The sequence below is a fragment of the Oncorhynchus keta genome, chromosome 1 (genome assembly GCF_023373465.1).
Source record: "Oncorhynchus keta strain PuntledgeMale-10-30-2019 chromosome 1, Oket_V2, whole genome shotgun sequence".
NCBI classification, from domain to species: Eukaryota; Metazoa; Chordata; class Actinopteri; order Salmoniformes; family Salmonidae; genus Oncorhynchus; species Oncorhynchus keta.
The window spans coordinates 46432470-46573021 of record NC_068421.1 but is presented as its reverse complement, the minus strand read 5'-3'; the positions used below and the strand labels follow the sequence as shown (position 1 = coordinate 46573021).

Sequence of the window (140552 nt, the reverse complement as noted above, 5' to 3'; positions counted from 1 at the left end):
ACACACCTACTCATTCAAGGCTTTTTCTTTCATTCATTTCTTCCACATTGTGGAAAAAAAATATGGAAGAACACATTTGGAAACATGGAGTAACCAAAAAAGTGTTAAACAAATCAAAATATATTCTATATTCTTGAAAGTAGCCACCCTTTTCCTTGATGACAGCTTTGCACACTCTTGGCATTCTCTCAACCAGCTTCACCTGGAATGCTTTTCCAACAGTCTTGAAGGATTTCCCGCATATGCTGAGCACTTGTTGGCTGCTTTTCCTTCACTCTGCGGTCCAACTCATCCCAAAACATCTCAATTGCCAATATGCTAACATTCCATTCAAACAATGCAGTCAATCGGCTGCAGGGTAGCCTAGGGCGTTGGACTATAGTAACCGGAAGGTTGCAAGTTCAAATCCCTAAACTGACAAGGTACAAATCTGTCGTTCTGCCCCTGAACAGGCAGTTAACCCACTGTTCTTTGAAAATAAGAATTCGTTCTTAACTGACTTGCCGAGTTAAATTTATGGAGCTCGCTCCGTTGTAACGACAGGTACTGACAACATTGCGTTGTGCTGATAGAGCCGCTCGAGCTTTGAATAGCCAGCGAATCGCAGTGTTCGTCGGAGGTCATGTGGCTGTTTGTTCATCAGCCCAACGTTCTAAAATGTGGCAAGTTTCGATGGTAACTTCATTGACACCGAGCGCGGGGGACTGTAACGTTCACACACCCGGTCGTTGGAGCCGCTTCATAGCAGGAGACAGAAAAGAGATATTTCATACTTCACTTTCCCCGTCCAACACCTGTGGAAATGTTTAACAGTCTTCTCAGGGAATTTGACGAGGACCCTTTCTTCTCGTAAGTAGTATCTTTATTGTATTCTGACACTCATTCATTCGACTGTCTGGAGATTTTTCTCGAAAAATAATGTTTATTTCAAATAGCAGTCAAAAGTCAACAACACTTTGAACATGACACATTGTCTCAGAAATTAGACAAGAACGACTGTATGCTACCCACCCCGTCTCTACAATGACACTATGTAGGCTATTATCTATAATGTTATGTTTTAAGAGCTGCATTCACAATCAATAGGTTGAATATATTATTATGGGGAATTGTGTGCCCAATTCCAATGCTTTGTTATCAGCATAGCCTATTTCCTTATATAAGCAGTTCCAGACTGAAAAACTGTTTATATCTCCAGGCCATCGGACTGCTGAACAGCTATCACTTTCTGCATGGCTACCTGCCTGTGCTCTGCCCTGCACCTTGAAGACTTATGCCCCATGTGTATATATAGAGTTATATTCTAAATCATTTAAATGACAACTAAGGCACACCGACATCAATGTTTAATTTCTTTCAATATCTACTGGTTAACATGTAGGCTACAGTAATAGCATGGTACTTACTACTCAAGGCATAGACTTACCGTTGTCAGCAAAACATTGCTTCATGTTTTTCATTGGTGAATAGATGCTGTGACCCATTCCCCAGGATAAGTGAGAGAATGAAATATCTATTAATCACCTGGCCTAGATCCTTGACATATCTTAGGCCTGCAATAAAATATGATAAATTGTTACATTACAACCCCCATCTTCAATCCACAAACCAGCCCTCCACTTGCAATGCCCAGTTGCATGTTCTTGCTATTACTATTTTTATTAGTAGAATTTTATTTTTTAAAACATATATTCTACACAGAAGTGAAGCCGCTCCGAACACCCAAAACCCTCCGGTTGTTCCCACCCACCCCACATCAAGCTATGACTATTTGTACTATTTTCACACAGAAAAATGCCAATCACTGATTTGACCTAAAAAATAAGGCAGAGCAACACTGCCTCCTTCATTTATGTGTTTGGGGAGGTGTTCCACTAATTGATAACTAATACAACTATGCCTACTCATATTAATTGTGAATTTGGTTGTATGACAGACAGTAAATTATGAAATGGTGAATGCCTGGTGTTAAGAAGTTTCCTTCCTTCCTTTATCTCCCCCCACTTTCCCCTTTTCCAATCTACAGCTCGTCAAGGTAGGACCATTTGTTTTTCACTCATCAACACAGTCATCAATTCTGCAAAGAATTACAGAACCAGCATCTCTGGGAACGTTGAGGCTAATTCCCTCTCTTCTTCTTTGTCTTCTCCACAGGGATCCATTCCAGGCACACAATACCCGTGTACAACAGATGATGCGGAGTTTCTCAGAGCCCTTCGGTCGGGACTTCATGCCCAGTCTGACTGGAGGGCGGGAAAGGGGCCACGTATCCGGGGGCCAACTCAACACTAGCATGGTGCCACGGGAGGACCACAGGGTGAGGACTACTGCTTTGACTGTGACACACTGACTGGGGTAGGGTAACTAGGGCCAATGTGTTGTTCTGGTGAACCAGGTTAGGTCCCACACATAATAATAATAATAATACATTTGTAAAGTGCATTTTCTATGCTCAATGTGCATGACACGAGTAGCCTGGGAGTATCGATATTGGCTAAAGCACATACAGATCCTGACTAGGATATGTCAGGTCAGGAGAGGGTTGTTGGCTTGAATCTCAAACAGGTGACTGCTTCAGTGCCTCTAGTTCATACCCTATCATTAAGCTGGTCTTCTTACTTGGAGAGCATTTCCCTTTGGATTTGTTCTCCTTATCTGTTTGTGCTATTATGTCAACTCTTTATAATGCCAAACATTTGTCTGCACAAACAGATCTGGGACCAGGCTACAGTGCCTTGCGAAAGTATTCGGCCCCCTTGAACTTTGTGACCTTTTGCCACATTTCAGGCTTCAAACATAAAGATATAAAACTGTATTTTTTTGTGAAGAATCAACAACAAGTGGGACACAATCATGAAGTGGAACAACATTTATTGGATATTTCAAACTTTTTTAACAAATCAAAAACTGAAAAATTGGGCGTGCAAAATTATTCAGCCCCCTTCAGTTAATACTTTGTAGCACCACCTTTTGCTGCGATTACAGCTGTGAGTCGCTTGGGGTATGTCTCTCGGTTTTGCACATCGAGAGACTGACATTTTTTTCCATTCCTCCTTGCAAAACAGCTCGAGCTCAGTGAGGTTGGATGGAGAGCATTTGTGAACAGCAGTTTTCAGTTCTTTCCACAGATTCTCGATTGGATTCAGGTCTGGACTTTGACTTGGCCATTCTAACACCTGGATATGTTTATTTTCAAACCATTCCATTGTAGATTTTGCTTTATGTTTTGGATCATTGTCTTGTTGGAAGACAAATCTCCGTCCCAGTCTCAGGTCTTTTGCAGACTCCATCAGGTTTTCTTCCAGAATGGTCCTGTATTTGGCTCCATCCATCTTCCCATCAATTTTAACCATCTTCCCTGTCCCTGCTGAAGAAAAGCAGGCCCAAACCATGATGCTGCCACCACCATGTTTGACAGTGGGGATGGTGTGTTCAGGGTGATGAGCTGTGTTGCTTTTACGCCAAACATAACGTTTTGCATTGTTGCCAAAAAGTTCAATTTTGGTTTCATCTGACCACAGCACCTTCTTCCACATGTTTGGTGTGTCTCCCAGGTGGCTTGTGGCAAACTTTAAACAACACTTTTTATGGATATCTTTAAGAAATGGCTTTCTTCTTGCCACTCTTCCATAAAGGCCAGATTTGTGCAAAAAATGACTGATTGTTGTCCTATGGACAGAGTCTCCCACCTCAGGTGTAGATCTCTGCAGTTCATCCAGAGTGATCATGGGCCTCTTGGCTGCATCTCTGATCAGTCTTCTCCTTGTATGAGCTGAAAGTTTAGAGGGACGGCCAGGTCTTGGTAGATTTGCAGTGGTCTGATACTCCTTCCATTTCAATATTATCGCTTGCACAGTGCTCCTTGGGATGTTTAAAGCTTGGGAAATATTTTTGTATCCAAATCCGGCTTTAAACTTCTTCACAACAGTATCTCGGACCTGCCTGGTGTGTTCCTTGTTCTTCATGATGCTCTCTGCGCTTTTAACGGACCTCTGAGACTATCACAGTGCAGGTGCATTTATACGGAGACTTTAAAACACACAGGTGGATTGTATTTATCATCATTAGTCATTTAGGTCAACATTGGATCATTCAGAGATCCTCACTGAACTTCTGGAGAGAGTTTGCTGCACTGAAAGTAAAGGGGCTGAATAATTTTGCACGCCCAATTTTTCAGTTTTTGATTTGTTAAAAAAGTTTGAAATATCCAATAAATGTCATTCCACTTCATGATTGTGTCCCACTTGTTGTTGATTCTTCACAAAAAAATACAGTTTTATATCTTTATGTTTGAAGCCTGAAATGTGGCAAAAGGTTGCAAAGTTCAAGGGGGGCGAATACTTTCGCAAGGCACTGTATGTTCTCTTGGCTTGAGAAACAGAAACTGGCGACCATACCTCCCAGTACTTTGTAGATTCTCCCCATTCACTTGTACTCTCTTGGTGAAGGTGTGAAATCATATCCTTAGCCCAGGAGTTGGTCAGTTTCTGGTACTGACCTACATACTGTCCTCCTTTATCTGTGTCAGTGAGTGAAGGAACCCAAACACCTGCACCACAACTCGCCCCCCTCCACCCACCTCCCTCATTTCAGCGTCCAGCTTTCAAACAAACAAGAACGCTGACCAGCCGAAAGAGATAAAAAAGAAAAGGGCTTAGGTTTACTGGGGCCGTGATGGAAAATGGCCATGGACGTGTAACCGGATCCCTCCCCTGCTGCCAGGTCAGGCCAGCGATGCTATAGTGCTTATTGAACCTCTGCTGCTGCTCTGCTGGGGCACTGGAGAGTGTGGTGGGTTGTAGAAGGGCAACCCCTCGCCTCTCTGGCCAGCTATCTTTGGCCTGAGGAGGGTATATTTAGAGCATTGTTCCACTGACACAGTGCTTTCTCACTCAAACACACCAATGGCCCTCTTGAGGACCCTGCTGCCCGAGCTGTTGAAAAGACACGTCAAAACAGACATGTTTGTTTTCATAGCTGTTTGGCCCATGGTTACATGCAGCAAATCAGGAAGGACACACTGTACACATTTCTCATGACAGCATTGGTTATGAGTTTATCACAATATAGTTCTGTTTTCTCATAGACCTGAATCCTGACTTGAGATCCTTGTACATAACATTTTTGACATTAATGCATGATTGCAAAGTTAACCATGTGCAAAGTTAGGATTCAGTGTGTGGTTAATTTTCTCTGTAAATTTCAACAGTACTGAATTACAGTTTCATTACATTTAAACACTAGCCTATTAGCTCAGCTTTGCAATGCAGTTATATGCATTTTCTATCAGAAGGCAAATAGAACATGTAGGCTGGTGGGAAGGTCACCACATTTTTTTAAGATACCCCTACCCGAGGTAGAACAAAGCACAACCATGTTTTTTCAAATCCCTAATGTCTCCCATTTATGAAATGGATGGTTGTATCCAAATACTTTTCTGCAAAAGTAGTTAAATTGATCGATATTTTGACACACCCCCTAAATTCAAAAAGTACAGAATAATGCCTGGCTGTAGGGGAAATGGGCCGCATATGCTCATGTAACCCAATATTGCAAGCTCTGATATCGCAACATTTTAAAATACAAGTAGTCAATTGTCTGGCATACATACATACACAAACAGCATTAGGATATCGTAATGCATCTTGGTAATATAAACCTGTAAACACAGAGATACAATAGGCGGAAATGTCAGCTATAAATATTTATGATGAATGTAAGCTTTACTTTTTGCCACGTGCTTAAATTCTAACTTTCCATCTCAAATGTGCTCTCATTCAGTGTATCATCCTGCCTGACAAAAGTACATACAGTTACACATGTTTTCTGATGTTGTGGCAAGTGTAATCTGCTCTAAGTAAAGCAAGTGGGCTCCGACATCGGAATTAGATTAGATGTTTTCCATAATTGTATACAACACTCATGCCCATAAAGACTGATTTGGTGTAAATCCATTTTATTCGGAATCCAATATGGTCAACATGATTACATTCAAACACCATTGCCTGTATATAATTTGCCCTTGTTCATTTTGGATTGAATGTGTTTTTCTGTCTTTAAAAATGTTTCATCTTGGCATATCTAGAACAATGGGTGGCACTGCCACTGCCTCTTGTTTGAATACCAGATCCAAATAGCTTTTCAATGTGTGTTCATCTCATTCACACACTTACAATGGGCAGTTCTGAAAAATATAATAACAAACCTTTGACGACACAAAGCACATAATAGCATAACCAAGTAACAGGAAAGCAACCTGTAATACAACATTCAGTCATTCTAGTAGCGTATATGTACAGCGCTAACCTTTTTCCTCTTTCCCCACTGAAACTGAATCAACCTTGCACACTTAAAGTCTTTGAGGTGACCAGGACATGAGTGTGTCCTAACAGGGTGAGGAGACAAAGTAGCCAATAGTGTTTGTAGTTCTGGGGCCTGACCAGCTTGCATAGGTAACTGGCCATTCTAGGCAAGCTATCTTTCTAGGCAAGCTATCTATCTTTATGATGGGCAGGATATTGGGGCTGTGTGGTGATCAGTTTCCAATTCTACAACAGTTGGGTGCAGACTCTCTGGGGGTGAAGCTTGCATGCCAACCAGGGTTGGGCTCAATTTGAATTGAAGGCGGTCAATTCAAGAAAGTAAACTGAAATTCCAATTCAATTATTGAGAAAAGGGCATCTATTTTCAATGACTTCTCAACAAACTGAAAAGGAAAAGCTATTAATGTAAAAGGTTTTAACATTTTAGAATTTTTTATTCAAATCACTTCCTGAATCGACTGACTTCAATTCGAATTGAGCCCAACCCTGAAGCCAACAGGACCCTTTGACTAATTGGAATGTTATCTCAGCCTGAAAATGATTCTGGGGATACTTCAGTAGTGAAATGGTTAGTTGTCGAGTTCTGAAGGAGAGTCTGAAAGGGCTGTCACAAACAGACCTGCCCATAGACCTTTCCAACGCTTAATTTAGTTTTTAATTTGTCACAATTCCTGCAGTTCACATCCTAAAAATTCCTTAATATTCTTCTGGAAGTCGGGTAGGATGATAATTTGGACGATATTAACTGTGGATAGTTGGCTGCGAATACAGTCTGGGACAGGACCAGCAGGAGATGAGGGTGACAGAACCAGTGATGGCGACCTCAGGAAGAAGTGTTACAGCTCCAGACATACATACTGTACATTTTAAAGATGATCCCTGGGCTTTGATGGACTGTAAGGGGTTTGCAGAGGAGGTGGTGCTGGTCAAGCATGGTGCACAAAGACCACTATCTCACAGTCAATCCCCAGCCACCATACACGATCACATACAGCAGGGCTGCCCAACCCTCTTCCTGGAGATCTACTGCCCTGTAGGTTTTCAGTCCAGCCCTAATTTAGGATATCTGATTCAGCTAGTTAAGGTCTTGTTGAGCAGCAAATTAGTAGAATAAGGTGTGTTAAATTAGGGTTAGATTGAACCCACAGGATGGTAGATCTCCAGGAAGAGGGTTGGGCAGCCCTGACATATAACATCTTTGTTTCAGTTTGACCTCCCTAAGGGGCCTCTTGTTTGCCCTAGATGGCATATGTCCTTAAAGGGATGTTGGGATTACTGCACAGTTTCCCAGACCAATGCATGAGTCACCCCAACATGAAAGCTTATTCTTTACATGCAAGTCCAGTTCCGGTATCACATGGGCTGGCTAGCCATCGCAAAATAGGTACATATGATGGCAATGCACGACAACACTTTCCAGGTGGCATTTTGGCTATTGAACGGCCTACTGACATGTGACAGTCCAATTCCATGGTGTCTCTGTCTGTGGTAACTGCCAGATGGGAGGACTGTTGGTGGTGGGGACCTATCGAGGACTGGGAGATTCAGGATGGCATTGACATTGAAGAGGTGCAAATCCTATCATATGTGAAAGCCCAGTAAGTTGATGGCATTTCTCGTCAATGAGTGTCAGGTTGTTTTGGTTCAATGTGGGGAACACCTCCCTTATGAGCTTGTTACATCCTCCCCATACCTATAATGTCAACATGTATGGCGTCTCCAGGGCAGACTGGGAGATTTGGGATGGCATTGACATTGGAGAACTGCCATTCCTATGTCATGTGAAGGCCCACTAAGTTGATGGAATTTCTTGACAATGAGTGTCAGGTTGTATTGCAAGAGTAGGGGCTGAACAAATACAATCCACAATGAGAGTTTACAGTGTCTGAGCCCAATTGTTTTTCTTAGAGCCAATGAGATTACAATAGCCACAACATAAACGTGTTAGTTAGTGTATGCCTAGGATAGGATAAGTAATCCTTCTCACCCCCCTTTAAGATTTAGATGCACTATTGTAAAGTGACTGTTCTACTGGATGTCATAAGGTGAATGCACCAATTTGTAAGTCGCTCTGGATAAGAGCGTCTGCTAAATGACTTAAATGTAAATGTAATGTATGCATTTCTGTCAGGCAGAACTATGCAGCACTGAATGACAGCAAAGTTGTCTATTAATCAGATAGCAAAAATCATAAATATTCATACTGTGCCTTCAGAAAGAATTCATGCCCCTTTACTTATTCCATATTTTGTTGTGTTAGAGCCCGAATTCAAAATTGATTAGATATATTTGTTTTCTCTCACATATCTACACACTGCCCCATAATGACAAAGTGAAAACATGTTTTAGTAATATTTGCACATTTATTCAAAATTAAATACAGAAATATCTCATTTACATAAGTATTCACACCCCTGAGTCAATACATGTTAGAATCACCTTTGGCAGTGATTACTGCTGTGAGCATTTCTGTGTAAGTCTCTAAGAGCTTTGCACACATGGATTGTACAATATTTGACCATTATTCTTTTCAAAATTCTTCAAGCGCTGTCAAATTGGTTGTTGATCATTGCTAGATAAGTATTGCCATAGATTTTCAAGCAGATTTAAGTCAGAACTGTAAGTTGGCCACTCAGGAACATTCACTGTCGTCTTGGTAAGCAATTCCAGTGTAGATCTCGTGTTTTAGGTTGTTGTCCTGCTGAAAGGTGAATTAATTTTCCAGTGTCTGGTGGAAAGCAGACTGAACCAGGGTTTCCTCTAGGATTTTGCCTGTGCATAGCTCCATTCTGTTTATTTTTTTATCCTGAAAAACTCCCCAGTCCTTAACGATTGCAAGCATACTCATAACATGATGCAGCCACCACTATGCTTGAAAATATGGAGAGTGGTACTTCATAATGTGTTCTATTGGATTTGCCCCAAACATGACACTTAATTTCTTTGCCACATGTTTTTGTAGTATTACTTTAGTGCCTTGTTGCAAACATAATGCATGTTTTGGAATATTTTTTACTCTGTACAGGCTTCATTCTTTTCACTCTTTCAATTCGGTTAGTATTGTGGAGTTACTACAATGTTGTTGATCCATCCTCAGTTTTCTCCTATCACATCTATTAAACAGTTTTAAAGTCATTGGCCTCCTGGTGAAATCCCTGAGCGGTTTCCTTCCTCTCTGGCAACTGAGTTAGGAAGGATGCCTGTATCTTTGTAGTGACTGCGTGTCTTGATATACCATCCAAAGTGGAATTAATAATTTCGCCATTCTAAAAGGGATATTCAATGTCTGCTTTTTACATTTTTACCCATCGACCAATAGGTACCTTCTTTGCAAGGCATTGGAAAACTTCCCTGGTCTTTGAGGTAGTCCATATGCAACTTATGTGAATGGTTAAGCAAATGTTTACTCCTGAACTTATTTCGAAAAACATTATTTCACTTTGACATTATGGGGTATTGTGTGTAGGGCAGTGACAAAAACATCTATATTTAATAAGTTTTTAATTCAAGCTGTAACAACAAAATGTGGAAAGAAGTGAAAGGGTGTGAATACATTCTGAAGGTACTGTATTTGCTATTTCCTTCTATTGTATCTCTGTATTTACAGGTCTATATTTCTAATATGCTAATTAAGATATGCTAATGCTGTCTGTGTATGTAGTGCAGACAACTGACTACTTGTATTCAAAATCTTCTCAATATCAGAGCTTGCAATATTGGGTTACATAAGCTTATGTGGCCCTCCCCCCTCCAGCCAGGCATATTCTGCATTTTTTTTTAGTTTAGGGGGGGTGTCACAATATCTATCAATTTAACCACATTTGAGGTAAAATATTTTTACACATTTCATAAATGGGAGAGATAAGAGATGTGACAAAACATGGTTGTGTTGTTTTACATCGAGTCGGGGTACATTGGAGGCTCCTCAGAGCAGGACGGGGAAGACCACCCTACTCAGTGAATTTCAGGAGAAAAAAATAGTTATACATTTAAGTTATCGTTTTTAGATAAAACTATACTAAATATATTCACGTCACCAAATAACTGATTTGAAGCATACTGTTTTGTAATGAAGGTCTACATTGGCCTCAATGTAGAACTTCTAGAGGATAGCACGATGGTGTAGCCGGAGGACAGCTATTTTCCATCCTTCTCTGGGTACATTGACTTCAATACAAAACCTAGGAGGCTCATGGTTCTCACCCGCTTCTATAGACGTAGTAATTATAATGACTTCCGGAGGACGTCCTCCAACCTATCAGAGCTCTTAAAGTATGAACTGACATGTTGTCCAGACAATCAAAGGATCACATAACAAATCTAGTAATGAAAGCATAAGCTACAGCTAGCTAGCAATGCAGTATATAGAGTGTGGTGAGTAGTTGACTCCAAGTGAGAAAGATAATAGTTGAACAGTTTTGAACAAATTAACTTCATCAAAAATGAAGGAGAAGCAGCAGAGAGAGAGAGTTATGTCATTGTACTTTTTTCTTCTTCTTAGTTTACATTTCACTTAGCTAATGCAGCTAATTTAGCCTACTGAACAACCTGACTCAAACGAACAGAGTGGAATGTTATTTATGTTAGCTAGCTGGCTAAGGCTATCCAACACTGCAACTCTTCCAAGTCAAGGTAAGCTTTCTGTTTTATTGATGTATTGTCAACAGGGCCCGCTGGTGTAACTGCTAATCTGCTTGCTGTACACTACTGCCTGATTATACACATGGATTGGATTGTGGGTTTACTAATGAATTATTTCTAGTTTGTTGACAATAGCATTATTATTATTTTATTTTTTTGTATTTTCCACCCCATTTTTCTCCCCAATTTCGTGATATCCAATTGGTAGTAGTTAGTCTTGTCTCATCGCTGCAACTCCAATACGGACTCAGGAGAGGCGAAGGTCGAGAGCCATGCGTCCTCTTAAACACAACCCAACCACACAATGCCCATCCAACCCGGAAGCCAGCCGCACCAATGTGTCGGAGGAAACATCGTACACCTGGCAACCGTGCCAGCGTGCACTGCACCAGCCTGCCACAGGAGTCTCTAGTGCGCGATGAGACAAGATATCCCTGCCGGCCAAACCCTCCCTAACCCGGACGACGCTGGGCCAATTGTGTGCTGCCCCATGGGCCTCCCGGTCGCGGCCGGCTGCAACAGAGCCTGGACTCGAACCCAGAATCTCTAGTGGCACAGCTAGCACTGCGATGCAGTGTCTTAGACCACTGCGCCACTCAGGAGGTGACAATAGCATTAATATGGTGACAACAATGTAGGCTGTGTAGCGGTTATGGTATAAATGTTTGTCTTAGAGGTTTTTGCTCCTTGTCACAGACACCTGTTTTGTTGTGCACTGGTGTTCACAAGTGAAGGGGAAAGGTGAGAGCAAGTGATGCTGTGTGTTTCTGCTATGAAAGTGAACTGTGTGTGTGGGTGATTAAAGGTGTATTCATTGCGCCAATTCTGTTGCAAAACGATTAAATGGAAACAGAACAAAACAGAGAGGGACTTACCTAAATTTGTCCAATAGAAACTCTTGTTTTAGTTGCAAAAAAGAATCAATCAATCACATGTATTTATGAAGCCCTTTTTACATCAGCAGTTGTCACAAAGTGCTTATACAGAAACTGAGCCTAAAACCCCAGAAAGCAAACAATGCAGATGTAGAAGCACATGGTGGATAGGGAAAACTCCCTAGAAAGGTTGGAATCAAGGAAGAACCTAGAGAGAAACCAGGCTCTGAGGGGTGACCAGTCCTCTGCTGGCAGTGCCAGGTGAAGATTATAAGAGTACATGGTCATTAAGGCCAGATTGTTCTTCAAGATGTTCAAACACTCATAGATGACCAGCCGGGTCAAATAATATTCACAGTGGTTATAGAGGGTGCAACAGGTTAGCACCTCGGGAGGTGCAACTGTTTGGACTAATGATTACACACCCCAGATCAGCTAGATGCAGGCAAGAGTGTGCAAGGCAGTATTGAATGCATCACTGTTTGTCACCTTGTTTACTCAAATTTGTCTCTCAAACCTTTATAGCGTAGTTGCAAACTTACAGTTTTAGGCTGGGTTGTAGGAACCTTATGATGGGTATAGGGCAAATTTCAGAAACATGTAGTAGGTTACTAGCCAAACCTATCAATGTTACATTGAGCTGGGTGAATGGAATATGAATGATAGTCATTCATATTCCATTCATACGAATGACTCGTATGAATATTATTGTCATTATTTATATTATGCTATAATCTTAAACGGTGCTAGGGTTGCAAAGCGACCTGTAGTTTACCAAAGTTACCGGAATCTTCAGTAATTTTGGTCATTAACAGAACATCTATGGCAATCTATTGTAAACTTTGGTCAATTATACTTGAATAACTTGTTTTTGAAAAATTCATATATAGTATTCATTTTTTTCTATTTCCATATTGTCCATGAGTTTCTAGTAGGTAGACCATATGTTCAAGAGAAAATAGCCTAATTAATGAAAAAAGCATCTCATCAACAATGGCATTATTTTCAAATATCTATGCAACTCTTCCAATATTTACTTTTTTCACAACTGCTGCCACCAATTTGATGCAAAAACATTACCAACAAATGCATACTGATAAAATAAAATAAACTAAAACAAATACAAAGGATATTTCAGGCTGAAACCCTCATTAACACCAATGTTATTAACTAAGTTGATGGTTTATATTAATGTTTACAGCTTTGTCATTAAATGTTTTATTTGAAAATCATGTTATTTAATTTTTTTGTATATTTTACATGTGATAAGACCAGAAAGAGAGCAAGAGATAATGAAACACCTGTAAAAATCTGAAGTACCCAAAAGGGCCACTAGACATCTTGTGAAATATTAGATAACCTCCTTGAATGATACCAAAATTCTGGTAGTATACTGGTAAACTTAGAAAGTTTCCAGTAATATACCCTCCCTTTGCAACCTTAAACGGCACCGACCGCCACTGCTCAAAAACTAAAGCCCTTTTTGAGGATTGATCGATGGTCTAATGGTCATATTCATTCGGACATGAAAATGTTCTAAAACATTTTGCAACAGATTCTGAAAATGAGTGTTTCTTATTGAACAAGTTCAAGTTGTCTCTCCCTTTTTCAATCCGTTTTCTTCCGTTTGGTGTCTAATGGTCATGACCGAGATCTGTCTAATGGGCCTTTGCTCCCATTTCCCCTAAAGACACCTTCTCTCCCAGTATAAAGGTCTCATGATTACCAGGCAGCTGCCCTGCTTTAGAAGCCCTGAGGTGCTAAACTTAGTCCCTGTGTCCTTTCGCTAATCCTGCACCCCTCCCCGTGTGCTCAGTATATTTATCCCTGGTAATTACTTTCAACGTTCACCAGCCTACATAGGTCATTAGTAGAGCACTACATTGGGAATAGGGTGCCATTTGGGAGGTAGACACTGTTTTAGAGAGCTTTAAAGAGCGCTACTGTAGCAGGCTAGCTCACAGTTGAAGGTGTTGTTGGTAAGAGCGTGTGGTGCACTGTGCAACAGCGGTGGTTAGTTCTGTAGCAGTGGGCTGTTGTAGGGATTTTTGAAAAGCTACTGGTGGATGCAGGGCTTTGCTTTTTTAAAATAAAAAATAGTTTCTATTGGTTCTACAGACTGATTAGTCTTCTCTTTTCAGCAGTAGGATTTTCTTTCCAAACTATACATTTTTCCCGCGATTGTATTTTAAAATCTGCAAAAGGCAAAGCAACAGCTGCAACCATCCATAGAAATATAATCCATAGATGGCAGTTCCCATTCAAGTCAGAACTGGCATCCATTGCTAGTGTACCCATAAGTTTAACAGTCAAATTGCCAGGGTAAGAGGTTACAAAACCCTTCTATGGATTATACGTCTATAGCCACAATGCAACAAGCAATATATTTGGCGTGCATGCTGCCCAAACTGCGGTCTTCCCGGCTGTAGGCAAACCTGTAACTGACAAAGTAAAGGAAACACTTGAGTAAACGAGGGATGCAAAGTATACAGTGCATTCGGAGAGTATTCAGACCCCTTGACTTTTTCCACATTTTTTACGTTACAGCCTTATTCTAAAATGAATCAAATAAATGTTTTCGCTCATCAATCTACACACAATACCCCATATTGACAAAGAAAAAAAACAGGTTTTTAGAAATACCTTATTGACAAGTATTCAGACTCTTTGCTATTAGACTCGAAATTGAGCTCAGGTGCATCCTGCTTCCGTTGATCATCCTTGAGATGTTTCTACAACTTGATTGGAGGCCACCTGTGGTAAATGCAATTGATTAGATATGATTTGGAAAGGCACACAACTGTATATATGTTGACAGTGCATGTCAGAGCAAAAACCAAGCCATGAGGTCGAAAGAATTGTCCGTAGAGCGCAGAGACAGGATTATGTCGAGGCACTGACCTGGGGAAGGGTACCAAAACATTTCTGTAGCATTGAAGGTCCCCAAGAACACAGTGGCCTCAATCATTCTTAATAAATGGAAGAAAGAACCACCAAGACTTCCTAGAGCTGGCCGCCCGGCCAAACTAAGCAATCAGGGGAGACGGGTCACTCTGTCAGAGCTCTAGAGTTATTTTTTGGAGATGGGAGAACCTTCCTGAAGGACAACCATCTCTGTAGCACTCCAACAATCAGGCCTTTATGATAGAGTGACCAGACGGAAGCCATTCTTCAGTAAAAGACACATGACAGCCTGTTTGGAATTTGCCAAAAGGCACCTAAAGACTCTCAGACCATGAGAAACAAGATTCTCTGGTCTGGTGAAACCAAGATTAAACTCTCTGGCCTGAATGCCAAGCCTTACATCTGGCACCATCCCTACGTTGAAGCATGGTGGTGGCAGCATCATGCTGTGGGGATGTTTTTCAGCGGCAGGGAATGGGAAACTAGTCAGGATCGTGGCAAAGATGAACGAAGTACAGAGAGATCCTTAATGAAAACCTGCTCCAGAGTGCTCAGGACCTCAGCCTGGGACTACGGTTCACCTTCCAACAGGACTACGCCCTAAGCACACAGCCAAGACAACGCAGGAGTCTGAATGTCCTTGAGTGGCCCAGCCAAAGCCTGAACTTGAACCCGATCGAACATCTCTGGAGGGACCTGAAAATATATGTGCAGCGACGCTCCTCATTCAACTTGACCGAGCTTGAGAGGATCTGCAGAGAAGCATGGGAGTGCCAAGCTCAAGACTCAATGCTGTAACTGCTGCCAAAGGTGCTGAGTAAAGGGTCAGAATACTTATGTAAATGTAATATTTCAATTTTTTTAATTAATTGGCAGCAATTTCTAAAAACCTGTTTTTGCTTTGCCATTATGGGGTATTGTGTGTAGATTGAAAAAACGGTTGAATCAATTTTAGAATAAGGCTGTAATGTAACACTGTGGATAAAGGGTTGAGAATATTTTCCGAAGGCACTGTATACAGTATAGATAATATTTGTTTGTAATTTTAGTATTATTATTATTATATATATATATATATATATATATATATATATATATATATATATATATATATATATATTTTTTTTTTTTTTTTTTTTTTTTTTGCTTCCACACCGGGCCCCCCACGGGCCTGGGCCCAGTGGTTTCAGCACCGGTAAGCCCCTGCATTAATCCGGCCCTGGGTGGATGTTGTTTTGGGTTGTTCCTTTTGCTCTTCCATCTGCTTGGCAAGCGTGCTCTGGCACCCACTGCAGAAGGGTTAGCAGCTATGAAAGATATTATTGCTCCGCTACCGATCTCAAGTATCACGCATGCTTTAGTGAATCCGCACCCTATATCAGATACGTGCACACAAGAGCACACACACATCAGCACACGCACACAGACATTCACACCATCGTTGAAGTAAAGCTGCTGTTTCTTTTGCCATTTTGCTGAGCATTCGATCCCCCCCAGACTGTGAATATGTTTAGTCTTTCCTCTCAAAGGTTGTTTGGCTGTTTGGGAATATCTCATTTCGTTCCCTTCCATCACACTCAACTACTTGCTTAGTTAATATAATCTTTCATAAGATACCTTGGATTCAGAGGAGTTTGTTTTATTTCGCTTCACTTTAATCACTCATTAAAGAAAATATAAAATTGTTTTATTTCGGTTCATTTAATTTCACTGGGTTAATTAAAGCCAAGATCACATTTCAGCTTTTTATATACCTGTCATAATAAAACAAACTTTATCATGTGTTTTGATTTATAAAAGGAAATGGGCACTTTGTCGCTAAAGTTACTCCTACTCTCTGTATCATTAATCTGCTGACCAGTTTTTTAATTTTTTTATTAGGGTAGCATCTTTAGCCTCCCCAGTGGTTTCTAACAGTTCCTAGAACCCATGCCTTCACAGCTCGCCTGTCCCTCCATTCCCTGAGAGCTGAAATTAAAGCCCTATGCCCTGGCCTCAGTGTGACTCATAGCTCCGCTTTAACCAGCGAGAGGAGGGAAAAGAGTAAGACGCGATGCCATGACAGGCTGGGAGGGGGGGAAAGGGGACCATGAGTTTTTTTTTAAATCGAGCAGTAGCACAGCCGCCCCCAAAATAATGTATTAAAGCCCCTGCGAGTCAATACTTTTTACACGATCAACCTCTGCGGCCATCTAAAAATATGCCCGATATGCGAGTGTAACGGGCATTTATTCGTTTATACATGCTATTCAGAGATATAATTGGCCCGTCGTGCTACGTACAGGCATATCAGGGGCAGCGAGGAGCGTTTTACATCACCCTGACCTTTGGAAAAGAGCTGAGCGAGCAACCGAGATAGACCCAGACTCTCCGCCCCCCGCCCATCTGCCCACCCGTTGGGTCCATGCAGGTTTTTTTTCAGAACGAGGATATGTGTTCAGTGTTAAACCCCCTGTAATCCATGGCAACGGGTCCCAATTACATGGAGAGCATAGCTCTCTCAACACCCTCCAGGCTGAGCTCCAGCCAAACCTTTCTCCCTCTCTCTCTGGTGTCTGTATCCACATACGGTGCCCCTGGCTTGGGTTGGGATGTTTAGGATGCCTGCCCAGGCCTCCAGGGGTTATAAACACCCTGAAGTAGAGAGTCAGGGGAGCAGCGGCTAGGACTGAAATAGTCTTTCTCCCAATTTGCACATTCAGCAGGTTCTAGGCCCCATGTAAATGTGGGAAGGGCTAAGGTTCAGCTTCACAGTGTAATATAACAAGAAAACAAAGCTAAAGAGACTATAGACTACATACTGAGAACAAACTGAATACATGTGTAAAGACGGACACTATTTTGTATATGAGCCTTCCTGTCTCAGTGGTGCCTTGCTTTCTCAGGCTTCTTTGTGAGTGCGTGCGTGTGTATATGTGTGTGCTTATGTCTGTGTTGCTGCTGCTCTGCACTCTATGTTCATTCTGTATTGTACTGCTTTTCAGAGGATAAGCCAGTCGCTTTCGCCTTTCGGCTGTGTTGATAGCACGGTTAGTCCGGCAGACTACTCAAATGCTATAATGCAGCACCATTCCTTGTTTCAGCCATAAGCTGACTATCTTTATAGACACACACAGCAAGTTTGAATCTAGCTGGAGTTATGGTAATAACGTAATATTTGTTATATTATTTGTTATATTATTATTATTATTATTTGACCCTGCTGATCATCTATGAACATTTTAACATCTTGGCCATGTTCTGTTATAATCTCCACCCGGCACAGCCAAAGAGGACTGGCCACTCCTCATAGCCTAGTTCTCTCTAGGTTTCTTCCTAGGTTCTTGCCTTTCTAGGGAGTTTTTCCAAGCCACCGTGCTTCTACACCTGCATTGCTTGCTGTTTGGGGTTTTAAGGCTGGGTTTCAGTACAGCACTTTGAGATATTTGCTGATGTAAGAAGGGCTTTATAAATACATTTGATATATTGTGAATCTGAGCAAAGGCCACATTCACAGTGCATATGTGCCATGCCAAATTGGTAAGATGTGGGAGTATGCATGTATGCACCCAATACCAAGTGTATGTGTAGGCTTTACTAGGCTACATGTGTGTGTGCATGCGATTGTATCTACCAGTATTAGTGTGCGTGTGGTCATGCACACACGTCCTGGTTGTTTTACGAGCTGGTTGACCCCTCCTGTTGATGGTGTTGGGTCAAATATTACCCCAGCCAGCTGGCACCCACAGCGGGCCAGATCAACTCTGCTGGCTGGCTGGTACCCATGGTGGCTCAGCCTAGTGATTTAGCTCACTCTAGCAGTCCTAGGAGGCCTGTGGTTAGTTACTGTAACTTACACTCCACTACAAGAGAGACTAGGATCATGTGGTTGGGTCGAGTATTGTAAAACAGTCAAAAACTCTATTTACCCAATGACATGCACAGGATGTTGATTTAAAGCCCTATTGGCCCTGGTAAAAAGTTCTGCACTATAGGGTGCCCTAACGGACGCAGCCTAAAGCTATGCTAACTTATCAGTGTGATTTTTGCGGTTGTGATGTTTTTTTTTCTCCAAATCATAAAGGTTGCATATGCCCAACTAATGCACGTTACCAAAACATATCTATCCACTGAGATGGAGAGGCAGAGTAGGTGAACAGATCTCCACATATCTGGTTCCCACTATGAAGCATGGAGGAGGAGGTGTGATGGTGTGGGGGTGCTTTGCTGGTGACACTATCTGTGATTTATTTTGAATTCAAGGCACACTTAACCAGAATGGCTATCACAGAATTCTGCAGCGATACGCCATCCCATCTGGTTTGCGCTTAGTGGGACTATCATTTGTTTTTCAACAGGACAATGACCCGAAACACACCTCCAGGCTATGTAAGGGCTATTTAACCAAGAAGGAGAGTGATGGAGTGCTGCATCAGATGAGCTGGCCTGCACAATCACCCGACCTCAACCCAATTGAGATGTTTTGGGATGAGTTGGACCGCAGAGTGAAGGAAAAGCAGCCAACAAGTGCTCAAGATATGTAACTCACCACCTGGATTTGGTCTTATGTAGCAAAATGTAAAATTGTGTTTTTTACATTGGATAAAAGTAGAGACTCAGCTACAACATAGTATATCATACACTGCATTTTGAGGAACATTGGGAAAGTAGTACTGCTTTGAAAGTTGATACATTTGTTAACTCACTTTTGAGGAAATGGTCTTTGAATGTTTTGGTATCTAGAGCTTTTCGTCTACACCCATTCAGCATCGTTCACACCATCTTAAGCTTTAGCCCCACCCATCTCGTTTCGCTCTCGGAGCGTTCATAGCGCACACCTAACGCTCTGGCCGAAGATTTGTTTACCTTTGGATAACATAGAAACAGCCTAACCAGCTCTGCTGGCAACAATTTAATTACGCTTTTTTGCTAACGTTTACTGACACTGGCCATATTCAACAGGTGTAATAACGTCATACACGTAACGTTAGCTAGGTAACAGTACACTTTAGCTTAAGACATGTAGCTAGCCAGCTAGCTAGGTAAACAACATGTAAGATCACACACGTTACGTTAGCTAACGAGCCAGCCAGCTAACTTTAGCTAGTTAAACACTACCCTGCGCAAATCTGCTGGGAGCTAACCAACCAGGTTCAATGTTAGCTAGCTAACATTAGGCTCTAACTAGCAAAGCAAATGGCTCTGGGATACGAATAATATCGTCATACACGTAACGTTAGCTAGCTAACAGTACACTTTAGCTTGAAATGAAACCACTTTTGTGTAATATCTGAAAATGTAGCTAGCTATCTTACCCGTCTGTATACATCATCATGCATGATGGACGTGTTTCCCTGTCACGGATGCCATGGTTGCCCTTAGTTTGAAGATGTAATCCGGAGGCCGGTGTTTTCTCCATCTCTTTAGCTATCATACTCTAATTCCACTGATTTCAAAACTCGATCCTCCAGAAAGTGGAGAGCAGCATTAAAAAAAACTTTTAAAAAAAAAGCCTTCAACAGGATTACCAACACCGACTGACCAGCTCAAATAGACAGAAGCCCTCTATATGGCAGACCAATCCAAACTCCTCTCTCGGCATGTCCAGCCCACTCATTATCTCAGCCAATCATGGCTTGTGGGAAGGTTGCTCACTTTCCTGTGGCTTAACCAACAAGGCTCGTCATTTAACAATTTTATTCATTTTTACAGACATATAAGTTTGTGATTAAGGCACATGAAAGTTCACGTTCCAGAAGGCCTTTCTGCCAAAAAAATGCATTTTGATCAAAATAAAAAACATTCAAATGGCTCTCCTGTGAAGTCGTGACTCGCGTTATATGCCTAGTGTCCTGAAACGCGTCACATGTGGGAAATCCTTCTAGACTGTTGAAAAACATTCCACATGAAGCTGGTTGAGAGAATGCCAAGATTGTGCAAAGCTGTCATCAAGGCAAAGGGTGGCTACTTTGATGAATATAAAATATATTTTGATTTGTTCAAAACTTTTGGGTTACTACATGATTCCATTTGTGTTATTTTATAGTTTTGATGCCACCACTATTCTACAATGTAGAAAATAGTAAAAATAAAGAAAAACCCTTGAATGAGTAGGTGTGACTGGTACTGTATATTTAACGAGTATTGGTTATGTTTTAGTAAAAAATAACAGCATACAGTGTTCAACTGCACGCTCTGATGACGTCAAAATGTGTACACGCTCCAGGCGGACAAAGGAATCACTCTCCGTGTATCTCTGATTGATGAAAGATGTCCAATATAGTGATGAGTGAAGTTAGCCTACATATCTAAATAGATTTTAACAATCTAGATTATGAGTATAATTGTTAAGCTATGGTGTGAATCCTTACTTTAGCATAAGTCAAGCATTCACCCAGTCATGCATTGATGTCAATGGGAAAATAAGTGGAAATTCGACTAGTGGAAGTTTTGCCCCTATGATGGTACAGCGTGGAGGGAGATTTTATATTGTATGGTATATGGATGTCTATTGTAATGGTGGTATGGACCTTAAAGTTAGTTTTGAATGGCCCATTGTTCTTGTTCCCTCTGCAGGACATGGAGTCGAAGAATCCATTCAGTATGTTGGACAGCATGATGTTTGGCGTGAGGAACAGGATGGAGGACATGCACAGAAACTTTGTGAGTCACGTTGTGTCTCTTCTCAGACCCCACACAGCCCATACAAATAGAATTACTAGAAGGGTAATAGTATGAATGAATTAATTATATTTTTATGACAGACTTTGTTCATTAGTGTTTTAGCACGTGTGTTCTACATGACTTTATACTCACGTCAATCTTTTTTTATTTTTTATTTCACCTTTATTTAACCAGGTAGGCCAGTTGAGAACAAGTTCACATTTGCAACTGCGACCTGGCCAAGATAAAGCATAGCCGTGTGAACAGACAAACACAGAGTTACACATGGAGTAAACAATTAACAAGTCAATAACACAGTAGGAAAAAATAAAAAAAAGGAAAATAAAAAAAGGGGAGTCTATATACATTATGTGCAAAAGGCATGAGGTAGGCGAAAAATTACAATTTTGCAGATTAACACTGGCGTGATAAATGATCAGATGGTCATGTACAGGTGTGCAAAAGAGCAGAAAAGTAAATAAATAAAAACAGTATGGGGATGAGGTAGGTAAAAATGGGTGGGTTATTTACCGATAGACTATGTACAGCTGCAGCGATCGGTTAGCTGCTCAGATAGCAGATGTTTGAAGTTGGTGAGGGAGATAAAAGTCTCCAACTTCAGCGATTTTTGCAATTCGTTCCAGTCACAGGCAGCAGAGAACTGGAACGAAAGGCGGCCAAATGAGGCGTTGGCTTTAGGGATGATCAGTGAGATACACCTGCTGGAGCGCGTGCTACGGATGGGTGTTGCCATCGTGACCAGTGGACTGAGATAAGGCGGCGCTTTACCTAGCATGGACTTGTAGATGACCTGGAGCCAGTGGGTCTGGCGACGAATATGTAGCGAGGGCCAGCCGACTAGAGCATACAAGTCGCAGTGGGTGGTGGGTGGTATAAGGTGCTATAGTGACAAAACGGATGGCACTGTGATAAACTGCATCCAGTTTTCTGAGTAGAGTGTTGGAAGCAATTTTGTAGATGACATCGCCGAAGTCGAGGATCGGTAGGATAGTCAGTTTTACTAGGGTAAGTTTGGCGGCGTGAGTGAAGGAGGCTTTGTTGCGGAATAGAAAGCCGACTCTTGATTTGATTTTCGATTGGAGATGTTTGATATGAGTCTGGAAGGAGAGTTTACAGTCTAGCCAGACACCTAGGTACTTATAGATGTCCACATATTCAAGGTTGGAACCATCCAGGGTGGTGATGCTGGTCAGGCGTGCGGGTGCAGGCAGCGAACGGTTGAAAAGCATGCATTTGGTTTTACTAGTGTTTAAGAGCAGTTGGAGGCCACGGAAGGAGTGTTGTATGGCATTGAAGCTCGCTTGGAGGTTAGATAGCACAGTGTCCAAGGACGGGCCGGAAGTATGTAGAATGGTGTCGTCTGCGTAGAGGTGGATCAGGGAATCGCCCGCAGCAAGAGCAACATCATTGATATATACAGAAAAAAAGAGTCGGCCCGAGGATTGAACCCTGTGGCACCCCCATAGAGACTGCCAGAGGACCAGACAGCATGCCCTCCGATTTGACACACTGAACTCTGTCTGCAAAGTAATTGGTGAACCAGGCAAGGCAGTCATCCGAAAAACCAAGGCTACTGAGTCTGCCGATAAGAATATGGTGATTGACCGAGTCGAAAGCCTTGGCAAGGTCGATGAAGACGGCTGCACATTACTGTCTTTTATCGATGGCGGTTATGATATTGTTTAGTACCTTGAGTGTGGCTGAGGTGCACCCGTGACCGGCTCGGAAACCAGATTGCACGGCGGAGGAGGTACGGTGGGATTCGAGATGGTCAGTGACCTGTTTGTTGACTTGGCTTTCGAAGACCTTAGATAGGCAGGGCAGGATGGATATAGGTCTGTAACAGTTTGGGTCCAGGGTGTCTCCCCCTTTGAAGAGGGGGATGACTGCGGCAGCTTTCCAATCCTTGGGGATCTCAGACGATATGAAAGAGAGGTTGAACAGGCTGGTAATAGGGGTTGCGACAATGGCGGCGGATAGTTTCAGAAATAGAGGGTCCAGATGGTCAAGCCCAGCTGATTTAGTGTGTGGGTTTTTTTCCAGGAGAACCTGTCCACAGACTCGAACGGCAACACCAACGCCCACTCATTCAGCTCTTCCTCAGTGATGACCTATTCCAAGGTTGGAGACGAACCCCCCAAAGTGTTCCAGGCCTCCTCCCAGACACGGCGCGCCCCTGGCGGGGTATGTACACTCAAGTATGGCCAGAGATACTGCTGAGTGGCTGGGGGAGGGCTCTCCAAGCTGATACTGCACTGAACACTAAGGAAGAAGTTGTTTACGAGAACAGCAAGCCCTCAGAGTCATATAGAGAGTATAAGAACAGTTTAATTCCAAAATGCTATACATCCATTCATTAGCTTTTATTGTTTAAAGAAATTATGAAAGAGATTGGTGTATTTATTTTCACTATCTAATCATGGCATGGGGATGTTCAATGACAGACATGCACAGTATTTGTTTAAACTCTATAACTTGATGGTTTCATTTTTAGAGACAAATCAATTATTTTAGCAAAATGCTTTATATTTCTCTCAGAGAAATAAGTAGTACTGCTAGGTTTTACACAAGCAAATGTAAGAAATATTTTTTTGTTTATAAAAAACAGGGCAAATTCTACATTTGTTGACAGTAATATAAGTATGTATCTGTATGTAAAACATTTTACATTTGAGTCATTTAGCAGATGCTCTTTCGTCGGGGCATGGACTCTACAAGATGGTGGCCCATGTTGACTCCAATGCTTCCCACAGTTGTCAAGTTGGCTGGATGTCCTTTGGGTGGTGGACCATTCTTGATACACAAAGGGAAACTGTTGAGTGTGAAAAGCAGCAGCGTTGCAGTTCTTGAAACATTAAAACTGGTGCGCCTGGCACCTACTAACATACCCCATTCAAAGGCACTTAAATATTTTGTCTTTCACATTCAGAACAGGTGTTCATAATCAGTGTATAGGGTTTTGGGAGATTTTTTTTCATACACCTAAAATCTATGAAATTGTAGACCTCCACAAGTCTGGTTCATCCTTGGGAGCAATTTCCAAATGCCTGAAGATACCACGTTCATCTGTACAAACAATAGTATGCAAGTATAAACACCATGGGACAACGCAGCCGTCATACCGCTCAGGAAGGAGACCCATTCTGTCTCCTAGAGATGAACGTACTTTGGTGCGAAAAGTGCAAATCAATCCCAGAACAACAGCAAAGGACCTTGTGAAGATGCTGGAGGAAACGGGTACAAAAGTAACTATATCCACAGTAAAACAAGTCCTATATCGACATAACCTGAAAGGCCTATCAGCAAGGAAGAAGCCACTGCTCCAAAACCGCCCAGAAAAAAGCAAGATTACAGTTTGCAACTGCACATGGGGACAAAGATCATACTTTTTGGAGAAATGTCCTCTGGTCTGATAACACAAAAATATAACTGTTTGGCCATAATGACCATCGTTGTGTTTGGAGGAAAAGGGGGGAGGATTGAAAGCCGAAGAACACCATCCCAACCGTTAAGCACAAAGGGTGGCAGCATCATGTTGTGGAGGTGCTTTGCTGCAGGAGGGACTGGTGCATCATGAGGCAAGACAATTATGTGGATATATTGAAGCAACATCTCAAGACATCAGTCAGGAAGTTAAGCTTGGTCGCAAATAGGTCTTCCAAATGGACAATGATCCCAATGATACTTCCAAAGTTGTGGCAAAATGGCTTAAGGACAGCAAAGTCAAGGTATTGGAGTGGCCATCACAAAGCCCTGACCTCAATCCCATAGGACATTTGTGGGCAGAACTGAAAAAGCGTGTGTGAGCAAGGAGCCTACAAACCTGACTCAGTTACACCAGCTCTGTGAGGAGGAATAGGCCAAAATTCACCGAAATAATTGTGGGAAGCTTGTGGAAGGCTACCAGAAACATTTGACACAAGTTAAACAATTCAAAGGCAATGCTACCAAATACTAATTGAGTGTATGTAAACTTCTGATCCACTGGGAATGTGATGAAATAAATAAAAGCTGGAATAAATCATTCTCTCTACTATTATTCTGACATTTCACATTATTAAAATAAAGTTTTGATCCTAATTGACCTAAGACAGAGAATTTTTACTAGGATTACATGTCAGGAATTGTAAAACTGAGTTTAAATGTATTTGTCTAAGGTGTATGTAAACTTCTGACTTCAACTGAATGTCTGACACAGCAAGAGTTTCCTGATGCTGGCTTTCTCAGTCATTATTGTCCATCGCCTCTTTGGTAACTCATTCTGATTGGCTGTCCCCGTGTCTAGATTAAGGAGACTCGGCAGTCCCTGAAGGACTCAGAGAGTGGTCTGGAGAAGATGTCCATTGGACACCACATCCAGGACCGAGGACACGTGGTGGAGAAAAAACACAACAAGAGGACGGGGGAACGGGAGCTCAACCAGGACTTCCAGAATCTGGATGAATGTAAGTCAGTTGTAGTGTAAGGGGGTCAGCATCCCCCCCAAAAAAACAAAGGGTAATACTTTACTTTAACCCTGCAGGTGATTATGCATTATGATGTGGTTCTAATGCACTGTAAGACATGTTGAAAGAATGTGTCACCCCCTTATGTCTTATTATCATCTCATCAGCGTAGCCTAGTGGTGAGAGTGTTGGACTAGTAACCGTAAGGTTGCGAGTTCAAACCCCCGAGCTGACAAGGTACAAATCTGTCGTTCTGCCCCTGAACAGGCAGTTAACCCACTGTTCCTCGGCCGTCATTGAAAATAAGAATTTGTTCTTAACTGACTTGCCTGGTTAAATAAAGGTAAAATAAAAAAATAAAAATAATGATCATTACTTGAGTCTGTTGAAAATGTCCTATATAAAGGGACATATCATATTATAAGCCTGAAAAACATCACAAATGTGCATACATACTTATAAGAATAACACATAATACTTGCGGTCTTTAATTAAAGTGTTACCAATTTATTAATAGTTTTTTATGATGCTTTGATTATTATTTTAAGGCATATAGGTTATCATCAGTGTTCGATTAATAGTCATAAAAAATACAGAATTTACTGTCAGAGGATTTTCCTATCCCAGCTCTGTTTGGGGTTTATATAGTCTGAGACATTCCGTTATGTTCCTATCTCAGAGAAAATAAGGTATTCAAATTCCAAGGAACTGCCCCTTGCCAGGTTAATCACAGCATCCCACAGAGTGATACCTAAACTGTTCCTGATCCCTAACCTCTGCCCTTTCCCCTCATAGCCGAGGCGCAGTCCTTTGACGAAGAGTGGCAGCAAGAGGTGTTTAAATTCCGACCATTTGCCCCCAAGTCCCTTCTGGAGGCCCCCAAGTCCCTTCTGGAGGCCCCCAAGCCTAGGGTGATGCATCGGGCAGCCCTCACTGCCGCCACCGGCCCCGACCAGGGACGTAGGTCAGTCATCATGTGTCCTGGGTCATATAATGACACGTGGGACAGATCCGCTCGAGGAGTGGCCGTAAACCAAAACAAACCATTTCTGGATGCTACATCAGTGCACATTTCGGTTAAGATTGAAGTGTCAAGTATTATACTACAGTTGATCAATGGTTTATTGAAATGTGGGTTGATGGATGAATGATTTATGTCTGCTTTCTAATTTCCCCCCTCAGGGACAAAGTAAAACCAAAACCTGAAGGAAGGAAAATACACATCGACGATCTCAATGTCAAAGGATCAGGCATGGTGAAGCAGTAGAAATGTCTAGCAAATAAAGCTACGTCAGGCAACAACTCTTTGATGCTTTTACCTGTCTCCAAGACAAGCTTGGTTTCCAGGTATTTTGTCTCACAGAAAATCAGTCAATGACCCAGTTGTTGATATGCTTTTTAGCCTTTCATTTTCACGCTACCATGTAAAGTAAAGAACACTTGTCAAGTCAGGCACTTATTTTGTCAGAGTAGATCCATACAAGCCTCTTCCAGAAAGCTCAGGACTCCTGTGGAAGTAGCATTAAGACAGGCACACATAAGCTACTAGCAATTATATGTGATATATGATTTCAGAATCATGACATTGAGCAGACATAATTTGTCACATGTTATATCATTGGGCATCAGATCAACAGCAATGTTATATCAGAAATATTATCCTTCTGCTTTTGGAAATGTCATGTTCACATTGTATAGATTGCATCAAAAGGAAACAAAAGTATATATTTATGCAGTTAGACATTTGAAGTCCATAAGTGCACTTAGACGTCAAACTTGTGTGCTTTTTATGTGTAGTGGCCATTGTTTTATTAATGTATTTTACCTGCTGTAATCTTTGTAAAAAAAATGATAATACCCTTTTTATATTGTTATTTGACATGGGGTTATCTTGTTTTTCACCATGCTATTAATTTATAACATAAAACACAGAAATTATGGTTGGGATGAAAGTGTCCAGTTCATTCTAAAATATTCTTATAGATTGAACTCATAAGATCCTCAATTTGAAAATTAAATATTTCATTTCAAAAGCAAATGGTAGCGTAGTCTATTAAAACTGAGTGTGTTTATCACTGTATAGGAGCACTGCTGACTGTGCGACAGATACATATAACAGGGTATTTTTGGAACAGACTTGTCAGTGACTCAGATGTTATGAACCCAGCACACTCGCATCATGTGCTCCTGATTTAGTTTAACTTGTTTTTGTCTCCTTGCATCTATATCAAGTGTGAAAATATATTATTGAATCACCTAAGACTCAACAAATGTCCATATATGCAGGCTTCTCAATTATAAATGTCCATATATGCAGGCTTCTCAATTATAAATTAAGAGGCAGGGGAAGGAGAAAAGCAGTTAGGTCAGAGGGGTGGCCTCTTTGCCTCACGGTTTCACAGGACAAAGTGGCATAACTCTGTGTTTATGTAACAAAGTAAATGTCCCATCTATCTTAACAGGGCTGCAGAAATTAGCAAGGTCAGTAATATCATCTGGGTGTTAGGATTCAGAAGGAATGTGTGAAGTGGCTTCCTCTCCTCAATTTGCACTGATCTAACTGACAATACATAATAGGTTAGAGATTCAAAAGCTGGCTCATGGATGCCTACCGAATATTTGCTTTCCCCTGACCAGTTCCATCACCCCTGGGCAGATGAAGGAAATGAGACGAGGCCGTTTGACTATTTACCTCTAGTCTAGCAAGGCCGTTTTTCATATATCGTCAAAATGTGGCTGTCCGAAGCTACCTTACCTCAAACATCTTCATTTGTTCTGTGAGAGACATACAGAACAACAATATTAAACGCAACAATTTCAAAGATTTTAATGAGTTACAGTGCGTTCGTTAGGTATTCAGACCCCTTAACTTTTTCCACATTGTTGCGTTACAGCCTTGTTCTAATTGATTGTCACCCCCCTCATCTACACACCATTTCCAATAATGACAAAGCTAAAAACAGGTTTGACATTTTTGCAAATAAAATAACTCAAACACCACATGTACCTAAGTATTTATACCCTTTACTCTGTTGAAGCACCTTTGGCAGGCAGCGATTACAGCCTCAAGTCTCAAAGAGTTCAATCTTGCTTCTCATGGCCTGAAAGTACCCTTCCTCAGATCTGTGCCTCAACACGATCCTGTCTCAGAGATCTACAGACAAATCCTTCAATCTTATGGCTTGGTTTTTGCTCTGACATGCACTGTCAACTGTGGGACCTTATATAGACAAGTGTGTGCAATTCCAAATCATGTCCAATCAAGCGAATTTACCACAGGTGGTCTCCCAAGTTGTAGGAACATCAAGGAAAGTCAATGTTAACAGGGTGCACCTGAGCTCAATAAGGTGTTTTTCATTTTTAATAAATGTCTAAAAACCTGTTTTCGCTTCGTCATTATGGGGTGTGTAAATTGGATTAAATGCATTTCCCCCGCATGTTAGAATAAGGCTGTAACGTAACAAAACGTGGAAAAGGTCAAGGGGTCTAAATGTATGTAAAAGTAAGAGACAAATTAGGTGAGTGAAAATTGTTTATTTATAATTAAGACAAAGCTACTCTGCCACAAAGGTTTTGCAATTTGGTTGACTAGTAGTTGCTCTTGGACAGCATTTGTACTCATGACTTGGTCACCCCTCTCTGGTGGTCATTTGGTAATGTGTTCTACTTGTAACAAAACACTTATTTACACATTAGAGCATACAAACTTGATTAAAGCCGAACTCCGTAGTAGCGGTAGTCAAAATGATCCAACTCGTTAGTTTTCGCTCATGAATTCTGAACGGTGCAGTGCCAGAATGACCACCCGAGCCCGGCACGCTATACGTTTGGGGAAATGTTCCTCAATCCAGAGATGGAATGTTTCGCTGTACTCCTAAGTATCCCGAAAATATGAATGGCGAATCAAGAATATTGAAATATAGCTAATTGTGTATTTAACTGCCCCTTGTCGTCGTGCTAGGTTAGCTAAAGGTATATCAACTCATTGGTTTCAACAACACTTCGGTCGTGTTGTTGAATTCCTCCCAACGCTAGCAATCGTTTTTTAATGGAATCCAATGGGCTGCTATAGCATTAGCTAGCCTAGCATGCTGACAACAACGGCCCGCGTTCTGGCATAGCACCATCCCGACTCGAGAGAGAAATGAATGAGTCTGATCATTTGGGCTACAGTAGCGGGAAAGAGTGGCACCTCGTTATGTGGCCGAGCTCAGAAGCGTGGAGCAGCATGGTAAAAAAAAGCAGTACATATTGATGTTGTGCTCTTCTGTTCCGCATTTATGTCCGAGGGGGAAAAAGGTGTTTGTCAATAACTTCGTTGTTGTAATATCGCAAACGGACGTGGTTGTTTCATCTTTGCGGATTGTTAATTCAATTGATTAGATTTTTTAAAGAAGCGCGAGGAACAAAATAAGAAAGACCAGATTGTAAAAATACTATAGCAACCTTAGTTCAACGCCTAGTGACCTCGTCAAGACTCCATTGGTGTCAACAGTGGGATAGTGTTGTTGAAAACATGACTGGCCGGATCTGAGGCACAATACCTTTTCCATAATCCAAGAAAGTTGTGAATCTCATTGCTTGATGCTTGAGGACATTTTGTTTGCTACTTTTCTGATTTTGGGGGGAAGAACATTGAAGAGGGGCATCCGTTAAACAATTATTAAACTGTATGTCCTTTATCAATCAATACAAAAAAATACAAAACTTTAGGAAAAGAACAACCATGTGATAGTATAGTGGAATGCCCATTTCTATAGGATTCCTTGCTGCTGGCCCTTTCCTGCAATTTTCTTGGAGCACTCCAATAGAGCGTTGTGAATGTCTTTGGCGCAGGAGATCTGTGACTTGATCATGCTGAGGTACTGTGAGTAGGACAGGGACTCTGTCTGTACGGTGTCAGGCTTGGTGGCTGTTGGGACCAAGTTAGGAGAGTGCTTGGCACTGTCAATGCTCTGGGATAAGCACTCGTAGGCAAGCCGCTATGGGGGAAACAAGAGTAATAGTAAGCAGATAACCAGGCTGCCAGCTTTATCAATGTATAAACTATACTGTATGTTATGGTGAATGATGCTTGGTACTCTAAAAGCCAAATAGAAAGACGTGTAATAAGAGGTGGTGAACAATTTCATTTTGTGTGTGCCTCACTAAGCAGAGTTCCAGCTGATCGCACAGGGCATAAAACTCCTCCAGACTCTTGTCAAACCGCTGTACACTGGCATCGCTGCTCTTTCTGAAATACAAAGGCATTAGGAAAGTTGTGCATCTCCAGCTCCAGAAAAAACACTTATATGCTGTGTGTGTGCCATTGAGTAAGGGAAAAAGGGTACTTACATGCCATTGTCAATTGATGTATTATGTCCCAAATTTAAAGAGGCAATCTTCATGACATTCTAGACAGAAAATAATGCTTTGTTATCCTATATTTGATGTAGTTACATTTTGCAATACCTGTACATAGCTATAAGCATAATATTGTTACTGTGCAAACATATTCCATTAAAAAGCATTATCCTCCCCTGTCTCTGACCACTATTTGCAGTTCAACTTAAAAGGTAGTCATAAAAAATATTCCCTAGTCAGATCATTACTACTGTTCCAGATGGCTATGATTACTTAGGTAGTGTAAAGCGTAGCACAATTTGACCAACCTTTACTTGTCGATACTTCCTAAATTCCCGACATGGAAGACAACGCATTGCTAGTTGCAGATGGTTCATTTAAAAAATCCTCTTATTAAATTAAAAATTGTTTTTGCTCCATGAAGTAATCAAGAATGTGTACACCGCCATCTTGTACATTTAAAATCTTCTCTCATTGAGACATGCGAGTCTCCACCCCAAAGTTCTATGTCATGAGTGACTCAGAAATATTGAATGCAGTGGTTGAATTGGGCCAGTTCCTAGACCCTGCACTTATGATTCAAATTAGAGCCAGGTGGGGCTCTTGCACCTTTGGTAATGTTAATTTTGAATATAATAAATGTTGTCCACATTTAATATTTCCTCAGCCAACAACACGAGTAATCAACAGACATTTAATATTTCCTGTGCCCCAGACGCACAGAGGTCTAAGGCACTGCATCTCAGTGCAAGTGACGTCGCTGGTTTGAATCCGGGCTGTATCACATCCGGCCGTGATTGGGAGTCCCATAGGGCGGCGCACAATTGGCCCAGCATGGTCCGGGTTTGGCCTGGGTAGGCAGTCATTGTAAATAAGAATTTGTTCTTAACTGACTAGCCTAGTTAAATATAAACAAAGTAATCAACACCAGATAATCCAATAGGATTGCATTTCAGTTGTTCAACTGACTAGGTATCCCCCTTTCCCTAGAAGGATTTACCTATTCAATTGGTCATCTTGTCCCATTCTATGGGAGCAAATAATATTCCTCTGTGAGCTTTCAAATTTCGAGTGGCACTGGGAGAAAAATATGCATGCCCAGCAGTTTAATTGCCACTTAACAGAGCAGGATCACAGCTTTCTATTCTACCTACATTTATTCCTCAACTGACAGATGGACCATTTTAAAACCAGGGTTTTTAACATGGATTAGGCGCATAGCGATCACCAATGGCGTTGAATGCATTGTCGGAGATCTGAGCTGAATCTAACATTAGCTGCTAGCCCTTTTCATGACACCAATGGATGTATTGGAACGCTGTATCACAACCCATAGTGCGGCGCACAATAGGCCAACGTGGTTAGGGTTTGGCCGGGGTAGGCAGTCATTGTAAATAAGTATTTGTTCTTAATTGACTATCCCAGTTAAATAAAATATGACGGATCGATTGAATTCTAAAGGTGGGCTTGAGTTATCTTGAGCTAGTCAGCTGACTACATCCTTGGCTGAGTGCCCCCCGCACGCCCCAGAACGAAGGACCCCCACCTCCCAAATTAACCACTGGTTGAATGACACTCACCTGACTCAATCAATGAGAAGATTTGAAAGACAGATGGCAGCGTACACATTGATTGATTACTCGAAGGATCGCCAAGTAAAGGTTGTTCGAAAATGCACTTATCCCCCTCTGTGTGGCAGTGAAGAGACCAGACTGACTTGCCATTGTTTCCAGCTCATGTAAACAAAACGTGGAGTACCTGGAGGCTCTCTTTTAATTGTGGAATAAGCATTTTGAATCGATGAACTGGGTCGAAATCTTGCTGTTGACTCAACTGCTGTTGTTGAAGTGTAGCAGCTTGCTGCATTCCAACTTGTGGAATCGGTCCACCAGGTTGTTGCTGCGCTGCCATTTTGGTAAACTTCTTCGGTGAAGTTTACGGGGGACTACATGCTTTCATTGTGTGTTGCCGCCACCTACTGGGTGGGGTGAAAACTGAAACTTTAACCCCAAAGAGAAATAGTAATGGAGTCGTCATGGATCCTTTTTTTTAGGCACTCTTACTTTGGACAAAGCCTATGAGGAAAATTAATGGCGTTTTTGTAGGATTTTGGGATAAACGCCTTAAATAAGGTATGTGGTAAACACAGTCTTCGATCTTAAACGTTTTGTTCTAGGAGATATGTAACAATAAAAACACATACTTCATAAAGGTCATGTTAACTGACTGCTATTATCTCATAGAACAATGTAAAATATATGCCTGTGTTAACCTCAGACCTTATTTTTCAGTGTTAATTCCAAAACCATATTTCCCCATAGGGATGGCCGAATGAACCAGAGCTCATTTATTTCTGGTAAGGACTAAATATGTTCTACAAGTGAAAAACATAACTTATCCGTTGTAGTGACCTGATAGTCAAGTGGCTTCTCTATCAATTAAAAGTAAATATCTCTTAAATGGAAGGCAGTCAGGAGGCAAGAGCATGTGGCACCATTCCAGCCAATGAGAGGGCAGATGTGCACAGCTGTGTTCTCAAAGTTGCCAGGATATCCTACTTATGTCAACACCCAAAGCATTATGTAGCGAATAAGCACAAATGTGTTAACCAAATAAAATACCACAGTATGAGTCATAATACCCCAAAAACCTAGCTGTCAAACAGGGAAATAGTGCCAATCGTTTTTCTTATTCTAATATATATATAATTTTTTTTTTAATTCAATCTACACACAATACCGCATAATGAAAAAGCAAGTTTCACATTTTTGGCAAATGTATAAAAAAAATATTAAACTGATCACATTTACATAACTATTCAGACCTTTTACTTAGTACTTTGTTGAAGCACCTTTGGCAGCGATTACAGCCTTGAACCTTCCTGAGTATGATTCTACAAGCATGGCACACCTGTATTTGGGGAGTTTCTCCCATTCTTCTCTGCAGATCGTCTCAAGCTCTGTTAGGTTGGATGGGGAGCATTGCTGCACAGCTATTTTCATGTCTCTCCAGAGATGTTTGACCAGGTTCAAGTCCGGGCTCTGGCTGGGCGACTCAAGAACATTCAGAGACTTGTCCCGAAGCCACTCCTGCGTTGTCTTGGCTGTGTGTTTAGTGTCATTGTCCTGTGGAAGGTAAACTTTTGCCCCAGTCTGAAGTTCTGAGCAGGTTTTCATCAAGTACTTTAATCCATTCATCTTTCCCTCAAATCCTGACTAGCCTCCCAGTCCATCGCTGAAAAACATCCCTACAGTATGATGCTGCCACCACCATGCTTCACCGTAGGGATGGTGCCAGGTTTCCTCCAGACGTGACACTGGGCCTTCATGGTCAAAGTTCATCAGACCAGAAAATCTTGTTTCTCATGGTCTGAGAGTCTTTATGTGCCTTTTAGCAAACCCCAAGCGGGCTGTCATGTGCCTTTTACAGACATGTGTGTGCCTTTCCAACTCATGTCCAATCAATTAAATTTACCACAGGTGGACTCTAATCAAGTTGTAGAAACAGCTCAAGGATGATCAATGGAAACAGGATGCACATGAGCTCAATTTTGAGTCTCATAGCAAAGGGTCTGAATGCTTTTGTAGATAAGGCATCTGTTGTTTTTTTTATACATGTGAAAGAAAAAAAAGTTTTTGCTTTGTCATTATGGGGTATTGTGTGTAGATTGATGCACTGTAAATCTCAGAACAGGTGACGTATTAATATATTGGCCTGTATTTACACCCAACAAATGAATTGCCAATTAGCTGCTAATGTAGCTATCATACAGAACTACAGATGCCATGATCTGGACGATACTGCCAAATTGAGGAAAAGCTAAGAATCTCTGGATGAACTATCTAATGTTAGCTAATTGCAGTAATTAATAAATTGGCTAAATGTATTTAAATGGAAATTCTGTGAACTGTCTTTGGTAAGTTTTACATTTACACAATACCTGTTAGTAAAAGTTGTCAACTACACATGATGTGCAGGGGCTTGCATAGATTTGTAGTTTTGCATGTCTACTTTAATGCTAATTTGCATTTTCGAATCTGAGATTAAATGGAGCTGAATTATTGATAAAAGTCACCCTTACATGGTTATCCTACACGAAACACAGCCATTATTTTAAGTGTTTCTAAAATCCCCTCTGGTAAAAATGTATGGTGGAAAAGATATTGGAACCATTTCCTTGTTTGACCGCTAGGTGTTATGGGTATTAATGACACCCGCTGTTGGGATATATTCAAGACTCGCTCATTGACCTCCTTACAAATACTCCTAGCTAGGTAAACGAAAAAGACAAACGTAACCTGCTGGGGAAAACAGATTTCGGACCAAGTTATCCCTCTGGCCTTGTCCACTCTGAATATACTCAATAATACGTAAACTAAAAAACCCAACAAAATGCTCAGTTTTATATTTTAATAAGACTGAGCATTTTGTTGGGTTTTTTAGTTGACGTATTATTGAGTATTAGATCATTATTCTCAGATCCCTACACAAGCTCTGGGGCCTTTTTGGTGAACTTCCAAATCCAGCGAGAACATCAACTACCGGTATCATACACTCGCGCCTTCCAGAAATAAAATTCGGTTTCCATTAGTTAACACAGTCAAAATTGGCTATATCGTAAAAAATATATATATTTTGCTCTCAATCTAAGGTTACGGTTAGCCTTAAAGTTGTGGTCTGGTTTAAAACCAGATTTTAAAGAGATAAATTGTAGAAATGGGCGGGGTTTATTACTTAGTGACTGTGGTAACTTGTGACAACCATAAAACGCCATAGAGAAAGGAGAGTCCTGGTGATTCGCTTTTGGCTTACTGCAACACAAATCTAAAATGGCAGGAGCCGATGGAGATGATTCTCTCTACCCCATCGCCGTGCTCATCGACGAGCTTCGTAATGAGGATGTGCAGGTAATCACATATGCTCTGTTTATACGAGGTATTATATTGGTGTGGTTTGTTTTACTTAAACATGTCCAATTTCAAATAGGATAGCTAGCTAACCGTACCTTACATCCCGAGGCCCCTTGCCTTGGCCTGTTCGTGAAGTCTGCCTGGCGCACCCAGTCTGGCTAACTAGATAGTTAACGTTAGCGTGTTTCTTGGTGTGATAAATATCAACCGGAATAGCTACATGTCGTATTTAGTTATTTCCGTGTATAACTAACTGGTGTTAGGTCACTTGGTTAACGTTAGCTAACGTTAGTAACTAGCTAACGTTAGTTTACTGGGATACTATTACTATGCTAGTTAGCAGCTAACTACCGTAACTAGTTCATAAACGTAATCTAACTAGGTGGTAAAATTCGCATGTTAACTTGCAGAGGCACCTATCTACTTTATTTTGTTACTGAAAAATCAAAATGTATGTAATTTCTATAGCTGCTAACGTTAACTATATAGCTTCCTTCCTTGTTGTACCCGTCGGTCATCCAGCTCCACCCTGGTAATGGTTGTGAGACTATCATTATTGTAACAAACTAGTTATCTAGGTAAACGACTGACATGATTAGTTATGTACTATCTGCATCTTGCTTTGGTGTCTCTTTCAAAAACACTGATTTTCTATACTCTAGTTAAAGGTTGTATGTTCATAGGAAGGCATCTACATGGGAATATGCCCACGTCTGAAATAGTATTTTTAGTTAGCCTTACTGAAACGCTAAGATGGTTTTATAGATAATGGTGGCATCTCTTGTAAGTTTCATGTAATAACATTACCTGGTATTGTCTCTGTTCCAAGCTGCGACTGAACAGCATCAAGAAGCTGTCTACCATTGCACTGGCCCTGGGAGTGGAGAGGACCCGCACTGAACTCCTCCCCTTCCTCACAGGTACAGTGCATTCAAAGTACTCAGACCCCTTGACTTTTTCCACATTTTATGTTACAGCCTTATTCTAAAATGGATTAAATACATAATGTTCCTCATCAGTTTTACACCCCATACCCTATAATGACAAAGCGAAAACAGGTTTTTAGAAATGTTTGAACATTTAAAATAAATACATTTTCACAAGTATTCAGACCCCTTTCTCTGAGACGAGGAATTGAGCTCAGTTGCATCATGTTTCCATTGATCATCTTTGAGCTGTTTCTACAACTTGATTGGAGTCCACCTATGGTTAATTGATTGAAAAGGATTTGGGGAGGCACACACCTGTTTAAGGTCCCACAGTGCATGCCAGAGCAAAAACCAAGCCTTCAGGTTGACAGAATTGTCCATAGAGCTCTGAGACAGGATTGTGTTGAGGCACAGATCTGGGGAAGGGTACCAAAACATTTCTGCAGCATTGAAGGTCGCAAAGAACACAGTGGCCTCCGTCATTATTAAATGAAATACGTTTGGAAACACAATACTCTTCCTAGAGCTGGCCACCCAGCCAAACTGGGCAATCGGGGGAGAAGGGCCTTGGTCAGGGAGATGAACAAGAACCTCGATGGTCACTTTGCTAGAGCTCCTCTGTGGAGATGGGAGAACCATCTCTGCAGCACTCTACCAATATCAGGCCTTTAGAGGATAGTGGCCAGGCGTAAGCCACTTCTCAGCAAAAGGCACATGATAGCCCGCATGGAGTTTGTCAAAATAAGATTCTCTGGTCTGATGAAACCAAGACTGGTTTGTGTCAAGATGCCAAGTGTCATGTCTGGAGTAAACATGACACCATCCCTACAGTGAAGCATGGTGGTGGCAGCATCATGCTTTGGGGATGTTTTTTAGCGGAAGGGACTGGGAGACTAGTCAGGATCGAGGGAAAGATGACCGGAGCAAAGTAAATAGTGATGCTTGATGAAAACCTTCTCAGGACCTCTGACTGGGGAGAAGGTTCACCTTCCAACAGGACAACAACCCTAAGCACACAGCCAAGACAATGCAAGATTGGCTTCGGGATAAGTCTCTGAATGTCCTTGAGTGGCCCAGCCAAAGCTCAGACTTGAACCCTTGCAGTGACGCTCCCCATCCAACCGAACCGCTTGAGAGGATCTGCAGAGAGGAATGGGAGGAACTCTCCAAATACAGGTGTGCCAAGCTTGTAGCGTCATTCCCAATAATACTCTAGCCTCTAATCGCTGCCAAAGGTGCTTCAACAAAGTACAGAGTAAAGGATCTGAATAGTTATGTGAAAGTGATATTTCATTTTTATGAACTTTCAAACATTTCTCAACCTATTTTTTTGCTTTGTCATTATGTGGTATTGTGTGTAGATTGAGAAACACAAGTTAATCCATTTTTGATTAAGGCTGTAACGTAACAAAATGTGAAAAAAGGGAAGGTCTGAATACTTTCCGAATGCACTATTGCCCTCCCCTTAATTATGTTTCACACCTGACCTCTTGTAGACACCATCTATGATGAGGATGAGGTGCTTCTTGCCTTGGCTGAGCAGCTGGGCAACTTCACCATGCTGGTGGGAGGCCCTGAATATGTTCACTGTCTGCTGGTACGTATCTGTTGCAAACCAAATCTGTCAGTGAGCATATAATGCATACAGATATTCAACAGACCTGACAACACTTTATTTTTTTTACTTATCCAGTCAGCTACACATACGCACATTTATGTCCCTGTGTCTTTCTTCGCAGCCGCCGCTGGAGAGCCTGGCTACCGTGGAGGAAACGGTTGTGCGAGACAAGGCGGTAGAGTCTCTGCGTAAGATCTCTCAGGAGCACTCTCCTGTGGACCTGGAGCTGCACTTTGAGCCTCTGGTGAAGAGGCTGGCCAGTGGTGACTGGTTCACCTCTCGCACCTCCGCCTGTGGCCTGTTCAGCGTCTGCTACCCCCGCGTGTCTAGCACTGTCAAGGCTGAAATACGCCAGTGAGTAGCTATATCAGGCGGGATATAGCTTAGACCTGATTAACTAAGATCCCAATGGGATTTAAATATTAGAGGTGCGGACATTACTTTCTCATATCAGGGGTCCAATGCACCCACCTTCGGTAGTCACATACTAACCTTGCAGGCCCAAGTCCATCAAATTGGGATGATTAACTACACTCTTCTGTAGAGCCAATCCAATGGATTTATGGTCTGACGGTTGGCGGTGTGCTCTCTCCACAGGCATTTCCGCACTCTGTGCTCAGATGACACTCCCATGGTGCGCCGCGCTGCAGCCTCCAAGCTTGGGGAATTCGCCAAGGTTCTGGAGCTGGACTATGTCAAGAGTGACATAATCTCCCTCTTCACCGCACTGGCCTCTGATGAGCAGGTACATGCATGTACTGAAAACACGCACACGGGGTGTCCTGTAGCATTGCGGTGGGAAGTGCGTGGAATTCTTCCAGCCATTTGGTAAAATCGACTGGCTCGTTGCCAGTGGAATTAACATGGCCGTACAAATGAGATGTTTTTGAAAGGGGATGGATGAATATTGAATGGGCTTAGAACAGTCATATTATAGCGACTTCAATAGGTCACCCCAACTGGGACTCAAAACCGGGTCTAGCTATTGTTAACACAACACCTCAGCAGTTACACCATGACAACCGGCCCGTGGGGGAATCGCGTGTTCCCTCTATGCATTTCTATGGTGTTGCGACAGTATTTTATTAAATTGGTATAGAATCAGCAATAATCCCATGCCCCCCCCCCCGCCTGTAGGACTCAGTGCGCCTGCTGGCCGTGGAAGCCTGTGTGAGCATCGCCTCGCTGCTGCCCCAGGAGGACCTGGAGACCCTGGTGATGCCCACCCTGCGCCAGGCCGCCGAGGATAAGTCCTGGAGGGTCCGCTACATGGTGGCTGACAAGTTCTCTGAGGTGAGCATGTGGAAACATTGATGTGTTGCATGGAGCCATAATGGATCAGAAATATGTTCGCCTTTACCGAACCTGGAACGGATGTAATGGGTGGGGGGGCTGATATTCAGTGCTTCACATATAGGCAGTTTTAAAGTGACCATCAGTAAACATGTTGTGCTAAATTGAGAGATTTGGCAGATGCAATTGCTCAAATGTTTGTCGAGGAAGAGTTATATTTTCAGTGGGATTACTGTATTGAACTTAAGTAATACAATCCAAGAGAGAGTAGTGGACATTTATGGGGCCTGTAATGTTCATAGTCCCCCAGCGTAGAACGTTATTTTTGTTTTCTTTACCACTTACATTCACCACACTAATCCATTGATTTCTAACCCATATGACCTTCTCTTGTCATTTAGTATAAAATGGGCCATATTGCCACTTCCATAATGTTATAAAAGTTCAGTCAATCAATATAAAAGCTTTCAGGCAACCTCTCACAATTTAAAGCTCAGCATATGTTTTTTTTTGTGCACCACACTTACTGAAAGGACTTCTACCACTTTCTCTCTTGCCATCATGAACTTTGGTAGTATATGTTCCCAACCCCAAATCCCATTAGATTCGTGTGTTGATCAGCAAATCAGAGCAAGGTTAAAAGGGGGATTGTCAGAGCCGTAGATGGGGAGCTCTGCTGGATGTTAATTGCCATGCCTATAGTTTGTGGTAGATGTTAACCAATTTAACAGTTGGCAGGAAACATCCACACAAATTAAAGCCTGGCAATGGCAAATCGTTGTGTGCACTTTCCCCTTTGCTTACCATGGATTTCGTAGACTGCGTTACCAATTTGAATCCCATCAGTCAAGTGTGTTGGTTATGGAGTCTCACGCAAAGTTTTAGTGGTGGGTGTTAAATGTCTCGTCACTGACTCCACAGCTCCAGAAAGCAGTGGGCCCAGAGATCACCAAGAACGACCTCGTCCCAGCCTTCCAGAACCTGCTCAAGGACTGCGAGGCTGAGGTCCGATCCGCTGCCGCCAAAAAGATCAAGGGTGAGTGTCTGGATGCTATCTGCCAGTCATAAAGCCTATGTTGAAATAATGGTTTGAATGAGAAGCTTTTACTGTCTAATAGACCACGGTATTTACAATCACCATTTCTGTCCTCAGAGTTTTGCGAGAACCTTCCAGAAGACAGCAGAGAGACCATCATCATGACTCACATTTTGTCCTGTGTCAAGGTAAAAAAAAAGAGAGAAAGAAGCCACTTCACTTTTATCCCTTTTTTATTCTGCTAACTTACGTATGCAGGTTTCTTTGACCTGTCGATTTCTCACTCACCCATGACTCACGAAGGGGCCCAAAAAAGTCTCGACAATAACGCATGTCAATCGATTTCTTGTGTTCAGATGTGCAAATGCGGAAGTAGCAGATATTTTTACACCCACAAATTAATTTTTAGCATTAGTATCTACTGAGATGTTAAACTGAGGAACTGGTTGTTTTTGACTGTACTTTCTATACGTGAGCCATGAGGATATTATGCTTTTGTAGGTTGGGGTCTATGGCTAGATGAGGAGTTGCGCTCAGTATTAGCCTTTGGACAGCAGGGGGCACTGTTATATTCTAAATTACTTCCAAACCACCATCATTCCTATTCTGTCGAAGTGTAAGAGCTCACTGGTTGGTTCCCGAGTTTAAATGACACCCTTTTATTTAGAAAATATATTTTTGGGCGAAAAACGTCTCTTCCATGAACATCCCCAACCCCCCAAAAATTGTGTTTACATTTGAGTTATTTAGCAGATGCTCTTATCCAGAGCAACTTACTGTAGTGCATACATTTTCCTACTGGTGTTGCAAGCGTCATACTCAAGCAACTGAGCCACACAGGACAACTGTGCTGGGTCAGCTTGCATTAACTGATAATTCATTTCAACACAGAGGCTAGTTTCTTCCCCTCTATTTGAAAATACCATATTTGCGGTCACTGTGCACTGCAATGTCTGACTCTTTCTCCTCTGACAGGAACTGGTGTCTGACACCAGCCAGCACGTGAAGTCTGCCCTGGCCTCTGTCATCATGGGCCTGTCCACCATCCTGGGCAAAGACAACACAGTGGAGCACCTGCTGCCTCTGTTCCTGGCCCAGCTCAAGGATGAGGTAACACCAGTCACTACTGTTCCTACTCGTTCTATTCATTAAGTACCAAATGGTTGAGGGTGGGGGGGCTCCCTGGACTTTGAGAAATGTCTCCCGTGTCTTGTCTGATCACCCTCTTTAATATCCTGTAATGCTATTGACCTTGTTCAGGATGAGATGTACCTGGCTGGCTCCCTACCGGAGTAAAAACCTAGGGATGACCCTTATAGGGTTTGAACCTTTTTCCCTGGTGACATTTGTTCTAGTGGTGCTAGGCTATTTGATGCGGTTTTCAGTGACGTGTGGTTTCTTTCTGACATATCCTTCCTAAATGTAACATGTATCGCAGCTAAAATCCTGTTGAAGTAAGATGTCGGCATTAGCCGACACATTTGCGTATCTCTGGTGGTTTATTAATACCAGAGTGGAAGGTTTTGGTAGATGAGGGAAATTGCACCGACAGCCTTCCTATTAAAAGATGTTCTAGTTGCCTCGCAGCCAAAGCTGACTTGACAGGGTTTATGTCATAAAGGATTACAGTCAGAACGGACAACCGAGGTGCGAAACACCCCGAATGACTCAAGGATATAAAAAAATATATCTGTGTTCTTCAATATTTCTACTACATATATTTAGTCTCTCAGCTGGCTGCTATCTCTGTCGTCTCCTATTAGGGTCACAGAAAGCTTGATGTGAAATCTGTCTGCGCATTCTGAGGCTAGGAATCAAGGGACTGGCAGAAGGTCTTTGGCAATTCGTTTAGCCTTTTTTGCGAACATCATGTCGAGATTGTAGCCAAGATTGGCATCATTATAAGCAGATGGGGATGCAATAGCGGTCACAATGACTTTTGCCACTTTTTAAGACCACTTGAAATAAAATTGCTTTAATTCTTAAAGGAAGACAGACATATGCAATGTAATTGTCCCCACAACTTAAACAAGAGATCCCCCTTTCTTGCCCTGCAGTGCCCTGAGGTGCGCCTCAACATCATCTCCAACCTGGACTGTGTCAACGAGGTGATCGGCATCCGCCAGCTCTCCCAGTCGCTGCTGCCTGCTATCGTGGAGCTGGCCGAGGATGCAAAGTGGAGGGTCCGCCTGGCAATTATCGAGTATATGCCCCTGTTGGCCGGACAGCTGGTGAGTCATCGGCTGCGTCCCCAAATGGCTCCCTATTCCCTTCATAGTGCTCTACTTGTAACTAGAGCCCTTGCACCCTTTTCCCCATATAGTGCACTACCTTTGATCAGAGCCCCCTGCAGTCCCACCTCAGAAGACCTGTCTGTCACATCCTCCTTTCCACCTAATCACACATCTGTCTGTGGCTTACATCTGCCTCGTGCCATGCATATGTGCCACAATTTATGGTGGGCAAGTGCTCGTCACTAATATCATCCATGAAATAAAAAAGAGCTATGCAAAGTAATTCAGCTAGCTTTATTTTTGCTTTCTGAGTAGAACTCAATTTTTTTGGTGAATTGGAACCCAATTCAATGTGTTGCTTGCACTGTAATGTTTGGATATGGACATGGTTTAGAAAAGTATTCTCCTAATTGCTCTTCTCCAGGGAGTGGAGTTCTTTGATGAGAAGTTGAACACCCTCTGCATGGCATGGCTCATTGACCACGGTAAGACCACTCCCCCATACACACCACTTTTCAATGCATTTGTCCTCTGTGTGCTTAGTCAGTAGTGTCCTCCTCCAATGGACAGAGGTGGGGATCACGTCCCTGATGGATTGTGTCCCATGCTGCTCTCTAAGCTCTCACTGCTTCCCTCCTCCCCTGAGGCCTATGTGGTTTGGGGGGCAGAGATGGAGATGCGTCAGGCTGCAGCTCTCTCTAAGCCTCACGGCTGTGCCAATGACAAAGGTCTGATGACAACCCAGTGACTTAGACTGGGAGAGGCCAAATTCTCTCTCCTTAATTGCATGCTGCCTTCTGTAGCTGAGCTGGATAGAATGGGAAAACTACTGCAATAGTCTGCATCCCAAATGGCACCATATCCCCTATATTGTGCACTACTTTCTCTTAAGTTTGACTAGGCAAGTCAGTTGTGATACAGCCTGGAATCGAACCAGGGTCTGTAGAGATGCCTCTTGCACTGAGATGCAGGGCCTTAGACCGCTGCGCCTCTCGGGAGTCCAATACCCATAGGGCTCTAATAAAAAGTAGTGCACTATATAGGGAATCGGGTGCCAATTAGTATACAAACCATACTGTAATACACCGTAACAGGAAGGCATTTGGATATGAGCAAATCAGCTATTTTCTGCAGTAGCCTTTTCTGTCAAGTTAGATTCAATGTTGTATTGAGCAGAGATGTGACTATCAGGGACAGGTTTTTGTGCAGAACAGGGAACAGGCATCCTGGGGGGGGCTGGTGATCACGATACCGGTGATAGTTGGCCTGTTATCACATTGTTAGTGAAATGTTGGTATTGTAACAACCCCACTCTGAAAATAGGCACATCTTGCAGTTTATGTATTTGTGGTCTTTTGAATGCGCTGGGTAGATTTGCATGTGATATGGAGACCTTGTTGGCTACGTCTTTTCGCTCTGCCTTTAATGTCAGCAGAATTTTTTTTTTTTTACCTGATCCCTTTTTCTATTGTTCTTAAGACGGGTTGGTCGTTTAGCAACAACCATTGCTTGCCCAACTATGGGTCAAATCTGGCGGGGACCCTGGCTTAGACTGTTGACAACATGTAGTTGTTGACAATTGTATTGAGTCTCCAAATTGTTATTGAAACATAAATACATTTACACAATGAGCACTTGTCTCTCAAACATTGTTACAGTTGTTGGTTAGCTTGCTAACTATTGTTTGCCATATTAGCTTAGACATGAGTTTCCCTTTGAGTTTTTTTCAGCAGCGGTGGCAGAGTTAACGTGGAGGGCACGTAGTGTTGTCTCTGACCGACATGTTATGCTTTCTTGACAGCAGAGATTATTTGTTTTCAAGCTAATTCTCTGCAGTTCAACACATTTTGCCATGGGGCTGAGAGAAAATGTCAAGTTTTTGCAATTGCTTATGCCCAGTAGTGCTGAGTTCCTCAAATACCAATTTCAGATAGAAGATGTGGTATATTACCTGGAAAAATAAAAATGCACACACACACCAGTCAAGTCTGGACACCTACTCATTCAAGGATGTTTATTTTTTATATTTTCTACGTTGTAGAATAATAGTGAAGGCATCTACTATGAAATGACACACGTGGAATCATGTAGTAAGCGCAAAAGTGTTCCTCAAAATATATATTAGATTCTTCAAAGTAGCCACCCTTTGCCTTGATGACAGCTTTGTACACTCTTGGCATTCTCTCAACCAGCTTCATGAGGTAGTCACCTGGAATGCATTTCAATTAACAGGTGTGCCTTGTTAGTTTGGCTCAAATGCAAAAGGAATTCCACAATCGGTTGTGTTGTGAAAAGGTGGGGTGGGGGAATACAGAAGATTTGATAAAAGGCTGTGTCCATATTATGGCAAGAACAGCTCAAATAAGCAATGAGAAATGACAGTCCATCATTACTTTAAGACATGAAGGTCAGTCAATCTGGAAAATTTCAAGAACTTTGAAGTGCAGTTGCAAAAACATCAAGTGCTATGATAACTCTCATGAGGACCGCCACAGGAAAGGAAGACCCAGAGTTACCTCTTCCGCAGAGGATAAGTTCATAAGTTACCAGCCTCAGAAATTGCAGACCAAATAAATTCTTCAGAGTTCAAATAACAGACTCATCTCAACAGCAGCTGTTCAGAGGAGACTGTGTGAATCAGGCCTTCATGGCCTAATTGCTGCAAACAAACCACTTCTAAAGGACACCAATAAGAAGAAGAGACTTGCTTCGGCCAAGAAACACAAACAATGGACATTAGACCGGTGGAAATCTGTCATTTGGTCTGATGCGTCAAAGTTTGAGATTCTTGGTTCCATCCGCCGTGTCTTTGTGAGATGCAGAGTAGGTGAACAGATCTCCGCATATGTGGTTCCCACCGTGAAGCATGGAGATGGTGGTGTCGGGGTTCTTTGCTGGTGACATTGTCAATGATTTATTTGGAATTCAAGGCACATTTAGCCAGCATGGCGACCATAGCGTTCTGCAGCGATATGCCATCCCATCTGGTTTGCGCTTAGTGGACAATTTGTTTTTCAACAGGGCAATGATCCAACACACCCCCAGGCTGTGTAAGGGCTATTTGACCAAAAAGGAGAGTGATGGAGTGCTGCATCAGATGACCTGGCCTCCACAATCACAAGACCTCAACCCAATTGAGATGGACCGCAGAGTGAAGGAAAAGCAGCCAACATGTGCTCAGCATATGTGGGAACTCCATCAAGACTGTTGGAAAAGCATTCTAGGTTAGGTGAAGCTGGTTGAGAGAATGCCATGGGTGGCTACTTTGAAACATCTCAAATGTCAAATATATTTTGATTGATTCAACTTTCTTTTATTCTCTTTTTTTTTGGGGGGGGTCCTACATGATTCATTATGTTCATAGTTTTAATGTCTTCACTATTATTCTACAATGTAGAAAATAGTACAAATTTTGAACCCTTGAATGAGTAGGTGTCCAAACTTTGGACTGGTACTATAATGTATTTGACCACTTTCTTGCAGGTATATCCCTTTTATCCATATCAGTGAGTACCTGGTAAATTTGGAGTGGGGGGGTGTTTGCTTTTCAAATTTATGCTAATTGAATATAGGGGAAGTACTGCATAATATCTGTCAAAACGCCTCAAAACAAGACTTGGTATCAACACAACGAGCTGGACCGAGAGCCACCTATGATTCCCGTCTTAGTCAGCAACAATGACGAGAAGCTGCGATCTGACCGTTCAGAATCATTATCAGTCAACCTGTACATAAAGCCTTCAACAGCAAGATTGCATCTCTTTTGGCCTATCGCATACATTTTATACTAAACGGTACGTTCAAAGTAGTATGATTAGCACACAGTATGTCTTTTTAGTAAGATGTTGGTAAGACAGGTTTTAATATCCCATTGTGGCTCCACAGGCTATTGGCATGGTTCTTCTAACCCCAATGTGGTTCTCTAGCAGTCTTGTTTATGGATGTATTAGGGGTCAAATAGGGTTCGGTTAGTCAGTGGTTTAGCAATGTGTTGTACCCAGGCCCCCTGGTCTTCCGCTCTTTGTCCAACAGCTAGTATTGATTATCAGGCTTGTGTGTACCCAGATGTCAAGTCACTGTATTCTGGGCACAATTGAGTGTTTTGAGCAGTTCTGTAGTCACTAGCCTCTTTAGCCATGATTACCGATGGGCATGTTTTCCATGCGAATGGGATTTTTGCCAATATTGTTACAAGGCAAACAAACTGACAATAATCCAAAGATGGCTGCCAAACTGGAATGGAAAGTGCTCAAAAGAAGCAAGAATCCTGGCAAATTTTCAAGGGCTGGGTATTTTATATTTTTACTGAGTATTGTACTGACTGCCTACTCTTGTAGAGTTTGTATGTCTAAATTTAACTTTGATCTGTGTAATTGAGTTTTGTACACATTTTCTTTTTGGTTAGATTGCCATTTCAATTGAGAAATGCGAGTCAATAGGTTCAATTAATATTAGTGTCAGGGCTTTCCTTTACCAAACAATCTTTTTTTTCTGACAACTACAACAAATATACTACGAGTCCTAATTTCTATCTACAGGCCAAAGTCTCTAAGCATGTTTGTGTTGTCGACAGTATACGCTATCCGCGAGGCAGCCACCTGTAACTTGATGAAGCTGGTGGAAAAGTTTGGAGCCGAGTGGGCCCAGAACACCATCGTGCCCAAGGTGCTGGGTATGGCAAATGACCCCAACTACCTGCACCGGATGACCACGCTCTTCTGCATCAATGTGAGTCCTCCTGACCTTCATACCACACACACAACCCTCAGACCATAGGCTTATACTAAGATGGAAGCTAGATCTACTCAGGTTTTAATAAAGCTAGCCATATTACCAAGGTGGATATTGATCATGTAGCTGCCGCCAGATAAAGTGGCTTGTACCTTCACGTGCATGTCGTACATGGGTAGTTGAACGCCAAACTATTCATTGAGTTGACGCTGAACCATCAATCCATGGGCGAGTCAATGCCACATTTTCACTTTTGCCAAAATCAACAGGAAAGAAGATCTTGCAAATTTTGCAGGCTGTGGTGTAAAATAGGATATTAGTGGGTATTTTATTACGCATCAATAGTGCATTGAAAAGCACAACAATGCACAAACAATCAATAAAATGATTGTATTAAGTCATACAAAAGTTTTACTGTGCGTGAACTTCCAAATGTGTGATGTGTATTTTATTACTATTAATAATAATAATATATGCCATTTAGCAGACGCTTTTATCCAAAGCGACTTACAGTCATGTGTGCATACATTCTACGTTTGGGTGGTCCCGGGAATCGAACCCACTACCCTGGCGTTACAAGCGCCATGCTCTACCAACTGAGCTACAGAAGGACCACATTAACACATTTGATTAATAAAATATTGAATCGGTCTTCCTCAAATTAAGCGGATGACGCAATCTTTGCGAAAGGGAGGGAATCTGATTTCAGTGGTCCTCGCCTCGAGGCTCTTTAATTTCATTCAGGGTAAGTGGAGTTAGCTTTGAGTTAGCCGCCTGCCCTGGAGCAGGTTAGTTATGAAGGATTCTTTGCATAGAAATGTACCTGGCAAAAAGGTGAGAGACTTTCGTATGACCGGTTATCCTGCGTTAAACTCAGTTGACCAAAGTTACCTCGCTTACCTTTCAAACCTGATTTGTAGGATAGGGCTCATGTCATTAACCCTGAGATGGATTTAAACCAAGCCATTTTTGAAAAACATTTGTTTTAAAAGTAAATCATACTGTTTTATCATGACTTATTTTACATCCTGATATTCCAAGCATTTATCAGATGCTCTTATCCAGAGTGACTTAGACAAGTTACTAACAATCATTTGTTTATGCGTTGTTGGTTTCCGTGCCATCCACCCCAGTCACTGTCTGAAGCCTGTGGCCAGGACATCACCACTAAGCATATGCTGCCCGTGGTCCTCAAGATGTCCAACGACCAGGTGGCCAATGTGCGCTTCAATGTGGCCAAGTCCCTCCAGAAGATCGGCCCTGTCCTGGACAGCAAGTAGGTCCTCCTCATCCACCACAAAGCCCTCGTTCAGGCATACCTGAACAACCATCTCCAATGAATTGTACACAGTCTACATCAGGGTCGTTCTCAGTAGGCACAAAATGGGAGAAAATATTTTGAAACTGAGGAGGCTCTTGCTTGAACTGGTCCAGTAAGGATGCCTGTTTCTTTATTCCGTCGCAGAATGTTTTGCGTCTACTGAACATGACCCAGATGTCCATGCTTAGTTCTAGCACTCAGCTAATCTATTATGGCATGGGAGTGTGGGGAGAATGTGTGCTTTGTCTGAAAAGTTTTGTTTTTCTCAGTGCCCTGCAGACTGAGGTGAAACCAGTCCTGGAGAAACTAGCCACAGACACCGATATGGATGTTAAGTACTTTGCCCAGGAAGCTATACGTGGTAAGGATAGTACTGTCCATTTTCTTCTATGAAGTCTCCTCATAGGGCCACGTTCAGTTTGGCACGTTGTGGCACATTGCTGATAAATGTCCTTAATAGAGCTGCCGTAAGTCCTTGTGCTACATGTCAAAGAAGCATGTTTGTTAGGCTGTTTCTATATTATGTAAAATGTTATGCACTGCTGAATGTGTTGCCCAATGTGAACGTTAGTCCATCTTGTCATTCTTCTTATTCCTTGTTTTTCCCTGTAGTTCTGGCCCTGGCATAAACCAACCCAAGCTTGGCTATCCAGAGGAAACAAAAACCCAAGATGGCACGACAAACACTTTTCACAATATATTTATTGATGTTCAAGAGCAAATGGTGAATTAATGGTGTCTATTAACATCTATTCTTTTTTTTCTTTTTTTTTACTCTGAAAATAAAATGTCCAAGAAAAGCGCAGGCTTCTAATTTACCCTCGCTGTAAATCTTTTGCTTCTCCAAGTGTGATGAAACGTGCATTTAAGCACAGTATGCTGACCACTGTGCATAAGTAACATTTCTGGTTTGACCCACACATTCCTCCCCGTACATACATAGCCGTTGACTGTAACGTTACTATTAGCACGGCCCCTTTCGCTGACACATTTCTCTGTACGAAGCACCCAGAACACGCAAGCCATCTCTTGGTTGCTTGTCCAAGTGCTAGACACATGCTATTGCTGCAGCAGATGGTGAGGAAGGCTGTTTTATTTGCTTGTGAAGAACCGCAAGGCTAAGGCACCCACAGATTTGTTTACATGTTCTGCTTCCTCTCCTGGGACATTTCTCATGTATTCAGAAAAGCTGTTGTGCAGCACCCCATCCTCTCTTTCTGTCCTGTGTGTCTACAATGAATTACGGTTTAATTTGTTCGAGAACATTGTGGGATACTTTGATTTTGGCGATGATGCCCTGTATCTATTTCCCCGGAGTTAGATGAAGTTGGGGATACCATTTTTTTCCTTTTTTTAATTTTATTTGTTTGTCTACTATGAAGGTAGTTTTGAGCCAAAGTGAACTAATGCTAGTTGGCAACTTCGTTCAAACTGCACACCGAGACAAATGGTATCCACAAGTCTGTTTGTTTGACGCAGGGAGGAACAGTGGGAGAATTTGTCCACAATCTCTCTTGCTATATTGCTCTTAATTGTTGTGCCAATTACTGATGAGCAATGGCTTTTTTTAGGTTTTCATAAGGTTTAACTCTTGATTGTCCTATTTTATGTCAAAATGTTTTCTGTTCTCTAAAGACAAGGCATCATTCCTCACGGGTTGTCAAGTCAGTCAGTTAAACAAGGCTGACCACTACAGCTAAAATGACAGGAGCACTAAGAATAGCAGGGCTCTGTGTAGGTGGTTGCATAATGTTTTATAGGATGGGAAGAGGGAGTGTGAATGATTTGGTAAATTACGGTCAACTCTTTCCCTTATTGTCTCCCTCCCCATTTCCCATCGGCCTCTTACATAAAATAAACTAGTTTCCCATATTATGAAGACCCCACTTTGGTTTTTATTGAAATCTTCTCAATTGTGATGCTGTACTTTATCTTGAACTGAATAAAGTAATACAAATGTGGTTGTTTACTGTTCTTTTACTCTAGAAACTTTACAATATAACCTTTTGCATTTTAGTGTTGTAGGTGTTTAGTTGTCTGCACACCCAAGGAGTTTACAGATTTTACTAGCCTTTAATGTAGTCTGTGAAATTGTTGCACAGCAGCACTGTAAATGAGCAAGATTAAAGACTACTCCAGTGGTGGATTTAGGTATCGGTAACATGGGCAGCAATGTCACCGGCCAGGGCCACATCTTGCCGGGGGGAGCCCGCACAATTCTGAATGGTGACATTTGCCCAATCGGTTTTCTATCGCTCATTTGCACGTCACAATATGTCTCCTTGTGGGAGTCAATTAACCTTATTGGAGTGGGCACCCTGATTCTAGTTTGTGAGCTAGGCAGGCTACTGCTTGGGAAGGTCTCCTACTCAGAAGTTTGAGATGGGGCGGGGTAGGTTGACCTCAGAACTCCCCGCTTGAAGCCCGGGGTACTGTAGGGGGAATCTATCAAATAGTGCACCTCTAACTTTGTACAGTAAATGCAATTATTAAAAACAGTCACACTATGAAATGCTACCAAATAAACCACAATTCATTCATATGCTGATATTTTGTATCTTTTGTGATATATTTAGTGCTGGAGGGCGGGGGGTGGCTCTGCTGTCACACAGAGTATGCGTACTGCTTTGCTTCAGGCTCTTATATGATAGCCACGGGACCAAGACAGCAGAGAAGTTTAGCCTGGCACGCTAAAGCTCTTAATTCTGACCTGAGTTTAGCACGGGTGGGTGTAATTAATTTGGTATGCACTTCCCTCTAAGCGTGTTCTGACTGTACCTAAGCATGCGAATGAAGGTGTGGCGGAGGTGACTACAGATACGCCGTATTCGGATTTAGACTTAATTCCCTCATCATTCCAAGACCTTTGCGCGCAACATAACTAATAAAGTTGAGCCACCGTTGAAAGTGGCACAACCTCTACTTAATTTTTTTCCCATAGAAACAACACCATTCTCCATGCACTGTAATTAAAAAATGCATAAGAGCTACTAGGTAAACTGTTTTGGATAAGGGGATTGTAAATATAAATGACAATTGATTTAGATCTATTTTGTCACCGGAGAAGTGAAATCAGATGTGGCAGCAAACTGAAGCATATCTAACCAACATATCACCTTTTCCACAGTGAAGTTTATGGAATGCTGGCCTTAACTTGCGATAAAATTTGGAGACCCAAGCTATAGACTTCTGTCTTGCCCACTTTTGTCTTGCCCATTCACTCTCTGGCTGGGCATCTCAAGGACATTCGGAGACTTGTCCCGAATCAACTCCTGCATTGTCTTGGCTGTGTGCTTATAGTTGTTGTTCTGTTGGAAGGTGAACCTTCGCCCCAGTCTGAGGTCCTGAATGCGCTCTGCAGCAGGTTATCAAAGATCTCTCTGTACTTTTCTCCATTGATCTTTCCCTCGATTCTGACTAGTCGGACAGTCCCTGCTGCTGAAAAACATCCCCACAGCATGATTCTGCCACCACCATGCTTCACTGTATGGATGGTGCCAGGTTTCCTCCAGATAAGACACCTGGCATTTCAGGCCAAAGTGATCAATCTTGGTTTCATTAGACCAGAGAATCGTATTTCTCATGGACTGAGAGTCCTTTATGTGCCTTTTGGCAACTCCAAGCGGGCTGTCATGTGTCTTTTGTCTGAGGAGAGGCTTACGTCTGGCCACTCTACCATAAAGGCCTGATTGGTAGAGTGTTGCATTCTGGAAGGTTCTCCCATCTCCACAGAGGAACTCTGGAGCTCTGTCAGAGTGACCATTGGGTTCTTGGTCACCTCCCTGACCAAGGCCCTTCTCACCCGATTGTTCAGTTTGGCTGGGCAGTCAGCTCTAGGAAGAGTCTTCGTAGTTCCAAACTTCTTCCATTTAAGAATGATTGTGGCCACTGTGTTCTTGGGGACCTTCAATGCTGCAGAAATGTTTTGGTACCCTTCCCCAGATCTGTGGCTCAAAACAATCCGGTCTCGGCGCTCTACGGAAGATTCCTTCGACCTCATGTCTTGGTTTTTGCTCTGACATGCACTGTCAACTTTGGGACCTTATAACTCCAATCAAGTTGTAGAAACATCTCAAGGATGATCAATGGAAACAGGATGTACCTGAGCTCTATTCTGAGTCTCACAGCAAAGTGTCTGAACACTTATGTAAATAAGGTATTTCTGTTTTAAATTCTAAAAAGCTGTTTTCTCTTTGTCATTATGGGGTATTGTGTATGAATTGAGGACAAATTTGGATTTAATCCATTTTAGAATAAGGTTGTAACGTAACAAAATGTGGAAAAGGGGAAGGGGTCTGAATACTTTCTGAATGCACTGTACATAGCAGTTTAAACCTGGAGCCTGGCGCACAGTTCACGACGACTATTGTCATCACAGTTCCATAATTAGTGAGGATTATTAGGGTAGATTTCTAGGACTAATATTCAACCCTAATTTGACACTTTTCAGGTATTGAACAATTGAATATGACAACTTTCAGGATGAATCAAACCACTGTCTTTGATTCACCAATATATTTTGTGCTTTAAGGCTCTCCAAACCTGTTTTTGTATTATTCATCAATACTTTCCTAAACCTAAGTAACATAGAAGATCAGAGTATTTTTTAACCTACCAATTGGCGGAGAAAGGAGACGAATATGCATGTATTTACATAGCTTTCTTTAATTTATCCCTAATATTCTGAACCGTTCTCTTCATATATTCTAATTAAAAGGTACACCACATTTAAAGGGATGGCTTTAGATAAATGTACTGAAAACCCTATTGAATGGAAACTCTACGAGAGAAAATATTTTGGCCAACAAGTGGAAGGGTTTTCAGCAGATGCCCAATTTCGAAAATCTATGCCTTTCCTATGCACTTCTCAGTAGTTGGTATTCAGACTTACCTTATGCAGGAGTGTACCAGGCTTTGCAGGCATGGTTCCCTTGCGTCTACTGAATACATTTAATTCAACCACAAAAAAAAAACACTTGCTGGCCAACAGATTTCCTCAATAGGGTTTTAAGTACATGTATTTATCCCTTTAAATACGGTGTACCTTTCATTGGAATTTTGTCGACAGACTAGAATACATTATGAGAATAGGTTCAGAAAATAAGGATCAATGAAAGAAAGCCATCTAAATATATGCATATTGCATCACTAACTGTTAGATAAAAAAAAAAAAAACTCTGATGTTGTAGATTATTTAGGCACATTTTAGGGTTAGGAAAGTTTGTACAGTACCAGAGAAATGTTTGGACACAAGGGGGATGTGGGAGAGGGGGTGGTAGGCTATGATTGATCTCAAAGGAGAACATGAGATCTACACATGTTATACAATCAGAGGCGAAGCCACTGCCAGATTGATTTCTGTCTCACCCAATCATGCGGTCTTAAAATATATATATACCAGTCGAAAGTTTGGACACACGTACCCATTAAAGGGTTTTCCTTTATTATTTACTATTTTCATATATTGTAGAATAATAATAGTGAAGATGTCAAAACTATGAAATAACACATATGGAGTCATGTAGTAACCAAAAAAGTGTTAAACAAAATCAAACAATATTTTATATTTGAGATTCTTTAATAAAGTAGCTACCCTTTTGCCTTGATGACAGCATCAGTATTTCTGTTTACATTATAGGGAATAGGCTGGCTTGCTGGTCCTCCATATTACAACACACCCCGGAACATGTTTTTTCGGCATTCTTCTGAATTGACCGGTTATATGTGTTAACTAGCGGCGACCCACTTCTGTAGAATCACCCAGAGTCCTGTGGACCCAGGTCAAAAGTGGTGCACTTTAGGGAATAGGGTGCCATTTGGGATGCAGACAGTGTTTGTATAATAGTGGCAATTGCTGCTGTCTCATGCAACCAGATACTGTATATAGTAGAGCTCAACAACAAGTTCAAATCTAACGTTCAAGAACAAAGTAACCAACTCAATAACAAGTTCTAATCTGACATTCAATGCAGAGCTATTCAGTTATGGGCCTCAAGGGCTAATGGTTAATGAATTTATCAATTAATGAAATCATGTAATTGATTGGCCAGGTAGTTCACTCACCACCAGGCCTCAATCAGTCCCTGATTAGAAGGAAATAATGAAAACCAGCAGGCCTGGAATTGAATCACCCTCTGGTCTATTGGTTAAGATGGATGACCAGATGGGCTGCTGGCCCTCTTAAAAGCAGTAAGGGTCAAGCCAGCTGCTTCCCTTCTCTCCCCAGATGTCCATCCATGCCTGGGCCATGTGGAGACCTGGTGGCCTATCTATCCACATGTGTCAGTGCTTCAAAGTGTGTTTGCACAGCTCTCTCAGTGATCAGCCCAGCTATCTCCAGCCCATTCATGGAGACCCATTATGTTCAATTGTTTTCAGATGTTCTTGCTCATGTTTGAGCATTATGGAATGGCAGCTGCTCTGAAGATGAAATATAACTTGCACCACGCAGCTATACCAGAGCTATAGCCTAACGTTACTTACACCTCATGTCAACCCTGTCTCTGCTGCTGATCAGAGAGGTAAGTGGGAAAATATGTGATGTAGGCTGGGCAAAAACTGGCTGCATCAACGTTGTTTCCACGTTATTTCAACCAAAAAATTACATCTGACATTGAATCAATGTGGAAAACTGATTGGATTAGCAAAAAGTAATCAATTTAAAGGCAATTTGGTATCTTTTTCACCCAACTTTTTAAGTAAATCCAATGACACGGTGAATGTTTTTGTTGATTTCACATTAGTTGGCATCTTAACCAAATGTAAATCAAAACTAGATGTTGAAATGACGTCTGTCCAGTGGGTAGGCCCTGTTCACAGGGGAATCGTTCAGGGGCTGGTTTTGGTTTCCTGGACACAAATGAAAGTTAAACCACGTTACAAAATTATACATTGGTTTTGTCGATGGACCACGTACAAGGGGATGGATTCAAACCTTACTGCTGAAGTTCAGCGCTCTAGCATGATCAAAATGTAAAGGTAATTTCCAATTGAGCCGACATATGCAGCGTTTACCGTGAATCGAGTCTCTGCTAATGCGGGGACATTGCCTTATAATTTCTATCGCCCTGTTGTGCAGCTCTTCAGCGCTATGGATTGAGTCCAGCCCAAGATAAGGAAACCAATGTCATTTTGTAATTTGGTTAAACTATCCCTTTGGGCCTATTGCCCTAAAACGCATGATAAATAGTGGTTCTCCTTTGAAAGTGCTTCATAGACCAAAACTAGTCTTTTAATCTTTGTCTGGGAAAAGTGCCCCAGCATATTGGGGCTCCCTAGCGGCGCAGTGGTCTAAGGCAGTGCAAGAGGCGTCACTGCTAGTACCTAGTTCGAATCCAGTCTGCATCACTTCCAGCTGTTTTTGGGCGGTGCACAATTGGCCCAGCATTGGCAGAGTAGGACGTCATTATAAATAAGAATTTGTTCTTAACTGACTTGCCGAGTTAAATAAATAACATGTTGCAGCTAGAAATATAATAAATAAAAGTGACACGTTTTGTATTCTACATGATGACAGAATCATATTTGTTCTGGGTGGATCATACATCTGTCGGACTGTTCTTTGCTGATGCTGAACTGGCCCTCATTAGGAAGCAAACTGTACAATACCTGAACTTGTCCACTAAGAATCTGTTGCAGAATGGTTGTAAATGAAGAGCACCTCAATGTCAATTTAGGGACGAAAGGGGGTTTATGTATTATTACAACTTCACTTAGATGACGTCAAATGAGAAAAGGTGAATGATATGATGATTCTGGAATTCAATCCATTGCAGAGAGGACATTCACATTTGTGCAACAGCATGGCCTGGATGAAAGGAGTGGACATAGGAGTTGTACAAATGCTATTGTCTATTGAGGACTGATTTTTTTATATTTTTTAAATAGTTTTGACTTGGCCCTCTTGCAGCAGCATAGTGAATGAATGATGTTTCATGTTGTCCTTCATATGCAGCAGTTAGCAGAGGGAGAATTCATTTTTTAGGTAGATTGTTCTTTATTTACCACTTTCACTTGGTTGTCACACTGAAGGGCTACACAAGGGAAGACCTTGGCAGCACATCACAAACACCCTTTCTGTTACATAAAGAGCACTCAGGCTTTCAAACACTAAACAGAGCTATCGCATGAGAGAGCATCCGTTAGAATGGGAGCGCTTTTTAAATCTCTCAATTTCCAAACAGCATACATAACCAACCCAAGCCGCGGGCCACCCCCGATTTATAGCTCGTCGCTGTTACGTTATGCAAAGGTTAGTCTTTACGTCACATGGTAGCATAACAGTACTGTACGCGAGGACAGAGGGTGTTGGTGGTTTAATGGCATGATAGGGAGCCTGGAGCTAAGAGGTCACATCTGGACGTTGTTCAGTTTGGAGGTTGATGGAATAATCCTCTGCATTGGATTGCCAAAAGTAGATTTATGTGAGGATTTACAGTGATTGTAGCCTAAGTAACAATTAAACAGAACCTTTTTAAAAGTATGTTTGATTTAATATTATTAGCCATAATTCTTATAGGAACACCAGAGCTTCTGAATTGAGGAGTTATGGATTTTATTATCTCTTAGATACTAATATTTGAAGCCGTCAAACAGAACTGCTGCAAACTTTGAAACTAAAACAATGCAGCCGTCTCTTCTGAAACTAGATAAAGTCATTCATGACAGGATTCAGCGAAGGTACTTCAGCTCAGTGGGGGGAGAGATGCCCTCCGGTTGTTTTCTCTCGGTAACAAAAGACGAAACATAGAAGACGCAGGGAAACAAGCTTTTTTTCCATTTTCCTAAAGTCTACTTGCCCTCAATATGTCCTTTCTCTCTCACACACTTTTGAGTAGGTTAGTCTGTCTATCCCGCCCACTCGACCATCACAAGTAGAAGTGTCTTGCCTCTGTTTCTGTGAGGGCACTGATGGACAAATTCAATATCTTATAGTTAGTTAACTGTGTGAATAATCCATACAATATTGACTGCGTAATATATTTAATCCTACAACTGTATCAAATTAAGGGCACCCTGATCAATAGGCATGACGTGTTTTCTTATCATTATTACATAAGTCATGGCCAAGCATATGCTCTCATTCCATGTAAGAAGGATCTTGCGTAACTGATGGGCAGCAGTCAGTGTAGGTCTCCGTGTTGTTCTACTTTACCTGGTTACCAGACGGTCAGAGACCCTAATCCCGGGCTGCACATGACCTAGAAATAACAACCTTGCATAGTCACGTCTGTCACTATAACACACGAGTAGGTCAGGCTAAAGGGATGTGTCAGGCTAGACCGGTACCTTCATGTGGTTTGCCTCTTTTTCATTGTCAGCTCTGTCCATCCTCCATCAGGGTTGTTCATTATGGCGTGTGGCAGAAAATGGTATGTTTTGCAATGGAAAACTAAAATGTCCAGTTAGTCTTTGCTTTTGTTTGGTGCCTAATGAATATGGCCCAGGACTAGCTGCCTTTGTTCAGTGTAGCTTCAACTGACCCCAGAGGGTTAAACTGATGAGTACTCTGACCTCAGCTGGAGAGCAGAAGTACGCTGTTGTCATTCACCCATCGCCATGGCAACCATTGATTTGCGTTTTACCAGCGTGAACAGAGGGTAGAATTCTGATTTGGAAGAAATAATATTGAAAATCCCCATTTATATCTGGTGCTAACATGTGTCCTGTGTTATCTTCTTGCCATTCTGATTATACAGGTCTAAAAATGTGGAAACAAACAAGTGGAAACACTTTTCTAGGAAGGCTTGCTTCCATTCAGCCACAAGAGCATCAGTGTGGTTGTGCACTGATGTTAGGGCGATTAGGCCTGGCTCGCTGTCGGCATTCTAATTCATCCCAAAGGTGTCAGGGTTTGAGGTCAGGGCTCTGTGCAGGCCAGTCAAGTTCTTCCAAAACATTTCTGTATGGACCTCGCTTTGTGCACAGGGGCATTGTCATGCTGAAACAGGAAAAGGCCTTCTCCAAACTGTTGCTACAAAGTTGGAAGCACAGATTTGTTTAGAATGTTGTATGCTGTAACGTTAAGATTTCCCTTCACCGTAACTAAGGGGCCTAGCCCAATCCATGAAAAACAGCCCCAGGCCATTATTCCTCTTCCACCAAACTTTACAGTTGGCACTGTGCATTCAGGCAGGTAGCGTTCTCCTGGCATCAGCCAAACCCAGATTCGTCAATTGGACTACTAGATGTTGAAGAGTGATTCAACAATCCAGAGAACCTCGTTTCCACTGCTCCAGAGTCCAATGACGGCAAGCTTTACACCACTCCAGCCGACGCTTGACATTGCACAAGGGTGATCTTAGGCTTGTGTGCGGATGTTTGGCCATGGAAACCCATTTCATGAAGCTACCGGCGAACAGTTCTTGAGTGAGTGTTGCAGAGGACAAACGATTTTCACTCGCTACGCACTTCAGCACTCAGCAGTCCCTTTCTGGGTAGGCTACCACTTCGCGGTTGAGCCGTTGTTGCTCCTAGACATTTCCACTTCACAATAACAACCCTTACAGTTGACACGGAGCAGCTCTATCAGGGCAGAAATTTGACAAACTGACTTGATGGAAAGGTGGCTTCCTATGGCGGTGCTACATTGAAAGTTACTTAGCTCCTCAGTAAGACCATTCTACTGACAATGTTTGTCTATGGAGATTGCATGGCTGTCTGCTCAATTTTATACACCTGTCAGCAATGGGTGTGGCTGAAAAAACAGAATCCATTAACTTCAAGGAGTGTCCACAATTTTGTATGTATATTGAAAGCAGGTGCTTTCACACAGGTGTGGTTCCGGAGTTAATTAGGCAATTAACATCCCATCATGCTTAGGATCATGTATAAAAATGCTGGGCAGGCCATTATTTTGGCTACCATGGCTATGCCCTCATAGGATAACGATGCACCCATCCACAGGGCACGAGTGGTCACTGAATGGTTTGACAAACTGTGTAAACCATATGCCATGGCTGTCTCAGTTACCAGATCAACCCAACTGAACACTTATGGGAGATCCTGGAACGGTACCCGAGACCGCATTTTCCACCAATCTCAACATGGAAAATGTTTGTTGCATCCCTCCAATAGAGTTCCAAACACTTGTAGAATCTATGCCAATGTGCATTGAAGCTGTGCTGGCCCAACGCCCTATCAAGACACTATGTTTGTGTTACCTGAAGCTGTAACTTGTCTGAATGGGATTACAGGCCTGATTTGATTAACTGTATTCCTGCTCAAGTTCTAAGGACAAGGACTAAGCTTTGACTGGGACATTAGCTCAATCTGTACTGGGAATAAGGAGGCAGCTAGGTTGAAGACCAAGTGATCTCATCATCCACTTATGGGGAGGTCCTCAGTCATAGTTCGGCAGACTCACTAATGCACTGGTATGAATAGGATACAGTAGAGTTGAGTGCACTAATGGGAGGACATGGCATCTCTTGGTTCACTCATTTCAGCTCCCGGGGAGCATAATTTTCTGATCCATACCCAGATAACTTATAGCAAGGGCATCTGCTGAGAAATGGGAGCAATGCTTGAACTAATCAAATAACCTCCAAAGCAATGACGCTTGGGCCGTGTTTGTGTTAACAATCCAGTTAGCAACCTAGACAGACACCAATGGGAATGGGAACTAGTTCAGTTATGAGTAGAACTCCTGTAGGGGATCCTGATTGAATTCCAGACAAGAGAACCAAGAGGGATATAGGCTATAGTCATGTAGAGGCCTTTAGGAAAAGTGGAACATTTCACTGTCTGAGATGCTCTATCTATTCATACCCATTCCTGGGCCATATTCATAGTGTCTGAGTAGGAGTGCTGATCCAGGATCAGTTTGGCCTTTAAGATCATGTGAATATTATATGGACGGGGGACATGATCCTAGATCAGCAGCTTTATGAATACAGGTCCCGATTTCCACCACATCTAGATGACAAATGTGCTGTGCTTGTGAGGGCAGACATTTCAATCCATAAAGTTTAGACCATTAACTCTGGTCCAACTATGCCATTGATTACTCACATAACTAGGACTGAGTCAATGGTGTGAATAAGAACCCTGAACATATTTATCAACACAGTAATGATGCCACATACCCATCTATTTGAGAGTTTTTACAAAACACATGCCACATTACCAATCAATTTGGATGTTGAACAGGTAATAAAGTGCTGATAACTGATAATGGATGGCCTTTGTGAGACCTTGGATTTAGTTCCTGAAATTAATTCAGGCTCATATACTGTGACAACTGTTTATGATTAAAGGGCTACGTGTCATACTGGTACAATTGAGGATCCGTTGATGTCCCTATTTGGGCTGTTATAATGGAATCTCAAATAGTGAGCTATGTTTTGGAGAATGACAGTGCCTATAATTCAACCATGGACGTAAATGTATTCATCATTGGATTCAACCCAAGAGTACGTAGTCAGATTATTTGGGGGAAAAAAGTAGATCAAGATACTCACACAAATCGTTGGATAAAACCTTTTTAATCTCAACAGCAAGTTAGCTTATGTGTGGTCAACATCAATGAAGGTAAATATAAAATTGGATTTTCTAAACAGGTGTGTCAGCAGGAGGTGCAATTATGATACTGAAACACATCCACTACTAATCTTCATTATTTTCTGTATATTTTCAACTATTACTTAAATATTGCTATAATACTTTTTTTAAATGGCATATACTGATTGACCAAAAAAAGCACTGTCAAGAAGCTAAAACCAAGAAGCTCCTAACTCCACATGGTGGGGTTGTACAGGGAAACTTCTGAGGGGACTTTGGTTTTGTACCTTTGTAAAACCTGGGACTACTTATTTCCGGAAAGGATACCCCAAAATAAAAACAGAACGGAATTAAAACCAGAAAAGCTCAAATATTCTTATCTTAATTGAAAACAAAGTTAAAAAAAGGCACACTGAACACTATTCACGCTCAACACAATATTTTTTTCATCTTGAGAGCACTAAAGAGTCTCTAAACCCCTAATTTGTACAAAGCACAATGAACAACCAATAGTGTTATTCTCGCTGGTCTTTCTTTGTAAGAACCAAATGTTTCGTGTCCACTTATTGAGATAAGACAGCGAATGGGTCCCTCACTTTTGTTTTAGTCTCCCGGGGAAGCAGACTAGGCTAAACACCATTCTGACTACCACCGTCACCACATCTCTCACTCTAGCTACAATTTCCTTTATCGCCTCGTAAAAGTGCTCCAGTAATTCAACTTCCACAGACAATCCTGCAGTCTATGGCTACGTCCAAAATGGCACCCTATTACCTATATAGTGCACTACTTTGACCAGAGCCAATAGGGCTCAGTTCAAAAGCATTGTACTATGGAGGGAATAGGGTGCCATTTGAGATGCAGATTTTGTCTCTGACCTCGAACACTTCGGTTTTTCATCCCATTGAATGAAAAGTAGAGTTATGTCTTCGTCAGAAATCTGTATGCTTCAAGTAGATTCAAAAGTTGTGTTCATTCGAAGCTTGTTGTAAGAGAGCCATGGTGAAACTTGTCAAAATGAATCCAGTGTCGGGTTACTAACGTCTTTTTCCCCCTTATTTTTTACAGCAACCTTCAGGTTAGAGAAACATTACTTCAGAAACCCAGTAAACCCACTGTTAGACCCACATCGGTTGCAAACAACAGGAGGTATAAGGTCACAATTTGGAGATAAAACTCACCTAACAACAATAGCGCAGCAAACTGGATATGATTGGACTCGACTTACAGTGGCTTGCAAAAGTATTCACCCTCCTTGGCATTTTTCCTATTTTGTTGCCTTTACAACCTGGAATTAAAAGTAGATTTTTTTTTGGGGTTGTAATCATTTGATTTACACAACATGCTTACCACTTTGAAGATGCAAAATATTTTTTGGTGAAATAAGCAAGAGACACAAAACTTGGGCGTGCATGACTATTCACCCCCCCCAAAGTCAATACTTTGTAAAGTCACAGTTTGCAGCTACAAGTCTCTTGCGGTATGTCTCTATAAGCTTGGCACATCTAGCCACTGGGAGTTTTGTCCATTCTTCAAGGCAAAACTGCTCCAGCTCCTTCAAGTTGGATGGGTTCCGTGGGTGTACAGAAATACTTTACCACAGATTCTCAATGGATTGAGGTCTGGGTTTTGACTAGACCATTCCAAGACATTTAAATATTTCCCCTTAAACCACTCAAGTGTTGCTTTAGCAGTATGCTTAGGGTCATTGTCCTGCTGGAAGGTGAACCTCCGTCCCAGTCTCATATCTCTGGAAGACTGAAACAAAAACAGGTTTCCCCTCAATAATTTCCCTGTATTTAGCACCATCCATCATTCCTTCAATTCAGACCACTTTCCTAGTCCCCGTCGATGAAAAACATCCCCCCAGCATGATGCTGCCACCACCATGCTTCACTGTGGGGATGGTGTTCTCGGGGTGACGAGAGGTGTTGGGTTTGCGCCAGACATAGCATTTTCCTTGATGGCCAAAAAGCTCAATTTTAGTCTCCTCTGACCAGAGTACCTTCATCCATATGTTTGGGGAGTCTTCCACATGCCTAATGGCAAACACCAAATGTGTTTGCTTATTATTTTCTTTAAGCAATGGCTTTTTTTCTGGCCACTCTTTCATAAAGCCCAGCTCTGGAGTGTATGGCTTAAAGTGGTTCTATGGACAGATATTCCAATCTCTGCTGTGGAGCTTCGCAGCTCCTTCAGGGTTATCTTTGGTCTCTTTGTTGCCTCTCTGATTAATGCCCTCCTTGCCTGGTCTGAGTTTTGGTGGGCGGCCCTCTCTTGGCAGGTTTGTTGTGGTGCCATATTCTTTAAATTTTTTTTAAAATAACAGATTTAGTGGTGCTCCGTGGGATGTTAAGTTTCAGATTTAAAAAATTATAACCTAACCCTAATCGGTACTTCTCCACAACTTTGTCCCTGACCTGTTTGGAGAGCTCCTTGGTCTTCATGGTGCTGCTTGCTTGGTGATGCCCCTTGCTTAGTGGTGTTGCAGACTCTGGGGCCTTTCAGAACAGGTGTATATATACTGAGATCATGTGACAATTAATTAGTTAAATAAAGTCCACCTGTGTGCAATCTATGTGACTTCTGAAGGTAATTGGTTGCACCAGATCTTATTTAGGAGCTTCATAGCAACGGGGGTGAATACATATGCACACACCACTTCAGATTTGACATTTTATTTTTTGAAACTAGTAATTTTTTTCACTTCACCAATTTGGACTATTTTGTGTATATCCATTACATGAAAACCAAATAAAAATCAATTTAAATTACAGGTTGTAATGCAACAAAATAGGAAAAACGCCAAGGGGGATGAATACTTTTGCAAGGCACTGTATTCCTTTTAGCTCCTAGTGAAGCAAAGGGCCTCAAACTGATTTGTGTAGTTTGTTGGAAATATCTAGCCAATTTATACAATTCATTTTGTTATCTGCTGCGATGGTATTAGTGGGGGGATTATCTCATCACGGTCTACGCAGTGATGAGCGGTCACTGTGGATATGTTGGCTGTGAGTCATCATACTGGAATTCTCCCCAAAAACACCACACATTAAAGTACGACTTTCTGGTTAGGAAAAAGCCTGTTGATTTCAATATTGCTACAATAAAATATTGACTAACACTGCACTTATCAAGTGCGCATTAATTCATTACTTTGTCTTGTTCGTTTATTATTTTTACTACTTCAAAACACTCAATGTGTTTTTGAGTTCTTGGCCTACTTCAATACAAAATAGCATCTTTGTCGTTTGGCTTGTGCTTTCGGTAAGCCAAATTCCGTTGTGCACGTCTTCCAAAAACAACCAAACTGTGCTAAGTTTTCTTGCATCGTCCAGCACTTGTTCTCGACGGGGCCGCTACGGCTGCAGTCAGCTTTGAGGCAGTTGTGTTCCTGTGGAGCGATATCACTTCACATGTGACACCCCCATCATGGCAACATCCATCCACACATACCCAGCCAGCCATCCATGCTGGCACACCCCCATCACCCAGGCAGCCTCCAGGCCTGGGTCCTTGCATAGGGCTGATGGGAACAGAGAAGTGGGAAGGGAGATCGGGAGGATTTTGGTAGAAAGGTTCTGAGGTTGGTTCACCACAACAAAAAAAAATAGTATTCATTGATACAAAAAAAAAAACACTTCCCCTGTACCTTGACCCCCAACTCCACTCCATGACATCTACGACATGATGCTGTGTAGATTTTCAACTGTCGGTAATACTGCTTTCTCCCCACAGTTCTACCGGCTTCAGTTCACCAGTAGGAAGCCATGCTGCGAGTCTACAGTCTCCATCATCTCGCTGTCCAGAAAGGAGTCCTGGAGCTCGGTGGGTAACGCCAGCCCCTCATACCCGGCAACAGGGGCCTCTCCTGGGCCAGGCCGGTGCGGCTGCCCAGGGTCCAGGTGGAACTCATATTGCTCTGGATAAAGTGCCTCTTGCGGAGTGTGGAATTGGCCCTGCTGGTCACACAGCTGGTAGCTGTATCCCAGGGCCTCGGGGTGCTGGTTCTGCAGCTGGCCAGCCAGGGCAGGGGGCATTAAAACTGGGCTGAGGTGAGAGTGAGGGTGGGGGTAGTGCTGGGCCAGGTAGTGGTCGTAGACCAGGTTGGCACTGGGCTCAATGAAGGGACTGAGGGCCTGGGTGTAGGGAGGGGAGGCCTGGGAGCTGCCCTGCTGCTGGTGGGCCCCAGCCATGGCCCCCTGCTGCTGTGGATTGTGTATTGCCCCTGGGTCCCCTGGATAGGAACCTTCCACTATCTGCATCTGGTTGAAGTAGGCTTGGAGGTGGGTCTGCTTCTGGAGGTACATCCTCTTCTGGTGCAACCTGAAGATATAGTGATATAGATTACAGCGACAACTAGGAAAATAAGATGGCGGAGGGATCTGTTTGATAAGTATGAATAGTCAAATAATGTACCTATGCTCCTGCAGCTGTTGCTCTAGACTCCGAGGATTCTCCTTACAGAAGAGCTGGCAGCTAGCAGGACTCACATTAGCCATAACACTAGCTTTCTGTAAGGGACAGAGTGGGAAATAAGAGGGATTCAATCATTTTATCTGTGGTTGCAGAGGGTGACCAGTCTCAAATGTGCCATCCATAAACATTGACAAATATAAAATTACAATGAAATGTATATAAAATCATACAGTAATGCATACAAACTAACAAATGATTAGCCATGTTCTATTGTAATTGATTACTCCCCTAATAAATATTTAGATAAATACAAGCTAGATCGCTTGAGTCGTGTTTTGGTACCTGTAGTCTGTGTGCGAGATATTGTGTCTCCAGGCTCTGTCTTCGGGACAGTAGAGGCTGGGCACCACCATGGTATAAAGCTAAGTTATCCTCGTGCTTAGATGCCTCACCCTGAAAACACACAATAGAGTTCAGAGGTTACACTCACAATCACACTGGGTTACAGACCGCCTACGCACACACAAACACAGAGCAGGGTTTCCGTTTGCCAGTAATTGCCAGCAAAATAAATACGTAAAGCAGTTAAATAAAATTGTCAGTGGCCAAATTGACCGGGAGACAAAACAATCCTTGTTAGTAATTGATGGAAATTTGACAGTCATACTAATTTTGTGGAAATAAATTTGGGCATGTGTATTGTTGTTAGTTGTCAGGTCTTATTTATCACACGAGCACAGCATACAGGGCCTATTTTCAGCTAAATATCACTTGTCAGACAGTGCTAGAGCTGCTGTAGCTCCTCAGCTTGTTACTGCTGGAGTGAAACGTGCTTTTAGTCCAGTCATTTCGCAACAATTCTAAATGCAATCGCATATTAAAAACAGTTTTGATCACCATAATTAGATTGTTTAATTTCTACCCGTTTTCCTCCCCAATTTTATGATTACGATCTTGTCTCAACGCTGCAACTCCCCAACGGGCTCAGAGAGGCAAAGGTAGAGTCATGCGTCCTCCGAAACTCGACCCGCCAAAAGGCGCTTTTAACATCCGCTCGCTTAACCCGGAAGCCAGCCCACCAATGTGTCGGAGGAAACACCGTTCAACTGACAACCATAGTCAGCCTGCAGGCGCCTGCCACAAGGAGTTGCTAGAGAGCGAGGAGCCAAGTAAAGCCCCCGGCCAAACTAAAGTGCCTTAAGACTGCTGAGCCACTCGGGAGGCCAAGAGCTACTATTTTTATTTCTCAAATGGTAATTGAAGCATGCCTTCCATTCGCCATTCAAGTGCATAGGCAACGGTAGGCAGGCTATCAGTGCATCACTTTGCAATGTGAACTGGAGGCAGTTTGCATTTTGAATGTTTTACATCATTGAGTCTTACCTTGCTTCAAAGTAGCATAGGCAAATTCTGACCATATATCTTTTTTTATAAAGACTGCCATTAAAACTTTAATTGTCCAAAAGCACAATCCTAGTCATATTAGTACCCCATCCTAGTTGATGCAACTTTAGATTCCCCTTCTTTCTAAGTTTAGAGATTTATCATTAGCACGTCTTACATCCAAATGGCGAGAGACTCATGCAAATATTCAAAAATATGCACATTTTCTCACGGTTTCCATCAAATTGACTTGTTGCAAATAAAACGCTTTACGTGATCCCTTTTGCGGTTCAATTCCCATGTATCAAATAAAAAAATAAGTTTCCATTGTATTTAACTTTCCTGATGGTTTTCTTACGCAAAAGTTTACATTATATAGTGAGAATGCCCACTCTGGTACTGGCACGTGCACTCTAGCTAACAGCGCTATCTGCACACTTTTATCCTACACGTACTTTACAAAGGTTGGATGTAAAAACCTGGTTATATAGTCACATATGGAACCGCTCACATCAGGTGCGCTGTTTAGAATGGTGTGATCCCACAAATTGCATTTTGACAAATGTTTAAAATGACGTTTTATTGGCTTCATTACAGCAGTTACATGTTACGTTAAGACTTACGATAATCTAAATATGATTACTGTCATTCTGAGCATCATGGGTGGTTGCCTTAATGGGTTATGCACCTTATGCATGCATATGGGTCCGATAAATCTCTGATGGCCGGTAAATTAAAATCTTCTCGGTAAGGAAACCCTGAAGCGGAGGCGCACACACACACACACAAAGCTCCACTGAGTAAAGTTATTGCCACTCTTGTATACAGGGCCAATGTATTGTTGCTGACTGTGTATAGTAATTGTGTAGTAAGCAACTATAGGGACCTTGTAGACAAGACATGCTGCCAATCAGCCCTTAGACCACCAGTGCTGTGTCTCAAATGGGACCCTATTCCCAATCCCTGTAGAGTGCACTATTTTTGCCCAGAGCGCTGGTCAACCAACCAACCAACCACACAGGACTTGTGTTTACACGCAGCAACCACTGTTCTAGGGCAAGGAAAATGGATGCACTGATTCGCAGATTGATCACACTCTCTCTGTCGGGGCCATTGAATTGACTCGTTGTTGCCTGTTTACAAGCAGCAGCCAACGGTGAATCAGTTCAGTCACTCTCCCTCTTTCTCATATTACCTCAACAACAATGGCTGCATTCACTATGTGCAGCACCAGGGGTTGACTGACTGTCAACAAGGGGACAATTGGCTACCTCTTCGTCCGGACGGAACATTATATAACCAGCCTCGTCTGTGATTCACCGGCTGGCTGGCTAACAGATCACTGGTGAGGTCAGGAGAGGTGCTGCTGGGTGGGGTCAAAACAAGACATGGTATCAAGTAATAATGTTTGTATCATGTTTTGCGCTGCTACCATGTTGTCATGTTGTGTTGCTACCATGCTATGTTCATGTCTTCGGTCTCTCTTCATGTAGTGTTATCACGACGAGAGACGTGTTGTCATATTTTTTATCAAATATAATTTGTCACATGCGCCGAATACAACAGGTATTCACCTTAAAAAGTGAAATGCTTACTTACAAGCCCTAACCAACAATGCTGTTAAAAAATAAATAATTAAAAACACAAAAAAAGTAACATAATTAAAGAGCAGCAGTGAAATAACAATAGCGGGCTATATACAGGGGTACCGGTACAGAGTCAATGTGTGGGGGCACCAGTTAGTTGAGGTAATTGCGGTAATATGTACATGTGTGTGTGTGTGTGTGTGTGTGGGGGGGGGGATAAATAGCCTGGGTAGCCATTTGATTAGATGTTCAGAAGTCTTATGGCTTGGGGGTAGAAGCTGTTTAGAAGCCTCTTGGACCTAGTCTTGGCACTCCGGTACGGCTTGCCATGCTGTAGCAGTCTGACTAGGATGGCTGGAGTCTTGACAATTCTTAGGGCTGTCCTCTGACACCGCTTGGTATAGAGGTCTTGGATGGCAGGAAGCTTGGCCCCAGTGACGTACTGGGCCGTAAGTACTACCCTCTGTAGTGCCTTGCAGTCGGAGGCCGAGCAGTTACCATACCAGGCAGTGATGCAACCAGTCAGGATACTCTCGATGGTGCAGCTGTAGAACCTTTTGAGGATCTGAGGACCCATGACAAATCTTTTCAGTCTGAGGGGGAAAAGGTGGCCGTGCCCTCTTCACAACGGTCTTGGTGTGTTTGGACTATTTTAGTTTGTTGGTGATGTGGACAAGGAACTTGAAGCTCTCAACCTGCTTCACTACAGCCTCGATTGGGAATGGGGGTGTGCTCGGTCCTCTTTTTCCTGTAGTCCACAATCATCTACTTTGACTTGATCACGTTGAGAGAGAGGTGGTGCCAGTGCAACATGGTAAGGTCTCTGACTTCCCTAAAGCTGTCTGTTGTGTAATCGGCAAACTTTATAATGGTGTTGGAGTCGTGCCTGGCCGTGCAGTCATGAGTGAACAGGGAGTACAGGAGAGGACTGAGCACGCACCCCTGAGGGGCTCCTGTGTTGAGGATCAGCGTGGCGGATGTGTTGTTACCTACCCTGACCACCTGGGGGTGGCACGTCAGGAAGTCCAGGATCCATTTGCAGAGGGAAGTGTTGAGTCCCAGGGTCCTTAGCTTAGTGATGAGCTTTGAGGGCACTATGGTGTTGAACGCTGAGCTGTAGTCAATGAATAGCATTCTCACATAGGTGTTATTTTTGTCCAGGTGGGAAAGGGCCGTGTGGAGTGCAATAGAGATTGCATCATCTGTGGATCTGTTAGGGCGGTATGCAAATTGAGTGGGTCTAGGATTTTATGGATAATGGTGTTGATATGAGTCATGACCAGCCTTTCGAAGCACTTCATGACTACAGACGTGAGTGCTACGGGTCGGTAGTCATTTAGGCAGGTGTTCTTGGGCACAGGGACTATGGTGGTCTGCTTGAAACATGTTGGTATTACAGACTCAGATAGGGAGAGGTTGAAAATGTCAGTGAAGACACTTGCCAGTTGGTCAGCGCATGCTCAGAGTACACATCCTGATAATCCATCCAGCCTTGTGAATGTTGACCTGTTTTAAAGGTCTTACATCGGCTGCAGAGAGCGTGATCACACAGTTGTCCAGAACAGCTGATGCCCTCATGCATGTTTCAGTGTTACTGGCCTTGAAGCGAGTATAGAAGTAATTTAGCTCGTCTGGTAGGCTCGTGTCACTGGGCAGCTCTCGGCTGTGCTTCCCTTTGTAGTCTAATAGTTGGCAAGCCCTGCCACATCCGACGAGCATTGGAGCCGGTGTAGTACGATTGGATCTTAGTCCTGTATTGATGGTTATAGCCGGAGGGCATTTCTTATAAACTTCCGGGTTAGAGTCCTGCTCCTTGAAAGCGGCAGCTCTACCCTTTAGCTCAGTGCGGATGTTGCATGTAATCCATGGCTTCAGGTTGGGTATGTACTGTGGGGACATCATCATCAATGCACTTGATGAAGCCAGGAACTGATGTGGTGTACTCCTCAATGCCATCAGAAGAATTCCAGAACATATTCCAGTCTGTGCAAGTAAAATAGTCCTGTAGCTTAGCATCTGCTTTATCTGACCACTTTTTTTTATTGACCGAGTCACTGGTGCTTCCTGCTTTCATTTTTGAAAGGAATCAGGAGGATAGAATTATGGTCAGATTTGCCAAACGGAGGGCGAGCTTTGTACACGTCTCTCGGTGTGGAGTAAAGGTGGTTTATAGTTTCTTAGCCCCTTTAGGTTGCACATTTAACATGCTGGTGGAAATTTGGTAAAATGGATATAAGTTTCCCTGCATTAAAGTTCCCGGGCCACTAGGTGTGCCACCTCTGGATGAGCATTTTCCTGTTTGCTTATGGCGGTATACAGCTCATTGAGTGTGGTCTTAGTGCCAGCATCGGTCTGTGGTGGTATGTGGACAGCTATGAAATATACAGATAGTGTGGTCTACTGCTTATGAGATACTCTACCTTGAGAGTTTCTTAGATATCGTGAACCAGCTGTTTAAAAATATACATAGACCGCCACCCCATGTCTTACCAGAGACAAGTCTGTTATATCCTGCCGATACAGTGTAAAACCCGCTAGCTGTATGTTGTTCATGTCGTCGTTCAACCACGACTCAGTGAAACATAAGCTATTACAGTTTTTAATGTCCCGTTGATAGTTTGCTCGTATGTCATCGATTTTATTTTCCAACGACTGCATGTTTGCCAATAAACGGATGGCAGCGGGGTTTCCTCGCTCGCCTACAAATTCTCAGAAGGAAGCCCGACCTCCGCCCCCCTTTTCTCAGTCTTCTCTTCGCGCAAATGACAGAGATTTGGGCCTGTTCGCAGGAAAGCAGTATATATCTTTCACGTCGGACTCATTAAAGGAAAAAGCTTCTACCAGTTTGTTGTGAGCAATCGCTGTTCTGATATCTATAAGTTATTTTCAGCCATAAGAAACAGTAGCAGCAACATTATTTTAAAAATAAGTTAAAAAAATAAGAAACTAACCAAATAACAGTTGGTTAGGAGCATGTACAACATCAGCCATTCTAATCCCAGCCCCTGTCCCCGCAAGAGGCCTTTTGGTAGGCAGTCATTGTAAATTAGAATTTGTTCTTAAATTACTTGCCTAATTAAATAAAGGTTAAATAAAATACATTTAAAAAAAATCAAGACAACGAGCGGAATCCCCATTTTGTAGCTTTTTGTCATTGTTGCTAACTATCTCGCTGTCTGTCTGTTCCATCCTCTCCTGACACTTTGGAGACAGTACTGACCTGCAGCGTGGGGTCCAGCAGGTTCTGCAGGTTTGCATGGAGCCCCTCCTCCCCGGAGCCCATCTGCTCGTACATCTGTTTGTTCAGCTCCAGGATGCCTTTGGTCCGTGCCAGGTTCTGGAGATGCTGCCGGAACGCAACCAGACCTGACAACAGAGTTAGGAGTCAGGGGATTTTAGCATCCAAACTAATCGTTATAACCCGGTTCCCTTGTATTTATCCGACTGAAATTACATAGCTATCACTTCTAGCCTACTTCCTCTACCACCTGCAGGGAGAGAGTATGTACGTGTGTGTATTGGTGGTGTGCATCTCTGGCTCCTAAAAGGCTGGGTGACTGTTCCTGACGGCGTGAACCATGGGACCTGACTCATCCTAATGATAAGGCTATATAAAGATTTGAGACGCTCCTCCACGTCTCCCCCTGCAGCGGGAAAGGCAGAACCCAGCCGCTGATTCACTGACGTTTCAAACAGCCATTAGAAAGAACTGGGGCTCTGGTGACTAAGCTCCTGCTGGGTGTGTGTGTGTGTTCAGACTGAAGAGGCAGCTGGGGGGGGACAACACATCTACTAATACATTTTAAGGTCTCTATTAATTGAGTTACTTTACACGGTGCTTCTGCAACGGGATGAAAAATTCAACAGAGCTATGTAGGCCAAACCTTCAAAGCACAGTCTGATTCACAAAATGAATCATCAAAGAGAGAGAAGAAAATAAGAGATCGAGAGAATTTTCAGCTTGAAAATGTGCAGGGGTGAGAATGAAGCTGGAAAGAAGGAGAGAAAGATACACGAAGAACGAGATGGGTAAAGAGACAACCAGTGGATCTCACCTTGTGTGAGGGAGGTGTCGGAGGCGCGGCGGCCCTCCCTGAAGCTGATGGGAGAACGGTTGTGGGCCTCCCTCTTCTGGGAGCTCAGGGCCTGCATGGTGGGGTTGGGGGGCCGCTGGCTCATGAAGGGGCCCTGGGTCACGTGGGACCCCGAGCTGTGGGTGTTGGCCAGGACCACCTCGCTGAGAGAGGGGGCGTCCTCCAGCAGACCCAGGTCACTGTGCAAGGAGCCCATGTCGTAGCCCATGTCAGAGTCCACACTGCCCAGGGACGGGTTGTGGCCCATTGTGAACAGTTTATCTGTTGGTTCACAGAAGAACAGGAAAGCAAGGGTTCATTGACAGTACTACTGATGGATTGGATATTGCTCTAATTGGGTCACAGGTTTTTCAGGGTAGGGTTGGCACAATTATCATATAAACGTGTAACCGTTAACTATGAACAACTAACCGTTGTTTTCATACATTCATGTTATGATAAGGGAATCAACTTTACATTTAAGTAGATATAGTTTACCCAATAGGAGTTTTTAAGTAGGTAGGAAGTAGGTAAAGTTAAACAATCATTTTACGAGCAGAACGGCATGGTCGGGAGGAGACACTTCATTTCCAAAAGTTCAAAGCAATAGTTAGAGACAAGGGTGTCACTAAAGCCGTGTTGTATTCATTAGGTAATTTTAAAAGATGCATTCAGATGCATTACATTACGAGCTCAACATTTTCAACAAAATGATAATTATGAATATAACCGCGGCCATTTGCATGACAACTAATCGTTACCCAAAACTCCATAGTTGTCACAGCCCGTTTTCCGGGTAAGGTTGCCGGTCAGGAAAGATTCCAGAGGAGTATACTACAAAGCAAGATCAATGACTTAGCCAGTTAACTTTCCAGAATATTCTGAAATATTTTTTTTTAAAGAAGATAAGCATGAAATGGGCATGGTCTAATTGCCTCAACAACCATAATACACTAAGTTTAGCTTTCTTAAATGAACCAGAAAATGTATTGTAATTTCTGGTTGTTTATCAAAGCTAACGCATTGATCCTGCTTTGTAGTGTGTACCCCTCTGGCCTTCGCTAATAAAAAATTAAACCAGCCATCCACTCATCCATCCACCTATCAATAAATGTGGTGCCTTTAAAATAACAATTTCCACTGGAAGCGCACATTTTCACTATTCACAAACGCAATACTTGCTGGCTTAGCAGAACAACCCATCGTATGAACACAGCCCTATGTCCCCTATCTAGCCAATGGCGTATAAGATTCTCTAATGTCCCAGAACCTTGGTTCAGATCTTACCTTGGTTGATGACGGGGCCCAGCTCATTAGTAACCTCGGACAGGGTGTGTCGGCGCTGGCCGAAGCGGGCCGTCTGGAAGGCGGAGAAGAAGTGGGCGGGGTCGTCCTCGGCGTCGGGCTCCTCCGTCTCTATGCCCTCGTCGATGGACGTCTCCATCATGTTACTGGGTGACGACACGCTGGACTTGCGCAGCACTGTGGGGGGCAGGGGGTCCAGCATACAGCCGTTCACCTAAAGGCGAAGACAGGGAGAGGCATGGGGAGTTACTTGCTAGAGCAATTAATTTAGCTTAATTCATTTGACTAAATGTGTTTATGAAATGTATTTCAAAGACAGTGCACAGTAATCATCATTTCCCTTTCCACATTGATGCTCAAGTGTCAGCAAAAGAGCAACTTTTCATCCATACTCGCTAGAGTTGGGGATCGAACTGGGTTTCTAACCCAGACTCTCATGGCATTATCTCTAGGGAGCTAACACGAGTTCCCAGCAAGGTTACTCATCATGCGAGAGGGTCTCTCCTTAACGCCTCTGTTACGCTTCACTGTGACGTGAATGGGACCTCCGTCACACACGCTTTAAGTCATTACACGCACGGCCTAAGAGGGTGAAACCATTCATCAGGGCATGGCACCACTCTCGGTTACATGACCAGGCAGCTTCCCCCTAATGTACACATCCAGAGGGTGCTCTTTACTTGTTATTGGAGTGGACAGCTCTGGAGCTACAGAAACACAATCTACTGCAAGGATTGGGGAATGGATGGGTAAACAAAATGTGTCTGCCATTTCTATCCCGCCCTCCCTTTCCCCCCGTTGCTCAGACACTGTGAGAGGGGGAGAGGGGTGGGAGTCTGGAATGCATGCACAGGAAGTGTGCTTTGGCCGAAAGCACAGCGAGAGACTCTCCCACAGACACAGGCACACTGAGACACAATCACACTCGCTCATCAAACACACACACACAATGTCTCTTGCTCACACAGAGTCTCTCTCTCGCACTCACACACACACGCTCTGTCTGTCTCTCTCACACACACCCCTCGCTGACACGGATCAACTGAATGAGTTGCCGGGGAAACCAGAACCCTGGGCTCCTCCAGTCAGAACTGCTTTGTACAATTCCTGATCCCAGTTTCCTGAAGCGTGCTGGGCCAGGAATGCTGCCTGTTACTCAACACACTGGGGAGGGAGAGGGGCTGGCTGCTCAAACCCAGGCCACACCAGGCTATTACGGCACACTATACCCTATTTAGTACACTAGTTTGACCAAAAGTAGAGCACGAAATAGGTAACAGAGTGCCATTTGGGATTCATTCCTAGTACCTACAGTGCCTAGAGCAAGCAGGGGCTCATCAGGAGTGAGGGAGGGCAGAGGGAACAGCCTCAACAGACAGCATCCTGGACATGTGTCCTGCTGGTGCTCCTGCTACTGAGATTATTCTAGTTCCTTGTTCCTGCCATGTTCACTCACCAAGATAACACTTGAGCGGTGCTTTGATTTAATCTCTAGCAAGTCATTTTTTTACGAGGGTTAATATAAAAATAAAAAGGCCAATTTTTTTGTTGTAAAAGTGATAAATAACGAAGTGGTTCAAATAAAACTAGTATAGGGTCTGTGTTTAAGGCAGTTTTTCAAAACCCAGCAGCAAGCAGGGGAATGGTAGGTTGTTCAACGCAAAGTGCTGACGTCAGGAATGAAGTCGAATGCTAAAGCCTGGCCAGGCTGGAAGGTCACAGTCTGGCACAGATAAAGACAAACTTAGCAGAGAGGGAGTAGGGAGAGAGAGTCTGGGTCCAGACCTGCAGGGGCAAGAATACAGCGGATGTCACATGGGCCAATGCTAAGTGTGCATGTGGTCATAGTGTGTGTGTGTGTGTGTGTGTGTGTGTGTGTGTGTGTGTGTGAGAAAGAGGTCTCTAACTGTGCCTGAGCTGTAGAGAATTGGGCAGCTGTCAAGTCAGATGTGTGGCCCCAGCGAGTGAGACAGACAGAGGGGACGGACAGGGCTGAATGGAGTGGCTTACGTAAGCTGGCGAGGGACAGCTGTGCCTTGCCTGCTGTGCGGTTACTGTTAGAACCAGCCAGCCCAGTGCCTCAGCCTTAAAGGCTCTGGGGAGCTGCTCACAGGGTAGAACACATCCCTCCTTTCCCCCTCTGACAACCAGGCTGTGGAACGGTGCACAGATTGTGTCCCAAATAGCACCCTGCTCCTTATATAGTGCACAGGGAATCTATGAGCCCTAATCAAAAGTAGTGCACTATAAAAGGGAATAGAGTGCCATTTGGGACGCAGCAGAGGAAAAGGGGGCCATCCAAGTAGCACTAGCAGCAGGTGCCGGTCAGGAGGGGTCAGAATAGGACAGGATAGGCCAGGGGATTTGAACGAGGTTAACACCCAGACATGTTCCCAGCTTATGTACTCTACCGTGGATCCCCGTTCTCAGTGAAATGTGAGTCAGAGCTCTTTCATAACAAAACTGTGACGTAAACACCACCATCCATCACTCAGAGCCTCAAAGGCAGTGCACTATAATGGCACCATATTCCCTGGTCAAAAGCAGTGCACTACTAAATAGTGAGTAGGATGCCATTTAGGATGCAACCTCAGTTGGAACTAGCTAGAAACTCCCACACAAGGTATAAAAGGGGGTAAGAGGGGACTGGGGCTGGACTATGTCACTCCTCCGCTGATTTTGTGTTGTTGTTCTATTGAGTGCCAAACTGGCAACGCTCCCTTCTCTCACTGCCTGGCTATGGGGAGTTGGGGACAGTCTTGAACAAAGAGCTCCCTGGGGAGGGAGGGAGAAAGGATGAGTGGGCTAAACCAAACAAAACAGACAAGAGTCCCCTCTTGGATAACTCAACAGCAGTGGCCAGTCGGGGTTGGGGTGGCCTTGGGGGAGGATCAGTCCTGTTGCAATCAGTGCTCCATGGGGTTGTGTTCAGTTAAGAGAAAATGTTCTGAAATCTTTTCAAACAGAGGTACTCCCTGAGTTTGTCCAATGTGAAAAAAAAAAAAAAAAAAAAAAAAAAAAAAAAAAAAAAATCGATGTTCGTGTTGCAATTTGTTTTGATTAGATGTGCACAACCCAGATCTGTTCCCACATGACACTGACCGTGTGTATTTCTGTGCAAACATAATGTTTATAATTTGTATATCAGAATTGAAGCATGAGTCAAAAATGCCAATCCATTTGATGACACTCCTTTATGGTTTTCTTCGAACTTCCCAAATGTACACTGTACATACACTGCTCAAAAAAAATAAAAGGGAACACTTAAACAACACAAAGTAACTCCAAGTCAATCACACTTCTGTGAAATCAAACTGTCCACTTAGGAAGCAACACTGACAATAAATGTCCCATGCTGTTGTGCAAATGGAATAGACAACAGGTGGAAATGATAGGCAATTAGCAAGACACTCCCAATAAAGGAGTGGTTCTGCAGGTGGTGACCACAGACCACTTCTCAGTTCCTATGCTTCCTGGCTGATGTTTTGGTCACTTTTGAATGCTGGCGGTGCTTTCACTCTAGTGGTAGCATGAGACGGAGTCTACAACCCACACAAGTGGCTCAGGTAGTGCAGCTCATCCAGGATGGCACATCAATGCGAGCTGTGGCAAGAAGGTTTGCTGTGTCTGTCAGCGTAGTGTGCAGAGCATGGAGGCGCTACCAGGAGACAGGCCAGTACATCAGGAGACGTGGAGGAGGCCGTAGGAGGGCAACAATCCAGCAGCAGGACCGCTACCGCCGCCTTTGTGCAAGGAAGAACAGGAGGAGCACTGCCAGAGCCCTGCAAAATGACCTCCAGCAGGCCACAAAGGGTGGTATGAGGGCCCAACATCCACAGGTGGGGGTTGTGCTTGCAGCCCAGAGAACACCAAGATTGGCAAATTCTCCACTGGCACCCTGTGCTCTTCACAGATGAAAGTAGGTTCACACTGAGCACATGTGACAGACGTGACAGAGTTTGGAGACGCCGTGGAGAACGTTCTGCTGCCTGCAACATCCTCCAGCATGACCGGTTTGGCGATGGGTCAGTCATGGTGTGGGGTGGCATTTCTTTGGGGGGGCCGCACAGCCCTCCATGTGCTCGCAAGAGGTAGCCTGACTGCCATTAGGTACCGAGATGAGATCCTCAGACCCCTTGTGAGACCATATGCTGGTGCGGTTGGCCCTGGGAATACAAGTTAGTGTGGTAGCCTTCTGTTGCCTAGCCCGGCAAGACAATGCTGGACTTCATGTGGCTGGAGTGTGTCAGCAGTTCCTGCAAGAGGAAGGCATTGATGCTATGGACTGGCCCGCCCGTTCCCCAGACCTGAATCCAATTGAGCACATCTGGGTCATCTTGTCTCACTCCATCCACCAACGCCACATTGCACCACAGACTGTCCAGGAGTTGGCGGATGCTTTAGTCCAGGTCTGGGAGGAGATCCCTCAGGAGACCATCCACCACCTCATCAGGAGCATGCCCAGGCGTTGTAGGGAGGTCATACAGGCACGTGGAGGCCACACACACTACTGAGCCTCATTTTGACTTGTTTTAAGGACATTATATCAAAGTTGGATCAGCCTGTAGCGTGGTTTTCCACTTTAATTTTAAGTGTGACTCCAAATCCAGACCTCCGTGGGTTGATAAATTCGATTTCCATTGATAATTGTGTGATTTTGTTGTCAGTACATTAAATAAGAATATTTCATTCATTCAGATCTAGGATGTGTTATTTTAGTGTTCCCTTTATTTTTTTGAGCAGTGTAGTTTAACATATCAAATACTTAATATAACAAAATGCTTAATTCCACTAACTCAACAGTGTTATCCAGATGGAAAACTGGATAACACTCCACATAGTGGGTGTCTACAGGCCGGGGTGCTTCGGTTCAGAATAGCTTGTAACCTTAGATGACATGGGGCGACTTGTTTGGAGTTGTGACTTACTTTAGGAGTGGCCACATCCTCGACCATGAAGCTGTGCTCGGGCAGAAGCGGCGACTGTGGGAAGTTAAAGGCATCAGAGGCTTGGGACAGCGCTGGGGAGCGTAGTAGACCCCGCACCCCATGGGGCAGGAGACCCACCTGGGGGGAGCAACCGCTTGGCTCGCTCGGCTGTAGGGGAGATGGAGGGGTACAGAGAGCACGAGAGAGGAAGATAAGGAGACGAGAGAAAGAGATGAGGAAAAAAAGTTGGATAGAAAGAGAATCAAAGAGAGGGTGAAAGGTGACAAAGAGAGCAAAAAATAAAAGAAAGAAAGTTGAATGGATAAGAGTGAGAAAAAAAGGAAAAAAAAGACAGGGCAGTGAAAGGAAGATAAAATATGTTTTATGAACAGCCAGGTGTGTTAATGTAAATGTCCTTGATCATTACAACCACAGACAGCCATACTAATGCACCACACAGACAGACCTGTCTTGTGGCGCCAAAGAAACGGCAACGAAGACAGAGAGGGTTACCTTGACAACAGTCTGCTCGGCGATGGTGCTGGGCCGGCGCTGGCGTACGTCAAGCCGCTGCTCCACAGGGAAACTGCAGCGGTGGGCATTGAGACGCTCCACCAGCAGGTAGTAGATAGCAGCAAAGTGGTTGTAACTCTTGTTCTGGAGCGACTGGACACAGGAATGTTAAAGCTGCAATATGTAACTTTTTGGGTAACCCTACCAAATTCACATAGAAATAGAAAGCAAATCTAAGAAGCGGTAGATCTGTTATTTGTGCACCATTTAAATGCTTCCCGTTCTTAAGTTTCATTTTTGAGTCTTTTACTTTCTTTCGTGTTTTGTACACCAGCTTCAAAACAGCTGAAAATATAATATTTGTGTAATGGAAAATATATTGATTTATTTCACAGCGGTATAGATCAGTGGTTCCCAAACAGGGGTACTAGGACCCCTGGGGGTACTTGTCCTATCCACAGGGGGTTACTTGAGAAGAATCATAGGACACATATAAAGCACCCACTAGGGCTGTTGCGGTGACCATATTACCGCCACATCGGGCGGTCACGAGTCATGAAGGCAGTAAAATTCCACGTAACCGTTTAGTCACGGTAATTAAGCTTCTCCAAAGTATGATGCTGCTGATGGTCATTAGTAGCCTACCAAACTTGCTAAGTGCCTGGTACTCAGCACTCTATTGTCCCTCTAAATCACTCTGACATCAATGCAAATGTGACCGAAAATCTAATCAAACACTTTATGAGAACCCATGAGCTCATGTTGCGCAACATTTCTAAAGGCTATGCAATTGTGCGATAAAACAAAGTGATGGCCTCTATTAAAAAGAGGTGGATCCTATCAGCTTTCTATAGGCTAGGCCTACTATAAGCAAATATTAAGCACGTTGCTTATCTTGAAAAACAGGAGTGTAGCCTACCTGGCTGGCATGAAGATGAACCACGGGAAAAGCGTCCTCCATTCGATATTTAAGTGCGGAGTGGACATGTATTTTTCTGCCCGTTTCGAGACAGGTGCATGATGATGGTCTATTCGAAATAATGGTCCAGTCGAAATTCAAAAAGAATTTCACACAAATTATTTAGTATATGTAATGCCAAGAAGAGTCTGATAATAATAGCTTATTACTTGTGAATGATATATTATCACTACCAGCTTAAGGTAAGAAACCATTAGTGGTCAAATAACTTCTTAAAATTAAGCATATTAAATCTGCTTTACAAGGGGTGTAGAGCCTAACTGGCATACATAAGTAGCGCGTGGGTTTCAAGTTTGGGGAAGAAAATGTTCACCATAAAAAAACACACCTTTATAATAAAAGCATTACGTGCATAATATCATGTGGTCCCTTTTGATAATGGTGTTTTCCTGCTATAGTCTACGATTTTCTACGCGTATAATGTGAAAATTGCATCCCATAACTGTCCTAGACTATGTTTGGAATATTTATATCTCGCACAGGTCAACTTTTGTACTATGAGGGATAGTAGATTGACAGAGGCTAGTGCTTTTGCTGTTTTTTAGGCCTACTCATCTTGTTGGCTGACGGAAAGTAAATGCGGACAGTTCTTCCAATATCTTCAATATGCACCTCGGAATTGGATAAGGACGAGCGCAGTTGCGTCCGCAATGTGTGAGAAAGACCAGATCAGGAGTGAAAGGTGCATTTTTTAAAGCGTGCATTATGGCCCCACAAAGGGGATGCCGCTGGGAAATTCGAAGCATTATCAAGTGCTTGTCAAATTGTGAATGAGAGACTGATGAAGTGTGTACAGCCTACGCAAAAAACAAAGCAAGTCTCATGTCTTTCAAGCAACTTTTTCAAATCATTAGTCAGATAATGCAGCCTTACAATCTATTAAAATATCTAAAAACATAGCCCAACTCAGAATATGCTATTCTGTTCCCATGAAAATGTCTAAATTTTCATTATAATCACATTTCTTGAGACCTGTCCAAAATAAATAATGGATTTATTGCAAAGGTTTAGGCTATATTACATGGATTTAGACTTTTTAAAATGCAGATGTTACAAAGGTCTGCACCAGTGGTTTGTAGGCTATGTGCAGAAGCCAATAGATGATAAATGTGTTTGTTAATTAATGGTCAATTACCGTGACAGTTATTTGCTTGACAATCACTGGCTGATGAAATTTCATGACCACCACACCCACCAAATTATTAGAATTGTATTATTAGCTAACTTTAGCCACCGCTAGCTAACAACCAACGGAAGTGATAGGGGCAATCATTCAAATAAAATTTAAAAAACGAAAATATGAATAGTTCTTGGTCCAGAGTGATGCCTAGATTATCTATGAGGGAATGTGTCACCCAAAGCGACTTACATTTATGTGTACACACATTTTTTAGGTATAGGTGGCCCTGGGAATCGAACTATCCTGGCTTTGCAAAAGCCATGTTATACCAACTGAGCTACAGAGGACCACACCTGTGCTAACATCAACACTCATAATAGGGTGTCATTAGAGATACAGTATATTCACACTTGCACAACACATTGCTTCATTCTCTTTAGTATGCTAGTTAATGCTAGTGTACAAATGTACACTGGCATATTTATTTATTTTATTTTACCTTTATTTAACTAGGAACTAGGCAAGATCAGTTAAGAACAAATTCTTATTTTCAATGACGGCCTAGGAACAGTGGGTTAACTGCCTGTTCAGGGGCAGAACAACAGATTTGTACCTTGTCAGCTCAGGGGTTTGAACTTGCAACCTTCCGGTTACTAGTCCAACACTAGGCTACCCTGCCGCCCCATATAGTATGCAAGTACACAAAATTGTGTTGTTTTGCGACGAGGTGGGGGGCCGTCCAACCAAATCTTGCTTAGGGCCATCAAAAAGGTTAGAGCTGCTAGCGTAGATATTGTCTGCGTCCCAAATGGCACCCCCATTCCCTTTACAGTGTACTACTTTTGACCAGGGCCCTTTGGTCAAAAGTAGGGAACTATATAAGGAACAAAGCACCCTCTCTCGGCCATCTCTCACCTCGATGGTCTTGTGTTGGTCGATGCCCAGGCTGTGCATGAGTCGCAGAACCTGCTCACTGTACTCGCCCACGCTCAGGTCCCCCTCCTGTTGGTACAGCATGGGCCTCTGCACCGGCACATCCAGTGCCATCCACTTGTGCTCCTTGATCTGAGCCACTGACAGACGCTTGGACGGGTCCAGCACCAACATCCGCCGGATCAGGTGCTCGCAGTCTGAGAAGGGGAGGGGAAAATGAATAAAGATGGAGACAGAGAGAGGGGAACAAAATCAATGTACAATCCCTGGTACTCAGATCAATAACAGTTCTTACAATATCACTTGAGACATCATCTGATGACAGAGAGGAGTGTGTTCTCCTGTCACGTCTGACTTTCGACAATTGCCCCGACACAGACCATACACAACAACACGCAGCTCGGGACAGTGGTACTGTGTGTACGGAGTGTACCATGTACCGAGAGTACAGAAGGAAGAATACCCCCATTTGAGTGAAGAGAGCGCTCCGGCTAAAATGTTGGGGGAACAAAGCAGTTCTATTAAAGCAGGGCCGGCCACAGGGAAGGAGTGCCTCCACTACTCATGCTAAGAAAAACAGATGAGCTCAGGCAGGAATGCACAGCAGGCTTTCTCCCTCTTTTCTCTAACCCCCTCTCTCCTGTTCTCTTTCTATCCCCATCTCCCTCTCCCATTCCCCCTCTCTCGGAGGAGGAGGATGGAGAGACCTCTTATCCTTCAGTTAGCGGCTAAATGAGCTTGACGTCACCAACCTCTGGGCCTTAATAGAATTACTGCCCACTGGGCTGAGGTTCTGTTTTGTGCGCGTTTGTTTGTATCTGTGTGTGTGCGCACATCGGTCTGCCTGCATGCATGCGTCTCTGCTCTTCGGCACGAGCAACGTACTCATCTTGCCTTCTGCGGTCTTATTTACAGTGCCTAAAGTATTCAGACCCCTCGACTTCTTCCACACTTTCTTACAGCCTTAATCTAAAATGGATTAAATTGTTCCCCCCCTTAATCTACACACAATATCACATTATGAAAAAGCATAAAAAGGTTTATAGGCATTTTTGTACATTTATAAAATAAAATGCATGTATTAAAAAAACACACACACACACACACACACACACACACACACACACCACACCACACCACACCACACACCACACACACACACACACACACACACACACACACACACACACACACACACACACACACACACACACTTAAGTTGGAGTCATTAAAACTTGTTTTTCAACCACTCCACAAATTTCTTGTTAACTAACTATAGTTTTGGCAAGTTTTTCCAACACTTGTTTACAGAGATTATTTCACTTAATTCACTGTATCACAATTCCAGTGGGTCAGAAGTTTACATACACTAAGTTGAATGTGCCTTTAAACAGCTTGGAAGATCCCAGAAAATGATGGCATGGCTTTAGAAGCTTCGGGTGGCTAATTGACATAATTTGAGTCAATTGGAGGTGTACCTGTTGGATGCATTTCAGGCATACCTTAAACTCAGTTGTTCTTTGCTTGACATGAGAGAATCAGACAAGACCTCAGAAAAAAATGGTATACCTCCACAAGTCTGGTTCATCCATGGGAGCAATTTCCAAACGCACCACGTTCATCTGTACAAACAATAATATGTAAGTATAAACACCATGGGACCACGCAGCCATTATATCGCTCAGGAAGAAGACGTTTCTGTCTCCTAGAGATTAACGTACTTATGTGCAAAAAGTGCAAATCAATCCCAGAACAGCAGCAAAGGACCTTAAAGATGCTGGAGGAAACCGGTACAAGTATCTATGTCCACAGTAAAACAAGTCTTATATCAACATATCCTGAAAGGAAGCTCAACAAGGAAGAAGCCACTGCTCCAAAACCGCCATAAAAAAGCCAGGTTGCAAACTACGGTTTGCAAACTGCACGTGGAGAAATGTCCTCTGGTCTGATGAAAAAAAAATAGAACTGTTTGGCCATAATGACCATCTTTATGTTTGGAGGAAAAGGGGGAGGCTTGCAAGCTGAAGAACATCATCCCAACCGTGAAGCACGGAGGAGAAAGCATCATGTTGTGGGGGTACTTTGCTGCAGGAGGGACTGGTGCACGTCACAAAATACATGGCTTCATGGGGCAGGACAATTATGTGGATATATTGAAACAAAATCTCAAGACATCAGTCAGGAAGTTAAAGCTTGGTCGCAAATGGGTCTTCCAAATGGACAATGACCCTAAGCATACTTCCAAAGTTGTGGCAAAATGGCAAAAGGACAACAAAGTCAAGGTATTAGAGTGGCCATCACAAAGCCCTGACCTCAATACCATAGAAAATGTGTGGGCAGAACTGAAAATGCGTGTGCGAGCAAGGAGGCCTACAAACCTGACTCAGTTACACCAGCTCTGTCAGGAGGAATGGGCCAAAATTCACCCAACTTACTGTGGGAAGCTTGGGGAAGGCTACCCGAAATGTTTGACCCAAGTTAAACAATTTAAAGGCAATCCTACTCAATTCTAATTGAGTGTATGTAAACTTCTGACCCACTGGGAATGTGATGAAATAAATCATTCGCTCTACTATTATTCTGACATTTCACATTCTTAAAATAAAGTGGTGATCCTAACTGACCTAAGACAGGGAATTTTACAAGAATTAAATGTCAGGTTTTTTGAAAAACTGAGTTTAAATGTATTTGGCGAAGGTGTATGTAAACTTCCGACTTCAACTGTAAGTATTCATTCCCTTTATTCAGTACTTTGTTGAAGCACCTTTGGCAGCGATTACAGCCTCGAGTCTTCTTGGGTATGACGTTACAAGCTCGGCACACCTGTAGTTTTGGAGTTTCTCTCTGCAGATCCTCTCAAGCCCTTTCAGGTTGGATTGGGAGCGTCGCTGCACAGCTATTTTCTGGTCTCTACAAATATGTTAGATTGGGTTTAAGTTTGGGTTCTGGCTGAGCCACTCAAGCAAGGACAGTCTCCAGTCTCCAAGTCCCTGCAGCTTAAAAACATTCCCACAGCATGATGCTGCCACCACGCGTCACCATAGGGATGGTGCCAGGTTTACTCCAGACGTGATGTTTGGCATTCAGACCAAAGAGTTCATCTTGGTTTCTTCAGACCAAAGAAACTCCAAGCTGGCTATCATGTGCCTTTTACTGAGGAGTGGCATCCGTCTGTTCACTCTACAATAATGACCTGATTGGTGGAGTGCTGCAGACATGGTTGTCCTTCTGGAAGGTTCTCCCATCTCCACAGAGGAACTCTGAAGCTCTGTCAGAGTAACCATCTGGTTCTTGGTTACCTCCCCGACCAAGGTCAATCTCCCCCGATTGCTCAGTTTGGCCGGGCAGCCAGCTGTAGGAAGAGTCTTGGTGGTTCCAAACTTCTTCCATTTAAGAGTGATGTAGGCCACTGTGTTCTTGGGGACCTTCAATTCTGCAGAATGTTTTTGGTAGCCTTCCCCAAATTTCCCTCGACACAATCTTGACCCGGAGCTCTACGGACAATTCCTTCGACCTCATGGCTTGGTTTTTTGCTCTGACATGCACTGTCAACTGTGGGACCTTATATAGACAGGTGTGTGCCTTTACAAATCATGTCCAACAAATTGAATTTAGCACAGGTGGACTCCAAATTGTAGAAACATCAAGGATGATCAATGGAAACAGGATGCACCTGAGCTCAATTTTGAGTCTCATAGCAAAGGGTCTGAATACTTGTGTAAATAAGCCATTTGTTTTTTAAAAACCCAGTCTTTACTTTGTCACTATGGGTACAGTGTGTAGATTGAAGAGGAACATTTATTAATGTACTCCATTTTAAAAAAAAGCTGGAACATAAAATGTGGAAAAAGGGAAGGGGTCTGAATACTTTTCGAACACGCTGTATGATGACTGCCCTGTTGCCGAATGAGCACTTCTCTGGCCGAGAAATCCAGCAAGACAGAGGGATGAGAGAGAGAAACTATGCAATCTACATTGACCCTCTTTTCTCTTGAGTACATTTAAAATACATTTTTATTAATTTAACCTTTATTTAACTAGGCAAGTCAGTTAAGAACAAATTCTTATTTACAATGACGGTCTACACCGGCCAACACTGGGTAAATTGTGCACCGCCCTATGGTACTCCCAATCATGGCCAGTTGTGATACAGTTTGGATTCGAACCAGGGTGTCTGTAGTGATGCCTCTTGCAATGAGATGCAGTGCCTTAGATTGCTGCGCCACTCAGGAGCCCAGTGCATCATGGAAATATTCAGGGCCGGACAGTTAACACCTCCTTTCGACAGTTAAAGAAAGCAGGGGGGGGTTCTCAGATTTCTGTTACACCAAATCTCCTGGGGCCGCTTCATTACGGCGGTCAAAGAATGTACGGTCCTGGGATGTACAGTACTAAAGGCAAAATAAAGTAGTGTACTACCAGTACAGCGCTGCCAAATGTTTATATAGAGGCTGTGTACTGTACCGTACAGTGTGTGTATGTGTGCCAGTGTGTGTAGCAGAGACTGAACATGTGGGGAGGAAACGGCACTCTGTTCTTCTCGTATGAAGAGGAAGGTGAGAACAGGACTGGAGCGGGCCGTGGGGCTGCATTCTCAACATGGACTAAATAGTCCACCCCTATAGGGGAGGCTGGCAGAGCCCTGCTTGAACTTCACTGGCTCTTTCCCAGGTTATGTAAACACAATGACTCTGGCTCACTCTGATTAGAGTTAGTCACACCAGGTTGGCGTATAGTGTTAGCTCGAACCTGACATGCTGACTTCTCTAGATTTGGAGCACCACCAAAAGGAGCACTGTTAGGATCTCCTAGGAACAGTGCCCATATTCATAAAGCGTCTCAGAGTAGTAGTGCTGATCTAGGGTCAGTTTAGCCTTTTAGAGCAGAATGGATAAGATGCACAGTATATGGACAGGAGACCTGATCCTAGATCAGCACTCCTACTCAGATGTTTTATGAATGGCTCGCTCTTGTCCCTCTGCAGCAGACGTATGGTGAACAATATGTTTGGAACATTGAATTGCAATAAAATCACAGTATTGAATCGCAATACATATCGTATTGGCACCTAAGTATGATAATGTCGTATCGTGAGGTCCTTGGCAATTCCCTGCCCTAGTAGTAAATGGGTTCCATTTTGGACAGGTGTTTTGGACAGGTATTTATGCCATGCCGGGCAGTTGAGCCTCACTTCAAAAGCAGTCTATGCTTTCCCTGCATGCTAGACCCCTGTGCAGTGGTGAGACACAAGGGGGATTCTGAAGAGCTCCAAGCAGACAGTTAAATGGGTTACACAGTGCATATACTGAACAAAAATATAAAAACGCAACATGTAGAAGTGTTGGTCCCATATTTCATGAGCTGAAATTACCCATACGCACAAAAAGCTTATTTATCTTACATTTTGTGCACAAATTTGTTTTCAATCCCCATCAGTGAGCATTTCTCCTTTGCCAAGATAATCGATCCACCTGACAGGTGTGGCATATCAAGAAGCTGATTAAACAGCATGCTTATTACACAGGTGCACCTTGTGCTGGGGACAGTAAAAGGCCACTCTAAAAGGTGCAGTTTCATCACACAACACAATGCCTCAAGTTGAGGGAACAAGCAATTGGCATGCTGATTGCAGGTATGTCCACCAGAGCTGTTGCCAGAGAATTTAATGTCCATTTCTCTACCATAAGCTGCCTCCAACGTTGTTTTAGAGAATTTGGCAGTACATCCAACCGGCCTTAACGGCTGGCGGCGTGTAACCACGTCAGCACAGAACCTTCACATCCAGCTTCTTCACCTGCGGGATCGTCTGAGACCAGCCACCCGGACAGCTGATGAAACTGGAGTATTACAGTCTATAATAAAGCCCTTTTGTGGGGAAAAACTCATTGATTGGCTGGGCCTGACTCCCCAGTGGGTGGGCCTGGCACACAAGTGCACCCCTGCCCAGTCATGTGAAATCCTTAGATGAGGGTCTACTGAATTTATTATATGAATGTAACTCAGTAAAAAAATTGAAATTGTTGCATGTTGTTTTTACATTTTTTAAATGAACAATATATACCCATTGATTTGAGGAGGTTGTATTTCTACAGCTTTATATCTCAGCCATTTACTAAAACAAGTGGTGGAGTAACCACTTTGTTGTATCTTGGGTTGCCCCTTTAATGTCCTCTGCTGGCATCACAAGTAAACAAACCCCATTCCAACAACCACACACTGTTTTTCCATAGGAGCAGTGGTGTCACTTCTGACTTTTTTGGGGTGTAAAGCACTAGGTTATTGAGTCTCACCTTCTGTCATGAAGTAGGGGATGCGGAAGCGACCCTCCAAGACGCGCTGTCGGAGAACAGGCAGGGTGGGGCCATCGAAGGGCAGGGCGCCACACACCAGCACGTACAGCACCACCCCCATACTCTACATTGAGACAAAAACACACGTGCACACAAGCACAGCCAGACAGACGGACGGACAGACTAGGTCAGGGGCTGCAGTGTGAACAATTACACTCACATAACTAGATCAATCAGGGTAGAAAGGCACCCAGATGTATGCGAGGGCGAGTTCACTATCTCGTAATACAGAGAGGTATTAAAAGAGGTTGGGAAAATCTTGTGATTTCACATCTTCAGGTCACCTTTGAAAAAGAGTAAGTTTGGTTTAGTCTTTTTAACAAGATGTCATTCTCATACACGCAAGGGATAAACATTTAATTTAATTTGACCTTTATTTAACTAGGCAAGTCAGTTAAGAACAAATTCTTATTTTCAATGACAGCCTAGGAACAGTGGGTTAACCGCCTGTTCAGGGGCAGAACGACAGATTTGTACCTTGTCAGCTCAGGGATTTGAACTTGCAACCTTCCGGTTACTAGCCCAACGCTCTAACCACTAGGCTACCCTGCCGCCCCAGCTGACTAGGGTTGATGATTCACAATCAGATACCCGACACAATCACCAAAAGCAGTATATTTTTTTTATCCCACCTTCTCACAGCTGAGCACCGTGACTGCATCCCAAATGGCAATTTATTCCCTAAATAGTGCACTGCTTTTGATAGGGCTCTGGTCAAAAGTAGTGCACTGTGCGGAGTAAGATGCCATTTGGGACAAATAACTTTTCCCCGGCTTTGTCTTTGTTTAATCTGGTTGGCCTCACTATTGCTTCTAAATGTCCATGATTACACTCGATCCAGTGTCAAAGACAATGTACAGTCAGTTCTGGGAAACTCTGTGTGTATCACCGAGGGACTAGTTGGCAGTATGTGACTCATTGCAGAGCAGGTGTGTGAAAACGTCACCCTATTCCTTTGGACAAGAGCCAATAGGGCACTATTGGAAGGAATATGGATGCCAATTAGGATGCAGACAAGAGCATAGTCTTACCCAGATGTCCAGTTGGGGGCCCTCGTACTGTTGTCCCTCAAACACCTCCGGAGCGGCGTAGGGGGGGCTGCCGCACCATGTGGCCAGGGGCTCCCCGGGCTGGAAGAAGTTCCCAAAGCCAAAATCTAACAAAAAGGGGAGAATGACACAGTTAACTTATTACGCACCTTCACCTTGACCCAAACAAACATACACTGGGTTGAGTTCTTCTGCCCATAGATGGTATGGATGGTTCTGCCTGGGCACATTTAGCTGGCTGACTGACTAAGTGAGTGAGTGATGTGTGGTAAGTGGTGAGGGAAGGATGGAAGGGAACGGATCGTAACAGATGGAGCGCGTCAGTACTCAGAACCCTGAGTACTGAGCGAGAGCACGCGAGAGAGAGCAGACGGGTCAAAGGATCAGAAGGTGACTGACTCACAGGAAGTCAAGACAGATTGACTACCTGTAGCCTGTGGCATAGGGCTTTAAACACTAGCTCCAGATTAGAAAATGTGACTGTGTGTGCGCAAAGAGTGGGGGTGGTTGCTAAAGAGGCAGAAAAATATTCCTTGCACAGCAGCACCTGTACATGCTAATCATTTTCCAACATTAAAACAGCAATTTTAGGCACCCTAGGATTCTGTTCCAGCAGACAGAAGAAATTGAGATGTTCCAAGCAGGAACAAGGATTTAACTGTTTTTGTCCGGCAAAGAACACTATATAGACCTATCGCTTTTTCATCAAGGATTAAAATGGCTTTAACTTGTTTAAATAGGAAGGTGAGATGCATTGTGTTCAGACAGTATTCATATGCCTTGACATATTCCAAATTGAGTTGTTAGACCGAATTCAAAACGGATTCAATTTATTTGCTTTCTCACCCATGTACACACAATACCCCATAATGACAAAGTGAAAATATATTTTCTGCACATTTATTGAAAATACATATCATACAGTACCATTCAAAAATGTGGACACCTACAGGGTTTGTCTATTTTTTATTTTATTACTATTTTCTACATTGTAGAATAATAGTGTAGACATCAAAACTATGAAAGAACACATATGGAATCATGTAGTACCCACCCCCCAAAAAAGTTACATAAAAATATATTTGATATTCTTCAAAGTATCAACCCTTTGCCTTGATGACGTCTTGGCATTCTCTCAACCAGCTTCATGAGATAATTGAAATGCATTCCAGGTGACTAACAGGCGTGCCTTGTTAAAAGTTAATTTCTTGAATTTCTTGAATTTCTTAAATGCGTTTGAGCCAATCAGTTGTGTTGTGACATGGTAGGGGGGTATACAGAAGATAGCCCTATTTGGTAAAAGACCAAGTCCATATTATGACAAGAATAGCTCAAATAAGCAAAGAGAGACAGCAGTGCATCATTACTTTAAAGACATGAAGGTCAGTCAATACGTGAAATGTCAAGAACTTGGAAAGTTCCTTCAAGTGCATTCAAAAAACCAAGCGCAATGATGAAACTGGCTCTCATGAGGACCGCCACAGGAAAGGAAGACCCTGTTAACTCTGCTGCAGAGGATAAGTTCATTAGAGTTACCAGCCTCAGAAATTGCAGCCCAAATAAATGCTTCAAATTTCAAGTAACAGACACATCAAAATCAACTGTTCAGAGGAGACTGCGTGAATCAGGCCTTCATGGTTGAATTGCTGCAAAGAAACCCCTACTAAAAAACACCAATAAGAAGGAGAGACTTGCTTCAGTGAAGAAACACCAGCAATGGACATTAAACCAGTCTTGCCATCGATTTTCAAGCAAAAGTTTTTTTTTACCCAACTACCAATAGGTGCACTTCTTGGAAAACCTCCCTGGACTTTGTGGTGGAGGTTTTAAATTCACTGATTGAATGAGGGAATTACAGATAATTGTATGTGTGGGGTACGGAGAGGATGTAGTCAAAAATTAGAGTGAGTCAATGCAACTTGTGTCTTGTTAGGCACATTTTTACTTGCAATAACAAAGGGGTTGAAGACTCAATGTATTTCAGCTTTTCATTTTTTATTAATTTGTAAACATTTATTCTAAACATAATTCCACTTTGACATTATAGGGTATTGTGTGCATGCCAGTGACACTAAATCTAATTTTAAATTCAGTCTAACATAACATTACTTTTTGAAGGCACTGTGTGTGTATATATATATATATATATAGTAGGCTAACTTTTGTAAAAAATAAATACTAATATATATATATAGTATTTATTTTTTACAAAAGTTAGCCTACTAATTGACTAAAGTGTTAGTGTATATGAAATAACAGGAGAAAGGCCGGAACTGTGGAAAAAGCAGTCTTGTCTTTGGAATGTGACCATCTACTATCCCTGGAAGCAAATTATCTATAGTTTGTATCTCTGCTTCCATCTAACAAACCATGAGTATTAGGAGAAGTGCAACATAAGGACAGACTACAAAGTATCACACAAATGCACCACAAATCAAAAATAACAAATGAGAATAACAATACAGGTAGGTAGCAATACTAATAAATGACTATGTAACAGTATAGTAGTCAAGTCTAGTGGCTGTTTGGAAAACTGTTCCTTTCTAGGGAACTGTGTCCCAAATGGCACCATATTCACTATAGTGCACTACTTTTGACCAGGGCCTCTGGTATAGAGAGTAGGGTGTTATTTAGGACGCAGAGTAGAACAACCTGCAGGTTTTTTTAGCCAATGTGATATGTAATGCACATATTTGTGTGTTGAGGCCATTGGTCGGCTAGCTGGGCCTTCATGAGGTCATCTCCCAGGAGACTGACATGAGCTCATAGAGTGACTGTGTGTTCTGATTGTTCCAAGGGAGAGAGAGAGAGAGAGAGAGAGAAAGAGCGCGCGAGTCAGTGAGCTCCAAACTTACACTTGATCTAAATCATAACTCTGAAAGAAAAAAAGCTCTGCCTTTCATTAAAATTAAACTTCCAACTGCGTGTGGCCAAATCTTTTACCAGTATGAAGCTGCTAGCTTTTTCTCTTACGTAAATCACTACCTCCTCCCCACCCCTCTCTGTTCCCGCTCCCTTTCTGTCTCACTCCCTCACGTGTCTGTTCCTTATGTTTAAGATTCCCATTAGAATAAACTTCAGTGTCGTTGCCCTCGAGTGTGAGAACGGAGAGATCGTTATCTGTGGAGCCCGACAGTGTTAAAGGGACCCTGTTGTAACAACTAACTTTATCAAATGAATAAAACGTATTTTGTATTCTCAGCTATTTATTTATTTATCATCCCCGTTATATAAAGCCGAGGGAAGAAGATGCGTTGCGAAATAAACAAATAATAATACGCTGCCTTACGTAATGGGGGCAGGTCGTGTTGGACTGTGTGGCACAAAGCAGTGTTCAGTAGCTCAGCAAATTGATTTAGCCTCTTCAGTGCTCTGGCCAAATGCGCTCACCCCCCCTCCCATGAGAGGCCAATGTCCAAGATCAACCCGTATAAAGCTGCAGCAGTGTCCTGGACTGCAACACAAATGGCACCCTATTCCCTTTTTAGTGCACTACTGTTGACCAGGGCCCATTAGGAAGCCCATAGGCAGGACTCCAGACTAACATTTGATTAACTCGAACAGGAAGTACCAGTGACGTGCTCAATACGGAAGTTTTCCGATGAAACGGATGCTAAGCTACAGTACTGTTTAGTACAGACTGGAATATGTTCCAAGATTCATCAGACAACATTTAAGGACGCTTATAAGAAATACCGCTACAACCCCTGACAATCCATCAAACAGTCAAAATTTCAATACAGGACTAAGATTGAATCCTACTATGCCGGCATTGACGCTCGTTGGATGTGGCAGGGCTTGCAAACCATCAGAGTACAAAGGGAAACTCAACCTGCGAGCTGTTCAGTGATGTGAGCATACCAGACAAGCAAAATTCGTTCCATGCTCGCTTTGAGGCAACCAACACTGAACGATGCATGAGAGCATCAGCTGTTCCGGACAATTGTGATCTCGCTCTCCGTAGCAGATGTGAGTAAGCCCTTAAAAAACAGGTTAAAATTCACATGGCCACATAGCCAGATGGATTACCAGGATGCATACTCAGAGCATTGCTCTGACCAGCTTGCAAGTGTCTTGAATGACATTTTCAATCTCTCCCTGACCCCGTCGGTTATACCTACATGTTGCAAACAAACCACCATAGTCCCTGTGCACAAGAACGTCAAGGTAGCCTGGCTAAATGACTATCACCCCACCCCGTAGCACTCACATCTGTATCCATGAAATGCTTTGAAAAGGCTGGTCATGGCTCACATCAATACCACCATCCCAGACACCCTGGGCCCACTTCAATTCGCATACCGTCCCAACAGATCCATAGATGACGCACTCTATATTGCACTCCACACTGCCCTCTCCCACCTAGACAAGAGGAACACCTACGTAAGTATGCTGTTTATTGACTATAGCTTAGCGTTCAACACCATAGTAACCTCCAAGCTCAGGACCCTGGGACTGAACACCTTTTGCAACTGGATCCTGGACTTCCTGACAGGCCGTCCCCAGGTGGTGAGGGTAGGCAAGAACACATCAGTCACGCTGACCCTCAACACGGGCCACTCATTTGACATTTTAGTGCATTCATCTTAAGATAGCTAGGTGGGAACACCACATATCACAGGCATAGTAAGTACAATTTTCCTCAAAGTAGTGAGGGCGATTATTGAAGATATTCTTTGAAGAGGTAGGGTTTCAGGTGCTTGGACTGGGCTGAGCGGGAACACCAAGAGACCAGAGGTGACAGAACAGAGTGCTCAGGTGTAGGGTTTGAGCATTGCCTGAAGGTAGGGAGGGGCAATTCCTCTTGCTGCTCCATAGGCAAGCACCATGGTCTTGTAGTGGATGCGAGCTTTGACTGGAAGCTAGTGGAGGGTGCATAGGAGCGGGGTGGCATGGGAGAACTTGGGAAAGTTGAAAACCAGGCGGGCTGCAGCATTCCGGAAAAATTGCAGAGGTTTGATGGCACAAGCGGAGAGCCCAGACAACAGTGAGTTGCAGTAGTCCAGATGGGCGAGGACAAGTGCCTGGATTAGGACCGGCGCCTCTTTCTGTGTGAGGTACGGTCATACTCCACGGATGTTGTAGAGAATTAACCTGTAGGAGCGAGTCACTGCTTTAATGTTTGCAGAAAACGACAGCTGCGTAGCCGCGCACGACTCCAACACCATCATTAAGTTAGCTGATGACACGACAGTGGTCAGTAACCTGGCAGTGTGGTGCCAGGACAACAACCTCTCCCTCAACTTTAGCAAGACAAAAGAGCTGATTGCAGACTACAGGAAATGGCGGGTCCAACACGCTCTCATCCACATTAACGGGGCTGTAGTGGAAATGGGTTGAGAGCGTCAAGTTCCTCGGTGTCCACATCACTAAGGAATTATCATGGTCCACATACACACACTAACACAGTCGTGAAGAAGGCACGACAACGCCTCTTCCGCCTCAGGAGGCTGAAAATATCCTCAAAAATGTTCTACAGCTGCACCATTGAGAGCATCTTGACTGGCTGCGTCACCTCTTGCTATGGCAACTGCTTGGCATCCGACCACAAGGCACTACACAAGAGGGAAGTGAGTAAGGCCCTGTATGTCACTGGGGCCGAGCTCCCTGCCATCCAGGACCTCTAACAGGCCGTGTCAGACTCCAGCCACCAATTATCAAAGACAGCACTGTAAGCAGTACTGATGCACAAAGTCTGGAACCAACAGGACCTTGAACAGCTTCTACCCCAATGCCAAGAGACTACTAAATAGTTAGTTAAATAGTTAACGCTACCCAGACTATGTGCATTGACCCTTTTTGCACTAACTCTTGACTCATCACGTACGCTGCTGCTATATTTATCCTGTTGCCTTGTCACTGTACCCCTACCGATATGTACATATCTAACTCAATTACCTCGTACCCCTGCACATCCACTCTGTACTAGTGCCCAGTGTATATAGCTAAGTTACCGTTACACAAGGAGTATTTATTCCTCGTGTTATTGTTGGGAAGGGCCCGTAAGTAAACATTTCACTGTTAGTCTACACATGTTGTTTACAAACCATGTGACAAATATACTTTCATTTTAAATGACAACAGGATAGCTGTGTTTTCCCCACAATAGGATTTTAAAATGCTATACATTTGTCCAGGAAAGCAGAGCGAGTGGCTCGCTCAACACAGCAACAGCAGTTCCCAGCTAAACAGGTACAGGGGCAGGCAGACACTTTAATTACAGGAATGATGAGGATAAATGTACTTTACTGCTTGACCAAATCATGGGCTTTAGCCTCCTAAAGAAAATAGGGTGTTTTGAGTGAGGTGAACATGTAGAATGTGCTGCTCGCACTGATGCTACCAATTTAAAGAAATTCACTCGCACAGCCATGTAAAAGGGACGCAAAGTGCGACTAAATGGTTGAAAGTAGTGCACTATATGGGGAATAGGGTGCTACTTAAGACCCACTCTCTCTCTCTCTCTGCCACTCGTGTGACGTCAGTATTTCCGTTAGGAAAATGTGGCGCTGGACAACGTGACTGGGGAGATTTGAATTTGACGGCCATTTGAAACATATTAACCATGAGATTGTCTACCCACAGTGCTCAAAATTACAAAAATCACATTTAGATTATGGTAATGCATCTTAACAAAACATGGAACTAACTCAGCCAATAAAACCTCATTTTCAAACAGTTGCCAAAAAGCAATTAGCGGGAAAACACACTCTAGAAACAGCACACTTGACAGCAGTTCCATATGTGACAGATACAAAAATCTCTGTTAGAAACTTAGAAAGAAGGGGGGGGGGTGTCTAAAGACTCAACAACTAGAATGGGTTGCTAATATAACTAGGATTGTGCCTTAAGTTTCTGGACAACGAAAGAAGGTTGACATGAAAACCAATAAGACATGAGAGAAATGGCATAGCGGGTCCAATAGGGAAGTAAGTTGAACTAAATTTGCCAAAATTATATAAATTACTCCCGTTTATACAGGAAGAAATAAAATCCTTCAAAATACTTCATCAGAGAGCATGACTTAGCCACAGAGGACTCAAGGACCACTAGCTTCTTAAAAAAATATATATAAAAAAATAGCTGTGGATTGTTTCAAAATCATAAGCTCATAGGCGTATGCCTATTTGGGCTTATGCCTATTTGGGCAGTGCGCATGGCAATAGGCCTAGCTGATTATTGAGTTGCAGTTGTCAGTGAAAAGTAAAATGTGTGAAGTAGTGGAGGCTCCTCAGAGGAGAATCATCCTCCACAGTGAATCTCTCTCATTCAAATAAAAAATAGTGAAACATTAAAAAAAAAGTTATTATTTTGGATAAAACTACACAAAATATATTCACATCACCAAACAATTGATTAAAACAGTGTTTTGCCTGTGTGCAATCTAATTATGTGACTTCTGAAGGTAATTGGTTGCATCAGAGCTTATTTAGGGGCTTCAAAGCAAAGGGGGTGAATACATATGCACGCAACACTTCAGTTTTTTTTTTAAACATTTCACTTCACCAATATTTCGTATGTCCATCACATGAAATCCAAATAAAAATCTATTTAAATTACAGGTTGTAATAGGAAAAACACCTAGGGGGATGAATACTTTGGCAAGGCACTGTAAGCATGATCGTCAAATGTATTTACATTGACTTGTATCTCCATCAATGAATAAACAGCATCCTTTTGCAATGGGATTTTTTTCCCCTCTCGGTCATTTTAGCGTGCAACAGATTTATTTACAGTTTTTTTATTTTTGGGGGGTGGACAAAAGCCAGCAACTTTTGGCTAACGGAAACCCTGTGTGACGTGTACCACAGACTGCACAACACACACTTAACAACAGCAGTGCAGCATTGCCATTGACTTGTCTAGCTAAAAACAAGGTTTCATAACCATCACCTAAAATTAAAAGTAATCCAATCCCATGCAAGTCTGGATTCTATTCTGGTAATACTGTGAATCTGAGTTTACTGGATGAAAGTAATCTGAAATTTGTTTTTCCCCCTTTTTTTATACCTCACCTGAAAAACTGTCTAGCTCTGACAATACAATGCATCAAGGTCAGCGTGATGCTTGCCACAAGGTCAAAATGTGAAATGTTAAAAGAAGTGAAGGCACACGGTATACGTACGTCTAGATTTAGCCTAGTCTTTAGGCTACATTTGAACCTAGAGACAAAAGAAGCGGTCAATCATATACCTTTATGCCCATATCTAAGACGGGGGATCTAAAGGTGTGTAATTACCCCGAGACAAAGGGAGTTGTAGATAATTATATCTCGGCTAGTCTATGTCGGTGAGGGCCCTGGCAAGGCACATTAAGGCAGAGTAAAGAAGGAGCTTATCAGAGGAGCTGACCCACTTTGCGGGCTGCATACTGAGCATCGTGGCTGGCTGACGTCAATGCTCCCAACAGCCCAGGGGCTCGCTATGTGGGGAGGGTGGGCTGCGCAACGCCGCGCCCAGCACCAGTCACTCTGTCTGTGTCCCAAATGGATCCCAACAGTGGCTGTTCCTTTATAAATGAGGGACAATGCAATGTGTCAACTTGAACAAGGACACAAGTGCATAGAGAGCTCAGCTTACTATGGTGATTTATACAGCTGGTGGACAGTGTGTGTGGTTGAGTATCACCCTGTCTGAGGTACAGAGGCATGGGAGGTGAATGAGAGGGTGGCTTAATGATTATATCACACCTGCACCTTGAACATGTGATTCTGTGTAATGGGTCGCCTTTCAGCTTGGTCCATGAACAATAAAACAAGACAGTGTAATAGTATGGGTGAAGGGGGGAGAGGGGGTGTCAAGCAGTGTACCACTGATCAAATGTTGTTTGCTGCAGCAGCAGACCCAATCACTGGTCACATTTGATGAGTGTTTTCAAAGCAGTTAATTTGATGCCAGCCTCAACCCCAAGTGTGATTAAGAGGCTTCCTGATTAGTGCATGATCTCACACACACACACACACACACACACACACACACACACACACACACACACACACACCAGCTCTGAAGTAGAAACATAAAAGCAACACCCCCTGCTGCCTGGCACTTGGGTGACCTTTCCCAGACTGACCATCAACCACGACAGCACTATGGAGCGTCTGAGACTGACCGCCCGGGAAGTTCTGGGTATACAAAAGGAGACCTTTAAAAAAGGGAGACTAGTGTGGCAGTGCATCCTCTTCTTTGAGGATAAAACATGAACCACACAATGTCCTTCGGTGAGGTAAAACAAGGGGTGAGATATCACTGGGGGAACATTTATCTGTTCCTCTGTGCAGTGAGTCTCTTTAGTCCAGAGAGACTAGAACAAAATGACAAAAAACATTGTCCTCATCTAAGACAAGCAAAGCACAGGATGTCCCAATGTCCTTGTGTGCCTGCCTGATGTATTTGTAATCCTAGGCTAATGTTTTCACTGGTCCATTTCCCCCCAAAAGTGTACCTTTCCCAACAATTGGATCGGAGTCATTGTGGTGGCGATATTGCCTTTGGTAATAACAACCACCACCTGCCACCACAACTGATCATCTTCTCTTACATCCACAGAGAGACAAACTGGGTCGTGTTCATTAGATATCAAACGGAACAAAACAGACTAAAACCAAGGAGGGACTACAGGGACTCATTTTAATTTTTAGTTGAAAAACATTTGGAAACGTTTTCCTTTGCGTGCCCTAATGAACACGGGAAGACGGGCTTCTTAAGTCTCCCTCTCTGTCAGTCACAGTCCGGACTAGCCTAGATCTCACACCACTGGAGCAGGAACGCAAGGACTCTGTGGGCATGCACACAGCACGTCACCGTGTTTGACAAACATCTCAGAACAGTCCTTCACACCCAGCCCTCTCGCAGATGCTCGATGACATTTTCACCAGCCCGCTCAAAATGCCATCTTCCTGATAATGCAACAACAGCCCGAGGCTCTGTGCAGTACGGTCTAGCTTTCAGCTCCTGCTTCCCTGATCTAGCTAGGGGGCTTTAGTCACCTCAACACAGTGCAAATGGCCTGCTCTGGTCGTTAGACATTTCAGAACTGAACCGTCGCTGAGGTCATTGCTCCTGGCCATGTAATCCAACAGCAATGTTCTGATCAAAACAAGTTGTGAAGTTGTTCGCACTATATATAAAAGACTTGGTTCACAATTTCTAGGCCTGTCGATTTACAGGATCTTCACAACTGTGAACATGAAACTCTCTACACAAGGTATTTTCATACAGTCCATCCCACTGGTCTTTCCAAATCAAATTGTATTTCTCACATACACATGGTTAGCAGATGTTAATGCGAGTGTAGCGAAATGCTTGTGCTTCTAGTTCCGACAATGCAGTAATAACCAACAAGTAATCTAACAATTTAGATTAGTCTTAAGTTCCCCTGAAACACTAAGAGTAGGGTTGCAAAATTCAGCTCACTTTCCAAAAATTGCCAGGACTCCAACCAGGATTTCTAGAAAACAGGGGGAATTTTGGAACCCTAGCGATGAGAAAGTACAGGAGTTTTTCTTGACCATGTGACTTGACCAGAAAAATGTCTGGTCTCTCATGACAGGTTATGGAGTCAAGGAAAAAACACAAAAATGTCTGGCTTCACTGCACTGACCACCTACCTGCTATCTTGATGTTCATGTGTCCGTCCAGCAGCAGGTTCTCAGCCTTCAGGTCTCGGTGGACTATGTTACGATTGTGGCAGAACTCCACCGCTGATAGGATCTGCCAGAACTTGCGCCGCGCTTCTAGCTCACTCAGTCGCCCGTGTTTGGCCAGGTAGTCTAGAGAGGGGAGAGGGTTAGAGTCATATACATTCATCAGCTGGCATACATTCAAATCAAGGGTGGCTAGGATGCGTAGCCCTCAAACATGTACTGTAGGCCTGTGTGTGCTCCATGTTGTCACGGTTGACAACTCCATTGTGTCCTCCTCCCAGAGCGCTAAGAACCTTGGCGTGATCCTGGACAACACCCGGTCGTTCTCAACTAACATCAAGGCGGTGGCCCGTTCCTGTAGGTTCATGCTCTACAACATCAGCAGAGTACGACCCTGCCTCACACAGGAAGCGGCGCAGGTCCTAATCCAGGCACTTGTCATCTCCCGTCTGGATTACTGCAACTCGCTGTTGGCTGGGCTCCCTGCCTGTGCCATTAAACCCCTACAACTCATCCAGAACGCCGCAGCCCGTCTGGTGTTCAACCTTCCCAAGTTCTCTCACGTCACCCCGCTCCTCCGCTCTCTCCACTGGCTTCCAGTTGAAGCTCGCATCCGCTACAAGACCATGGTGCTTGCCTACGGAGCTGTGAGGGGAACGGCACCTCAGTACCTCCAGGCTCTGATCAGGCCCTACACCCAAACAAGGGCACTGCGTTCATCCACCTCTGGCCTGCTCGCCTCCCTACCACTGAGGAAGTACAGTTCCCGCTCAGCCCAGTCAAAACTGTTCGCTGCTCTGGCCCCCAATGGTGGAACAAACTCCCTCACGACGCCAGGACAGCAGAGTCAATCACCACCTTCCGGAGACACCTGAAACCCCACCTCTTTAAGGAATACCTAGGATAGGATAAAGTAATCCTTCTCACCCCCCCCCTCCCCTTAAAAGATTTAGATGCACTATTGTAAAGTGGCTGTTCCACTGGATGTCATAAGGTGAATGCACCAATTTGTAAGTCGCTCTGGATAAGAGCGTCTGCTAAATGACTTAAATGTTAAATGTAAATGTAATGTCTTCTTCCTAGCTAAGGCTTGCTAGACTACACATTACACCAAATCCATTCGTGTGCCTAACAGAATCCACACTCTGCTCATACCTGAACAGTAATGGTCTAGTACTATTCCATTTGGGTTTGGTTTGCCATGGTTGTAGAGTACAATCACATAGTGGCATGGAACACCTCAGCTCTCTCAACTATTCTTACAGTAACCACCCCTCCTCCGGCCAGCCTACAAAGGAAAGGACAGTGATGAGTCACAATAAGGAGCCTGGCCTGTGATTCTGTGGTCGGGTCGAGGCAGCAGAGTAAACACCCCCCCCCCACCCACCCCACGGACGTAATCATGTGGTCAGTCACCACACCCAGGAGTGCTGGGTCAGGCCCTCAGACCTCAGCCAGCCAAGCCCGCAGACCCTACAGGCCCAACTACCGCATACAGTGCTCGACTAACACATTCTAGCCCAGCCTGGCTAGCTCCGCTCAGTTTACAGCTGGAGAGCTGAGGTGAGCTGGCAGGGCTGGGCAGTGACAAACACATTATAGCCTAAGCTTACTGTAATACACAGAAAACATTGAAAATGTCCTCATCAGCTAACTCAAGGAGGGGATAGAAGGAGGGTTACTCAGAACTGCCCTGCTGTTTGTGCATTAGCACATAAGAGGGGGAGGGAGTGAGAAAGAGCCAAGATGACCTAACTCCAATGTCCCTGGGTGCTGCAATGTCGTGCAAAGAGCTGCATGACGCTCTTCTGTTCTGACCCCTACGCTGCCTCTCTAAGGGACAAACGGGTGGAAACAAATTTGGGCCACGGACCATTTTCCTGAGACAAATGCAAACACTTGGAATCTATTTTGGGGCTCCAGAGTGATGCAGCGGTCTAAGGCACTGCATCTAAGTGCTAGAGGCGTCACTAGAGACCTTGGTTCGATCCCGGGCTGTATCACAACCGGCCGTGATTGGGAGTCGCATAAGGCGTAGGCCGTCATTGTAAATAAGAATTTGTTCTTAACAGACTTGCCTAGTTATTAAATAGAAAGTTACATTTAAAAAATGTTTAAATGTTGGGGGCTTGGCTTATCTTGTTTGAATAGTGTACATGTTAAAGAAACCTCCCCATCCATCTCCAAAGATCATGGACCCATCATGTCTCGATTCTGTTGATATTTCTTGAATTAGTATTCAGCGATGCTGACAAGTCCAAAAATTCTCCAACAGCAAACACTTCGCCCAAACTCTCACAATATCGCTGGGACCAAAAGGCTCCTTAACAGCTTTTACCCCAAAGCCACAAGACTGCTGAACAGTTACTCAAATGGCTACCCAGACTATTTGCATTGACCCTGTTTAAAAAAAAAAAGTTTAAAATTCTACAACAACTTGCTTGATATACATTCACTGGACTCTAACTACACACACACTTCTGCTACTACTTTGTTTATTATCTATGCATAGTCACTTTACCCCTAGCTCCAGTGCATTTGGAAAGTATTCAGACCCCTTAACTTCTCCACATTTTGTTACAGCTTTATTCTAAAATGGATTAAATAAATCATCTCAATCCAAACACACACACCATAATGACAAAGCAAAAAACAGGTTTTTAGAAAGTTCTAAAAAAACAGAAAAAAATTATTTACATAAGAATTCAGACAGACTAAAAATGGAGCGCAGGTGCATCCGGTTTCCATTGATCATCCTTGAGATATTTCTACAACTTCATTGGAGTTCACCTTTGGTCAATTAAATTGATTGGACATGATTTGGAAAGGCACACACCTGTCTATATAAAGATCCCACAGTTGACAGTGCATGTCAGAGCAAAAACCAAGCCATGAGGTCAAAGGAATTGTAAGTAGAGCTCCAAGGCAGGATTGTGTCAAGGCACAGATCTGGGGAAGGGTACCAAAAAAATGGCTGCAGCTTTGAAGGTCCCCAAGAACACAGAAGTTTGGAAACACCAAGACTCTTCCTAGAGCTGGCTGCCTGGCCAAACTGAGAAGGGCCTTGGTCATAAAGGCCTGACAGAGCTCTAGAGTTCCCCTGTGGAGAACCTTCCAGAAGGACAACCATCTCTGCTGCACTCCACCAAATCATGCCTTTATGGTAGAGTCCCTCCTCAGTAAAAGTCCCATGACAGCCCACTTGGGAGTTTGCCAAGAGGCACCTAAAAATGACTGACCATGAGAAACAAGATTCTCTGGTCTAATGAAACCAAGATTGAGCTCTTCGGCTGAATGCCAAGCCTCACGTCTGGAGGAAACCTAGTACCATGTCTACGGTGAAGCATGGTGGCAGCATCATGCTGTGGGGATGTTTTTCAGCAGCAGGGACTGGGAGAATAGTCAGAATCGAGGGAAAGATGAACGGAGCAAAGTACGGAGAGATCCTTGATGAAAACCTGCTCCAGAGTGCCCAGGACCTCAGACTGGGGCGAAGGTTCACCTTCCAACAGGACAACAACTCTAAGCACACAGCCAAGACAACTCAGGAGTGGCTTCGGGCCAAATATCTGAATGTCCTTGAGTGGCCCAACCAGAGCCTGGACTTGAACCCAATCAAACATCTCTGGAGAGACCTGAAAATAGCTGTGCAGCAACGCTCCCCATCCAACCTGACAGAGAGGATCTGCAGAGAAGAATGGGAGAAACTCCCCAAATACAGGTGTGCCAAGCTTGTAGCGTCATACCAAAGACTCAAGGCTGTAATCGGTGCTTCAATAAAGTACTGAGTCAAGGGTCTGAATACTTATGTAAATGTGATCAGTTTAATTTGAAAGACATTTGCAAACATGTCTAAAAACCTGTTTTTGCTATGTCAATATGAGATATTGTGTATAGATTGATGAGAAAAATAACATATGAATTCATTTTAGAATAAGGCTGTAACATAATAAAATGTGGAAAAAGTCCAGGGGTCTGACTACTTTCCAAATATACATAATTACCTCAATGACCTTGACTAAGCATAAGCATTAAGCATTGCCCATTGAGCATTGCCCAGTAAGCATTGCCCAGTAAGCATTGCCCATTGAGCATTGCCCATTGAGCATTGCCCATTGAGCATTGCCCATTGAGCATTGCCCATTGAGCATTGCCCATTGACCCAGTACCTCTTGTGTATAGCCTCATTGTTTCTATTTTATTGTGATACCATTTTTCCTTTAACATTTATTTGACCAGTTAACATTCATAGCAATGACCTGGGGAATAGTTACAGGAGAGAGAGGGGGGGGGGGGTGAATGAGCCAACTGGAAGCTGGGGATGACTAGGCGGCCATGATGGTATGAGTGTATTTAGCTAATTATTCTAACGTCAAATTTGAATTGTAACCATCCGCAAATTCCAAATCAAATAAAACTCGTTACGACTTCCTCCCGTCAATTACAACCATGAACAGATATAATGGGAGAGAGAATTAATCACTCATCAACAGCCTCTGGGGAACTCGTGTCATGATGGCATCTTCACACCTGCAACCAGCAGGCAGCCATGTTTGCAGCTCTGTATTTCACACCCTCACATAGCATGGAGGGAGAAAGACAGAGCGGAATGGGAACTCATTTCCCTCTACAGTACAAGGGCAAAATTACGTTAAAGACATTTCAACGATACAAAACATTTCAGGAGACAAACCAGAGTTCGAGTTTTAAAGAGTCTGAGTCATCTCAACAGCACCAACCACCCTGTGCTCACACGAGAGGGTGAAAAAAAAAAAAAATGGAGCAACTGCAAAGTTAGGCTATTCCTAAGGGAAATATCAAGCATTAAATCCATCAATCGGAATTATAATTCCCTCATATCCAGTTCATTATGCAAATGAGAATGCATACAGCTAAAGTTCCAGGAAACTGTGACATTATGGCCAGACAGTACAGTAGTTCTGATGAATGGTTAACTTCAGAGGGAATTAGAAAAACATGACACTGATTAGAGAGGGTGCCATATTCCATATTGTTTCCCCTCTTGACTGAGGCTTCACTTTGTCGCGTGTCGCTAATAAAAAAACTCACTTATAATAATAATAATCATATATGCCATTTAGCAGACGCTTTTATCCAAAGCGACTTACAGTCATGTGTGCATACATTCTACGTATGGGTGGTCCCGGGAATCGAACCCACTACCCTGGCGTTACAAGCGCCATGCTCTACCAACTGAGCTACATGGGAATGTGGCGAGGTGCTCTGAATACGGAGATTGGGTGGGTGGGCTACTGCAGCAACACAGCTATGTGATAAACCTCTCTGCATATACTGAGTAGTACGCCTACAGCGGCATCTTGCCCTATAGTACCTAACCAATCCCTCGCTAGAGAAAGTCTGGCCTTTGGATCCTGGTTACCCATTTGGCTGGAATTAGCTGACACTTACATTGGACAATAGAAGTGATGTTCACTGTGCTAGATACTATTTTTATTGCACTGAAATAGACATGAGAAATACAATATAGGGGTTGAGATGATTTTTGAATGACCACTCCTTCCTCTGTCCCCCATAGATACAATCTCTTTAAGGTCCATCAGTCAAGTATTGAATTTCAAGCACAGATTCAACAAAAAAGACCAGAGAGCTTGTCGAAAGCCTCAAAGAAGGGCAGTGATTGGACGATGGATAACAATAACAAAATCAGACATTGAATAGCTCTTTAAGCATGGTCAAGTTAATAATTATGCTGTGGATGATGTATTAAACCACCCAGACACAAAGATAGTCGTCTTTCCAAACGGAGCCGCTTTACACCAGACACTGGGAGAGGAATTCACCTTTCAGCAGAATAATAACCTACAACACAAAGACAAATCTACACTGGAGTGGCTTACCAAGAAGACAGTGAATGTTCCCGAGTGGCCAAGTTACAGTTTTGACTTAAATCTACTTGAAAATCTATGGCATGACTTTGCTCTCTAGCCTTGATCCCCAACACCTTGACAGAGCTAAGCCGTTCCATTAACACGCGAGCAACAGAGTCTGGTGCGCTCCAGAGTGCTTCCGCTAAGGGCTAATGACACAAAAAAAGCAAGCTTGTCACAGCAGCTACCGTCACACCAGTGGATGAATGAGTAATGCACTGCTTCAACGTCAGAAGGGGAAAGGAGGAGGACCAACAACATGGCAGTGCAGTCAGGTGTACTCAGTCAAAGAAGTGCTGCATTCTGGGAGAAAGTGGGAGAGACTGGGGGGATGAATGATGAATCACAGGTCCAGGACAGGGTGTTAAAAACAACGAGGGAAAATCTCAGAAGAGCACTGTGTTCCAGTTCTGTTGGGTAGATGTGTAATCTCTTAACAGCTGCTCAGGTTTTGAAGAGATTGGAAAGCCGAGCAAGAGCAGGACCTGGCGTCCGTACATTTCTCAGCTGGCCGGCATCCAGACAGCCAAGCCAGGGGGAGCCTGCCCACTGAACAAGGGAAATAATGACTCTCTCCCTCTCAATCCTGCAATGTCTCAGCTCCAAACTTATTTTCCTGAAATTTAGTGCGGAAGTAAAGACGTACGCATACGCTACACAATTCAACACTGCCTAGCATGCCCCAGGTCAATCAGCCATCAAAACGATGCTACTAGTGTCAGCTAGGTGAGTCAACAGTGTAGCCAAGCCTTTTCAGCTCAGACAAAAAACACCCGATACCTACTGAGTAACAGAATTAAAAAAATTATAGACCCAACTTCTGCAGCAGACAATAGAAGTTGACAGCCAAAATGAATCTCGCCGTGGCACACTCTCAGGAAGACAGATGTGTTTAGGCCTAGTCAATTAAACCCAGCTACTCTCTTGTAGTGTTTTCTTCTTAATATGCATGGCCTACATTTTTTTTTAAACCCCCTTTTCAAATTCAAATTGATGTCCCCTTGCCTCCCCACCCCCCTTCCTCCTCCTCTGCTTGGCGGTTCTGTTCCTCCTCATTATTTGTAGTTGACCCAATTTCTCCAGGTTTGATCCACTCCTGCAGCTTGGTGGGTGGGTAAGGCTGACAAGCCAGCAGACAGGTTGGCATGGCTGCCTTCACTGTGTCTGGCCCACCACCCTGCCAGACTCAAAGTCCATAGGGCTGGGATGGATGTATTGTAGAAATAGACCTACTGGAACTGTAAGTCATTGACTTGTATAGGAACGTCCGTCTTAGTAATTCCAATTCTATGGGATGGACATGGACAGAGACTAGATCTCCTCCCAGGCAGCTAGCTAGTTGACACAGAGTCTGGGACAAAGCTGGATGGATACGGACCGAGAGCAGCAGGCTTATAAAAAGGACTTATAAGCAGTGATAACAGATAGGTGGGTGAAGTGCATTCTGGTGATTGGATAAAGAACCGTGGCTTCACAAAGCCACTAACAGACACTACTTGACAGCCTGCTACTAAGTCAAGTTGCACAAATGTAGCTTGGTGGGTTTGGTGGATCTTTAGATTGATGTTAAGTGGAAGGAATGTCTGTATAGTGGAAGAAAACAGAACGTCATAATCCTGTTTACCTACGTCAGCTATTGTGCTGCTTGCTGGCGCCTGAAAATCTCAGTGATGATGTTGATGGCGAAAAGCATATAAATATGCATTATATAACCATATTACATTGTGCAATAAGAACAATAAGTGGGGCCAAAATGGTTCTGTAATACCTAGACATGATCAGCAGAGCAATCTAAGAATTCTCTGAAATTAGGTTACCCAAATGTACTGTCCGCCCTTCAGTTAGAGTGCTGCGCTGATGAACTATCAAGCCCAGTCTATTTCTATCATAATGGGCTTGTCGTGGGCTGATTGCAAGACAAGTCCTCCAGGCGCCACATTTTCAATACAGCCCCAGAAAGAGTCCTGAGCCCTATGGGGCCTGGTCAACAGAAGTGCACTAAAGGGGAATAAAGGTGTCATTTGGGATGTGGACCCGGTCTCAATGCAGTCGACTTTGTCCCATTCACTCGCCACTACTCTGCACCCTTCTTTATCAGTTGTGGTGAAAACATGATGGCTGTTGTTAGAATCAACACCAGTGTCAGGTCTGAGCTTGACCCTGGCTTAACCCAGACAAAGGGAGAAGCACAGTTTGTTTATTTAGTGCAGTATCGCTGCTTTGCACACACACAAACACGTGATGACCATCCAAAATAAGGCATCAACCACTTGAGAATCACTGCCACATTTCCCTACTCCGACCCTCTGTAAACATGCATTACTCTGACTAGGCAAAAATCACACAAACACACCACCTAAGAACTGAGTGTGTAAGAACAAAAAAGACCTGTCACATATAGTGCATTCAAAAAGTATTCACACCAATGTACTTTTCCCACATTTTGTTGTGTTACAGCAGGAATTTCAAATGGATAAAATGGGATGGATTTTTTTTTTTTTACACCTTTTGGTCCCCAATTTCATGATATCCAAATGGTACTAGTTACAGTCTTGTCCCATTGTTGCAACTCCCGTACAGACTCAGGAGAGGCGAAGGTCGAGAGCCAAAAGTCTTCGAAATACGACCCTGCTTCTTGACACACTGCTCGCTAAACCCGGAAGCCAGCCACATCAATGTGTCGGAGGAAACGGCGTACAACTGGCGACCGTGTCAGCGTGCATGCACCCGGCCCGCCACGGGGGGTTGAATATTTATGTAATCAAGAAATGGTGCAGTCGGAAAGTGTTCAGACCCCTTCCCTTTTTCCAAAATGTGTTACGTTACAGCCTTATTCTAAAATGTATTAAAATGAATGTTATTCCTCAATCTAAACACAATACCCCATAATGAGAAAGCGGAAAATCAAACTGAAATATATTGTTTATATAAGTATTCAGACCCTTTGCTATGAAACGCGAAAATGATTTCAGGTAAATCTTGTTTCCATTGATCATTCTTGAGCTGTTTCTACAACTTGGAGTCCACCTGTGGTAAATTCAATTGACTGGACATGATTTGGAAAGGCACACACCTGTCTATAAGGTCCCACAGTTGACCAAGCCAGGTCGAAGAAATTGTCCGTAGAGCTCCGAGACAGGATTGTGTCGAGGCACAGATCTGGGGAAGGGCACCAAAAAAATTCTGCAGCATTGAAGTTCCAAGCACACAGTGGTCTCCATCATTCTTAAATGGAAGAAGTTTGGAAACACCAAGACTCTTCCTAGAGTTGGCTGCCCAGTCAAACTGAGCAATCGGGGGAGGAGGCCTTGGTCAGGGAGGTGACAGAGCACCAGAGTTCCTCTGTGGATAAAGGATAAACATTGGCACGGATAAGGCAGACAACTTTGCTGAGTGCCCTGCATCACTTCACTTTGTTCCACGTGTAAAAAAAAAAAAAACTGTCATCCTTCATGTGTCAAGCAAGCACTCCCTTTCCTCCCTCTACACAAACAAATAAATGAGAGAACCAGAAAACGCTGCTTGTATAACCAAGATGGCTGGTGGCAACAGCGCTGGTTTTCATTGGAGCAGACCAGAGAGCATGGGTTGTCTGTTAGCGATAGAACATGCGCCTCATACCTCAATGGTACATCAAGATTGGTTCTATAAGTCCTAATAGGTTACTTCTATAAGTCCTAATAGGTTACTTCTACGGCTTCTGGTTTTGCCCTCCTTTCATGACCAGACTCTTATTCATTCTTCACGGCCAGGCTATCTAGCGTTTTCATATCAATAACCGCTCCAGTCCAGTAGTAGAATCCCACCAATTGTTTGTCTTTTTCTTGTCCACTTTTTAAGGGGCAAAGGTTAACCAACCCACTCACCTTGTGCACACCTTCAAGCACACAGAACAGGAGAGTCACTGTACCCAGCATTGCCTACAGTACAATGATGTGTCAAACATCATGCAACACAATTCATCAATACAAAAATCACTTTACATAACCATTGGGAAATGGCTTGCCTTGGGCAGGCCTGTCTGTGAGGTCCATGTACTGTACAAAAACCAAAATGTGCTTTGGGGTAAAATAGCATTCACATTTCGCATCTTTACCTACATCATATGATATTCTCTTAGGTTTAGATTCTGTCTTATTTGGTGGGTATATAGAAGACAGGTAAGCCTGTAACAACTCTGTACAGATACAGAAGGGTATTTGAGGAAAGGCTGTTTTGACTGACCCCTGAACTGAAAATGGAGGTCAGACAAGCTCTATTAACCTGTGCCTCCTCCTCCTTGCCCTCTCCCTCTCCCTGCCCCAGTGGGTGTCATCAAAGTGGCACAACAACATAAACAAGGGTATTTGGACAAACTACCAGCCTTGTTTAGTCAAAACACAAGACCAGGAAATCATCTCTAAATTCACTATCTACGTGGTTCATAATCATATATCATAGAATTCTAGTTCTATGGGTTTAACGCAATGCTTCTCACTTATGACAATCAATCTTCACTGAAAGTAGGACTAGGGGCAAGATATGCAAATGGTGAGGAGCTCAAGGGAAGATTTAATAAAATCATCTCATTGTCTCTCAACAGGTGGAGGCATTCCTTTGTCCTACTACCTGTCCTTAGACAGACAGTGAAAGAAGCCTTCCTTTTTGATTAAGCAAAAGCCTATCAGGAACGTACAGTGAGTACACCAAACATTATGAACACCTTCCTAATATTGAGTTGCACCCCCTTTTGCCCTCAGAACAGCCTCAATTTGTTGGGGCATGAACTCTACAAGGTGTAGAAAGCATTCCACAGGGATGCTGGCCCATGTTGATTCCAATTCTTCCCATAGTTGTGTCAAGTTGGTTGGATGTCCTTTGGGTGATGGGCCACTTGATACACACAGGAAACTTGAGCGTGAAAAACCCAGAAGCGTTGCAGCTCTTGACACAAACCCGTGCGCCTGGCACCCACTACCACAGGGGTTCCCAAACCTTTTCACTCAGGCCCCGCATTCAGCATTGGGGAACATCCCGCACCCCTCCTTCATGCACGCCACATTTATTTATATGGGCACAAGCACTGCTCATGACACAAACTGTTCACCCCCCTCTTGTTGGCAGAGAGAAAATGTTGCTGGTTTAAAGCACATTTTGTCATTGGCTGCAGAGAACATTTTGCAGTTTTAAAGCAAGTGTTCTTGCAATTCTATACATTTTGCCATGTCTAATGTGTATTCATGTGATATTTGAGTTATAAAACATTACTACAAAATCTATTGGCTAAAAAAAACCTAGCATGTCAGCTAAAAACATTAGCTGACATGGGCTAGTTGATCCGGACATTATCTAGAAGTTACAAATAGCTCTCTAATGTATGCCACGACTAGCATGACAAGAGGAACTGATGATGCACTACCTAATTTGTAAATTTGTAAGTTCCTTTAAAAAAAAAATGTAAAAAAACACCCCCACGGGCATGCCCCACAGTTTGGGATCCACGGCACTATCATACCCCGTTCAAAGGCACTTAATGTTGTCTTGCCAATTCACCCTCAATGGCACACATACAATCCATAATTCAATTGGCTTAAAAGGCTGAAAACTGCTTCTTTAACCTGTATCCTCCCCTTCATCTACACTGATTGCGATTTAGAGATTTATGCAAAAATTGTTTGACATCGTCGTCGGGTAAAAATTTGCTTGGTACGTCACTTACCGAAAATCTCCCCGTTTTTGGCATACTCCGTCACCAAGTAGAGCATGTTCTTGGTCTCCATTACCTATGAAAGAGGGAAGGAAACAATGAGTAAGCAATAAGCACACAGCAAAACAGATTAAGACCAACTTCAGCAATGACCTCAGTGCTGTTAAGATGTAAATTCATCTGATAATCCTTGTGCATGGATTCCTGGAATAGTATTAGGCTGGCTGACGTGGGCCTACTGAGAACAGCAGAACAGTCTTGATGAAAGGATCATAAAGAAGAAATGAATGAATGCAAACTTGCACTGATCAGCAGAGTAAACGGCTTATACTGGCTGCACACAACAATAACAAAAAAGTCATTATTTTATTCCGGAATTACAAAAATGACACAAATATGAGAGAACAGGAACGATGTTCTGTTCCATGGTTGAACGGTTCCTCTATTCCCTGTAGAGTGCCAGCGGTGTGTGTGTGGGAGGACACCAGGGTCTACATCCCAAATGGCACCCTGTTCCCTATGAAGTGCACTTCTTTTGACCAGGGCCCTATGGGAAGTAGTGCACTACATAGCGAATAGGGTGCCATTTTGGGACGCATACCCTGGTGTCCTCCCACACACACCGCTGGCACTATCAGTACAGAATTAGCCAAAGAAAACAATGGGATGAAGAGAGCTAAATTGAGAGAGAGGAAAAGAGATGCATTAATGAATCAGATACATCCACATCCCCCAAAGTGGTTCTTTCATGTAAATTCCCATCTGGGCACGCTAACCCATTGCTCTGCACCCTTTCTGACCAATATGCCACTGCCTCCACGACTTTATCAAAGACGCTGTAGGGATAACCAATGTGACTTTCCCCAGTGCCTTCCATAACATGCCGACCACATGGCACTAATCATCCAAATTCTGCCAGAATAATCTGTCAATGATACAAATGAGGGAATGACATGGATTGTTGTCCCATGTAAAGGACAACATTATAGCCTACAACTTCTCTGTGTTGTTGTGAATGCTTGATGGGGACAAATAGGCAATATATTGATGAAGGTGGGGATGAGGAGTTTATTTGAAACAGTGAAGTGGTCGAAGCAAGAGCTGTGTGTGTGTAAAACTTGGGTCTCTGAGTCCACTGAGGGGGCATCCTGTGAAGCGAAGACCCCAAGGAGGGGGGTGTTGGTTGTTTGGGGATGAGACAGCGAGAAGAGAGCCGATGCCGAGCCTGCTGCCCTCTGTTCATGAGGCCTGAAAGGAAATTACTAATTGACCCAAGCCGTTTGAATGGAAGAGCTGTTGGAAATAATGATACACAATGATTACACATCAATGTCTGGACCCGAGCCACTTGGTTGTGTAATAACGAAGTGCTATTCACATTGCCAATGACCAAAGTGACCTAAAGTCTTATGTAATAAAGTGAAGTCTGGGGTGGGCTTTTCAGGTTGACCAGTAGAAGCCTCCTCTGATGATAGAGCTTGGCAGCTGAACATTTCTTTCCCCTTCTGCTATTAACACAAGAGGCTGAAACCTACAGTGCAGTTTGGGTGAAATTCTGTCAAGCACCTTGACACATTGCTTGAAGATGCAGAGGGTTGGTTGTTTAGTCATTAACTCCGTCAGACGTCAGCTCTGATATCTATGAAGGTCTAGGACTGTGAAGGCCAGGTAGATTGGAGATGTTTGCTAACCTATTAGAAAATATCCTGAATGACCATAGGCATTGCAAATTTATAAAAAAACAGTGGTGTAAAGTACTTCAGAAAAAATACTTTAATTAAGTCATTTTTTGGGGTTTCTGTACTTTACTATTTCTAGACAAGTTTTACTTCACTCTATTCCTAAAGAAAATTATGTACTTTTTACTCTATACATTTTCCTTGACATCCAAAAGTACTTGTAACATTTTTAATGCTTAGCAGGAGAGAAAATGGTCCAATTTGCACACTTGGTCATCCCTGGTCATCCATATTGGCTCTGACCTGGCGTCCTCACTAAACACAAATGCTTTGTTGTTAAATGTCGTCTGAGTGTTGGAGTGTGACCCTGGCTATCTGTAAAAAATATATATATTTTTTAAATACAGTTTGGTTAATTATTATTCCTACTTTTACTTTTGATACTTAAGTATATTTAGAATTTTACTCAAGTAGTACTTTACAGGGTGACTTTCCCTTTTACTTGAGTCATTTTCGACTAAGGTATCTTTACTTTCACTCAAGTTTTTTTGACAGAATTCAAACACTGACAAAAACCCAGAGGACCAAATAAAAAAGGGAATGTATGTTGTATACTGTTTTTTTAAGAGGAGCGATTTACCTGGTACAACTTGATGATGTGCGGGTGGTCCAACATTTTCATGATCTGTACCTCCCGGTAGATCTTCTCCAGGTTCACAGCATCTAGTTGGCTCTTGTCTATTATTTTAATGGCAACCTGTGGAACACAGTGATGAGTCCCTGGACAAAACATTCCCTTGAGGTCTTTTTATGTAGGAAAATAAAATACTTTTTTGTAGGCCTACATTTTTTAAGTGTCACTTAGACTGAGGCAGATCATTCTAAAGACAAAAGGGGGAAAAAGTGGTAAGCAGTAAGCCTCTCTCTCCATAATATAATTCCACAGCACTCAGTTCTTGCAAGGCAAGCAGACAAAAAAAATTAAAAATCTCAAATGCTCTCCTATGTACAAAAAAAACTGTTTGCTGGAGGTAATCATAAACAGCTTTTATATTCCGTCACCCACACTGGGTGAGAGGCAAGGGCGGCAAACATTAGCAGAAGCTGCTGGAAAACAGGCCATTTCTTCATCCTTGCGAGTGTTGATTAACAGTGTGTCCATGTCATGATAACATGCAATATCCCAAGTCTCTCTCTCATAAACAGCATTTCATCACCAGGACTTGAAGAGATCCAAATGTCTGCGAGCCAAGCTCAGGGAGTAAACAAAAGCGAGGGGAGGCCTTTAATCATTCCACTCTAATCTTACCCAACACAACGCTTGATTAGATACATAGCACTACACTAACGCTCCTCTCGTTCTTCGTTATAAACAGATTACGTTGACGCCTCGATCACACCTTACCGCGTCATAGCGCAAAATGATATGCAGCATCATCTGAATATTTGTGCAACAAAAGTTCAACATTTACCTTCTTGCAACCATTTCTGTCAAGCCATCCACACACAATTTGATGCATACGCCCGATATATCCAATGAGGTCAAGTAAGGTTGAGGCTATTCGTGAACTGAGGTCCGACTGATCACAAGATCATAAATGAAAGAGACCAATGAAAAAAGAACAGGAGATGGACAGTGGTGTAATGATTATTGTGCACCATAGCAACCAGTCGAACACGTTTTGCAATGAAAACAAGAGTTGATGGACAAATTCATGTAGATCCCTTGCCATTTGCTTCTGTTGGCTTCCATTTTGTTCATACACCCTAGTTCTCCCATCGTTGTCCTACTGACTGACTGTTTTCACGCAACATGGATAGGCTAGGATTTCATCCCAAATGGCACACCATTTACAAAGTAGGGCGCTGCTCAAAAGTATCGCACTATGGGCCCTGGCCAAAAGTAGTGCACTACATAGGGAATAGGGTGACATTTGGGACACATCCTGGATATGGAGAGTCTGGACAACATGGTCAGAGGGAGAGCAGCAGAGTAAACCCATGTTCAGTGGCTTCAGCTGCCTCACAACATAAAATACAGTGAGGGTCATTCTAAGTACTGTACTGGTCTCTGCATGCTTATGACTCACGTTACATTCCGTAATGGTCATCAATTAATTTGTATTCATCGGTGGAAGAGGGTGTCACATTGTATGTTATTCCTCGCTTGTTTCAACACGTAGACAGGCTTATGTTGGTCTTTGAACTGACCAATGTGACTCGCTTGTTTAGCTGAGAAACATTGCCACTGACTAGCTAAATAGATACATATGCTATATTCAGAGGAATAGCACAGGACAGGACTCCAAGGTTCAGTGTCAAAATAGTTTAATTTTGCACCTTCGAGAGCTCTGTGAGCTCAAAGCTAATGAAGAAAGATGACCCATCTGTGTCCGTGTTAAAAACAAGCACAGTCACAATGGTTACTAGTCCCCCTGTGTAATCGCAGTAGAATAGAAAGCTCATGGTGTTCCGGACATTGAGGATGTTGCCAGTCAGGTGATTCAATCCAAACATGTCCTTCAAATGCAATTTTAACGAAATGATAAGATCTTATGATTTATGTTTACGTAGCTCTACTCAGCTCCATCCTCAAAGAAAACATGAATGTATCAAGGTATGACATTGGCCTATTCTAGATCCTTCATTATTAGACCAAATGTTTTGCTTTAAGAGAAAAGACTGACGAGAGACTATCAAACTACATCCCCTCTCCTTACTGCAGGACACCGGTGCTCTGCATTGGTCGGAAAGCAGGAACTAAGGATGCACTGTGACCCATGATGTGTTGTCAGCTTGCAGGGCAAACTCTCCCATTGAGCAGTAGACTATCAAGGTGACTACCAATATTACAAGTTATTTCTCATGTAGGCTGCTATCTTGCTCAAAATATAATCAAGTGGGATGGAACAAGTTGGCCACGTTAGCTTTTTATTTTATTTTTTATTTCACCTTTATTTAACCAGGTAGGCTAGTTGAGAACAGGTTCTCATTTGCAACTGTGACCTGGCCAAGATAAAGCATAGCAGTGTGAACAGACAACACAGAGTTACACAAGCGATATGCGATACAGCTGCCTGGGGAAGCAAAACAATGGGAGGAGGCACCTCGACAAATGGTTTTGACCGATTGGAACATTACGAAATGATGCTTCTCCTCCCAACCGTGCCATTCTGCATGTAAAATGATTAACAACTTTATGCACTTCTTGTAAAAATGAGTAAGTGTTATTGGGTAAACTACACTGCTCAAAAAAATAAAGGGAACACTTAAACAACACAATGTAACTCCAAGTCAATCACACTTCTGTGAAAACAAACTGTCCACTTAGGAAGCAACACTGATTGACAATAAATGTCCCATGCTGTTGTGCAAATGGAATAGACAACAGGTGGAAATTAAAGGCAATTAGCAAGACACCCCCAATAAAGGAGTGGTTCTGCAGGTGGTGACCACAGACCACTTCTCAGTTCCTATGCTTCCTGGCTGATGTTTTGGTCACTTGAATGCTGGCGATGCTTTCACTCTAGTGGTAGCATGAGACGGAGTCTACAACCCACACAAGTGGCTCAGGTAGTGCAGCTCATCCAGGATGGCACATCAATGTGAGCTGTGGCAAGAAGGTTTGCTGTGTCTGTCAGTGGTGTCCAGAGCATGGAGGCGCTACCAGGAGAGAGGCCAGTACATCAGGAGACGTGGAAGAGGCCGTAGGAGGGCAACAACCCAGCAGCAGGACCGCTACCTCCGCCTTTGTGCAAGGAGGATCAGGAGGAGCACTGCCAGAGCCCTGCAAAATGACCTCCAGCAGGCCACAAATGTGCATGTGTCTGCTCAAACGGTCAGAAACAGACTCCATGAGGGTGGTATGAGGGCCCGACTTCCACAGGTGGGGGTTGTGCTTACAGCCCAACACCGTGCAGGACGTTTGGCATTTGCCAGAGAACACCAAGATTGGCAAATTCGCCACTGGCGCCCTGTGCTCTTCACAGATGAAAGCAGGTTCACACTGAGCACATGTGACAGACGTGACAGAGTCTGGAGACGCCGTGGAGAACGTTCTGCTGCCTGCAACATCCTCCAGCATGACCGGTTTGGCGGTGGGTCAGTCATGGTGTGGGGTGGCATTTCTTTGGGGGGGCCGCACAGCCCTCCATGTGCTCGCCAGAGGTAGCCTGACTGCCATTAGGTACCGAGATGAGATCCTCAGACCCCTTGTGAGACCATATGCTGGTGCGGTTGGCCCTGGGTTCTTCCTAATGCAAGACAATGCTAGACCTAATGTGGCTGGAGTGTGTCAGCAGTTCCTGCAAGAGGAAGGCATTGATGTTATGGACTGGCCCACCCGTTCCCCAGACCTGAATCCAATTGAGCACATCTGGGACATCATGTCTCGCTCCATCCATTGTACCACAGACTGTCCAGGAGTTGGCGGATGCTTTAGTCCAGGTCTGGGAGGAGATCCCTCAGGAGACCATCCGCCACCTCATCAGGAGCATGCCCAGGCGTTGTAGGGAGGTCATACAGGGACGTGGAGGCCACACACACTACTGAGCCTCATTTTGACTTGTTTTAAGGACATTACATCAACGTTGGATCAGGCTGTAGTGTGGTTTTCCACTTTAATTTTGAGTGTGACTCCAAATCCAGACCTCCATGAGTTGATAAATTTGATTTCCATTGATCATTTGTGTGATTTTGTTGTCAGCACATTCAACTATGTAAAGAAAAAAGTATTTAATAAGAATATTTCATTCATTCAGATGTAGGATGTGTTATTTTAGTGTTCCCTTTATTTTTTGGAGCAGTGTAGATATACTAAATATAACGTTGAATCACTCCTTCTCCTGAAAAGAGTAGTAAGACGATTATGTTCACGGTTATTGTCGGTTACACAATTGTGCCAGCCCTAGCTACAAATTATTTTTCCTTCGCCCATCGAAACAATCACTTTCTTTTACAAGTTTTAACTAGTGCCATGCTGCCATTGTTGCCAGCAAGCCAGTATAAACTAACTAGCTGTGAAGGGCTCATCAGGATGACTGACTGAACCGAATCCATTCATCTCCACTTGACACAACATACATCTACAATTTGGGCACCAGGCGTGTCCGTATTGCCTCTCCCTAGTCCACCCAGTCTTCCATCTGTTTCTGTAAACAAGCACTGTAACATGGAAATACAGCCGTGTGGGAACCCTAACCCTATAAAGGTGTGTAGTAGTTTAACCTTTTGTTTCTTGTAAATAATTTCTTGCTGATATGAAAGATACATTCTTATGTTTCCAAAACCATACCGCAAGGGATGCATGTTAATGTTAAGAGCAAGCGTCATGGCTCAACAAAACTCACCCTGTAAGGAAGACACCATAGTCCAATGACTTGTGTGTAATGGAACTGAAAGTCATGATCAAGGGCTATTAGCATCTGTGAATGGAGTATGTACACAGCAGCTCCACAGTGATTGTCCCAAGAAGAGGCAACAAAAATCACATTATTATTGGGTTATGTAACTAATGCAATGCACTAATGTCATGCTGCATGCCCTAGATATTTAAGTGGTTGTTTACACCAGTCTAATTCCAATAATCAAAGCTCGATGATGAGTTGGTCATTTGAATCCATTTTTTAGTACTAGAGCAAAAACCAACGCGCACCCAAGGTGGGCTCCAGGACCGAGTTTGAGAAACCCTGGTCTATGGGGTGGCTTGTTGAGCACATTATACATAACATTATACAAACGTCACACAATTGTTACTTCGAGTAATGAAGCAATGTAATGATCCATGGTCAAATAAAGGCAGCGTATTGCACAACATTGAGGTTGCAAAGTGATGGGATAATGATGTGTCTCATGAATCTGCTTCACGGTTAGGCTAACGTTAGCTACATCTAAAACTGGGTGACACCCAATTTTACTAGTTAACCATAGTCGGACAGTTTTGATTAACAAGTTATATAATAGTTGGTACTACTCTATTGCTTTCTTCATGTGTGGGTCAAAAGCTTTGCAAAAAAACGACCGTGTTTGCAACAAAGCAAGCTAACGTTAACGTTACCTAGGTGTGAAATAGTCGAAACATGTCAATGTCAAATGTGAACAGAATGAGTTAAATACAACTTTAGATAGCAAGCTAATTTATCGCTGCAAAACAGGGGGTAAGTAACTAACGTTAGCTTGTTAGTTCAAAGGCAAGGTTAGTATCCTTTACAAGAGAATCACACGTTTAGGCTTACTGTAGTTCACGGTTACCTAACACGCTAGCCAGCTAGCTAGTTTGCTCAGTACTCACCTCGGTCTTGGTAATACGATGTCTAGCCAGCTTTACAACGGCGAAATTACCCTTTCCCAGAGTACGCTCGATATCGTAGAAGCCCACTCGGACAGGACCCCGGAATATCGGTTTTTGGTGATTGTCAGCCATGACCATGCTGTATTAAATGTGGTTTTGGGGGGTGAGGAGGTAAGGGCTCGCAACTTTCGCCTACAAGATATCGAGGAAGGGAAAACAAACCGCCCGCTAAAATGTGTCTATTCAAAATAGACAAAAAGTACAATTCTCGGTCGCCCTGCCAGTTTGAACGTGAACGACCCTTCAGACCAACGAGACAGGTGACATGTACGAGTGCCACAGGCTGCCACGCCACGTTCTGCAACACAACACGGCTAGAATATTTCAGCTAGCTACCTCTATTAACTAAAGTACACGAGTTGACTTGCAGGAGGCATCATATTCTCTCGTTGACGTACATTGACGTCAGAGTTATGGGGGTATTTGTACAGGGGGCGGGCCTCTGAAGCTGTTCCACGCTTCAGTGCCAATTCGTTTCCAAGGCAACCGGACCCACCTCTAACGTCAACCGGTTACATTGCTATTCTGAAATCTGTTAGCTCACCGCCCTGAGTGGATAGTTGACTTTGAAGTTTGGCCTGCAGGTGCACACATACAGATTTTGTTACTCATGGTCAAAGTGCAGGGACTGGACTGTGGGCATTATTTATGGACATTTATACTGGCAAGTTACTCTATGCATGCAAGTTGTTATGTAAAGTTGTGTGTGCAGCTGGGCTCTTACTATGAAACATATGCATGTTTATGCACAAAGCAAATTATGCATGCAAGTGATGCAACCACAAATACATCTTAGTACCAGAGGCGTCACCACAAACCCTGGTTCGATTCCAGGCTGTATCACAACCGTTGATTGGGAGTCCCATAGGGTGGCGCACAATTGGCCCAGCGTCCGGGTTAGGGTTTGGCCGGGGTAGGCCGTCATTGTAAATAAGAATTTGTCCTAAACTGACTTGCCTAGTTAAATAAAGGTTAAACAAAGATGCTTGCCAGGTTTCCCAGCTATGCATAAAACGGCAAACATTCACTTGGATTATGCTGGATGGTGTGTGTTCTGCAATTCAGGTTTGTACATTTTGGATACAGGTTATTATACCGAATCAATTGGTTTAAGACTAATAAAATAATATAACAGAATATGAGCAAATTATTATAATTTTTTTAACATACCCGTTGCACATCTAGCGATCAACATAGAATTTGAGTTCAGGTGCTGGAGTTCGAGACCAATGGAAAGACAGTTAAAAAATGACATGAAACAGCACCACCTGCTGGTTAAACAAACAATATGGAAGTCATGAGTTTGCAATAGTACAGTGAAGTAAGCTCTATCTTACCAAAGGTTTTATGACTTAGAAATTGTCTATTTTTCTGTCTTCCTGTACACAAAAACACAACAAAGTCACATTCAAGTAAAACTAACAAAATAAAAACACTTAGGCTGGTCATTCATAGGCTTTATTTGTAGCCAGAGCAGTGTGTGTGATATTTGATAGGCCTACATGTCCAGCAAGTGCATGTTTTGTTAATTAACCTATCGTGACAGCCTTACATGGAAAACTGTTGAGAGCAGCACCCCAAAAGCCTCTGCTGTCACTGCTAGATTTCCTGGATGTGCGTGTTCCAGATGTGCTTTCGGAATTTCCTGTCAGACATCCTTCAAGAACACTCAGCTTTAGCTAGTTAGACTACTTTTTCACAACACTCTCGTCAGCCCCACTTGAATATACAATGTACACAAAACATATATTTTCTTGATTTTCTTCACAACATTGTGATAAATACAAGTTTATAAGACGAAGACACAGGAATAGGCAAATAAACGAATGCTACACACTGCTATTCAACCTGGACTTTGGTGTAGCCATGAAAAGGCACATTAAAGACTGTATCCAGCCAGCTCAAACTGGTGTCATGACAGTGGAGGCTTTGGTAAACATCATTGGGAGGATCATCTCTCGCAGACCATTGCTCAGCGGTATCGTGGGGTCAGACTTCTGTCATCCGAGTTTCCGAAGATATTGTCCTTTTCACTGACATCAGCCTCCACACAGGAAGCCTCAAATGGGTCTTCTTTGTATGGTTAATGGGCATACCCTAAAGCAAACACTTTATAATACCACACAGGATCTGTCCGTCCTGTCTCGCGTCACATGATGCCATACAACCCACCAGCAGGATATATGAAAGCTTAATGGAGACACCAACAGTCAGATGTCCAGATGGCTCAATGGACATGTGGTAAAGAGAGAGGCACTGCAGGACGGCAACATTATTCATAGATCTCATTCTCCACCCATCCAGTCTCGTTGAGATAGTGCCGACCCTGGTCTTGGCAGGCCTCATAGATGCCATTGGTCACAAAGCCACTCTCTATAACTGTATCCTTGTTTGAAACATTCTCGTAATCATCACACTGGGTATGAAGAGAGGAGTCGCAGAAGGACATCTTCTTGATTGATTCAGGTGCCATGCTCTCCAGATCGGCTGGTTGAAGCTTAGTGATGTCCTGGTAGGCATAGGGTCCTTGGATGTTGCAGGCCACTGTGGACATTGTACCCCATTGCTCTTGCTTAGGGTAGCTGTCTGTTTGAGACTTTCTCCTGCGTAAAGACAGTCACACTATCATTTACAGAGGCATGTAGTGAGCCACACACACCTCCAGCATTGCCTACTTCAAATACGGCATTCAAAACCACCTCAAAACAAAACATCTCTTAAGGCCATCTTATGCTCTGTGAGCTTCCTCTGTTTTGCCAATCTTATGTCATTTTTTGAACTTAGAGATGTTTTACACACCTTAAAATAATGTTAGGTGCCCTTGAAAGGTGCCTATCGTACAAAATGTATTATTGCATGTTATTATTTAATGAAGCAAACAAGTATTACCTTTTGGCTGCCCGTTTATAGCAGAAGACTCCTGTAGCCACAAGCAGCAGCAGTAGAACGGGGATAGTGGCAAATAGAATGTAGGAGACATATAAGGCATTATCCGAAAGAGTTACTGCAGGGAGAAAAAGAACACCAGAGGTAAGATAATGGTATTCTAGCCTGGTCCCAGATCTGTTTGTGCTATCATGCCAACTCCTTGTCACTCATTGCCAATGACAAGGAGCTGACATGATAGCACAAACAGATCTGGGACCAGGCTAATGGCAGTAAGTTGGCACCTCAACTATGAATACTTTTGGGAAAAACGTTGGAAAATAAATGAGGTGATTACTTATTGCATTTGGGACACAATGAACAAGGATCAAACTCGATAGACCTGAAGAGTGCAGATGTTTTACCTGATGATTCAGACATTCCTATTTTTGTTTTCTCATCACTCACTGTAGCTGACGGGAGGTTTGGCATTAGAGATATAATTGGGGCAACTGGAAAACAGATCATGAACAAAACTTGTAAATAGACAGACACTGTAGCAAAACGTGTAAATAGACAAACACTGTAAGTTCGTATGATATCCAAAAAACGTCATATAGCCCAAATAAATATGTAGACTAAAAATAAGATAACATTTGTCTTCATCTGAGATGAAAGAATGAGCATGTGTGATGCCGAAATGGGTAGACTAGTATAGTATGACTAATATGCAAATTAGCAGCATACTGGAAATAAACTCCTAAGGTTTCAAGCAGCATCACTGGTAATCTATAATTGTACTATACCTACTGTACTATACCTACTGTAGGCTATAGTACTGTACTGTAGCCTAATGCATTGCCTCTATTAACTGGGAAGAGGATGAATTGAACGGGACTCTGATAAAGTTTTTCTATTTTACCCTCTTCTATTCTATTATATTGCGATTCATAAATCTTGACCACTAGATGTCATCCTATACATAGACACTTCGGTGATTGAGACTGGTGATGTCATAATCATGTTCGAGCTGTTGATCTCAGTATCAACAAATGACTCATCCCAAGGATTCACATATTTGACCTTAACAAAATCTAAATGTTTCTGTTAAAAATGTCAAAACAATGTTTATAAATAGCACTGTTATGTAAGCGTAACTCAGTGAAATCATCACTTACTGTAGGACACAGCCAGGCCTAATTGCTGAACATTAAAGAAGGTAATTCACTAAATTGTTGGACAAAAATAACCATTAGATCTCTTTTTTTATGCAGACCTTTGCCTATATTGAATGAACTCAATCACTGGTCTATGTGTTACAGTAAATGTGTCAAATCAGACCGTCACAATGGTAGGCTAAATGTGTGAAAATGTATAGATTTCCAGATTTTACACATTTACCGTAACATATGCACCAACCATCTGTTTTGTGGTCCAGTGGACTCTAAAATATCAGAGTCATAATGTTTTTTTTTGCTGCAGGAGTGGGTTTACCTGTGTATACTGAATTCCACGCCACAGTAAACACTGGCAACTTTTCTGTAAGAGAAAGAAAGAGACAATCATCAGCTGCAAATTAATATGGACTATATTGATTCTGAATGATCTTTTTCCCTGGTTCCTTGTTGATAAGCTGGTATTCAATCAAAATCATACCATGCAATATGATCTCCTTCAGCAGAGATAAACTACAGGATTGAGATTGGATAAATGTAATGTAACATGGGTCATATTCATTAGTGCACACTGTTGCAAACCGTAACAAAACATTTCGTCAACGGAAACGAGAGATTATTATTGGACAAATTTAGGTAGTCCCTCCCTTTTTCGGTACATTTCCTTCCGTTTGCTGTCTATTGAATACAACCCTGGTTTAATCTGTTCATGTCTAAATATGGACACTATCAAGGACACCGGGGCCATGTTCAGAAGGGCACAATGTTGTGGAACGTTCAGATAGAAAAACATGATGTAGAACAAACATAACTTTCTGACATGTAGAATAATGAATCATGTCAGCTCTATTCATGACATTTCTATCTGCAATGTTCCACAGCGTTTGCCTACTCAGAACGTGTCCAGGGTACAGTTCACCTTCAGAGTACTTGCAGACGAAATTGTTCTTGGTGTTGCAGTTTTCATCGTTCCACTGGAACATGAAGCGCCCGCCTTCGTCAGGGGGGGCAGAGGGCTGGTGGTACAGCACCACACACATCTCGTTTCCACACGATGGCTCGTCCCAATGCCAGTTTCTGCAACGAGCGTTTTTCCATAGGTCAACAACCCTATCAGAAATTCACCATCATGCTTCTAAAAATGGACGCTCATCCTACTGATACCCGCTTTTGGGGAGTAGTGAACTACATGTAGTTCTGCTAGTAATTTAACTACATTTTGCAGTAGTATGGTGGCATTCTGAACTAAATTCAAATCAAAGAAGAGTTTTCATTCGTTAATTTTTTTTTTTGCCATGTAGTGGTGTAGCTAGCTACTGGAACAATACCCTATTCTTTTTTGCTAAATAAAATAATATTTGGGTGAAATCGGCAATAATTTCCTTTCCTTTTTGGCCTCAGGCCTGCCTAATTCTCACTTGAAAGATTTATTTTGTGATTAATAGGATAAATTACACATTCTGTTCAAATCTGACTACAGTGATCTGTTATTGCAATTTGTCATCTTGTGACACTTCCGATTTACATATGATCATTTTTCACTAAGTAGTTTGGATGTAGTGAACTACTTTTTCAAAGTAAACTATGTTTTTTTAAGGATAGCTTTAGTGTAGCTTAATTTCTGCCAGTGTGAAGTAATTAGTACCTTGGTAAACTATATTTTCAGAATAGCTACTTCAACACTGCCGATACCACAACATTCATGGTTATTAACATTTTACAGATAAAATAGCAATGACCCTCAAAGCATGAAGATATCCACGATGCTCTTTGATGACTCTCAGACTATTGTGAGTCATGTGAGGTATCGCTATGGCCCTTTATTTTCCTGTGGTGTGCATGGCAACAGCTGCAGGGATCTCCTAGACTTTTTGCTACAGGGATCTCGTAGACTTGAAACCAAAGTAAAACACAAGGACACCTGAATCTGGCCTTGCTGCCATCCAGCCAGTAGTACTGCGAAGGGCAGCCTATGGTAGTCACCCGGTGGCGTGGGCTTCTGTGCAGTCCGATCCAGAAGTCCCCATCAGTGGCCTGCAACTGCTGGATGAACCTCTCTACCAGGTGCTGCTCATTGTCAGTCTCGATACTGAGGATCTCCCCCCCATCCGTTCTGCAGGCCTGGCTGGCATCATTGAAGGTCACCCTCCGCCGTGGGTCCTGGAAGTAGTTGATCCTGTAGCAGGGTCGCTCTGTGCCACGTCGACAGATCCTCTGGCCTACAGTGCATCACATTGGAAAATAAGAAGTTGAAAATCAAGAATGCAAATCAAATTGCTAATTCAATTGCAAAATTGCAAATCTAAGCATGGCTAATCAAGATTGGCAAATCAGAATGTTAATATATATTCATTGGAATAATATTGCAAGTTGTTATGCAAGATGTGAGGACATATGGCACACATATTAGCCTACATGAATTACATGATAATAGGCCTATGTGCAAGAGCTCTTGATTATATGTTGGCCTATTGCCATAAGCTTAAGAAATGCTTTAATGTTTTTCATAAGCACTGGCATGTAACACTATGAATTGGCTGCATGTTATTATTTATTGATTATTACTCTCTTATTTTCGTTATTATTAGGGCCTTTATTAATCATGTTGCGAATCACAGTGATTAAGCTTTCAAGTAATATGGCCCACCTTGATTTTGCGCGTTGATTTTTGCACCTCCTTTAGGCCATTGAATACCACATTGGTCTTGTAAATCTGTAGCCTACTTGGGAGCACAATACCCCATCTCAAAACGAATCATATTTTTTCCGACACACAAACCAAAACAAAAAGCCTGCCCTGGGTAATGTAAAGGCCTATTGAAGTGAAATTTCGCAGTTACTGTTTTTTCCATGTAGCCTACTAAAGCCCCCGACTTTGAGCGACGTTTGAAGTTTCTATTTAAACATTTTAGTCGTCCAAAATCTTTCTTTCGTTAGGCACTAAAGAAACATGTTTTTCCCGCACAATCAACAGGGCGCAATATGTTCATGCATTAAATAACTTTGGTTAATCATACCGTTACTTTTTTGACAATGGGCTTTGACAAGTTTGACATTTTTTCCCTGTAAACACTCACCATTGAGTTCAAATTGGGTGAATCCTGGTTGGCAGAAAACAGCGAAAACAATCCCGAGCAGTTTAATAAAATCCATTTCTTCATCTTCACTAAAGCGTTTCGCGTGAATTCGAGCAAATCCGTCGCTGCTCGTCAAAGCCTGAGAGAGGGAAACAATCGGATATGGTCACATCAGAATTAGGTCGAAGTGTTTTTGTAGGATCCGGTTTTTAAACCCCTCTTACTGCGGATGGCCTTTGATTTTGTGTAAGTCCATCCAAGATAAAAGTTTAAAGTAGCAACGCTTCTCATATCTTGCTATGTTTTTTTTTGCGCTCACATAAAGGCATAATAACATAAGGCTACTCCATGCTGTACCCACACAGTAATCAAAGTCACATATATTTGATAAGAATGGGAGAGAGACTAGAATGAATGGATGTCTTTGTATTGTGTGTTATACCGAGTGAGAGAAACATACATAGGATTGAACAAGTGTATAGTAAATATTTTAAATTTCACATTCATGCACACACGCCCACGCACGTGCACACGCAAACACACACACACACACACACACACACACACACACACACACACACACACACACACACACACACACACACACACACACACACACACACACACACACACACACACACACACACACACACACACACACACACACACACACACACTACTTTAATTGAATATCAATCATGCAAATGTTCGTGCTATTATATCCTGGATCTACTGTGTGCTAGAGGAAAGATCTGACAGCTGGGGTGGGAAATAAGAAATAGATGATAGAAAAATGTGTCATCAAAAAATGTGAAGCATTACAGTTTTTTACAATCACTTTGGCACTAATTTCAGAACCTTAATGTCATTTTTCAAAACTCTCGACACAAAACTCACAACCAATGATCAAAATTCACATTTTTCAAAACTCTAACACTTTTTCCAATTGCTTGGATACAATACACATAAAGTTAAGATCATTTGTTCATTGAACAAAAATCACCTGTTCAAAATGACACAACTTAACATCAAAGTATTACTATTTCAAAATACAATTCACATATTACATCTGAGATGACGGTCTATTCATTTCATTACAATGATCTAACTATCAATTGATACAACTGATCAAAATGATAAGTAACTGTTGCATTACTCTTAATGCATAGTTTTATGGAAACTGACAAACAATATTCCATGTTTAGATCATGAAAGTTTCAGGATAACGAGATCCATTGACACCAATTACCGTGGAACATGAACCAGTTGGACTACATTATCTATGGATGTAATATTTAATCATCATTCTTTATCAAACACTGTTTCTATGGTCCCATGTACCACTTTTCCAGACCATGTTTTCAGATTTGACATTACTGTACCCTCACCAGCCACTTTATTACGTACACCTATCTAGTACTGGGTACTAGATAGTCCTTTTACAGTGATGTATTTACGTGTAGTAGCATAATGAAACATGTATCATATATTTTGTACTACAATATTTAATGATTGTACGAACAACTACACAGTGAAACTATCGGTATCTTGTGTGTGGGTGATCTAAATGAATGTTCCTATGGCATTTCATGATAAATAAGTTATTTGAACCAATGATTCTGCAAGTGCAAAGTTTCTTTAACGATATGAATGCACAATGCAATGTTTTGAGCATTGGACAGCCTGTGTTACAAGTGATGACCGTTTTGAGTTTTGTGTCTAGATTTTTGAAAAATGACCACAAGGTTCTGAAATTAGTGCCAAAGTGATTGTTAAAAACTGTAATCTCAGGATTGTGTTCATCCACATGAGGAAATTATGAAATTCTAGAGCCGGGTGGCGGGTGCGTATTTAGCAAGGACTTTGCAGTCACTTTTCTTTGTGGACTGCCCTGCAAAGATCCATTGTACTGTAGCTACTATATTTTTTTGCTCACTTTACCGTTTGCTCTAGTGGTAGCAGAGCCATGGAAAACTTTGGCGAGACTTTGGCAAATGTTCAAGTGTTCTAGGCAGCAAACTCCAGACAATGCAAGAAGGTGGTGAGCATTTTTTGTTGTTGTTGTGAGGTTACTATGTGATGGCCAATATAACCAGATAACAACGGCCCTGAAATCTGTATCCACATAATTTACACATGGTCAGTCAGTAAAAAAGCCTGTTTTATGCCAGAGCAGATCTGAGATATAATTGAGTGCTGATGCTCAGAGAGCCAACATCAGAGAGCCAACATCAGTCACCTCAGACTCTACCATAATAACACATTTGGTTGTATGCTGTGGCCTAGGCTACATGGGAAGGGGTGACCTAACTTGGCAACAAACAGCAATGGGTTGCCAGGTATGTTAAAACTGGAAACCCAAATTACCCCTTATAGTGAACCGTTTTCAGTTAGTGTTTTGACTTCCACTATCAGAAACGGAAAAGTCCAGGGCCTGCGTTCATAAAGTGTCTTAGAGTAGGAGTGCTGATCTAGGATCGGAGAAAAAAGGCTCAGATTTAATTGCTATTGAGGAGAGTTGATCACGGTGAGTTCATGGGCTCAGAGGAGTGTGCAAAGCATTGGCCCCTAACAGGAAGCCAGAAAGGAGGAAAGGGAACAGCTGTTATTTCAACACTATATTTCCTGTCCCAGTTCCTTCTCGTTTGTTTTTCAGGCACTTCCACTCATTTCCCCTACTCTCTAGAAAAATGTAAATAAGTATATTTCACGTTTTCTATGGTGAAAAGGATTGTAGAAATTATTTGACGAAATTATGAATAATGAATAATGAAGAATATGAAGAAAAATGTAGAGGCTTAAAAAGGCTTAAAACAGAGTAATCAATAACAGTATTATACACATGACATGCAGTAAATAGAACCCTCATCTCTCAACTAATAATATTAGTTACACATAAAGTAGTCGGAACTTAATTTTATGCAATATTGTCAAAGAGCGATCATGCCCAAGCAGAATCAGGAAAGAACGACAACAATCTTCTATGAACGAAGAGATAGAACATGCTTTCTCATACCATAAACAGCATTGTCGGTGTCCTGGAAAAAACTATTTATTTTTCATTAAAAAAAGAAATACAATTGATTTTCAGATATATTTCCATGTAAGATTATTGAATGACCTAGACTCAATTTATGCAAAATAAAAAATAATATATATATATATATATATTTTCATCTACATATAAATGAGCACAAAAAAAATGATACAAGATTGTTCCAGGAAGCAGACAGCATGTAAACAGAAAAGACTAGCCTATTTGGCCGAGCACACACAGTAGTAGTCAGCCACAAGTAAATCAGCCACAAGACCGAGACTCATTGGCCTCTCTTCTATCAGTCATCAGCAGATGGTAACCCTGCAACACATGTTTTCTGGGAGCAAATGAAGAGCTCAGACAAGCTGGGCTGTGTTCCACAACACAGGCATTTTATGTGAGGCACTTTTGTGCTGTCTGGCTGGCTCTGGGCCAGAGGTTCACTACTCTTCTTCCTGGAATGTAAACGCTCTATCGTGTCCCTTTATTAGTGACACAAGTCTTGGCCCCATGAGAGGGTCGTAACCTGAGTGAGACCAGGCTAGTGTTACTCAAGTCATGCAATGCCATGCACTGTCTCTCTGTGAGGGGCTCCCCATCTGCTGTAAATCAGGAATGGACTAGGCCCTTTTGATTTCAAGCCATCAGTATGTTCTATAGTATGTTATATAATTAAGCAATAAGACATGGTGGGGTGTGGTATATGACCAATATACCACGGATAAGGGCTGTTCTTAGGCACGACGCATCACGGAATGCCTGGACACATTCCTTAGCCTTGGTATATTGGTCATATACCACGAACCCCAGAGGTGCCTTATTGCTATTATAAACTGGTTACCAATGTAATTAGAGCAGTAAAAATACTTGTTTTGTCATACCTCTGGTATACATTCTGATATACCATGGCTGTCAGCCAATCAACATTCAGGGCTCGAAAGACCCAGTTTAAAATACTAAATAGGGTCTTACTGAAAGGTAATAAAAGTATATGATTTGGAACAGGCATTTTGTTTATTTTTTATGATCAGATTTGAATTTTTGGGTATTTCCAAATAATAAGAGGAACATCCACTGAGTGCACAAAACATTAGGAACACCTTCCTAATATTGAGTTGCACCCCGTTTGCACACAGACCAACCTCACTTCATTGGGGCATGGACTCTACAAGGTGTCAAAAGCATTCCACAGGGATGCTGGCCCATGTTTACTCCAATGCTTCCCACAGTTGGGTGTCAAGTTGGGTGGATGTCCTTTGGGTGGTGGACCATTCTTGATACACAAGGGAAACTGTTGAGTATGAAAAACCCAGCTGCGTTGCAGTTCTTGCACCTGACACCTACTGACATACCCCGTTCAAAGGCATTTCAGTCTTTTATCTTGTCCATTCACCATCTGAATGGCACACATACACAATCCAAATGTCAATTGTCTCAAGGCTTAAAAATCCTCATTTAACCTGTCTCATCCCCGTCATCGACAGTGATTGAAATGGATTTAACATGAATAAGGGATCATAGCTTTCAAATGGATTCACCCGGTCAAGTCTATGTCATGGAAAGAGCAGGTGGTCCTAATGTTTTGTATACTTTGGTCCACAATCACGGATAACCACCCAAACTTGGCCAGCAGATGACAGCATAAGGACTACTTCTCTCACGACAATCTTTTTTAACTTATATGTTGACCGTCATTGCATTGTCTTATCCAAGCAATGGCAGTGACCAATAATCACACTATTTCTACTTTCACACTAGTTCTACTCCAACATTTCTAACACACAAGAGCCATCTCAAGGACACAACATGAAGCCATAACTAGACAATGGCCCTTGTATGGCCATAGAACAGGGAAATGGTCAAACAGGGAAATGGTTCTAATTGTTTTTCCACCATTCATTTTTCCCATAGGGGATTTTTAGACACACTTAAAATAAGGGCTATGTTTTTTCTAGGTTTACCCTGGTGTGATGTTTTGATAACCATGTTAATCTCTCTCGGACAAGGTGACTTTTATCAATATATTCAGTTCTATTTACTCTCAGATTTGAAAATGCTAATTAACATGAAAGTACACATCATGTAAAACTACAAATCCCTGCAAGCTTCTGCATCTCTAGCGGATACCTTTTATACCAGATAAAACAGATAGTAGTCTATCTGTAGTCAATTTATTCATTACTACATTTAATCTAACATTAGATTCTTACCTTTGCCTCGATTCGGCAGCCTCGTCCAGATCATCATGGCATTTCTAGTTGTTTATGATGGCCACATTTGCAGCTAATTAGCGTATACGGTTATGAAAACGTCACGCCAGAGTAAACCTACATATTGTAAGTGATTCTAAAATCACACATGGGAAAAATGAATGGTGGAAAAACGATTGGAACGATTTCCCTGTTTGACCACTAGGTTTTATTGGTATTATGACTCATACTGTGGTATTCTACAGTATGTCCACCTTGCAAGCTGACATGATGAGAAAGATAAGCTAGTTGTGTGATGCAGGAGCTGTCCACGGAGACACACAGGTAGTAATTATGACTCCTTGATCTATCCACTATACCCTTCCAAAGTGTACAGTGTCATTCTCTTACCCATTCCCAGCATCTCTTCTTTCCCAAATCAAATCTAATTGCCCTTGGTTATTGCTATGACTGTGATCCAATTTCTGCCACCATTGTTGAGTCCTGAGAATGAATACGGTAAAAAGCACAATGGCGATTACTGTGTTGCAATATGCTGTCACTAAGGTATAATCCTGGCTGACATGTCTTGACGTTATTACACTTGTCATGTTGTTTTATGGCTCATTTTCAGTGGTGAAGTTCACAGTTCATGCAGGATTTAACTTTGTGAAATTTGAGGGTTCCGGCATTGGTGACTGAATGAATTAAAACCTTTATTAGAAAGGCTGAATGGAGAACGATTCCACATTTAACAGCTATTATTAACCCATTCATCTTACATATGAGTTAATTGTTCTAAAATCCTTTGTGTCCCCCTCTCAAACCAGAAATAATATAACAAAATAGATATGCTTAATTGTTTAGCTAACAAAGAGTGAAATGACCCTATGCCTCTTAGCTCTTTTGAGAATGAACTTAATACCCCCTTTGACTTTAAATCTTGTAGAGGGCTTAGGCTAATGCACTTAAATGTGAAAATAATGACATTATTGACATTTGGGTACAGGAATCATGTCCTAACATCTCAGAAACATGGTTAAATGGTTCTGTCTCTGACAAAGACAAAGTAAGTGATTCAAATGTATTTAGATGTGACAGATTACAGAAAGGGGAGGAGTGGCCATATATGTCAAATCATATTTCATGACGTGCCAATCTTTAAATATTTTTGTTCCCAAGACATTTGAGCTCCTGGTTGTAGATGTGTCCATAAACCAGTATACACATTTATTTGTTGCTGGGATTTACCACCCCCCTGCTGCCATGGTGGATGCTATTGGTGCTATATCTGAGTGTTTAACACCTTTTCTGTCCGCAGAGTTGGTCATTTTAGGGAATTTGATTCTGGATTGGCTATCTCCGGCCTCATATCAATTTAAGAATATATGCATTGATTTTTATCTGACTCAAATGATCTAAAAACCCACATGTCTAAAGGTGAAAAACCCTGTTAACTCTTCATTGATTGATAGCCCACATAAATAACCCACATAAATATTTGTTTAGTGGAGTATTTGCATGTGATTTCAGTGATCATTGTCCCATAGTATGTATTACATAGAAACAGCTAAATACTAATCCCTGTTTAATTAAGAAGATGCATTTAAAAAGTTTTCTGATCAAGGGTTTTTACATGACCTGCTCTCCTCTGATTTAGCCACTGTCTCATGTATCCCTGACCCTGAATTGGCTCTCCAAAATGTATCCTCCATATTTATTAACCTGACAAATAAACATGCCCCTTTTAAACAATTTAGAGTCAAAGATAGATTGATCACTTTGTTTTCTGCATAATTATCTGAGCTAATTCAGAGGAGAAATCAGGCCTAGGCCAAAGCAAGGAAAACTGACTCAAAGAAAATGAAATAAAATGTTATTGGTCACATACACATGGTTAGCAGATGTTAATGTGAGTTTAGCGAAATGCTTGTGCTTCTAGTTCCGACAGAGCAGTAATATCTAACAAGTCATCAAACAATTCCACAACAACTACCTAATACACACAAATCAAAAGGGATGGAATAAGAAAATGTACATATAAATATATGGATGAGCGATGACCGAGTGGCATAGGCAAGATCCAATAGGTGGTATAAAATACAGTATATACTGTACATATGAGTTGAGTAATGCAAAATATGCAAACATTATTAAAGTGTAATTATTAAAGTGACTAGTGATCCATTTATTAAAGTGGCCAATGATTTTGAGTCTGTATGTAGGAAGCAGCCTCTCTGTGTTAGTGATGGCTGTTTAACAGTCTGATGGCCTTAAGATAGAAGCTGTTTTTCAGTCTCCCAGTCTCAGCTTTGATGCACCTTTACTGACCTCGCCTTCTGGATGGTAACCCAATCGAGCCTGACTTTAACCCGATCGAACATCTCTGGAGAGACCTGAAAATAGCTATGCAGCAAAGCTCCCCATCCAACCTGATAGAGTTTGAGAGGATCTGCAGAGAATAATTGGAGAAACTCCCCAGATATAGGTGTGCCAAGCTTGTAGCGTCATAGCCAAGAAGAGTCGAGGCTGCAATCACATCCAAATGTGCTTCAGCAAAGTACAGAGTAAACGGTCTTAATCCTTTTGTAAATGTGATATTTCAGCTGTTTATTTTTTTATAAATTAGCAAAAAGGTCTCAAATCCTGTTTTGCATTGTCAATCTAATTGTGTGTAGATTGATGAGGAAAATAAACTATTTAATCAAAGAATAAGGCTGTAACTTATCAAGATGTATCTACATTCTGAAGGCACTGTATGTTGTTCTCTAGAGCGCATAAAAAGAAGTCTGATGATTTAAGCATACCGTATGTACTTTGGATAGTCTCCAAACGGATCGTGTCATGCTTACAAATATCTGGGTATCTGGATAGATGAAAAGCTATCTGGTAAAAAACATATTGATGAGCTAGTTAAGAAGCTGAGAATTAAAATGGACTTATTCTATATCAATAGGTCCTGTCCCTCGCTAAATAGTAGAAAACAGATTATTCAGTCAACACTCCTATCGTTCCTAGACTATGGCGACATCATCTATATGAACACAGCTACCACTTAATTAAAGCTGTTAGATGCAGTTTATTTATTTAACTAGGCAAGTCAGTTAAGAACAAATTCTTATTTTCAATGACAGCCTAGGAACAGTGGGTTAACTGCCTTGTTCAGGAGCAGAATTACAGATGTGTACCTTGTCAGCTCAGGGATTTGATCTTGCAACCTTTATGGTTACTAATCCAACGCTCTAACCACTAGGCTACCCTGCCGCCCTATCAAAGAGCAATGGTCTTTTTTACGAGCTACAGTCTTTGTACTCTCTACCAGAACGTTGTTTGGCCCTCTTTGATGTCACGTAAGTTGATACATTGCTTTGTTTTCATTTATAAAGCCCTTTTACCACACCCGGTCTCAGGGATGGAAATTCCTTTGGTCTCTACCGAGTTAGGGGTAAATCAGCATTTAGTTTTCTGGCACCTTATTTGTGGAACAATCTTCAAAATGTTCTTAAATGCCATGTTCTAGTGCCTCTAGTGCAATTCATGGCCGTCGATTTTCTTTCTGCTTGCGTTTTGTATTTATATTTTGATGTGTGCATTTTCTGTGATTTATGTCATTCAGGACTCATCTGTAAAATAGACCTTGGTCTCAGTATGACTCCCTGATAGAATAAACGTAGATAAACAGCAGCAGAAAAACATGAGGCAAGCAACATGCATTTGATCCCTGTGGTATTTCCAGAAGTAGAGCACTGCCCTTTCATTCATTTTCAGAATCAATAAACCTTGATTATCTATTGATTTAAATAATAGTAAACAGATTAGCTTCAAACTATGTTGTCTTAGTTTGGCATGGCGTAATCTGGAACTCTCCCATTGAGTGAATCCTGCAGCCATTAGGATTATTGGAATCTGATAATATGATTTGACCGCGTAAGAATGCTCATTGCATCCCCTATTGAACACTAAACTGTTGTCATTGGAGAGATCTTGGGCAGAGACAAAATGGGAAGGGACTATCACCGAGTGACGCATCCGTATAGTATTTCAAATCTCTTCTCTCACCAAGCAGATTTTGGCAAAAACATATCTGGTCTTTTTCATTCTATATTTCACACTGAACAATAGGCCTTGACCAGTAGCAGTTGTAGCCTATGGTGAAGGCTACTTGCAAGGAGCCTCTGTACTGGAATAGAGGCCTATTTTTGGTTTTGTGTTTTTCTTAACTTGTGGCTTGGGTTATCAGATTTTCAAAATTCATACTGTTTCATTCCCAAGACATGAATCCACTCTTCTACATAGGACATAGCAAGGACAGCTTTGTCTCTATTGGATTTTTAAAATCTCACTTTTAGGTGGAAGTTTGATAAGAAATGCAAAAGGAACCCCAGGGATGCCAAACCTGTGAAGCTCTAAGGGCCTGTATCCTAGATAGAGGTTAAGTTCTGGGCTAAAACCCATGCTCAATGGAGAATCATTCTATAGTATTCAGTATAGATTTGTTGTATCATGTCATTGGCTCAGTATTTATATTATCGGATATTCTACACATTATCTCAACCTATCAACAAAAAAAAATGATTAAAAAGGTTTACATACACTTTTAATTCCCTGTCTTAGGTCAGTTAGGATCACCACTCTATTTTAAGAATGTGAAATGTCAGAATAATAGTAGAGAGAATGATTTATTTCAGATTTGATTTCTTACATCACATTCCCAGTGGGTCAGAAATGTACATACACTCAATTAGAATTTGGTAGCATTGCCTTTAAATGGTTTAACTTGGGTCAAACATTTCGGGTAGCCTTCATCAAGCTTCCCACAATAAGTTGAGTGAATTTTGGTCCATTCCTCCTGACAGAGCTGGTGTAACTGAGTCAGGTTTGTAGGCCTCCTTGATCTTTCAGTTCTGGCCACAAATTTTGTATAGGATTAAGGTCAGGGCTTTGTGATGGCCACTCCACTTTGTTGTTCTGAAGCCATTTTGCCACAACTTTGGAAATATGCTTGGGGTCATCGTCCATTTGGAAGACCAATTTGCAACTGATGTCTTGAGATGTTGCTTCAATATAACCACATAATTTTCCTACCTCATGAAGCCATCTATTTTGTGAAGGGCACCAGTCTCTCCTGCAGCAAAGCACCCCCACAACATGATGCTGCCACCCCCACAACATGATGCTGCCACCCCCGTGCTTCACGGTTGGGATGGTGTTCTTCGGCTTGCAAGCCTCCCCCAAGCCTCCAAACATAACGATGGTCATTATGGCCAAACAGTTCTATATTTGTTGCATCAGACCAGAGGACATTTCTCCAAAAAGTAAGATCTTTGTCCCCCTGTGCAATTGCAAACCGAAGTCTGGATTTTTTATGGCAGTTTTGGAGCAGTGGCTTCTTTCTTGCTGTGAGGCCTTTTAGGTTATGTAGATATAGGACTCGTTTTACTGTGGATATAGATACTTTTGTACCTGTTTCCTCCAGCATCTTCACAAGGTCCTTTGCTGTTGTTCTGGGATTGCTTTGCACTTTTCGCACCAAAGTACATTCATCTCTAGGAGACAGAACGCGTCTCCTTCCTGAGCGGTATGACGGCTGTGTGGTCCCATGGTGTTTATACTTGAATACTATTGTTGTATAGATGGACATGGTACCTTCAGGCGTTTGGAAATTGCTCCCAAGGATGAACAAGACTTGTGGCTGTCTACAATTTTTTTCTGAGGTCTTGGCTCATTTCTTTTGTTTTTCCCATGATGTTAAGCAAAGAGGCACTGAGTTTCAAGGTAGGCCTTGAAATACATTCACAGGTACACCTCCAATTGAGTCAAATTATGTAAATTAGCCTATAGCTTCTAAAGCCATGACATACTTTTCTGGAATTTTCCAAGCTGTTTAAAGGCACAGTCAACTATGTACACTTCTGACCCACTGTAATTGTGAAATAATCTGTCTGTAAACAATTGTTGAAAAAAATTCTAATGACATGCACAAAGTAGATGTCCTAACCAACTTGCCCAAACTATAGTTTGTTAACAAGAAATGTGTGGGGTGGTTGAAAAACGAGTTTAAATGACTCCAACCTAAGTGTATGTAAACTTCCAACTTCAACTGTTTATATTTGTAATACATTTTTTCCAAATCACCTTTTAACAAATCACTGAAGAATATTGCATTCAAGTGGGTTCATTATAATGTAAAAAAACAAATCATGATTCTTCATTGAAAGAATCTAACATGATATTTGAAACAGACATGAATGCAGTGTATAATCTGTCCCTGTAAAGCAACAACGCTCAATCATTTTCAAGATATCCCTTATTTGTTTCCAATAAATATGAAATATCTCATGCAGGTTAACCTTTGAGATCTATGTCAAACCCCCACTGACAGTCCTCTGAGTGGATGTTGATGGTTTTGCTTTAAAAAAAAGCTTGTGTGTTGATGGGAGGGATGTGTGTTTCACTCCCCTTTTGATATTATATGTCAGGGAGGTCTAACACCTGCAGTATGTGAGACACACCCCACCACCACCTGCTCACACAAACACCTCCTCAGGAACCTCAGGTAGGATGGGATGACTTGAGACTCAGCTCTCCTTGCTTTAGTTTTGAAAGGTCCAAACAGTCTAGTCTAAGGAATCATTTTTGGGGGAAGTGTGTCATTTTAGAAATGTTACAGATTTTCTTTAGTGGGTATATTTAAATGTGCATTTCCTACGTGGGATAACAAATCTCCCAACCATCTCTGCATTATCATCTCCTCTGCACTCTGATCATGGATACTGACTGACTGTTCTCTCTGTTCTGTGAGTGTCCTCTTAGTATGTCTCTCATCCTCTCTCGCCACAGTAGTTAACAAGAATAAAACGTTTATTTTTAAGTGTCAAGTAAAAAATAGTTAAGTAAAAAAATCCAAATAAAAAATTAGAAAATAAAAGTAACAAATAATTAAACAGAAGTAGTAAAATAACAAACAAGACTATATACAGGGGGTACCGGTACAGCGTCAATGTGTGGGGACACCGGTTAGTTCAGGTAATTGAGGTAATATGTACATGTAGGTTGAGTTAAAGTGACTATGCATAGATTATAAACAGAGTAAAAGCGTGGTCTGGGTAGCTCTTTGATTAGCTGTTCAGGATTTTGGGATCTCGACTTGGCTCTCCGGCACCGCTTGCTGTGCAGTAGCAGAGAGAACAGTCTATGACTAGGGTGGCTGGAGTCATTGACAATGTTTAGGATCTTCCTCTGACACTGCCTGAAATAGAGGTCCTGGATGGCAGGAAGCACCATGATGCCAGTGATGTAGTGGGCTGTATGCACTACCCTCTGTAATGCCTTGCGGTCGGAGGCCGAACAGTTGCCATACCAGGCAGTGATGCAACCAGTGATGCTCTCGATGGTGCAGCTGTAGATCCTTTTGAGGATTTGAGGAACCATGACAAATCTTTTCAGTCTCCTGCGGGGAATAGTCTTTGTCGTGCACTTTTCACGACTGTCTTAGTGTTGTTGTACCGTAATAGTTTGTTGGTGATGTGGACACCA

General features: G+C 42.6%; 5 protein-coding genes across 5 annotated transcripts; 2 read left to right on the top strand and 3 right to left on the bottom strand.

Annotated features, from left to right (window-relative positions):
* Positions 1–665: 665 nt before the first annotated feature.
* Positions 666–27791, top strand: LOC118386614 (myeloid leukemia factor 1-like). Its single transcript, XM_035774308.2, has 7 exons — positions 666–849; positions 2155–2317; positions 21299–21385; positions 23450–23590; positions 25692–25851; positions 26647–26815; positions 27034–27791. Exons 1-7 carry the CDS (start codon positions 803–805, stop codon positions 27116–27118), a joined length of 852 nt encoding a protein of 283 aa, XP_035630201.1. The 5' UTR covers positions 666–802; the 3' UTR covers positions 27119–27791.
* A 1578-nt stretch (positions 27792–29369) lies between these two features.
* LOC118386595 (mediator of RNA polymerase II transcription subunit 29-like) lies at positions 29370–33200 on the bottom strand. The gene is made up of 4 exons (XM_035774288.2): positions 32953–33200; positions 31186–31244; positions 31000–31084; positions 29370–30833 (listed from the first exon to the last, which is right to left on the bottom strand). The coding sequence occupies exons 1-4, from the start codon at positions 33103–33105 to the stop codon at positions 30606–30608; spliced, it is 525 nt and encodes a 174-aa protein (XP_035630181.1). The 5' UTR covers positions 33106–33200; the 3' UTR covers positions 29370–30605.
* Positions 33201–35936: 2736 nt separating this feature from the next.
* LOC118386581 (serine/threonine-protein phosphatase 2A 65 kDa regulatory subunit A beta isoform) lies at positions 35937–51227 on the top strand. Its single transcript, XM_035774277.2, has 15 exons — positions 35937–36101; positions 36934–37024; positions 38530–38630; positions 38773–39005; positions 39249–39396; positions 39789–39944; positions 40866–40980; positions 41098–41168; positions 41956–42090; positions 43038–43211; positions 43639–43699; positions 47788–47942; positions 49079–49221; positions 49536–49627; positions 49879–51227. The coding sequence occupies exons 1-15, from the start codon at positions 36024–36026 to the stop codon at positions 49893–49895; spliced, it is 1770 nt and encodes a 589-aa protein (XP_035630170.1). The 5' UTR covers positions 35937–36023; the 3' UTR covers positions 49896–51227.
* Positions 51228–64429: 13202 nt separating this feature from the next.
* On the bottom strand, positions 64430–121056 carry LOC118386570 (serine/threonine-protein kinase SIK2-like). The gene is made up of 15 exons (XM_035774271.2): positions 120614–121056; positions 114965–115081; positions 112658–112721; positions 101015–101176; positions 90388–90512; positions 89297–89420; positions 82989–83203; positions 79975–80127; positions 79462–79629; positions 74516–74747; positions 73211–73510; positions 72376–72521; positions 66529–66639; positions 66187–66281; positions 64430–66093 (listed from the first exon to the last, which is right to left on the bottom strand). Exons 1-15 carry the CDS (start codon positions 120749–120751, stop codon positions 65517–65519), a joined length of 2727 nt encoding a protein of 908 aa, XP_035630164.1. The 5' UTR covers positions 120752–121056; the 3' UTR covers positions 64430–65516.
* Positions 121057–122115: 1059 nt separating this feature from the next.
* Positions 122116–128125, bottom strand: LOC118386557 (layilin-like). Its single transcript, XM_035774262.2, has 7 exons — positions 127791–128125; positions 126635–126932; positions 125633–125790; positions 125033–125077; positions 123964–124050; positions 123563–123677; positions 122116–123276 (listed from the first exon to the last, which is right to left on the bottom strand). The coding sequence occupies exons 1-7, from the start codon at positions 127864–127866 to the stop codon at positions 122946–122948; spliced, it is 1110 nt and encodes a 369-aa protein (XP_035630155.1). The 5' UTR covers positions 127867–128125; the 3' UTR covers positions 122116–122945.
* Positions 128126–140552: the final 12427 nt, after the last annotated feature.

Bases quoted from the DNA above. Each gene is read 5' to 3' on its own strand.
- LOC118386595 (XM_035774288.2), bottom strand. From the start codon at position 33,105: ATGGCAGCGCAGCAACAACCTGGTGGACCGATTCCACAAGTTGGAATG. The intron at 31,245-32,952 runs GTACTCCACGTT...TTTTCTGTCTAG, and splicing joins AATTAAAAGAGAGCCTCCAG to AATGTCATGAAGATTGCCTC. The intron at 30,834-30,999 runs GTGAGGCACACA...TTTCCCCCATAG, and splicing joins ATCAGCTGGAACTCTGCTTA to CGGCTTGCCTACGAGTGCTT.
- LOC118386614 (XM_035774308.2), top strand. From the start codon at position 803: ATGTTTAACAGTCTTCTCAGGGAATTTGACGAGGACCCTTTCTTCTC. The intron at 21,386-23,449 runs GTGAGTCACGTT...GTTTTTTTCCAG, and splicing joins AGGACATGCACAGAAACTTT to GAGAACCTGTCCACAGACTC. The intron at 25,852-26,646 runs GTAAGTCAGTTG...TTCCCCTCATAG, and splicing joins CTTCCAGAATCTGGATGAAT to CCGAGGCGCAGTCCTTTGAC.
- LOC118386581 (XM_035774277.2), top strand. From the start codon at position 36,024: ATGGCAGGAGCCGATGGAGATGATTCTCTCTACCCCATCGCCGTGCTC. The intron at 38,631-38,772 runs GTACGTATCTGT...CTTTCTTCGCAG, and splicing joins AATATGTTCACTGTCTGCTG to CCGCCGCTGGAGAGCCTGGC. The intron at 39,397-39,788 runs GTACATGCATGT...CCCCGCCTGTAG, and splicing joins CACTGGCCTCTGATGAGCAG to GACTCAGTGCGCCTGCTGGC.
- LOC118386570 (XM_035774271.2), bottom strand. From the start codon at position 120,751: ATGGTCATGGCTGACAATCACCAAAAACCGATATTCCGGGGTCCTGTC. The intron at 89,421-90,387 runs GTAAGACTATGC...GTCTCAATGTAG, and splicing joins GCCCCCAACTGGACATCTGG to AGTATGGGGGTGGTGCTGTA. The intron at 83,204-89,296 runs GTGAGACTCAAT...TCCCCTTCTCAG, and splicing joins CCCCTACTTCATGACAGAAG to ACTGCGAGCACCTGATCCGG.
- LOC118386557 (XM_035774262.2), bottom strand. From the start codon at position 127,866: ATGGATTTTATTAAACTGCTCGGGATTGTTTTCGCTGTTTTCTGCCAA. The intron at 125,791-126,634 runs GTGTCCTTGTGT...CGCTCGTTGCAG, and splicing joins GGCAGCAAGGCCAGATTCAG to AAACTGGCATTGGGACGAGC. The intron at 123,678-123,963 runs GTAAAACATCTG...TTCTCCCTGCAG, and splicing joins AGGAATGTCTGAATCATCAG to TAACTCTTTCGGATAATGCC.